The sequence below is a fragment of the Pristiophorus japonicus genome, chromosome 1, assembly GCF_044704955.1.
Source record: "Pristiophorus japonicus isolate sPriJap1 chromosome 1, sPriJap1.hap1, whole genome shotgun sequence".
Lineage (NCBI taxonomy): Eukaryota > Metazoa > Chordata > Chondrichthyes > Pristiophoridae > Pristiophorus > Pristiophorus japonicus.
This window is the reverse complement of record NC_091977.1, coordinates 2,190,283-2,334,461: the sequence shown is the minus strand read 5'-3', so window position 1 is coordinate 2,334,461 and position 144,179 is coordinate 2,190,283. Positions and strand designations below refer to the sequence as shown.

Genomic DNA, 144,179 nt, shown 5'->3' with positions numbered 1-144,179 from the left:
TAGTGACCCCTGTGCATATTATAGAGAAAAGTGCCCCCCTGTGTATATTATAAAGAATAGCATCTCCTGTGCATATAAAAGAGAATAGCAGCCTCTGAGTATATTATAGAGAATAGCAGCCCCCTGTGCAAATTTTCGAGAATAGTGCCCCTGTGTATATTGTCGAGAATAGAGCCCCCTGTGTATATTATAAGGAATAGTGCCCCTGTGTATATTATAGAGTATAGTGTCCAGTGTATATTATTGGGAATAGTGACCCATGTGTATATTATAGAGAATAATGACCCATGTGTATATTATAGAGAATAGCACCGCCTGTGTCTATTGAAGAGAATAGCAGCCCCTGAGTAAATTATAGAGAATAGTGCCCCCTGGGTATATTGTAGAGAATAGTGCCCCCTGTGTATATTGTAGAGAATAGTGCCCCCTGTGTATATTATCGAGAATAGCAGCTCATGTGTATATTATAGAGAATCGTGCCCCCTGCTTATATTATAGAGAATAGCAGCCCCTGTGTATATTATAGACAATAGCAACCCCTGTGTATATTATAGAGAATAGTGCCCCCTGTGTATATTGTACAGAATAGTGCTCCCTGTGTATATTATATAGAATAGCAGCCCATGTGTATATTATAGAGAATCGTGTCCCCTGTGTATATTATAGAGAATAGTGTCCCCTGCTTATATTATAGAGAATAGCAGCCCCTGTGTATATTATAGACAATAGCAGCCCCTGTGTATATTATAGAGAATAGTGCCCCCTGTGTATATTGTACAGAATAGTGCCCCCTGTGTATATTATATAGAATAGCAGCCCATGTGTATATTATAGAGAATAGTTCCCTCTGTGTATATTATAGCGAATAGTGCCCCCTGTGTATATTATAGAGAATAGCAGCCCGTGTGTATATTATAGAGAATAGTGCACCCTGTGTATATTATAGAGAATATTGCACACTGTATATTATAGAGAATAGCAGCCCCTGTGTATATTGTAAGGAATATTAGACCCTGTGTACATTATAGAGAATAGTGCACCTTGTGTATATTATAGAGAATAGTGCCCCCCCCCGTGTGTATTATAGAGAATAGCAGCCCCGGTTTATAATGTCGAGAATAGTACCCCCTGTGTATATTATAGAGAATAATGCCCCCCGTGTACATTATAGATAATAGTGCCCCCTGTGTAAATGATAGCGAATAGCAGCCCCTGTGTATATTATCGAGACTAGTGCCCACTGGGTATATTATAGAGAATAGTGCCCCCTGAGAATATTAAAGAGAATAGTGACCCCTGTGCATATTATAGAGAAAAGTGGCCTCCCTGTGTATATTATAAAGAATAGCAGCTCCTGTGCATATAAAAGAGAATAGCAGCCTCTGAGTATATTATAGAGAATAGCAGCCCCCTGTGCACATTTTCGAGAATAGTGCCCCTGTGTATATTATCGAGAATAGAGCCCCCTGTGTATATTATAAGGAATAGTGCCCCTGTGTATATTATAGAGTATAGTGTCCAGTGTATATTATTGGGAATAGTGACCCATGTGTATATTATAGAGAATAGTGACCCATGTGTATATTATAGAGAATAGCGCCGCCTGTGTCTATCGAAGAGAATAGCAGCCCCTGAGTAAATTATAGAGAATAGTGCCCCCTGGGTATATTGTAGAGAATAGTGCCCCCTGTGTATATTATCGAGAATAGTGCCCCCTGTGTATATTATAGAGAATAGTGCCCCCTGTGTATATTATAGAGACTAGCAGCCCCTGTGTATATTATAGACAATAGCAGCCCCTGTGTATATTATGGAGAATAGTGCCCCCTGTATATATTATAGAGAATAATGCCCCCTGTGTATATTACAGAGAATAGTGCCCCCTGTGTATATGATAGAGAATAGAGCCCTCTGTGCATATTATAGAGAATAGTGCCCCCTGTGTATATGATAGAGAATAGTGCCTCCTGTGTATGTTATAGACAATAGTGCCTCTGTGTATATTATAGAGAATAGTGCCCGGTGTGTTTATTATAGAGTATAGTGTCCAGTGTATTTTACAGAGAATAGTGCCTCCTGTGTATATTATAGAGAATAGTGCCCCCTGTGTATATTATGGAAAAAAGTGCCCCCTGTGTATATTATAGAGAATAGTGCACCCCATGTCTATTGAAGAGAATAGCAGCCCCTGTGTATAATATAGAGAATAGTGACCCCTGGATATATTATAGAGAATAGCAACCCCTGTGTATAATATAGAGAATAGTGCCACCTGGGTATATTATAGAGAATAGTGCCCCCTGTGTATAATATAGAGAATAGTGCCCCCTGGAGATATTATACAGAATAGTGCCCCCTGTGTATATTATAGGGAATAGTGCCCCCTGTGTATATTTTAGAGAATAGTGACCCCTGTGTATAATATAGAGAATAGTGTCCCCTGGATATATTATACAGAACAGTGCTCCCTGTGTATATTATGGAGAATAGTGCTCCCTGTGTACATTAAAGAGAATAGTGCCCACAGTGTATATTATAGAGAATAGCGCCCCCTGTGTATATTATAGAGAATAGTGCCCCTTTGTATGTTATAGTGAATAGAAGCCACTGTGTATATTTTAGAGAATAGTTCCCCCTGTGTATATTATAGAGAAAAGTGCCCCCTTTGTATACTGGAGAGACTGGTGCCCACTGGGTATATTATAGCGAATAGTGTCCCCTGTGTATATGATAGAGAATAGTTCCCCCTTGTATATCACAGAAAATAGTGCACCCTGTGTATACTATAGAGAATAGTGCGCCCTGTGTATATTATAGAGAATAGTGCCCCCTGTGAATATTATCGAGAATAGTGCCCCCTGTGTATATTATCGAGAATAGTGCCCCTGTGTATGTTATAGTGAATAGCAGCCACTGTGTATATTTTAGAGAATAGTTCCCCCTGTGTATATTATAGAGAATAGTGCACCCTGTGGAGATTATAGACAATAGTTCCCCCTGTGTATATTATAGAGAATAGTGCCCCTGTGTATATTATAGAGAATAGTGTCCCCTGCTTATATTATCGAGAATGACAGCCCATGTGTAGATTATAGAGAATAGTGCCCCCTGTATGTATTATAGAGAATATTGCCCCCTGTGTATATTATTGAGAATAGTGCCCCATGTATATATTATACAGAATAGTCCTCCCTGTATATATTATAGAGAATAGTGCCCGCTGTGTATATTATATAGAATAGTGCCCGCTGTGTATATTATAGAGAATAGTGCCCACTGTGTATATTATCGAGAATAGTGCCCCCTGTGTATATTATAGAGAATAGTGCCCCTGTGTATGTTATAGTGAATAGAAGCCACTGTGTATATTTTAGAGAATAGTTCCCCCTGTGTATATTATAGAGAATAGTGCACCCTGTGGAGATTATAGACAATAGTTCCCCCTGTGTATATTATAGAGAATAGTGCCCCTGTGTATATTATAGAGAATAACAGCCCATGTGTATATTATAGAGAATAGTGCCCCCTGTGTATATTATAGAGAATAGTGCCCCCTGTGTATATTATCGAGAATAGTGCCCTCTTTGTATGTTATAGAGAATAGTGCTCCTGTGTAAATTATAGAGTATAGCAGCCCATGTGTACATTCGAGAGAATAGTGTCTCCTGTGTATATGATAGTGAATAGCAGCCCCTGTGTATATTATAAAGAATAGCAGCACCTGTGTATATTATGGAGAACAGCAGCCACCTGTGTATATTATTGAGAACAGTGCCCCTGTGTATATTATCGAGAATAGTGCCCGGTGTGTTTATGATAGAGTATAGTGTCCAGTGTATTTTATAGATAATAGTGACTCATGTGTCTATTATAGAGAATAGTGCACCCCATGTCTATTAAAGAGAATAGCAACCCCTGTGTATAATATAGAGAATAGTGCCCCCTGGGTATATTATAGAGAATAGTGCCCCCTGTGTATATTATAGTGAATAGCAGCCCCTGTGAAAAATATAGAGAATAGTGCCCCCTGCAGATATATAGAGAATAGTGCCCCCTGTGTATATTATAAAGAATAGTGCCCCCTGTGTATATTATAGAGAATAGTGACCCCTGTGTATAATATAGAGAATAGTGCCACCTGGGTATATTATAGAGAATAGTGCCCCCTGTGTATAATATAGAGAATAGTGCCCCCTGGAGATATTATACAGAATAGTGCCCCCTGTGTATATTATAGAGAATAGTGCCCCCTGTGTATATTATAGAAAATAGTGACCCCTGTGTATAATATAGAGAATAGTGCCCCCTGGAGATATTATAGAGAACAGTGCTCCCTGTGTGCATTAAAGAGAATAGTGCCCCCAGTGTATATTATAGAGAATAGCGCCCCCTGTGTAGATGATAGTGAATAGTGACCCCTGTGTATATTGTAGAGAATAATGCCCCCTGTGTATATTATAGAGAATAGCAGCCCCTGTGTATTTAAAAGAGATTGGCAGTCCCCTGTGTAAATTATAGAGAATAGTGCCCCCTGTGCATATTATAGATAAAAGTACCCCCTTTGTATATTGGAGAGACTAGTGCCCACTGGGTATATTATAGCGAATAGTGCGCCCTGTGTATATAATAGAGAATCGTGCCCCCTGTGTATATTATAGTGAATAGTTACCCCTGTGTATATTGTAGAGAATAGTGCCCCCTGTGTATATTATCGATAATAGTGCCACCTGTGTATATAAAGGAGATTAGCAGCCCCCTGTGTATATTATAGAGAATAGTGCCCCCTGTGCATTTTACCGATAAAAGTGCCCCCTTTTTATACTGGAGAGACTCGTGCCCACTGTGTATATTATAGCGAATAGTGCCACCTGTGTATATTATAGAGAATAGTTCACCCTGAGTATATTATAGAAAATAGTGCACCCTGTGGAGATTATAGAGAATAGCAGCCCATGTGTATATTATAGAGAATCGTGCCCCCTGTGTATATTATAGAGAATAGTGTCCCCTGCTTATATTATAGAGAATAGCAGCCCCTGTGTATATTATAGACAATAGCAGCCCCTGTGTATATTATAGAGAATAGTGCCCCCTGTGTATATTGTACAGAATAGTGCCCCCTGTGTATATTATATAGAATAGCAGCCCATGTGTATATTATAGAGAATAGTTCCCTCTGTGTATATTATAGCGAATAATGCCCCCTGTGTATATTATAGAGAATAGCAGCCCGTGTGTATCTTATAGAGAATAGTGCACCCTGTGTATATTATAGAGAATATTGCACACTGTATATTATAGAGAATAGCAGCCCCTGTGTATATTGTAAGGAATATTAGACCCTGTGTACATTATAGAGAATAGTGCACCTTGTGTATATTATAGAGAATAGTGCCCCCCCGTGTGTATTATAGAGAATAGCAGCCCCGGTTTATATTGTCGAGAATAGTGCCCCCTGTGTATATTATAGAGAATAATGCCCCCCGTGTACATTATAGAGAATAGTGCCCCCTGTGTAAATGATAGCGAATAGCAGCCCCTGTGTATATTATCGAGACTAGTGCCCACTGGGTATATTATAGAGAATAGTGCCCCCTGAGAATATTAAAGAGAATAGTGACCCCTGTGCATATTATAGAGAAAAGTGCCCCCCTGTGTATATTATAAAGAATAGCATCTCCTGTGCATATAAAAGAGAATAGCAGCCTCTGAGTATATTATAGAGAATAGCAGCCCCCTGTGCACATTTTCGAGAATAGTGCCCCTGTGTATATTATCGAGAATAGAGCCCCCTGTGTATATTATAAGGAATAGTGCCCCTGTGTATATTATAGAGTATAGTGTCCACTGTATATTATTGGGAAGTGACCCATGTGTATATTATAGAGAATAATGACCCATGTGTATATTATAGAGAATAGCGCCGCCTGTGTCTATTGAAGAGAATAGCAGCCCCTGAGTAAATTATAGAGAATCGTGCCCCCTGGGTATATTGTAGAGAATAGTGCCCCCTGTGTATATTGTAGAGAATAGTGCCCCCTGTGTATATTATCGAGAATAGCAGCTCATGTGTATATTATAGAGAATTGTGCCTCCTGCTTATATTATAGAGAATAGCAGCCCCTGTGTATATTATAGACAATAGCAGCCCCTGTGTATATTATAGAGAATAGTGCCCCCTGTGTATATTGTACAGAATAGTGCCCCCTGTGTATATTATATAGAATAGCAGCCCATGTGTATATTATAGAGAATAGTTCCCTCTGTGTATATTATAGCGAATAGTGCCCCTGTGTATATTATAGAGAATAGCAGCCCGTGTGTATATTATAGAGAATAGTGCACCCTGTGAAAATTATAGAGAATATTGCACACTGTATATTATAGAGAATAGCAGCCCCTGTGTATATTGTAAGGAATATTAGACCCTGTGTACATTATAGAGAATAGTGCACCTTGTGTATATTATAGAGAATAGTGCCCCCCCCCCCCCCCCGTGTGTATTATAGAGAATAGCAGCCCCGGTTTATAATGTCGAGAATAGTACCCCCTGTGTATATTATAGAGAATAATGCCCCCCGTGTACATTATAGATAATAGTGCCCCCTGTGTAAATGATAGCGAATAGCAGCCCCTGTGTATATTATCGAGACTAGTGCCCACTGGGTATATTATAGAGAATAGTGCCCCCTGAGAATATTAAAGAGAATAGTGACCCCTGTGCATATTATAGAGAAAAGTGCCTCCCTGTGTATATTATAAAGAATAGCAGCTCCTGTGCATATAAAAGAGAATAGCAGCGTCTGAGTATATTATAGAGAATAGCAGCCCCCTGTGCACATTTTCGAGAATAGTGCCCCTGTGTATATTATCGAGAATAGAGCCCCCTGTGTATATTATAAGGAATAGTGCCCCTGTGTATATTATAGAGTATAGTGTCCAGTGTATATTATTGGGAATAGTGACCCATGTGTATATTGTAGAGAATAGTGACCCATGTGTATATTATAGAGAATAGCGCCGCCTGTGTCTATTGAAGAGAATAGCAGCCCCTGAGTAAATTATAGAGAATAGTGCCCCCTGGGTATATTGTAGAGAATAGTGCCCCCTGTGTATATTATCGAGAATAGTTCCCCCTTGTGTATATTATAGAGAATAGTGCCCCCTGTGTATATTATAGAGACTAGCAGCCCCTGTGTATATTATAGACAATAGCAGCCCCTGTGTATATTATGGAGAATAGATCCCCCTGTGTATATTGAAGAGAATAGTGCCCCTGTGTATATTATATATAATAGCAGCCCCTGTGTATATTACAGAGAATAGTGCCCCCTGTGTAAATTCTAGAGAATAGTGTCTCCTTTGTATATTATAGAGAATCGTGCCCTCCTGTATATATTATAGAGAATACTGCCCCTGTGTATATTTTAGAGACTAGTGCCCCCTGTATATATTATAGAGAATAATGCCCCCTGTGTATATTACAGAGAATAGTGCCCCCTGTGTATATGATAGAGAATAGAGCCCTCTGTGCATATTATAGAGAATAGTGCCCCCTGTGTATATGATAGAGAATAGTGCCTCCTGTGTATATTATAGACAATAGTGCCTCTGTGTATATTATAGAGAACAGTGCCCGGTGTGTTTAGTATAGAGTATAGTGTCCAGTGTATTTTATAGAGAATAGTGCCTCCTGTGTATATTATAGAGAATAGTGCCCCCTGTGTATATTATGGAGAAAAGTGCCCCCTGTGTATATTATAGAGAATAGTGCACCCCATGTCGATTGAAGAGAATAGCAGCCCCTGTGTATAATATAGAGAATAGTGACCCCTGGATATATTATAGAGAATAGTAACCCCTGTGTATAATATAGAGAATAGTGCCACCTGGGTATATTATAGAGAATAGTGACCCCTGTGTATAATATAGAGAATAGTGTCCCCTGGATATATTATAGAGAATAGTGCTCCCTGTGTACATTAAAGAGAATAGTGCCCCCAGTGTATATTATAGAGAATAGCGCTCCCTGTGTATATTATAGTGAATAGTGCCCCTGTGCAAATTATAGAGTATAGCAGCCCATGTGTACATTCGAGAGAATAGTGTCTCCTGTGTATATGATAGTGAATAGCAGCCCCTGTGTATATTTTAAAGAATAGCAGCACCTGTGTATATTATGGAGAACAGCAGCCACCTGGTGTATATTATAGAGAATAGTGCCCCCTGTGTATATTATCGAGAATAGTGCCCGGTGTGTTTATGATAGAGTATAGTGTCCAGTGAATTTTATAGAGAATAGTGACTCATGTGTTTATTATAGAAAATAGTGCACCCCATGTCTATTAAAGAGAATAGCAGCCCCTGTGTTTAATATAGAGAATAGTGACCCCTGGGTATATTGTAGAAAATAGTGCCCCCTGTGTATATTATAGAGAATAGTGCCCCCTGTGTATATTATAGAGAATAGTGCCCCCTGTGTATATTAGAGAGAATAGTGACCCCTGTGTATAATATCGAGAATAGTGCCTCCTGTGTATATTATGGAGAATAGTGCCCCCTGGGTATATTGTAGAAAATAGTGCCCCCTGTGTATATTATAGTGAATAGTGACCCCTGTGTATTGTAGAGAATAGTGCTCCCTGTGTATATTATAGATAATAGTGCCCCCTGTGTATATTATAGAGAATAGTGCCCCTGTGTATATTATCGTGAATAGTGACCCCTGTACATATTGTAGAGAACAGTGCCCACTGTGTATATTATAGAGAATAGCAGCCCCTGTGTATATAAAAGAGATGAGCAGCCCTCTGTGTATATTATAGAGAATAGTGCCCCCTGTGTATATTTTCGAGAAAAGTGCTCCCTTTGTATATTGGAGAGACTCGTGCCCACTGGGTATATTATAGCGAATAGTGCCCCCTATGTATATGATAGAGAATAGTTCCCCCTTGCATATCATAGAAAATAGTGCACCCTGTGTATACTATAGAGAATAGTGCGCCCTGTCCATATTATAGAGAATAGTGCCCCCTGTGCATATTATCGAGAATAGTGCCCCCTGTGTATATTATAGAGAATAGTGCCTCTGTGTATGTTATAGTGAATAGCAGCCGCTGTGTATATTTTAGAGAATAGTTCGCCCTGTGTATATTATAGAGAAAAGTGCACCCTGTGGAGATTATAGACAATAGTTCCCCTGTGTATATAATAGAGAATAGTGCCCCCTGTGTATATTATCGAGAATAGTGCCCGGTGTGTTTATGATAGAGTATAGTGTCCAGTGAATTTTATAGAGAATAGTGACTCATGTGTTTATTATAGAGAATAGTGCACCCCATGTCTATTAAAGAGAATAGCAGCCCCTGTGTTTAATATAGAGAATAGTGCCCCCTGGGTATATTGTAGAAAATAGTGCACCCTGTGTATATTATAGAGAATAGTGGCCCCTGTGTATATTATTGAGAATAGTGCCCCCTGTGTATATTATCGAGAATAGTGACCCCTGTGTATAATATCGAGAATAGTACCCCCTGGATATATTATAGAGAATAGTGCTCCCTGTGTATATTATAGAGAATAGTGCCCACTGTGTATATTATAGAGAATAGTGCCCCCTGTGTATATTATAGTGAATAGTGACCCCTGTGTATATTGTAGAGATTAGTGCCCCCTGTGTATATTATAGAGAATAGCAGCCCCTGTGTATCTAGAAGAGATGAGCAGCCCACTGTGTATATTATAGAGAATAGTGCCCCCTGTGTATATTATAGCGAATAGTGCCCCATGGATATATTATAGAGAATAGTCCTCCCTGTGTATATTATAGAGAATAGTGCCCGCTGTGTTTATTATAGCGAAGAGTGCCCCTGTGTATATTATAGAGAATAGTGCCCCCTGTGTATATTATAGAGAATAGTGCCCCCTGTGTATATTATTGAGAATAGTGCCCTCTGTGTATGTTATAGTGAATAGTGCCCCTGTGTAAATTATAGAGTATAGCAGCCCATGTGTACATTCGAGAGAATAGTGTCCCCTGTGTATATTATAGTGAATAGCAGCCCCTGTGTATATTATAAAGAATAGCAGCACCTGTGTATATTATGGAGAACAGCAGCCACCTGTGTATATTATAAAGAATAGTGCCCCCTGTGTATATTATCGAGAATAGTGCCCGGTGTGTTTATGATAGAGTATAGTGTCCAGTGAATTTTATAGAGAATAGTGACTCATGTGTCTATTATAGAGAATAGTGCACCCCATGTCTATGAAAGAGAATAGCAGCCCCTGTGTTTAATATAGAGCATAGTGCCCCCTGTGTATATCATAGAGAATAGTGCCCCCTGTGTATATTATAGAGAATAGTGCCCCCTGTGTATATTATCGAGAATAGTGACCCCTATGTATAATAACGAGAATAGTGCTCCCTGTGTATAGTATAGAGAATAGTGCCCCCTGTGTATATTATAGAGAATAGTGCCCCCTGTGTATATTATCGAGAATAGTGACCCCTATGTATAATATCGAGAATAGTGCCCCCTGTGTATATTATAGAGAATAGTGCCCCCTGTGTATATTATAGAGAATAGTGCCCCCTGTGTATATTATAGAGAATAGCAGTCCCTGTGTATATAAAAGAGATTAGCAGCCCCCTGTGCATATTATAGAGAATAGTGCCCCCTGTGTATATTTTAGAGAAAAGTGCCCCCTTTGTATATTGGAGAGACTAGTGCCCACTGGGTATATTATAGAGAATAGTGCCCCCTGTGTATATTATGGAGAAAAGTGCCCCCTGTGTATATTATAGAGAATAGTGCACCCCAAGTCTATTGAAGAGAATAGCAGCCCCTGTGTATAATATAGAGAATAGTGAACCCTGGATATATTATCGAGAATAGTAACCCCTGTGTATAATATAGAGAATAGTGCCACCTGGGTATATTATAGAGAATAGTGCCCCCTGTGTATAATATAGAGAATAGTGCCCCCTGGAGATATTATACAGAATAGTGCCGCCTGTGTATATTATAGGGAATAGTGCCCCCTGTGTATATTTTAGAGAATAGTGACCCCTGTGTATAATATAGAGAATAGTGTCCCCTGGATATATTATAGAGAATAGTGCTCCCTGTGTACATTAAAGAGAATAGTGCCCCCAGTGTATATTATAGAGAATAGCGCCCCCTGTGTATATTATAGTGAATAGTGCCCCTGTGCAAATTATAGAGTATAGCAGCCCATGTGTGCATTCGAGAGAATAGTGTCTCCTGTGTATATGATAGTGAATAGCAGCCCCTGTGTATATTTTAAAGAATAGCAGCACCTGTGTATATTATGGAGAACAGCAGCCACCTGTGTATATTATAGAGAATAGTGCCCCCTGTGTATATTATCGAGAATAGTGCCCGGTGTGTTTATGATAGAGTATAGTGTCCAGTGAATTTTATAGAGAATAGTGACTCATGTGTTTATTATAGAAAATAGTGCACCCCATGTCTATTAAAGAGAATAGCAGCCCCTGTGTTTAATATAGAGAATAGTGACCCCTGGGTATATTGTAGAAAATAGTGCCCCCTGTGTATATTATAGAGAATAGTGCCCCCTGTGTATATTATAGAGAATAGTGCCCCCTGTGTATATTAGAGAGAATAGTGACCCCTGTGTATAATATCGAGAATAGTGCCTCCTGTGTATATTATGGAGAATAGTGCCCCCTGGGTATATTGTAGAAAATAGTGCCCCCTGTGTATATTATAGTGAATAGTGACCCCTGTGTATTGTAGAGAATAGTGCTCCCTGTGTATATTATAGATAATAGTGCCCCCTGTGTATATTATAGTGAATAGTGACCCCTGTGTATTGTAGAGAATAGTGCTCCCTGTGTATATTATAGATAATAGTGCCCCCTGTGTATATTATAGAGAATAGTGCCCCTGTGTATATTATCGTGAATAGTGACCCCTGTACATATTGTAGAGAACAGTGCCCACTGTGTATATTATAGAGAATAGCAGCCCCTGTGTATATAAAAGAGATGAGCAGCCCTCTGTGTATATTATAGAGAATAGTGCCCCCTGTGTATATTTTCGAGAAAAGTGCTCCCTTTGTATATTGGAGAGACTCGTGCCCACTGGGTATATTATAGCGAATAGTGCCCCCTATGTATATGATAGAGAATAGTTCCCCCTTGCATATCATAGAAAATAGTGCACCCTGTGTATACTATAGAGAATAGTGCGCCCTGTCCATATTATAGAGAATAGTGCCCCCTGTGCATATTATCGAGAATAGTGCCCCCTGTGTATATTATAGAGAATAGTGCCTCTGTGTATGTTATAGTGAATAGCAGCCGCTGTGTATATTATAGAGAATAGTTCGCCCTGTGTATATTATAGAGAAAAGTGCACCCTGTGGAGATTATAGACAATAGTTCCCCTGTGTATATAATAGAGAATAGTGCCCCCTGTGTATATTATCGAGAATAGTGCCCGGTGTGTTTATGATAGAGTATAGTGTCCAGTGAATTTTATAGAGAATAGTGACTCATGTGTTTATTATAGAGAATAGTGCACCCCATGTCTATTAAAGAGAATAGCAGCCCCTGTGTTTAATATAGAGAATAGTGCCCCCTGGGTATATTGTAGAAAATAGTGCACCCTGTGTATATTATAGAGAATAGTGGCCCCTGTGTATATTATTGAGAATAGTGCCCCCTGTGTATATTATCGAGAATAGTGACCCCTGTGTATAATATCGAGAATAGTACCCCCTGGATATATTATAGAGAATAGTGCTCCCTGTGTATATTATAGAGAATAGTGCCCCCTGTGTATATTATAGAGAATAGTGCCCCCTGTGTATATTATAGTGAATAGTGACCCCTGTGTATATTGTAGAGATTAGTGCCCCCTGTGTATATTATAGAGAATAGCAGCCCCTGTGTATCTAGAAGAGATGAGCAGCCCACTGTGTATATTATAGAGAATAGTGCCCCCTGTGTATATTATAGCGAATAGTGCCCCATAGATATATTATAGAGAATAGTCCTCCCTGTGTATATTATAGAGAATAGTGCCCGCTGTGTTTATTATAGCGAAGAGTGCCCCTGTGTATATTATAGAGAATAGTGCCCCCTGTGTATATTATAGAGAATAGTGCCCCCTGTGTATATTATTGAGAATAGTGCCCTCTGTGTATGTTATAGTGAATAGTGCCCCTGTGTAAATTATAGAGTATAGCAGCCCATGTGTACATTCGAGAGAATAGTGTCCCCTGTGTATATTATAGTGAATAGCAGCCCCTGTGTATATTATAAAGAATAGCAGCACCTGTGTATATTATGGAGAACAGCAGCCACCTGTGTATATTATAAAGAATAGTGCCCCCTGTGTATATTATCGAGAATAGTGCCCGGTGTGTTTATGATAGAGTATAGTGTCCAGTGAATTTTATAGAGAATAGTGACTCATGTGTCTATTATAGAGAATAGTGCACCCCATGTCTATGAAAGAGAATAGCAGCCCCTGTGTTTAATATAGAGCATAGTGCCCCCTGTGTATATCATAGAGAATAGTGCCCCCTGTGTATATTATAGAGAATAGTGCCCCCTGTGTATATTATCGAGAATAGTGACCCCTATGTATAATAACGAGAATAGTGCTCCCTGTGTATAGTATAGAGAATAGTGCCCCCTGTGTATATTATAGAGAATAGTGCCCCCTGTGTATATTATCGAGAATAGTGACCCCTATGTATAATATCGAGAATAGTGCCCCCTGTGTATATTATAGAGAATAGTGCCCCCTGTGTATATTATAGAGAATAGTGCCCCCTGTGTATATTATAGAGAATAGCAGTCCCTGTGTATATAAAAGAGATTAGCAGCCCCCTGTGCATATTATAGAGAATAGTGCCCCCTGTGTATATTTTAGAGAAAAGTGCCCCCTTTGTATATTGGAGAGACTAGTGCCCACTGGGTATATTATAGAGAATAGTGCCCCCTGTGTATATGATAGAGAATAGTTCTACCTTGTATATCATAGAAAATAGTGCATCCTGTGTATACTCTCGAGAATAGTGCGCCCTGTGTATATTATCGAGAATAGTGCCCCCTGTGAATATTATACAGAATAGTGCCCCTGTGTATATTATAGAGAATAGTGCCCCCTGTGTCTATTATAGAGAATAGTGACCCCTGTGTATAATATCGAGAATAGTGCCCCCTGGATATATTATAGAGAATAGTGCTCCCTGTGTATATTATAGAGAATAGTGCCCCCTGTGTATATTATAGAGAATAGTGCCCCCTGTGTATATTATAGTGAATAGTGACCCCTGTGTATATTGTAGAGAATAGTGCCCCCTGTGTATATTATAGTGAATAGCAGCCCCTGTGTATGTTATAGAGAATAGTTCGCCCTGTGTATATTATAGAGAATAGCGCACCCTGTGGAGATTATAGACAATAGTTCCCCCTGTGTATATAATAGAGAATAGTGCTCCCTGTGTATATTATCGAGAATAGTGCCCGGTGTGTTTATGATAGAGTATCGTGTCCAGTGAATTTTATAGAGAATAGTGACTCATGTGTTTATTATAGAGAATAGTGCACCCCATGTCTATTGAAGAGAATAGCAGCCCCTGTGTTTAATATAGAAAATAGTGCCCCCTGGGTATATTGTAGAAAATAGTGCCCCCTGTGTATATTATAGAGAATAGTGCCCCCTGTGTATATTATAGAGAATAGTGCCCCCTGTGTCTATTATAGAGAATAGTGACCCCTGTGTATAATATCGAGAATAGTGCCCCCTGGATATATTATAGAGAATAGTGCTCCCTGTGTATATTATAGAGAATAGTGCCCCCTGTGTATATTATAGAGAATAGTGCCCCCTGTGTATATTATAGTGAATAGTGACCCCTGTGTATATTGTAGAGAATAGTGCCCCCTGTGTATATTATAGAGAATAGCAGCCCCTGTGTATCTAGAAGAGATGAGCAGCCCACTGTGTATATTATAGAGAATAGTGCCCCTTTGTATATTTTAGAGAAAAGTGCCCCCTTTGTATATTGGAGAGACTTGTGCCCACTGGGTATATTATCGCGAATAGTGCCCCCTGTGTATATGATAGAGAATAGTTCCCCCTTATATATCATAGAAAATAGTGCACCCTGTGTATACTATAGAGAATAGTGTGCCCTGTGTATATTATAGAGAATAGTGCGCCCTGTGTATATTATCGAGAATAGTGCCCCCTGTGTATATTATAGAGAATAGTGCCCCTGTGTATGTTATAGTGAATAGCAGCCCCTGTGTATATTATAGTGAATTGTTCGCCCTGTGTATATTATACAGAATAGTGCACCCTGTGGAGATTATAGACAATAGTTCCCCCTGTGTATATTATAGAGAATAGTGCCCCCTGTGTATATTATCGAGAATAGTTCCCCCTGTGTATATTATAGAGAATAGTGCCCCTGTGTATATTATAGAGAATAACAGCCCATGTGTATATTATGGAGAATCATGCCCCCTGTGTATATTATAGAGAATAGTGTCCCCTGCTTATATTATCGAGAATAGCAGCCCATGTGTATATTATAGAGAATTGTTCGCCCTGTGTATATTATACAGAATAGTGCACCCTGTGGAGATTATAGACAATAGTTCCCCCTGTGTATATAATAGAGAATAGTGTCCCCTGTGTATATTATAGAGACTAGTGACCCCTGTGTATAATATATAGAATAGTGCCCCATGGATATATTATAGAGAATAGTGCTCCCTGTGTATATTATAGAGAATATTGCCCCCTGTGTATATTTAAGATAATAGTGCCCGCTGTGTATATTGTAGAGAATAGTGACCCCTGTGTATAATATCGAGAATAGTGCCCCCTGGACATATTATAAAAAATAGTGTTCCCTGTGTATATTATAGAGAATAGTGCCCCCTGTGTATATTATAGAGAATAGTGCCCCCTGTGTATATTAAAGTGAATAGTGACCCCTGTATATATTGCAGAGAATAGTGCCCCCTGTGTATATTATAAAGAAAAGCAGCCCCTGTGTATATAAAAGAGATTAGCAGCCCCCTGTGAATATTATAGAGAATAGTGCCCCCTGTGTATATTATAGAGAATAGTGCCCCCTGTGTATATTATCGAGAATAGTGCCCGGTGTGTTTATGATAGAGTATAGTGTCCAGTGAATTTTATAGAGAATAGTGACTCATGTGTTTATTATAGAGAATAGTGCACCCCATGTCTATGAAAGAGAATAGCAGCCCCTGTGTTTAATATAGAGCATAGTGCCCCCTGGGTATATTATGGAAAATAGTGCCCCCTGTGTATATCAAAGAGAATAGTGCCCCCTGTGTATATTATAGAGAATAGTGCCCCCTGTGTATATTATAGAGAATAACAGCCCAAGTGTATATTATAGTGAATAGCAGCCACTGTGTATATTATAGAGAATAGTTCCCCCTGTGTATATTATAGAGAATAGTGCACCCTGTGGAGATTATAGACAATAGTTCCCCCTGTGTATATTATAGAGAATAGTGCCCCTGTGTATATTATAGAGAATAACAGCCCATGTGTATATTATAGAGAATAGTTCCCTCTGTGTATATTATAGAAAAAAGTGCTCCCTGCGTATATTAACGAGAATAGTGTCCCCTGTGTATATTATTGAGAATAGTGCGCCCTGTGTATATTATAGAGAATAGTGCCCCCTGTATCTATTATAGAGAATAGTGCCCCCTGTGTATATTATAGAGAATAGTGCCCCATGGATATATTATAGAGAATAGTCCTCCCTGTGTATATTATAGAGAATAGTGCCCGCTGTGTATATTATAGCGAATAGTGCCCGCTGTGTATATTATAGAGAATAGTGTCCCCTGCGTATATTATCGAGAATAGTGACCCCTATGTATATTATTGAGAATAGAGCCCCCTGTATCTATTATAGAGAATAGTGCCCCCTGTGTATATTATCGAGAATAGTGCCCCTGTGTATATTATAGCGAATAGAGCCCGGTGTGTTTATTATAGAGTATATTGTCCAGTGTATTTTACAGAGAATAGTGCCCCCTGTGTATATTGTAGAGAATAGTGCCCCCTGTGTATATTATGGAGAAAAGTGCCCCCTGTGTATATTATCGATAATAGTGCCACCTGTGTATATTATAGAGAGTAGTGCCGTCTGTGTATATTATAGAGAATAGTGCCCCCTGTGTATATTGTCGATAATAGTGCCCCTGTGTATATTATAGAGAATAGTGCCCCCTGTGTATATTATAGAGAATAGTGCCCCCTGTGTATATTATCGAGAATAGTGCCCTCTGTGTATGTTATAGTGAATAGTGCCCCTGTGTAAATTATAGAGTATAGCAGCCCATGTGTACATTCGAGAGAATAGTGTCCCCTGTGTATATTATAGTGAATAGCAGCCCCTGTGTATATTATAAAGAATAGCAGCACCTGTGTATATTATGGAGAACAGCAGCCACCTGTGTATATTATAGAGAATAGTGCCCCCTGTGTATATTATCGAGAATAGTGCCCGGTGTGTTTATGATAGAGTATAGTGTCCAGTGAATTTTTATAGAGAATAGTGACTCGTGTTTATTATAGAGAATAGTGCACCCCATGTCTATGAAAGAGAATAGCAGCCCCTGTGTTTAATATAGAGCATAGTGCCCCCTGGGTATATTATAGAAAATAGTGCCCCCTGTGTATATCATAGAGAATAGTGCCCCCTGTGTATATTATAGAGAATAGTGCCCCCTGTGTATATTATCGAGAATAGTGACCCCTATATATAATATCGAGAATAGTGTCCCCTGGATATATTATAGAGAATAGTGCTCCCTGTTTATATTATAGAGAATAGTGCCCCCTGTGTATATTATAGAGAATAGTGCCCCCTGTGTATATTATAGAGAATAGTGACCCCTGTGTATATTGTAGAGAATAGTGCCCCCTGTGTATATTATAGAGAATAGCAGTTCCTGTGTATATAAAAGAGATTAGCAGCCCCCTGTGTATATTATAGAGAATAGTGCCCCCTGTGTATATTTTAGAGAAAAGTGCCCCCTTTGTATATTGGAGAGACGAGTGCCCACTGGGTATATTATAGCGAATAGTGCCCCCTGTGTATATGATAGAGAATAGTTCCCCCTTGTATATCATAGAAAATAGTGCATCCTGTGTATAGTCTCGAGAATAGTGCGCCCTGTGTATATTATCGAGAATAGTGCCCCCTGTGAATATTATACAGAATAGTACCCCTGTGTATGTTATAGTGAATAGCAGCCCCTGTGTATGTTATAGAGAATTGTTCGCCCTGTGTATATTATAGAGAATAGTGCACCCTGTGGAGATTATAGACAATAGTTCCCCCTGTGTATATAATAGAGAATAGTGCCCCCTGTGTATATTATCGAGAATAGTACCCGGTGTGTTTATGATCGAGTATAGTGTCCAGTGAATTTTATAGAGAATAGTGACTTATGTGTTTATTATAGAGAATAGTGCACCCCATGTCGATTGAAGAGAATAGCAGCCCCTGTGTTTAATATAGAGAATAGTGCCTATGGGTATATTGTAGAAAATAGTGCCCCCTGTGTATATTATAGAGAACAGTGCCCCCTGTGTATATTATAGTGAATAGTGCCCCCTGTGTCTATTGTAGAGAATAGTGCCCCCTGTGTATATTATAGAGAATAGCAGCCCCTGTGTATATAAAAGAGATGAGCAGCCCCCTGTGTATATTATAGAGAATAGAGCCCCTTTGTATATTTTAGAGAAAAGTGCCCCCATTGTATATTGGAGAGACTTGTGCCCACTGGGTATATTATCGCGAATAGTGCCCCCTGTGTATATGATAGAGAATAGTTCCCCCTTGTATATCATAGAAAATAGTGCACCCTGTGCATACTGTAGAGAATAGTGCGCCCTGTGTATATTATGGAGAATAGTGCCCCCTGTGTATATTATCGAGAATAGTGCCCCCTGTGTATATTATAGAGAATAGTGCCCCTGTGTATGTTATAGTGAATAGCAGCCCCTGTGTATATTATAGAAAATAGTTCGCCCTGTGTATATTATACAGAATAGTGCACCCTGTGGAGATTATAGACAATAGTTCCCCCTGTGTATATAATAGAGAATAGTGCCCCCTGTGTATATTATAGAGAATAACAGCCCATGTGTATATTATAGAGAATCGGGCCCCCTGTGTATATTATAGAGAATAGTGTCCCCTGCTTATATTATCGAGAATAGCAGCCCATGTGTATATTATAGAGAATAGTTCCCTCTGTGTATATTATGGAGAAAAGTGCCCCCTGCTTATATTATAGAGAATAGTGTCCCCTGTGTATATTATTGCGAATAGAGCCCCCTGTATCTATTATAGAGAATAGTGCCCCCTGTGTATATTATAGAGAATAGTGCCCCTTTGTATATTATAGAGAATAGTGCCCGGTGTGTTTATTATAGACTATAGTGTCCAGTGTATTTTATAGAGAATAGTGCCCCCTGTGTATATTGTAGAGAATAGTGCCCCCTGTGTATATTATAGAGAATAGTGACCCCTGTGTATAATATAGAGAATAGTGCCCCCTGGAGATATTATAGAGAATAGTGACCCCTGTATATATTATAGAGAATAGTGCCCCCTGGAGATATTATAGTGCCCCCTGTGTCTATTATAGAGAATAGTGACCCCTGTGTATAATATCGAGAATAGTGCCCCCTGGATATATTATAGAGAATAGTGCTCCCTGTGTATATTATAGAGAATAGTGCCCCCTGTGTATATTATAGAGAATAGTGCCCCCTGTGTATATTATAGTGAATAGTGACCCCTGTGTATATTGTAGAGAATAGTGCCCCCTGTGTATATTATAGAGAATAGCAGCCCCTGTGTATCTAGAAGAGATGAGCAGCCCACTGTGTATATTATAGAGAATAGTGCCCCTTTGTATATTTTAGAGAAAAGTGCCCCCTTTGTATATTGGAGAGACTTGTGCCCACTGGGTATATTATCGCGAATAGTGCCCCCTGTGTATATGATAGAGAATAGTTCCCCCTTATATATCATAGAAAATAGTGCACCCTGTGTATACTATAGAGAATAGTGTGCCCTGTGTATATTATAGAGAATAGTGCGCCCTGTGTATATTATCGAGAATAGTGCCCCCTGTGTATATTATAGAGAATAGTGCCCCTGTGTATGTTATAGTGAATAGCAGCCCCTGTGTATATTATAGTGAATTGTTCGCCCTGTGTATATTATACAGAATAGTGCACCCTGTGGAGATTATAGACAATAGTTCCCCCTGTGTATATTATAGAGAATAGTGCCCCCTGTGTATATTATCGAGAATAGTTCCCCCTGTGTATATTATAGAGAATAGTGCCCCTGTGTATATTATAGAGAATAACAGCCCATGTGTATATTATGGAGAATCATGCCCCCTGTGTATATTATAGAGAATAGTGTCCCCTGCTTATATTATCGAGAATAGCAGCCCATGTGTATATTATAGAGAATTGTTCGCCCTGTGTATATTATACAGAATAGTGCACCCTGTGGAGATTATAGACAATAGTTCCCCCTGTGTATATAATAGAGAATAGTGTCCCCTGTGTATATTATAGAGACTAGTGACCCCTGTGTATAATATATAGAATAGTGCCCCATGGATATATTATAGAGAATAGTGCTCCCTGTGTATATTATAGAGAATATTGCCCCCTGTGTATATTTAAGATAATAGTGCCCGCTGTGTATATTGTAGAGAATAGTGACCCCTGTGTATAATATCGAGAATAGTGCCCCCTGGACATATTATAAAAAATAGTGTTCCCTGTGTATATTATAGAGAATAGTGCCCCCTGTGTATATTATAGAGAATAGTGCCCCCTGTGTATATTAAAATGAATAGTGACCCCTGTATATATTGCAGAGAATAGTGCCCCCTGTGTATATTATAAAGAAAAGCAGCCCCTGTGTATATAAAAGAGATTAGCAGCCCCCTGTGAATATTATAGAGAATAGTGCCCCCTGTGTATATTATAGAGAATAGTGCCCCCTGTGTATATTATCGAGAATAGTGCCCGGTGTGTTTATGATAGAGTATAGTGTCCAGTGAATTTTATAGAGAATAGTGACTCATGTGTTTATTATAGAGAATAGTGCACCCCATGTCTATGAAAGAGAATAGCAGCCCCTGTGTTTAATATAGAGCATAGTGCCCCCTGGGTATATTATGGAAAATAGTGCCCCCTGTGTATATCAAAGAGAATAGTGCCCCCTGTGTATATTATAGAGAATAGTGCCCCCTGTGTATATTATAGAGAATAACAGCCCAAGTGTATATTATAGTGAATAGCAGCCACTGTGTATATTATAGAGAATAGTTCCCCCTGTGTATATTATAGAGAATAGTGCACCCTGTGGAGATTATAGACAATAGTTCCCCCTGTGTATATTATAGAGAATAGTGCCCCTGTGTATATTATAGAGAATAACAGCCCATGTGTATATTATAGAGAATAGTTCCCTCTGTGTATATTATAGAAAAAAGTGCTCCCTGCGTATATTAACGAGAATAGTGTCCCCTGTGTATATTATTGAGAATAGTGCGCCCTGTGTATATTATAGAGAATAGTGCCCCCTGTATCTATTATAGAGAATAGTGCCCCCTGTGTATATTATAGAGAATAGTGCCCCATGGATATATTATAGAGAATAGTCCTCCCTGTGTATATTATAGAGAATAGTGCCCGCTGTGTATATTATAGCGAATAGTGCCCGCTGTGTATATTATAGAGAATAGTGTCCCCTGCGTATATTATCGAGAATAGTGACCCCTATGTATATTATTGAGAATAGAGCCCCCTGTATCTATTATAGAGAATAGTGCCCCCTGTGTATATTATCGAGAATAGTGCCCCTGTGTATATTATAGCGAATAGAGCCCGGTGTGTTTATTATAGAGTATATTGTCCAGTGTATTTTACAGAGAATAGTGCCCCCTGTGTATATTGTAGAGAATAGTGCCCCCTGTGTATATTATGGAGAAAAGTGCCCCCTGTGTATATTATCGATAATAGTGCCACCTGTGTATATTATAGAGAGTAGTGCCGTCTGTGTATATTATAGAGAATAGTGCCCCCTGTGTATATTGTCGATAATAGTGCCCCTGTGTATATTATAGAGAATAGTGCCCCCTGTGTATATTATAGAGAATAGTGCCCCCTGTGTATATTATCGAGAATAGTGCCCTCTGTGTATGTTATAGTGAATAGTGCCCCTGTGTAAATTATAGAGTATAGCAGCCCATGTGTACATTCGAGAGAATAGTGTCCCCTGTGTATATTATAGTGAATAGCAGCCCCTGTGTATATTATAAAGAATAGCAGCACCTGTGTATATTATGGAGAACAGCAGCCACCTGTGTATATTATAGAGAATAGTGCCCCCTGTGTATATTATCGAGAATAGTGCCCGGTGTGTTTATGATAGAGTATAGTGTCCAGTGAATTTTTATAGAGAATAGTGACTCGTGTTTATTATAGAGAATAGTGCACCCCATGTCTATGAAAGAGAATAGCAGCCCCTGTGTTTAATATAGAGCATAGTGCCCCCTGGGTATATTATAGAAAATAGTGCCCCCTGTGTATATCGTAGAGAATAGTGCCCCCTGTGTATATTATAGAGAATAGTGCCCCCTGTGTATATTATCGAGAATAGTGACCCCTATATATAATATCGAGAATAGTGTCCCCTGGATATATTATAGAGAATAGTGCTCCCTGTTTATATTATAGAGAATAGTGCCCCCTGTGTATATTATAGAGAATAGTGCCCCCTGTGTATATTATAGAGAATAGTGACCCCTGTGTATATTGTAGAGAATAGTGCCCCCTGTGTATATTATAGAGAATAGCAGTTCCTGTGTATATAAAAGAGATTAGCAGCCCCCTGTGTATATTATAGAGAATAGTGCCCCCTGTGTATATTTTAGAGAAAAGTGCCCCCTTTGTATATTGGAGAGACGAGTGCCCACTGGGTATATTATAGCGAATAGTGCCCCCTGTGTATATGATAGAGAATAGTTCCCCCTTGTATATCATAGAAAATAGTGCATCCTGTGTATAGTCTCGAGAATAGTGCGCCCTGTGTATATTATCGAGAATAGTGCCCCCTGTGAATATTATACAGAATAGTACCCCTGTGTATGTTATAGTGAATAGCAGCCCCTGTGTATGTTATAGAGAATTGTTCGCCCTGTGTATATTATAGAGAATAGTGCACCCTGTGGAGATTATAGACAATAGTTCCCCCTGTGTATATAATAGAGAATAGTGCCCCCTGTGTATATTATCGAGAATAGTACCCGGTGTGTTTATGATCGAGTATAGTGTCCAGTGAATTTTATAGAGAATAGTGACTTATGTGTTTATTATAGAGAATAGTGCACCCCATGTCGATTGAAGAGAATAGCAGCCCCTGTGTTTAATATAGAGAATAGTGCCTATGGGTATATTGTAGAAAATAGTGCCCCCTGTGTATATTATAGAGAACAGTGCCCCCTGTGTATATTATAGTGAATAGTGCCCCCTGTGTCTATTGTAGAGAATAGTGCCCCCTGTGTATATTATAGAGAATAGCAGCCCCTGTGTATATAAAAGAGATGAGCAGCCCCCTGTGTATATTATAGAGAATAGAGCCCCTTTGTATATTTTAGAGAAAAGTGCCCCCATTGTATATTGGAGAGACTTGTGCCCACTGGGTATATTATCGCGAATAGTGCCCCCTGTGTATATGATAGAGAATAGTTCCCCCTTGTATATCATAGAAAATAGTGCACCCTGTGCATACTGTAGAGAATAGTGCGCCCTGTGTATATTATGGAGAATAGTGCCCCCTGTGTATATTATCGAGAATAGTGCCCCCTGTGTATATTATAGAGAATAGTGCCCCTGTGTATGTTATAGTGAATAGCAGCCCCTGTGTATATTATAGAAAATAGTTCGCCCTGTGTATATTATACAGAATAGTGCACCCTGTGGAGATTATAGACAATAGTTCCCCCTGTGTATATAATAGAGAATAGTGCCCCCTGTGTATATTATAGAGAATAACAGCCCATGTGTATATTATAGAGAATCGGGCCCCCTGTGTATATTATAGAGAATAGTGTCCCCTGCTTATATTATCGAGAATAGCAGCCCATGTGTATATTATAGAGAATAGTTCCCTCTGTGTATATTATGGAGAAAAGTGCCCCCTGCTTATATTATAGAGAATAGTGTCCCCTGTGTATATTATTGCGAATAGAGCCCCCTGTATCTATTATAGAGAATAGTGCCCCCTGTGTATATTATAGAGAATAGTGCCCCTTTGTATATTATAGAGAATAGTGCCCGGTGTGTTTATTATAGACTATAGTGTCCAGTGTATTTTATAGAGAATAGTGCCCCCTGTGTATATTGTAGAGAATAGTGCCCCCTGTGTAAATTATAGAGAATAGTGACCCCTGTGTATAATATAGAGAATAGTGCCCCCTGGATATATTATAGAGAATAGTGACCCCTGTATATATTATAGAGAATAGTGCCCCCTGGAGATATTATAGTGCCCCCTGTGTATATTATAGAGAATAGTGCCCACTGTGTATATTATAGAGAATAGTGTCCCCTGTGTATATTATAGAGAATAGTGCCCGCTGTGTATATTATCGAGTATAGTGCCCCCTGTGTATATTATAGCGAATTGTGCCCCTGGGTATATTGTAGAGAATAGTGCCCCCTGTGTATATTATAAAGAAAAGTGCCGCCTTTGTATATTGGAGAGAATCGTGCCCGCTGGGTATATTATAGAGAATAGTGCCCCCTGTGTATATTATCGATAATAGTGCCACCTGTGTATATTATAGAGAATAGTGCCCCCTGTGAATATTATAGAGAATTGTGCCCCCTGTGTATATTATCGATAATAGTGCCCCCTGTGTATATTGTAGAGAATAGTGCCCCTGTGTATATTATAGAGAATAGTGCCCCCTGTGTATATTATCGAGAATAGTGCCCCCTGTGTATATTATCGAGAACAGTGTCCGGTGTGTTTATGATAGAGTATAGTGTCCAGTGTATTTTATAGAGAATGGTGACTCATGTGTTTATTATAGAGAATAGTGCACCCATGTCTATTAAAGAGAATAGCAGCCCCTGTGTATAATATAGAGAATAGTGCCCCCTGGAGATATTATAGAGAATAGTGCCCCCTGTGTATATTATAGAGAATAGTGCCCCCTGTGTATATTATAGAGAATAGTGTCCCCTGTGTATATTATAGAGAATAGTGACCCCTGTGTATAATATCGAGAATAGTGCCCACTGGATATATTATAGAGAATAGTGCTCCCTGTGTATATTATAGAGAATAGTGCCCCCTGTGTATATTATAGAGAATAGTGCCCCCTGTGTATATTATAGTGAATAGTGACCCCTGTGTATATTGTAGAGAAAAGTGCCCCCTGTGTATATTATAGAGAATAGTGCCCCCTGTGTATATTATCGAGAACAGTGTCCGGTGTGTTTATGATAGAGTATAGTGTCCAGTGTATTTTATAGAGAATAGTGACTCATGTGTTTATTATAGAGAATAGTGCACCCATGTCTATTAAAGAGAATAGCAGCCCCTGTGTATAATATAGAGAATAGTGCCCCCTGGGTATATTATAGAGAATAGTGCCCCCTGTGTATATTATAGAGAATAGTGCCCCCTGTGTATAATATCGAGAATAGTGCCCCCTGGAGATATTATAGAGAATAGTGCCCCCTGTGTATATTATAGAGAATTGTGCCCACTGTGTATATTATAGAGAATAGTGTCCCCTGTGTATATTATAGAGAATAGTGACCCCTGTGTATAATATCGAGAATAGTGCCCACTGGATATATTATAGAGAATAGTGCTCCCTGTGTATATTATAGAGAATAGTGCCCCCTGTGTATATTATAGAGAATAGTGCCCCCTGTGTATATTATAGTGAATAGTGACCCCTGTGTATAATATCGAGAATAGTGCCCACTGGATATATTATAGAGAATAGTGCTCCCTGTGTATATTATAGAGAATAGTGCCCCCTGTGTATATTATAGAGAATAGTGCCCCCTGTGTATATTATAGTGAATAGTGACCCCTGTGTATATTGTAGAGAAAAGTGCCCCCCGTGTATATTATAGAGAATAGTGCCCCCTGTGTATATTATCGAGAACAGTGTCCGGTGTGTTTATGATAGAGTATAGTGTCCAGTGTATTTTATAGAGAATAGTGACTCATGTGTTTATTATAGAGAATAGTGCACCCATGTCTATTAAAGAGAATAGCAGCCCCTGTGTATAATATAGAGAATAGTGCCCCCTGGGTATATTATAGAGAATAGTGCCCCCTGTGTATATTATAGAGAATAGTGCCCCCTGTGTATAATATCGAGAATAGTGCCCCCTGGAGATATTATAGAGAATAGTGCCCCCTGTGTATATTATAGAGAATTGTGCCCACTGTTTATATTATAGAGAATAGTGTCCCCTGTGTATATTATAGAGAATAGTGACCCCTGTGTATAATATCAAGAATAGTGCCCACTGGATATATTATAGAGAATAGTGCTCCCTGTGTATATTATAGAGAATAGTGCCCCCTGTGTATATTATAGAGAATAGTGCCCCCTGTGTATATTATAGTGAATAGTGACCCCTGTGTATATTGTAGAGAAAAGTGCCCCCTGTATATATTATAGAGAATAGCAGCCCCTGTGTATATAAAAGAGATTAGCAGTCCCCTGTGTATATTATGGAGAATAGTGCCCCCTGTGTATATTTTAGAGAAAAGTGCCCCCTTTGTATATTGGAGAGACTAGTGACCACTGGGTGTATTATAGCGAATAGTGCCCCCTGTGTATATGATAGAGAGTAGTTCCCCCTTGTATATCATAGAAAATAGTGCACCCTGTGTATACTCTCGAGAATAGTGCGCCCTGTGTATATTATCGAGAATAGTGCCCCCTGTGTATCTTATACAGAATAGTGCCCCTGTGTATGTTATAGTGAATAGCAGCCCCTGTGTATATTATAGAGAATTGTTCGCCCTGTGTATATTATACAGAATAGTGCACCCTGTGGAGATTATAGACAATAGTTCCCCCTGTGTATATAATAGAGAATAGTGCCCCCTGTGTATATTATCAAGAATAGTACCCGGTGTGTTTATGATAGAGTATAGTGTCCAGTGAATTTTATAGAGAATAGTGACTCATGTGTTTATTATAGAGAATAGTGCACCCCATGTCTATTGAAGAGAATAGCAGCCCCTGTGTTTAATATAGAGAATAGTGCCTATGGGTATATTGTAGAAAATAGTGCCCCCTGTGTATATTATAGAGAATAGTGCCCCCTGTGTATATTATAGAGAATAGTGCCCCCTGTGTCTATTATAGAGAATAGTGACCCCTGTGTATAATATCGAGAAAAGTGCCCCCTGGATATATTATAGAGAATAGTGCTCCCTGTGTATATTATAGAGAATAGTGCCCCCTGTGTATATTATAGAGAATAGTGCCCCCTGTGTATATTATAGTGAATAGTGACCCCTGTGTATATTGTAGAGAATAGTGCCCCCTGTGTATATTATAGAGAATAGCAGCCCCTGTGTATATAAAAGAGATGAGCAGCCCCCTGTGTATATTATAGAGAATAGTGCCCCTTTGTATATTTTAGAGAAAAGTGCCCCCTTTCTATATTGGAGAGACTTGTGCCCACTGGGTATATTATCGCGAATAGTGCCCCCAGTGTATATGATAGAGAATAGATCCCCCTTGTATATCATAGAAAATAGTGCACCCTGTGCATACTATAGAGAATAGTGCGCCCTGTGTATATTATAGAGAATAGTGCCCCCTGTGTATATTATCGAGAATAGTGCCCCCTGTGTATATTATAGAGAATAGTGCCCCTGTGTATGTTATAGTGAATAGCAGCCCCTGTGTATATTATAGAAAATAGTTCGCCCTGTGTATATTATACAGAATAGTGCACCCTGTGGAGATTATAGACAATAGTTCCCCCTGTGTATATAATAGAGAATAGTGCCCCCTGTGTATATTATAGAGAATAACAGCACCTGTGTATATTATAGAGAATAACAGCCCCTGTGTATATTATAGAGAATAGTGTCCCCTGCTTATATTATCGAGAATAGCAGCCCATGTGTATATTATAGAGAATAGTTCCCTCTGTGTATATTATGGAGAAAAGTGCCCCCTGCTTATATTATAGAGAATAGTGTCCCCTGTGTATATTATTGCGAATAGAGCCCCCTGTATCTATTATAGAGAATAGTGCCCCCTGTGTATATTATAGAGAATAGTGCCCCTTTGTATATTATAGAGAATAGTGCCCGGTGTGTTTATTATAGACTATAGTGTCCAGTGTATTTTATAGAGAATAGTGCCCCCTGTGTATATTGTAGAGAATAGTGCCCCCTGTGTATATTATAGAGAATAGTGACCCCTGTGTATAATATAGAGAATAGTGCCCCCTGGATATATTATAGAGAATAGTGACCCCTGTATATATTATAGAGAATAGTGCCCCCTGGAGATATTATAGTGCCCCCTGTGTATATTATAGAGAATAGTGCCCACTGTGTATATTATAGAGAATAGTGTCCCCTGTGTATATTATAGAGAATAGTGCCCGCTGTGTATATTATCGAGTATAGTGCCCCCTGTGTATATTATAGCGAATAGTGCCCCCTGTGTATATTGTAGAGAATAGTGCCCCCTGTGTGTATTATAAAGAAAAGTGCCGCCTTTGTATATTGGAGAGACTCGTGCCTGCTGGGTATATTATAGAGAATAGTGTCCCCTGTGTATATTATCGATAATAGTGCCACCTGTGTATATTGTAGAGAATAGTGCCCCTGTGTATATTATAGAGAATAGTGCCCCCTGTGTATATTATCGAGAACAGTGTCCGGTGTGTTTATGATAGAGTATAGTGTCCAGTGTATTTTATAGAGAATAGTGACTCATGTGTTTATTATAGAGAATAGTGCACCCATGTCTATTAAAGAGAATAGCAGCCCCTGTGTATAATATAGAGAATAGTGCCCCCTGGGTATATTATAGAGAATAGTGCCCCCTGTGTATATTATCGAGAATAGTGCCCCCTGTGTATATTGTAGAGAATAGTGCCCCCTGTGTATAATATCGAGAATAGTGCCCCCTGGAGATATTATAGAGAATAGTGCCCCCTGTGTATATTATAGAGAATTGTGCCCACTGTGTATATTATAGAGAATAGTGTCCCCTGTGTATATTATAGAGAATAGTGACCCCTGTGTATAATATCGAGAATAGTGCCCACTGGATATATTATAGAGAATAGTGCTCCCTGTGTATATTATAGAGAATAGTGCCCCCTGTGTATATTATAGAGAATAGTGCCCCCTGTGTATATTATAGTGAATAGTGACCCCTGTGTATATTGTAGAGAAAAGTGCCCCCTGTATATATTATAGAGAATAGCAGCCCCTGTGTATATAAAAGAGATTAGCAGCCCCCTGTGTATATTATAGAGAATAGTGCCCCCTGTGTATATTATGGAGAAAAGTGCCCTTTTTGTATATTGAAGACTAGTGCGCCCTGTGTATATTATAGAGAATAGTGCCCCCTGTGTATATTATCGAGAATAGTGCCCCATGTATATATTATCGAGAATAGTTCCCCCTGTGTATATTATAGAGAATAGTGCACCCTGTGGAGATTATAGAGAATAGTGTCACTTTGTATATTATAGAGAATAGTGCCCGGTGTGTTTATTATAGACGATAGTGTCCAGTGTATTTTATCGAGAATGGTGCCGCCTGTGTATATTGTAGAGAATAGTGTCCCCTGTGTATATTATAGAGACTAGTGACCCCTGTGTATATTATAGAGAATAGTGCCCCCTGTGTATATTATAGAGAATAGTGCCACCTGTGTATGTTATGGAGACTCCTGTGTCTATTATAGAGAATTGTGCCACCTGTGTATGTTATAGAGAAGAGCAGCCCGTGTGTATATTTCAGAGAACAGTGCCTCCTGTCTATAGTATAGAGAATAATGCCCCCTGTGTACATTATAGAGAAAAGTGCCCCCCTGTGTACATTATAGAGAATAGCAGCCCCCTGTGCATATTTTCGAGAATAGTGCCTCTATGTATATTATTGAGAGTAGTGCCCCCTGTGTATATTATAAGGAATAGTGCCCCTGTGTATATTATAGAGAATAGTGCACCCTGTGTTTATTATACTGTATAGTGTCCAGTGTATATTATAGAGAATAGTGACCCATGTGTATATTATAGAGAATAGTGCCGCCCGTGTCTATTAAAGAGAATACCAGCCTCTGTGTATATTATAGACAATAGCAGCCCCTGTGTCTATTATAGAGAATGGCGCCCCATGTGTATATTATAGAGAATAGTGCCCCCTGTGTATATTACAGAGAATAGTGCCCACTGTGTATATTACAGAGAATAGTGCCCCCTGTGTATATGATAGAGAATAGTGCCCCTGTGTATGTTATAGTGAATAGCAACCCCTGTGTATATTATAGAGATTAGTTCCCCCTGTGTATATTATAGAGAATAGTGTACCCTGTGGAGATTATAGAGAATAGTTCCCCCTGTGTATATTATAGAGAATAGTGCCCCCTGTGTATATTATCGAGAATAGCAGCCCATGTGTATATTATAGAGAATCATACCCCCTGTGTATATTATAGAGAATAGCAGCCCATGTGTATATTATAGAGAATAGTGCCCCCTGTGTATATTATAGAGATAGTGCCGCCTGTGTATGTTATGGAGCCTCCTGTGTCTATTATAGAGAATTGTGCCACCTGTGTACGTTATAGAGAAGAGCAGCCTGTGTGTATATTTCAGAGAACAGTGCCTCCTGTCTATAGTATAGAGAATAATGCCCCCTGTGTACATTATAGAGAAAAGTGCCCCCCTGTGTATATTATAAAGAATAGCAGCTCCTGCGTATATAAAAGAGAATAGCAGCCTCTGTGTATATTATAGAGAATAGCAGCCCCCTGTGCATATTTTCGAGAATAGTGCCTCTATGTATATTATTGAGAGTAGTGCCCCCTGTGTATATTATAAGGAATAGTGCCCCTGTGTATATTATAGAGAATAGTGCACCCTGTGTTTATTATAGTGTATAGTGCCCCCTGTGTATATTATAGAGAATCGTGCCCCCTGTGTTTATTATCGAGAATACTGCCCCCTGTGTATACAAGAAAGAAATAACTTGCATTTATGTAGCACCTTTCACGACCACCGAATGTCCCAACGTACTTTGGAAGTTTAGTTGCTGTTGTAATGTAGGAATGTTAGAGGGAATAGTGCACCTTATGTCATCATAAGCGGTCCCTCGAAATGAGGATAACTTGCTTCCATACCAAAAAAAGGACGGCTTCACAGGTTTTTCAATGACGGACCTAAGCTATATCCTGATGGGTGGAAGATGCCTGTGCGTGGATTTTTTTATCGTGGGGTGGCCGTTGCACACCAGCCACCACACGGGCTTGACAGAGCTCGGTCTTGGTCCAGTGGCAAGGATTAACCAGGACGACTGGAGACCAACTCTGCTGCACAGACCGAGTGTGCACACATATGCAGTGTGGGCTGGCCCTTGCTGCCCCTGGGCCCTCGGCCCCAAACACGCGGCTCCCCTGGGCCCCGATCAAGTCCCTCCACAGTCTCTCGTCGCTTCTTCACCCCAACCTCGCTGCTCCTGCTGTATCTGCCCACGCTCCAATCACTGACCTGGACACGGTGAGGCCTCGACCAGCGGCAGGTCGGGGCCATGAAGGGAGAAGTGAGCGGCTCCCCTCGGCCTCCTCTGTTCCAAAGAAAACAAACCCAGCCCATCCAATCTTTCCTCATAGCTAAAATTCTGTAGTGCAGCAATATCCTCGTAAATCTCCTCTGTACCCTCTCTAGTGCAGTCGCATCTTTCCTGTAATGTGGTGACCAGAACTGCATGCAGTACTCTAGCTGTGGCCTATCTAGTGTTTTATACAGCAAGCATAACTTCACTGCTCTTGTGTTCTATGCCTTGGCTACTAAATGCAAGTATTCCATATGCCTTCTTAACCACCTTATCTACCTGGCCTGCTACCTTTGGGGATCTGTGGACATGCACTCCAAGGTCCCTTTGTTCCTCTCCACGCCTCAGTGTCCTACCATTTAATGTGCATTCCCTTGCCTTGTTAGCCCTCCCCAAATGTATTACCTCACACTTCTCCGGATTTAATTCCATTTGCCACTGTTCTGGCCACCTGACCAGTTAATTGATATCTTCCTGCAGTCTAAAGCTTTCTTCTTCATTATCAACCCCACAGCCAACTTTAGTATAATCTGCAAACTTCTTACTCATACCCACTACATTCAAGTCGAGATCATAAGAATTAGGACCAGGAGTAGGCCATCTAGCCCCTCAAGCCTGCTCCACTATTCAATAAGATCATGGCTGATCTGGCCGTGGACTCAGCTCCACTTACCCACCTGCTCCCCATAACCCTTAATTCCCTTATTAGTTAAAAATCTATCTATCTGTGATTTGAATACATTCAATGAGCTAGCCTCAACTGCTTCCCTGGGCAGAGAATTCCACAGATTCACAACCCTCTGGGAGAAGAAATTCTTCTCAACTCGGTTTTAAATTGACTCCCCCGTATTTTGAGGCTGTGCCCCCTAGTTCTAGTCTCCCCTACCAGCGAAACAACCTCTCTGCCTCTATCTTGTCTATCCCTTTCATTATTTTAAATGTTTCTATAAGATCACCCCTCATCCTTCTGAAATCCAACGAGTAAAGACCCAGTCTGCTCAATCTATCATCATAAGGTAACCCTCTCATCTCCGGAATCAGCCTAGTGAATCGTCTCTGTACCCCCTGCAAAGCTAATATAACCTTCCTTAAGTAAGGTGACCAAAACTGCACGCAGTACTCCAGGTGCGGCCTCACTAATACCCAATACAGTTGCAGCAGGACCTCCCTGCTTTTGTATTCCATCCCTCTCGCAATGAAGGCCAACATTCCATTCGCCTTCCTGATTACCTGCTGCACCTGCAAAATAACTTTTTGGGATTCATGCACAAGGAACCCCAGGTCCCTCTGCACACTGCATGTTGTAATTTCTCCCCATTCAAATAAAATTCCCTTTCACTGTTTTTTTTCACAAGGTGGATGACCTCACATTTTCTGACATTGTATTCCATCTGCCAAACCTTAGCCCATTCGCTTAACCTATCTAAATCTCTTTGCAGCCTCTCTGTGTCCTCTACACAACCCGCTTTCCCACTAATCTTTGTGTCATCTGCAAATTTTGTTGCACTACACTATGTCCCCTCTTCCAGGTCATCTATGTATATTGTAAACAGTTGTGGTCCCAGCACCGATCCCTGTGGTACACCACTAACCACCGATTTCCAACCCAAAAAAGACCCATTTATCCCGACTCTCTGCTTTCTGTTAGCCAGCCAATTCTCGATCCATGCTAATACATTTCCTCTGACTCCGCGTATCTTTATCTTCTGCAGTAACCTTTTGTTTGGCACCTTATCGAATGCCTTTTGGAAATCTAAATACACCACATCCATCGATACACCTCTATCCACCATGCTCGTTATATCCTCAAAGAATTCCAGTAAATTAGTTAAACATGATTTCCCCTTCATGAATCCATGTTGCGTCTGCTTGATTGCACTATTCCTATCTAGATGTCCCGCTATTTCTTCCTTAATGATAGCTTCAAGCATTTTCCCCACTACAGATGTTAAACTAACCGGCCTTTTGTCTGCCCCCTTTTTTAAACAGAGGCGTTACATTAGCTGCTTTCCAATCCGCTGGTACATTCCCAGTGTCCAGAGAATTTTTGTAGATTATGTCGAATGCATCTGCTATAACTTCCGCCATCTCTTTTAATATCCTGGGATGCATTTCATCCGGACCAGGGGGCTTGTCTACCTTGAGTCCCATTAGCCTATCCAGCATGACCCCCCTAGTGATAGTGATTATCTCAAGGTCCTCCCTTCCTACATTCCTGTGACCAGCAATTTTTGTCATGGTTTTTGTGTGTTCCACTGTGAAGACCGAATAAAATAATTGTTTAAGGTCTCAGCCATTTCCACATTTCCCATTATTAAATCCCCCTTCTCATCTTCTAAGGGACCAACATTTACTTTAGTCACTCTTTTCCGTTTTATATATCGGTAAAAGTTTTTACTATCTGTTTTTATGTTTTGCGCAAGTTTACTTTTGTAATCTATCTTTTCTTTCTTTATTGCTTTCTTAGTCATTCATTGCTGTCGTTTAAAATTTTCCCAATCTTCTAGTTTCCCACTAACCTTGGCCACCTTATACGCATTGGTTTTTAATTTGATACTCTCCTTTATTTCCTTGGTTATCCACGGCTGGTTATCCCTTCTCTTACCGCCCTTCTTTTTCACTGGAATATATTTTTGTTGAGCACTATGAAAGAGCTCCTTAAAAATCCTCCACTGTTCCTCAATTGTGCCACCGTTTAGTCTGTGTTTCCAGTCTACTTTAGCCAACACTGCCCTCATCCCACTGTAGTCCCCTTTGTTTAAGCATAGTACGCTCGTTTGAGACACTACTTCCTCACCCTCAATCTGTATTACCAATTCAACCATACTGTGATCACTCATTCCGAGAGGATCTTTTACTAGGAGATCGTTTATTATTCCTGTCTCATTACACAGGACCAGATCTAAGATAGCTTGCTCCCTTGTAGGTTCTGTAACATACTTTTCTAAGAAACAATCCCGTATGCATTCTATGAATTCCTCATCAAGGCTACCCCGTGCGATTTGATTTGACCAATCGATATGTAGGTTAAAATCCCCCATGATTACTGCCATTCCTTTTTCACATGCCTCCATTATTCCCTTGATTATTGTCCGCCCCACCGTGAAGTTATTATTTGGGGGCTATAAACTACGCCCACCAGTGACTTTTTCCCCTTACTATCTCTAATCTCCACCCACAATGATTCAACATTTTGTTCATTAGAGCCAATATCGTCTCACACAACTGCCCTGATATCATCCTTTATTAATAGAGCTACCCCATCTCCTTTCCCTTCTTGTCTATCTTTCTGAATTGTCAGATACCCCTGTATGTTTAATTCCCAGTCTTGGCCCCCCTGCAACCACGTTTCTGTAATGACCACCAAATCATACCCATTTGCAATGATTTGTGCCCTCAACTCATTTACTTTATTTCGAATGCTGTGTGCGTTTAGGTAGAGTGTTTTAATACTAGTTTTTAAACCATGATTTTTAGTTTTGACCGCTCCTGCAGCCCCTTTATATTCATACATATTGTCCCTTCCTGTCACCTTGTGGTTTGCACTTACCCCAGTGCTACTCTGCTCTGTTGCCTCCTGCCTTTTGCATTCTTTCTTGGGGTCCTGTTCATCTGAGTTCTCACCCACACTAACTAGCTCAGAGCCCTCTCCTGGGTTCCGAATACTCCTTGCATTGAGGCACCGAGCTTTCAGGCTTGCCTTTTTATTACACTTTGACCCTTTAGAATTTTGCTGTACAGTAGCCCTTTTGGTTTTTGCCTTGGGTTTCTCTGCCCTCCACTTTTACTCATCTCCTTTCTGTCTTTTGCTTTTGACTCCATTTTGTTTTCCTCTGTCTCCCTGCATTGGTTCCCATCCCCCTACCATATTAGTTTAACTCCTCCTTGCTAAAATCTGTATACACTATATCAAATGCACTACCCTTATTGACCCTCCTTATTACCTCCTCAAAAAATTAAATCAAGTTAAATTAGACACGGATTTCCCTTAACAAATCCGTGCTGACTGTTATTGATTAATCTGTGTCTCTAAATGAAGATTTTTCCTGTCCTTCAGAATTTTTTCCAATAATTTTCCCACCACCGAGATTAGGATGACTGGCCTGTAATTACTCGGTCTGTCCTTTCTCCCTTTTTAAACAAAAGTACCACATTAGCAGTACTAATGTCCTCTGGCACCACACCTATAGCCAGAGAGGACTAGAAAATGATGGTCAGAGCCTAGGCTAGTTCCTCTTTTTCTTCTCTTAACAGCCTGGGTTACATTTCATCCTGGCCTGGGCATTTATCCCTTTCAAAGTTGCTACACCCCTTAATACTTCCTCTCTCACTATATTTATTTCATCTAATATTTCACACACCTCCTCCCTGATGACAATGTCTGCATCGCCTCTCTCATTTGCAAAACAGACACAAAGTATTCATTAAGAACCATACCCACGTGTTCGCCTCCACACACAGATTACCTTTATATAAGAACATAAGAATTAGGAACAGGAGTAGGCCATCTAGCCCCTCGAGCCTGCTCCGCCATTCAAAAAGATCATGGCTGATCTGGCCGTGGACTCAGCTCCACTTACCCGCCCACTCCCCGTAACCCTTAATTCCCTTATTGGTTAAAAATTTATCTATCTGTGATTTGAATACATTCAATGAGCTAGCCTCAACTGCTTCCTTGGGCAGACAATTCCACAGATTCACAACCCTTTGGGAGAAGAAATTCCTTCTCAACTTGGTTTTAAATTGGTTCCCCCGTATTTTGAGGCTGTGCCCCCTAGTTCTAGTCTCCCTGACCAGTGGAAACAACCTCTTTGCCTCTATCTTGTCGATCCCTTTCATTATTTTAAAGGTTTCTATAAGATCACCCCTCATCCTTCTGAACTCCAACGAGTAAAGACCCAGTCTACTCAATCTATCATCATAAGGTAATCCCCTCATTTCTGGAATCAGCCTAGTGAATCGTCTCTGTACGCCCTCCAAGGCGAATATATCCTTCCTTAAATAAGGTGACCAAAACTGCATGCAGTACTCCAGGTGCGGCCTCACCAACACCCTGTACAGTTGCAGCAGGACCTTTCTGCTTTCATACTCCATCCCTCTCGCAATGAAGGCTAACATTCCATTCGCCTTCCTGATTACCTGCTGCGCCTGCAAACTAACTTTTTGGGATTCATGCACAAGGACCCCCAGGTCCCTCTGCACCTCAGCATGTTGTAATTTCTCCCCATTCAAATAATATTCCCTTTTACTGTTTTTTTTCCCAAGGTGGATGACCTCACACTTTCCGACATTGTATTCCATCTGCCAAACCTTAGCCCATTCGCTTAACCTATCCAAATCTCTTTGCAGCCTCTCTGTGTCCTCTACACAACCCGCTTTCCCACTAATCTTTGTGTCATCTGCAAATTTTGTTACACTACACTCTGTCCCCTCTTCCAGGTCATCTATGTATATTGTAAACAGTTGTGGTCCGAGCACCGATCCCTGTGGTACACCACTAGCCACCGATTTCCAACCCGAAAAGGACCCATTTATCCCGACTCTCTGCTTTCTGTTAGCCAGCCAATTCTCGATCCATGCTAATACATTTCCTCTGACTCCGCGTACCTTTATCTTCTGCAGTAACCTTTTGTGTGGCACCTTATCGAATGCCTTTTGGAAATCTAATTACGCCACATCCATCGGTACACCTCTATCCACCATGCTCATTATATCCTCAAAGAATTCCAGTAAATTAGTTAAACATGATTTCCCCTTCATGAATCCATGTTGCGTCTGCTTGATTGCACTATTCCTATCTAGAAGTCCCGCTATTTCTTCCTTAATGATAGCTTCAAGCATTTTCCCTACTACAGATGTTAAACTAACTGGCCTATAGTTACCTGCCTTTTGTCTGCCCCCTTTTCAAAAAAGAAGCGTTATATTAGCTGCTTTCCAATCCACTGGTACCTCCCCAGAGTCCAGAGAATTTTGGTAGATTATAACGAATGCATCTGCTAAAACTTCCACCATCTCTTTTAATACCCTGGGATGCATTTCATCAGGACCAGGGGACTTGTCTACCTTGAGCCCCATTAGCCTGTCCAGCACTACCTCCCTCGTGATTGTGATTGTCTCACGGTCCTCCCTTCCCACATTCCCGTGACCAGCAATTTTTGGCATGGTTTTTGTGTCTTCCACTGTGAAGACCGAAGCAAAATAATTGTTAAGGTCTCAGCCATTTCCACATTTCCCATTACTAAATCCCCCTTCTCATCTTCTAAAGGACCAACATTTACTTTAGTCACTCTCTTCCATTTTATATATCGGTAAAAGCTTTTACTATCTGCTTTTATGTTTTGCGCACCATGATCTGCAAACACCTATGTAGTGCCACGTATAATGCAAGCTCTGTTGTGTAATGCATGTTGGAAACAAACTGTACCCTCTCTGTGTACCATATGGTGACACGTGTAATGTAACTTCATGAACGTACCACAATGTATCCTGGATTGTATGAATCGTACCTTGAAATGTAAAGTCAAGAAATGTATTGGACGGAACTGTGGTCAGCATCCAAATGTATTTGTTGACCGCATCCAAATGTACTGAACTGCTTTCGAATGTATTGTGCAAATTTTTATATGAATAAAGTATATTTTGAAATTTTAAAAAAAGGTGCTCCCTGGCTGAGGCTATCTCTCCCATTGCACTTGGGGTGTGGTGACTCCTGCGATGTCCCCAAATGTGGGATACTCGACTGCAAAATTTGTTGTAGTGGGGGACTGCGTTCGTGCTCTCTCCTGGCTTTACAATCAAAATCAGAATTTCAAATTCACCATTTCCAAATTCAACATTTTGTTGATCAATCTCACGGTCTATTTCAATTCAAGCTCTATTTTATTTCCAATAGAGGGAACTACGAAATCGGCCTTCCTCAGAAACACACAACACCATCCTGCACCTTTTCCATCCACAGTCCCCCTGGTTCACCATCACTTCTTTCCTCACTAACATCACTTCCAACCTCACTCAGCACACCAATGTCGATCACCTGCACCACCTTTAAAACAACTCACCAGTCAGTCTATTCAAATGGCCCCATAAGTCATACCAACACTCACATTCAGTTCATCTCCACGCTCACATTTAGATTCATCTCTACAACTATCAAATGCCACATTTTACACAAAAAATCAACAATTATTCACACTTGCAACTCAGTCAGTCATAGGCAGTCCCTCGGAATCGAGGAAGACTTGCTTCCACTCCTGAAGAGAGCTCTTTAATGGCTGAACAGTTCAATATGAGAGCCACAGACTCTGTCACAGGTGGGACAGATAGTCATTGAGGGAAGGGGTGGGGTGGGGTTGGGACAGGTTTGCCACACGCTCTTTCCGCTGCCTGCGCTTGATTTCTGCATGCTCTCGGCGTTGAGACTCGAGGTGCTCAGCGCCCGCCCCGATGCACTTCCTCCACTTAGGGCGATCTTTGGCCAGGGACTCCCAGGTGTCAGTGGGGATGTCGCACTTTATCAGGGAGGCTTTGAGGGTGTCCTTGTAGCGTTTCCGCTGCCCACCTTTGGCTCGTTTGCCATTAAGGAGCTCTGAGTAGAGCGCTTGCTTTGGGAGTCTTGTGTCTGGCATGCGGACTATGTGGCCTGCCCAGCGGAGCTGGTAGAGTGTGGTCAGTGCTTCAATGCTGGGGATGTTAGCCAGGACAAGGACGCTGATGTTGGTGCGTCTGTCCTCCCTGGGGATTTGTAGGATCTTGCGGAGACATCGTTGGTGTTATTTCTCCAGCAACTTGAGGTGTCTACTGTACATGGTCCATGACTCTGAGCCATACAGGAGGTCGGGTATTACTACAGCCCTGTAGACCATGAGTTTGGTGCAGGATGGTGTGTGTTTCTGAGGAAGGCCGGTTTTGTAGTTCCCTCTATTGGAGGGCCTGGTCTTCAAACACTCTTTTCCTCAGACAACTCACACCACATCCAACAACATTTTCAGAGCAACATGCCAACTCTGCACTTTACCTCATAAGTATTAGTATCAGGCAGTCCCTCATATGGAGGATGACCTGGTTCCACACCAAAAATAGATGAGTTCACAGGTGTTTCAATGAGGGACCTGACAATCTAGGTCTCGAACTACAACCTGAAGGGTGGAAGATGCCTGTGTGTGGATTCTTTTAACGTGGGGTGACCGTTGCACACCAGCCACCACACGGGCTTGACAGAGCGAGGTCTTGGTCCAGTGGCAAGGGTTAACCAAGGCGACTGGAGACCTGCTCTGCTGCACAGACCTAGAGCGCGCGCATGCTCCTAGTATCCATAGATCGCAGTGTGGGCTGGCCTGTGCTGCCCCTGGGCCCTCCCTCTCCTGGGCCCCGAACCCTCACCTCTCCTGGGCCTCGAACCCTCGCCTCTCCTGGGCCCTGAACCCTCGCCTCTCCTGGGCCCCGAACCCTCGCCTCTCCTGGGCCCTGAACCCTCGCCTCTCCTGGGCCTCGAACCCTCACCTCTCCTGGGCCCTGAACCCTCGTCTCTCCTGGGCCCTGAACCCTCACCTCTCCTGGGCCCTGAACCCTCGTCTCTCCTGGGCCCTGAACCCTCGTCTCTCCTGGGCCCTGAACCCTCGCCTCTCCTGGGCCCTGAACCCTCGCCTCTCCTGGGCCCCGAACCCTCGCCTCTCCTGGGCCTCGAACCCTCGCCTCTCCTGGGCCCCGAACCCTCGCCTCTCCTGGGCCTCGAACGCTCGCCTCTCCTGGGCCCCGAACCCTCGCCTCTCCTGGGCCCCGAACCCTCGCCTCTCCTGGGCCCTGAACCCTCGCCTCTCCCGGGCTCTGAACCCTCGCCTCTCCTGGGCCCCGAAACCTCGCCTCTCCTGGGCCCCGATCACGACGCTCCTGGGTCCTGAACCCTCGCCTCTCCTGGGCCCCGAACCCTCCCTCTCCTGGGCCCAGAACCCTCGCCTCTCCTGGGCCCCGAACCCTCGCCTCTCCTGGGCCTCGAACCCTCGCCTCTCCTGGGCCCCGAACCCTCGCCTCTCCTGGGCCCCGAACCCTCGCCTCTCCTGGGCCTCGAACCCTTGCCTCTCCAAGGCCCCGAACCCTCCCTCTCCTGGGCCCCGATCTCTCACTGCTCCTCCACCCCAATCACAAATGGAACAGTCAGAAACAGGACATCAATTAGTCTCCTCTTATAGTGGAGACATCAAATATGAACACACTGTTATTTGAAATATCAAAATATTAAACTCCAGCCTAGTTGAAGGGTTATTGACATCAGCAGAAACAAACAGTAACTAACAGAATGAAGACAATTCAGTAGGATGTGAATAACAGCAGAATCCAAACCCTGCAGTCACTTGTGAACTCGTTGGTGTCTCAGCAGGTTGGATGACTGAGTGAATCCCTTCCCACACTCAGAGCAGGTGAACGGTCTCTCCCCAGTGTGAACTCGCTGGTGTGTAAGTACTTTGATGGCTGTAAACTGCTTTGCGGTTGTCAAAGGCGCTATATAAATGCACCTCTTTCTTATTCCACAACATTTTCAATCTTATACGACACAGCACAAGACGAGGCCATTCGTCCCATCCTATCTCTGACGGCCCTTTCAAAGGGCTATCCAATTCATCCCACTCCTCTCTTCTTTCCCCAAAGCCCTGACATTATTTATCCTTCAAGTATTATCCAAATTAACTTTTCAACATTACTATTCAATGTGCTTCCACCATGTTTTCAGACAGCTCACAACAATTTGCTGCCTAATGTTGTTTTACCTGAAGTCGCTTCAGGCCGGCGGGGGAACATCCTTCTGTTGCCTCTGGTTCTTTGGCAAATTTTCTCCAATCTCTGTCCCCTGGTTAATGACCCTTGTGACACTGGAAAAAGTTAATCCTTATTTACTTATCAATTTATAATTTATATAGCGCCTTTAACGTAGTAAAACATTCCAAGGCACTTCACAGGAATGTTATCAAACAAAATTTGACACGAGCCACATAAGGAGATATTAGGACATGTGACCTAAAGTTTGGTCAAAGAGCGAGGTTTCGAGGAGCGTGTTAAAGGAGGCGAGGTTTGGGGAGGGAATTCCAGTGTTTAGGGCCGAGGCAGCTGAAAGCAGGCCCACCAATAGGGGCTGTGCAAAAACGTGAAACTCCACTTAAAGCAAAGAAGGTGGAGTGAGATGAGCTACGGGAAACTGGTGAAATGGTTCCAGCACAGGGGGTGAATGTCACAGTCCTGGGAAATCCCTTGGGAAGTCTCACTGTGTGAGTTGATTTGTGGCAAAACTTTGCAGGATGTATTGAGAGAGTGTTTGAGCAAATATTGCAGTGAGGCAAAAGTTGCAGCCTTGGGTTGCATATTGACCTTGAAAGTAAGGAAGTGTGTCGATGAGTAATTACTCTGGAGCCATTTAGGGCGGGAAAAATGTCTTGCAAATGCACGACAACTCTTGGTGCAGATAAAGTAACTGTTGGTGACGTGCGTGTGAAGAAAGCAGTTTCTATTGTCACAGACAAAGACAAACTAGGGAGCGAGAGCAGAGGATAAAGAAAGTGTAGAAGAGAGGCACTTTGCTGAAATCTAACTTTGAATTGTAAAGCCAGGGGAGAGTGCAGACGCAGTCCCACACTACCACAAATGTTACAGTCGAGTATCCCACATTTGGGGACATCGCAGGCTCCAGCACACCCCAAGTGCAATAGGCTAGCCTCATCCTGGGAGCTTGTTTTTTGTTTCACAAATATACTTTATTCATATAAAAATATTCACAATACATTGTAAAATACCTTGCGGTCAGCAATTCCATACAATTCGATGGACGCTGACAGCAATTCCATACAATGCACTAGCGTACATTTCATTTCAAGGTACAGTTTAGTACAATCCGTAAATCATGTTACATGTAGTACTGAGCAAATAAGGGTATTACATGGAGCAGGTAAGGACAGGTTTACATTACATTTCGGGATACATTTCAATACCGATGACCAATCATGGTACAGGTAGCACTATGCAGATGAAAGCAGTACACAGAACGGATGAGAATACATTTACATTTCTTTCTAAGTTACTAAACAGTGCAGAACTTGCATTATACATGGCACTACACAGGTGTTTTCAGATCATGGTGCTCTATGTATACAACAAGTTTACAAGTACAGCCCGAGGGGAGTTTTATACTGATTCCAGCCCCTGGGTTTACCGTGGTGGAAGGACTTTAAACTGTGGCCCTTCCCCACCGTGCCTTTGCGGTGACTGCACCAATTGTTAGTGTGTCCCTCAGCACGTACTCCTGGATCTTGGATTGTGCCAGTCTGCAACAACACAGACGTGGACATCTCCTTGCTCTGGAAGACCAGCAAGTTTCGGGAAGACCAAAGTGTGTCTTTCACCAAGTTGATGGCCCTCCAGCAGCAGATGATGTCTGTCTCGGTGTGTGACCCTGGGAACAGCCCGTAGAGCACAGAGTCCTGTGTTACGGAGCTGCTTAGATGAACCTCGACAGCAACCACTGCATCTGCATCCAGACCTGCCTTGCAAAGGGGCAATCCCGAAGGAGATGGATGACTGTCTCGTCCGCACCACAGCCAACTCTGGGGCAGAGGGCCGTGTCTCTGAAACCCCGGCTGTGTATGAAGGATCTGACGGGTAGGGCCCTCCTCACCACCAACCAAGCCACATCTTGGTGCTTGTATGAAAGCTCTGGCGATGAGACATTCTTCCAAACGAGTTCGACAGTCTGCTCGGGGAACCACCCGACAGGGTCCATCATCTCCTTCTTCTGTAGGGTGTCCAGGACCTTGCGTGCCCACCACTGCTTTATGGCCTTGTGGTCAAAGGGGTTTTTCTTGAAAAACTTTCCCACGAAGGACAGGTGGACAGGCATGGTGCAACTTATGGGGGCGTTTCGCGGCAGCGTGACCAGACCCATCCTTCGCAACGCCGGGGACAGGTAGAACCTCAGCACGTAGTGACACTTGGTGTTTGTGTACCGGGAGTCTGTGCACAGCTTGATGCAGCCGCACACAAAGGTGGCCATCAGGATGAGGGCCACGTTCCGAACATCCTTTCCTCCACTGTCCAGAGATTTGTACATCGTGTCTCTGTGGACATGGTCTATTTTCAATCTCCAGACAAAGTGGAAGACGGCCCGGGTGACTGCCACAGCACAGGAGCGTGAGATAGGCCAGACCTGCACCACGTACAACACCGAGAGCACCTCACTCCTGATGACCAGGTTCTTTCCTGCGATGGAGAGGGAGTGCAGCTTCCACCATCCCAGTTATTGTTTCACTTTGGTGATACGCTCTTCCCAGTTTTTGGCGCACGCCCCGTCCGCTCCGAACCATATTCCCAACACCTTCAGGTAATCTGGCTTAACGGTGAATGGAATAAAGGATCGGTCGGCCCAGCTCCCAAAGAACATGGCCTCGCTTTTGCTGTGATTAACCTTTGCCCCCGAGGCCAGTTCAAACTGGTCGCAGATTGTGAGCAATCCGCAGACTGACTGTGGATCAGAGCAAAAGATGGTGACGTCGTCCATGTACAGGGAGATCTTGACCTGAGCACCTCCGCTGCCTGGGATCATCACCCCTCTAATGCCCGCATCCTTCCTGATGGACCCGGTAAAGGGTTCGATACAGCACACAAACAAGACAGAGGAGAGGGGACAGCCTTGCCTGACTCCTGACCTGATCGGAAAGCTTTCAGTTTCCCATCCATTGATTAGAACTATGCTACTGATGTCTGTGTAGGGCAGTTGGATCCAATTGCAGATACCCTCCCAAACCCCATCTTGGAGAGCACGTCCATCAGGTACGTGTGCGATATCCTGTCAAAGGCCTTCTCCTGGTCCAAGCTGATTAAACAGGTGTCCACCTTCCTGTCCCACACGTAGGTGATCGTATCCGTGAGTAGCGAGAGACTATCAGAGATCTTCCTGCCGGGGACAGCGCAGGTCTGGTCCGGGTGGATCACCAGCTCCAGAGCAGACTTGACCCTGTTGGCGATGACCTTTGACAGGATCTTGTCGTTAACATTGAGCAGCGAGATGGGCCGCCAGTTTTTGATTTCCTCCCTCTCCCCCTTCAGAATGGCAGGCAGTGACTCGTGGGGTACCGCAAGGTTCAGTGCTGGGACCCCAGCTATTTACAATGTATATTGCTGATTTAGACGAAGGAATTGAATGTAATATCTCCAAGTTTGCAGATGACACTAAGCTGGGTGGTGGTGTGAGCTGTGAGGAGGATGCTAAGAGGCTGCAGGATGCATGGCAGATGCAGTATAATGTGAATAATTGTGAGGTTATCCACTTTGGTGGCAAAAACACGAAGGCAGAATATTATCTGAATGGCGGCAGATTAGTAAAAGGGGAGGTGCAACGAGACCTGGGTGTCATGGGACATCAGTCATTGAAAATTGGCTTGCAGGTACAGCAGGCAGTGAAGAAAATAAATGGCATGTTGGCCTTCATAGATAGGGGATTTGAGTATAGGAGCAGGGAGGTCTTACTGCAGTTGTACAGGGCCTTGGTGAGGCCTCACCTGGAATACTGTGTTCAGTTTTGGTCTCCTAATCTGAGGAAGGACATTCTTGAGGGAGTGCAGCGAAGGTTCACCAGACTGATTCCCGGGATGGCGGGACTGACATATGAGGAGAGACTGGATCGACTGGGCCTGTATTCACTGGAGTTTAGAAGAATGAGAGGGGATCTCATAGAAACATATAAAATTCTGACGGGACTGGATAGGTTAGATGCAGGAAGAATGTTCCCAATGTTGGGGAAGTCCAGAACCAGGGGTCACAGTCTAAGGATAAGGGGTAAGCCATTTAGGAACGAGATGAGGAGAAACTTCTTCACTCAGAGAGTAGTTAACCTGTGGAATTCCCTGCCGCAGAGAGTTGTTGATGCCAGTTCATTGGATATATTCAAGAGGGAGTTAGATATGGCCCTTACGGCTAAAGGGATCAAGGAGTATGGAGAGAAAGCAGGAAGGGGTACTGAGGGAATGATCAGCCATGATTTTATTGAATGGTGGTGCAGGCTCGAAGGGCTGAATGGCCTACTCCTGCACCTATTTTCTATGTTTTGTTTAGCATGTGTTTATGGGGTAAAAATAATGCACCAGTACCTGTTTGGGTTTCGCTTCGAGCTGGAAACCGATCGCAAGCCGCTTATATCGTTGTTCTCTGAACACAAAGGTATCAATACCAACGCATTGTCCTCCATCCAGAGGTGGGTGCTGACATTATCTGCCTATGATTATGCCATTCGCCATAGACCAGGCACCAACAACTGCACTGATGCATTGAGCCGGTTACCGTTGCCCACACCAGAGGTGGAAATGCCAATGCCCGCAGAGCGACTCATGGTCATGGATGCCTTTGAGAGAGAAGGGTCGCCTGTCACTGCTCAACAAGTTAAGACCTGGACCAAGCAGGATCTGACCCTATCGGTTGTAAAACGTTGTGTTCTTAATGGGGACTGGTCGACCATCCCCAAGGAAATGGGTGATGAAACCAAACCGTACAGCCGTCGCAAAGATGAGCTTTCCATCCAGCCCGACTGTTTACTGTGGGGTAATCGTGTTGTAATGCCCAAGAAAGACAGGGCGAGATTTGTACGGGAGTTACATAGTACGCATCCCGGTATTGTCATGATGAAGACCATCGCCAGGTCCCATGTTTGGCATTGACTCGGACTTAGAGTCACGTGTGCATCAGTGCAGCACCTGCATGCAGTTAAGCAATGCCCCAAAGGAAGCTCCGCTCAGTCTGTGGTCATGGCCATCCAAACCGTGGTCTAGAATCCACATCGACTTTGTGGGCCCCTTCCTCAGTAAAATGTTTTTTGTGGTGGTGGATGCATACTCCAAATGGATGGAATGTGTGATCATATCATCCAGCACTTCCACTGCCACCATTGAGAACCTGAGTGCCATGTTTTCCACACATGGTCTGCCAGACATCATTGTCAGCGACAACGGCCCGTGTTTCACGAGCCTGGAGTTTCAAGAGTTCATGAAACGCAATGGCATAAAACTCGTGAGGTCAGCCCCGTTCAAACCCGCGTCCAATGGTCAAGCGGAGCGGGTAGTTCAAACCATCAAGCAGAGCCTGAAACACGTAACTCACGGTTCCTTGCAGACACGCCTGTCACGCATATTGCTCAGTTACAGGACAAGGCCACACACACTCATCAGGTTCCTGCCTGCAGAACTATTGATGAAGAGAGGTCTCAAAACCAGGCTCTCTCTCGTCCATCCTAATCTTAACGATCATGTTGAAACCCGACGTCAACGCCAGCAGTGGTATCACGACCACGCTGCAGTGTCACGTGACATATCTGTAAATGACCCAGAGTATGTACTTAACCATGGTCAAGGGCCCAAGTGGCTCCTGGTCAACGTCACGGATAAGGAGGGTAACCGGGTGTATATGGTTAAGCTCAAGAATGGGCAGATGTGCAGGAAACACATTGATCAAGTCAAGCTAAGACATAATGACGAACCGGAACAGTTGGAAGAAGACACTGCGAGCTTAGACAACCAACTCACGTCCAGCCATCAGAAGAACCCACTGTGGTCAACGCCCAGCCCCAAGTCTTGAGAGACTCGGAAAGCACTGGGATTGTACTGAGACGGTCAACGAGGGAGCGAAGGGCTCCGGACCATCTCCACTTGTAATATGGACTTGTGCCAAGAACTGGGGGTGTGAATGATGTACTGTATGTACATAAGGTCTGCCCACCACCAGAGGGCGCTACCATCGGAGGTCCGAGTGTCATAGGTACACCCGTGCTGGACCCGGTATATAAGCTGAACTTCTCCTTTGTATCTTCACTTCTGGAAGCTATTAAAGACTGACCAGGTTACACCTGATCGTTCGGGCTCAGAGAGGGGAAAGTGAGAGGGGATGGTGAAAACACGGCAAGGGCTGAGATTGGAAGAAGGGGTGGGATCAGAGGGAAGAAGGTTCCGGAAGGGCGTAGGTGTCCAAGAGTTGTTGAAGTTTACCATCCTTGACACCTGAAAGGAAGGAGAAAAGTTATTTGTTAAAGTGCCGGATGAGGCGAAGGATGAAATGGAACTGTGGACCAGGACAGCTGGGAGATCGAGTGAGTCGGTGCTGCTGTCCACAGCGGGTGTCCAGGGAGGCCTACAAGAGGCCCATCAGTCGGTGGGAGATCGTCGTCGGAGAGGAGGGGGAGCGGGTGTCGGGGAGGCCTACAAGAGGCCCATCAGTCGGTGGGAGTTCACCGTCGGAGAGGAGGGGGAGCGGGTGTCGGGGAGACCTACAAGAGGCCCATCAGTCGGTGGGAGATCGTCGTCGGAGAGGAGGGGGAGCGGGTGTCCAGGGAGGCCTACAAGAGGCCCATCAGTCGGTGGGAGTTCACCGTCGGAGAGGAGGGGGAGCGGGTGTCGGGGAGACCTACAAGAGGCCCATCAGTCGGTGGGAGTTCACCGTCGGAGAGGAGGGGGAGCGGGTGTCGGGGAGACCTACAAGAGGCCCATCAGTCGGTGGGAGTTCACCGTCGGAGAGGAGGGGGAGCGGGTGTCGGGGAGGCCTGCAAGAGGCCCATCAGTCGGTGGGAGTTTACCATCGGAGAGGAGGGGGAGCGGGTGTCGGGGAGACCTACAAGAGGCCCATCAGTCGGTGGGAGCTCACCGTCGGAGAGGAGGGGGAGCGGGTGTCGGGGAGACCTACAAGAGGCCCATCAGTCGGTGGGAGCTCACCGTCGGAGAGGAGGGGGAGCGGGTGTCAGGGAGACCTACAAGAGGCCCATCAGTCGGTGGGAGTTCACCGTCGGAGAGGAGGGGGAGCGGGTGTCGGGGAGACCTACAAGAGGCCGACTGGTGCAGCTGCAGCAGGGAGAGAAGGCAAAAAAGAAGTCGAATGAAATAGAAGGGTGACCTCAGAGCCAAGGGAGTACGTGATTGGCTGGTGATTGGTGAGTAGTTTTTATTTTTCTTTTCTTTATCAGTAAGTAATCTTTTAGCATTGTTGTTGCCAAACTAAGTTAATCTAAGGGTTAAGTCACGGCAGGAGAGCTCGGGCACGTGTTATGCTCCTCCTGCACTATGTGGGAAGTCAGGGGCACTTCCCGTGTCCCTGACGACTACATCCACCTGCAGCACCTGACAGACCGCATTGCGGCACCGGAGCTGTGGGTGGATTTACTCTGGAGCATCCGCGATGCTGAGGATGTCGTGAATAGCATGATTAGTGAGTTGGTCACACCGCAGGTAAAGGGTACACAGCCAGATAGTAAATGGGTGCCCAGCAGGAAGAGCAGTGCAAGGAAGGTAGTGCAGGGGTCTCCTGCGGTCATCCTCCTGCAAAATAGATATGGGGAGGGCAGCAGCAGCCAAGTTCATGGCACTGTGGGTGGCTCTGCTGCATAGGAGGGCAGGAAAAAGGGTGGGGGAGCTATAGTGGTAGGGGATCCTATTGTAAGTGGGATAGATAGACGTTTCTGTGGCCGCAACCGAGATTCCAGGATGGTATGTTGCCTCCCTGGTGCAAGGGTCAAGGATGTCTCGGAGTGGGTGCAGGACATTTTGAAGAAGGAGGGTGAACAGCCAGTTGTCGTGGTGCATATCGGTAGCAAAGATATAGGTTAAAAAACGGGATGAGGTCCTACAAGACGAATTTAAGGAGCTATGAGCTAAATTAAAAAGTAGGACCTCAAAAGTAGTAATCTCAGGATTGCTACCAGTGCCACATGCTAGTCAGAGTAGGAATCGCAGGATAGCTCAGATGAATACGTGGCTTGAGGAGTGGTGCACAAGGGAGGGATTCAAATTCCTGGGACATTGGAACCGGTTCTGGGGGAGGTGGGACCAGTACAAACCGGACGGTCTGCACCTGGGCAGGACCAGAAGAAATGTCCGAGGGGGAATGTTTGCTCGTGCTGTTGGGGAGGGGTTAAACTAATATGGCAGGGGGATGGGAACCTATGCAGGGAGACAGAGGGAAGTAGAATGGGGGCAGAAGCAAGAGATAGAAAGAAGAAAAGTAAAAGTGGAGGGCAGAGAAACCGAAGGCAAAAAGCAAAAAGGGCCACATTACAGCAAAATTCTAAAGGGGCAAAGTGTGTTCGAAAGACAAGCCTGAAGGCTCTGTGCCTCAATGCGAGGAGTATTCGGAATAAGGTGGACGAATTAACTGCGCAGATAGCAGTTAACGGATATGATGTAATTGGCATCACGGAGACATGGCTCCAGGGTGACCAAGGCTGGGAACTCAACATCCAAAGCTATTCAACATTTAGGAAGGTTAGACAGAAAGGAAAAGGAGGTGGGGTGGCATTGTTGGTTAAAGAGGAAATTAATGCAATAGTAAGGAAGGACATTAGCCTGGATGATGTGGAATCGGTATGGGTGGAGCTGCGGAATACCAAAGGGCAGAAAACGCTAGTGGGAGTTGTGTACAGACCACCAAACAGTAGTAGTAAGGTTGGGGACAGCATCAAACAAGAAATAAGGGATGTGTGCAATAAAGGTACAGCAGTTATAATGGGGAACTTTAATCTATATATTGATTGGGCTAACCAAACTGGTAGCAATACAGTGGAGGAGGATTTGCTGGAGTGTATTAGGGATGGTTTTCGAGACCAATATGTCGAGGAACCAACCAGAGAGCTGGCCATCCTAGACTGGGTGATGTGTAATGAGAAAGGACTAATTAGCAATCTTGTTGTGCGAGGCCCCTTGGGGAAGAGTGACCATAATATGGTAGAATTCTTTATTAAGATGGAGAGTGACACAGTTAATTCAGAGACTAGGGTCCTGAACTTAAGGAAAGGTAACTTTGATGGTATGAGGCGTGAATTGGCGAGAATATACTGGCGAGTGATACTTAAAAGGTTGACAGTGGATAGGCAATGGCAAACATTTAAAGATCACATGGATGAACTTCAACAATTGTACATCCCTGTCTGGAGTAAAAATAAAACGGGGAAGGTGGCTCAACCGTGGATAACAAGGGAAATTAAAGAAGTGTTAAATCCAAGGAAGAGGCATATAAATTGGCCAGAAAAAGCAGCAAACCTGAGGACTGCGAGAATTTTATAATTCAGCAGAGGAGGACAAAGGGTTTAATTAGGAGGGGGAAAATAGAGTATGAGAGGAAGCTTGCTGGGAACCTAAAAATTGACTGCAAAAGCTTCTATAGATATGTGAAGAGAATAAGATTAGTGAAGACAAATGTAGGTCCCTTGCAGTCAGATTCAGGTGAATTTATAATAGGGAACAAAGAAATGGCGGACCAGTTAAACAAATACTTTGGTTCTGTCATCACGAAGGAAGCCATAAATAACCCTCTGGAAATACTAGGGGACCGAGGATCTAGTGAGAAGGAGGAACTGAAGGAAATCCTTATTAGGTGGGAAATTGTGTTAGGGAAATTAATGGGATTGAAGGCCGATAAATCCCTGGGGCCTGATGGTTTGCATCCCAGAGGACTTAAGGAAGTGGCCCGAGAAATCATGTATGCATTGGTGATCATTTTCCAACAGTCGATCGACTCTGGATCGGTTCATATGGACTGGAAGCTAGCTAATGTAACACCATTTTTCAAGAAAGGAGGGAGAGAGAAAACGGGTAATTATAGACCGGTTAGCCTGACATCAGTAGTGGGGGAAATGTTGGAATCAATTATGAAAGATGAAATAGCAGCGCATTTGGAAAGCAGTGACAGGATCAGTCCCAGTCAGCATGGATATATGAAAGGGAAATCATGTTTGACAAATCTTCGAGAATTTTTTGAGGATGTAACTGGTAGAGTGGACAAGGGAGAACCAGTGGATGTGGTGTATTTGGACTTTCAAAAGGCTTTTGACAAGGTCCCACACAAGAAACTGGTGTGCAAAATTAAAGCACATGGTATTGGGGGTAATGTACTGACGTGGATAGAGAACTGGTTGGCAGACAGGAAGCAGAGAGTCGGGATAAACGGGTCCTTTTCAGAATGGGAGGCAGTGACTAGTGGGGTGCCACAGGGCTCAGTGCTGGGACTCCAGCTATTTACAATATATAATAATGATTTGGATGAGGGAATTGAGTGTAATATCTCTAAGTTTGCAGATGACACTAAACTGGGTGTCAGTGTGAGCTGTGAGGAGGATGCTTAAAGGCTGCAGGGTGACTTGGACAGGTTAGGTGAGTGGGCAAATGCATGGCAGATGCAGTATAATGTGGATAAATGTGAGGTTATCCACTTTGGTGGCAAAAACACGAAGGCTGAATATTATCTGAATGGCGGCAGATTAGGAAAAGGGGAGGTGCAACGAGACCTGGGTGTCATGGTACATCAGTCATTGAAAGTTGGCATGCAGGTACAGCAGGCAGTGAAGAAGGCAAATGGTATGTTGGCCGTCATAGCGAGAGGATTTGAGTATAGGAGCAGGGAGGTCTTACTGCAGTTGTATAGGGCCTTGGTGAGGCCTCACCTGGAATATTGTGTTCAGTTTTGGTCTCCTAATCTGAGGAAGGACGTTCTTACTATTGAGGGAGTGCAGCGAAGGTTCACCAGACTGATTCCTGGGATGGCAGGACTGACATATGAGGAGGGACTGGATCGACTGGGCCTGTATTCACTCGAGATTAGAAGGATGAGAGGGGATCTCATAGAAACATATAAAATTCTGACGGGACTGGACAGGTTAGATGCAGGAAGAATGTTCCCGATGTTGGGGAAGTCCAGAACCAGGGGACATAGTCTAAGGATAAGGGTTAAGCCATTTAGGACTGAGATGAGGAGAAATCTCTTCACTCAGAGAGTTGTTAACCTGTGGAATTCCCTGCCGCAGAGAGTCGTTGATGTCAGTTCATTGGATATATTCAAGAGGGAGTTAGATATGGCCCTTGTGGCTAAAGAGATCAAGGGGTATGGAGAGAAAGCAGGAAAGGGGTACTGAGGGAATGATCAGCCATGATCTTATTGAATGGTGGTGCAGGCTCGATGTTTCTATATTTCTATGTTTATATCTCTCCCAGTCCCCTGGATCTATACTTCTGTCTGCTCTTTTCTTTGCTTTGATGTTATGTCTCAGCTCTTTTATCGGTCAGGGCTGTTTTATTTGGTGAGAACATAAGAACATAAGAATTAGGAACAGGAGTAGGCCATCTAGCCCCTCGAGCCTGCTCCGCCATTCAATAAGATCATGGCTGATCTGGCCGTGGACTCAGCTCCACTTACCCGCCTGCTCCCCGTAACCCTTAATTCCCCTATTGGTTAAAAATCTATCTATCTGTGACTTGAATACATTCAATGAGCTAGCCTCAACTGCTTCCTTGGGCAGAGAATTCCACAGATTCACAACCATCTGGGAGAAGAAATTCCTTCTCAACTCGGTTTTAAATTGGCTCCCCCGTATTTTGAGGCTGTGCCCCCTAGTTCTAGTCTCCTCGACCAATGGAAACAACCTCTCTGCCTCTATCTTGTCTATCCCTTTCATTATTTTAAATGTTTCTGTAAGATCACCCCTCATCCTTCTGAACTCCAACGAGTAAAGACCTAGTCTACTCAATCTATCATCATAAGGTAACCCCCTCATCTCTGGAATCAGCCTAGTGAATTGTCTCTGTACCCCCTCCAAAGCCAGTATATCCTTCCTTAAGTAAGGTGACCAAAACTGCACGCAGTACTCCAGGTGCGGCCTTACCAATACCCCATACAGTTGCAGCAGGACCTCCCTGCTTTTGTACTCCATCCCTCTCGCAATGAAGGCCAACATTCCATTCGTCTTCCTGATTACCTGCTGCACCTGCAAACTAACTTTTTGGGATTCATGCACAAGGACCCCCAGGTCCCTCTGCACCGCAGCATGTTGTAATTTCTCCCCATTCAAATAATATTCCCTTTTACTGTTTTGTTTCCCAAGGTGGATGACCTCACACTTTCCGACATTGTATTCCATCTGCCAAACCTTAGCCCATTCGCTTAACCTATCCAAATCTCTTTGCAGCCTCTCTGTGTCCTCTACACAACCCGCTTTCCCACTAATCTTTGTGTCATCTGCAAATTTTGTTTCACTACACTCTGTCCCCTCTTCCAGGTCATTTATGTATTTTGTAAACAGTTGTGGTCCCAGCACCGATCCCTGTGGCACACCACTAACCACTGATTTCCAACCCGAAAAGGACCCATTTATCCCGACTCTCTGCTTTCTGTTCGCCAGCCAATTCTCTATCCATGCTAATACATTTCCTCTGACTCCGCGGACCTTTATCTTCTGCAGTAAACTTTTGTGTGGCACCTTATCGAATGCCTTTTGGAAATCTAAATACACCACATCCATCGGGACACCTCTATCCACCATGCTCGTTATATCCTCAAAGAATTCCAGTAAATTAGTTAAACATGATTTCCCCTTCATGAATCCATGCTGCGTCTGCTTGATTGCACGATTTCTATCTAACTGTCCCGCTATTTCTTCCTGAATAATAGTTTCAAACATTTTCCCCACTACAGATGTTAAACTAACCGGCCTATAGTTACCTGCCTTTTGTCTGCATCCTTTTTTAAACAGAGGCATTACATTAGCTGCTTTCCAATCCGCTGGTACCTCCCCAGAGTCCAGAGAATTTTGGTAGATTATAACGAATGCATCTGCTATAACTTCCGCCATCTCTTTTAATACCCTGGGATGCATTTCATCAGGACCAGGGGACTTGTCTACCTTGAGTCCCATTAGCCTGTCCAGCACTACCCCAATAGTGATAGTGATTGTCTCAAGGTCCTCCCTTCTCACATTCCTGTGACCAGCAATTTTTGGCATGGTTTTTGTGTCTTCTACTGTGAAGACCGAAGCAAAATAATTGTTTAAGGTCTCAGCCATTTCCACATTTCCCATTATTTAATTCCCCTTCTCATCTCCTAAGGGAGCAACATTTACTTTAGTCACTCTTTTCCGTTTTATATATCTGTAAAAGCTTTTACTATCTGTTTTGGTAAGTAGTGCTCTTACCCCTAACGGTTATATATCGTTTCTGCATTTAGCTAAATGATTTTTGAACATCTCCCACTGATCCTCCGTATTATTACCCTGTTATGTATGCAACCCGATGTAACAGCATTCTATCGCCACCAGAGGGTGTATCTGTTGGAGCACTGTATATAAGCAGGTCTCCCATGCTGTATCAACACTCTGGAGTTAGAATAAAGAGACTAAGGTCACACTTACTCACGTCCACTGTACTCAATCACGTTACTTTATTCTGGACATAACAACTGGCGACGAGATAACGAACCATCACGCGAAAATGCAGAGAACTGTTGGTATTCTAGAGAAATTCTCAGAAGGGGATGATTAGAAGGCCTTCGTGGAGTGACTCGACCAATACTTCGTGGCCAATGAGCTGGAAGGGAATGTGAATGCTGCCAAACGAAGGGCGATTCTCCTCACCGTCTGTGGGGCAACAGCCTATGGCCTCATGAAGAATCTTCTAGCTCTGGTGAAAGCAACAACCAAATCGTATGAAGAACTGTGTACGCTGGTCCGGGAGCACCGAAATCCGAAGGAGAGCGTTCTGATGGCAAGGTATCTATTTTACACATGTCAACGGTTTGAAGGCCAGGAAGTGGCGAGCTACATCACCTTGCAGGACATTGTGAATTTGATGGATTCCTGGAGCAAATGCTAAGAGACCTTTTTGTGCTTGGCTTTGGCCATGAGGTTATCGTTCGCAAAGTATTGACTGTTGAAACACCGAACCTGAGTAAAGCCATAACGATAGTCCAGGCATTTATGTCCACCAGCGATAACACCAAACAAATTTCACAGCATAAAGATGTTTCGGCAAGTACTGTACACAAAGTAACATCGTTTTCAGGCAGGAATGCATATGGCAGAACGTACACGCCTGCAGCTGCATGACCTCAGATGACTGAGTCCGCCATCAATTGTTAATGCGAGGCGCTGCGGAGGTGATCATTGAGCCCATTAATGCCGCTTCAAACACTATGTGCGCAAAGCCTGTGGAACAATGGGACATCTCCAGCGAATGTGCAGACGAGATGCAAACCCTGCAGACCACCACGTTGCAGAGGAGGACTGATCCATGGTGGATCAAACTGAACTAGAGACTCAAACTGAGGAGGCAGAAGTGTACGGGGTACACACCTTCACCACGATAGGTCCACCGATCATGTTAAAAGTTGAACTGGACGGAATTGCAGTATCCATGGAATTGGACACGTGTGAGAGTCAGTCCATCATGAGCAAAATGGCCTTCGACAGGCTGTGGTGCAACAAGGCACACAGGCCCAAGCTGAGCTCCATTCACTCCAAGCTGAGAACTTACACTAAAGAGCTGATCCCTGTTATTGGCAGTGCAGCAGTAAAAGTCTCCTATGATGGAGGGGTGCATGAACTCCCACTATGGATAGTACCAGGTGATGACCCCACACTGTTCGGCAGAAGCTGGCTGGGAAAAATCTGCTGGAACTGGGACGACATCCGAGCGCTCTCGTCCATCGACGATGCCTCATGTGCCCAGGTTCTGAGCATGTTTCTGTCGTTGTTTGAGCCAGGCATCGGAAGCTTCTCGGGGGCTAAGGTGCAGATCCACTTGATTCCCGGTACACGACCCATCCACCACAAGGCACGGGCGGTGCCATATATGATGTGAGTGAAAGTGTAGACAGGCTGCAACGAGAAGGCATCATCGCTCTGGTGGTGTTCAACGAGTGGGCCAGTCCGATTGTTCCGGTTCTCAAGGGCGATGGCATGGTCAGAATTTGCGGGGACTGTAAAGTAACGATTAACCGTTTTTCACTGCAGGACCAGTACCCACTACCCAAGGCAGACGACCTATTTGCGACACTGGCAGGAGGGAAGACATTCACCAAGTTGGGCCTGACCTCAGCCGACATGACGCAGGAGCTGGCGGAATCTTCGAAAGACCTCACCTGCATCAACACGCACAAAGGTCTGTTCATCTACAATAGATGCCCGTTTGGGATTCGATCGGATGCAGCTATTTTTCAAAGGACCATGGAGAGTCTGCTAAAGTCGCTTCCGCGCACCATGGTTTTCCAGGACGACAAACTGGTCACAGGTCGGGACACCATCGAACAGTTGCAGAACCTGGAAGAGGTTCTAAGTCGGCTAGATCGTGTGGGACTCAGGTTGAAACACTCGAAGTGTGTTTTCCTGGTGCCAGAGGTCGAGTTCTTAGGGAGAAGAATCGCGGCAGATGGCATCAGACCCACCGACACCAAGACATAGGCCACCAAGAACGCTCCGAGACCACGGAACATGACAGAGCTGCGGTCGTTTCTGGGACTCAATTATTTGGGTAATTTGCTACCCGGGTTAAGCACCTGACTAGATCCTCGACATGTGTTGCTACGCAAGGCAGATGACTGGGTATGGGGGAAATCACAAGAGACAGCTTTTGAGAGCCCAAAATCAGTTCTGTTCCAACAAACTGTTTATCCTGTATGATCCTTGTAAATGTTTAGTGTCAGCTTGTGATGCGTCATCGTACGGGGTCGGGTGTGTGTTACAACAAGCAAATGAATCGGGAACATTGCAACCAGACGATTTTGCGTCCAGGAGCTTGTCCAAGGCCGAAATTGCCTACAGCATGATTGAAAAAGCTCTGGCATGCGTTTATGGGGTAAAAAAAATGTATCAGTATCTGTTTAGGCTTAAGTTCGAGTTAGAAACTCACCATAAGCCGCTCATATCGCTATTCTCAGAGAGCAAAGGTATCAATATCAATGCCTCTGCTCGAATCCAAAGATGGGCGCTCATGCTGTCCGTATATAACTATGTAATTCGCCACAGGCCAGGCACAGAGAACTGCGCTGATGCTCTCAGTCGGCTATCATTGCCCACCACCGGGGTGGAAATGGCACAGCCTGCAGACTTGCTCTTGGTGATGGATGCATTTGAAAATGAAAAGTCACTCGTTGTGGCCCGCCAGATCAGGACCTGGACCAGTCAGGATCCTTTACTGTCCCTTGTAAAAAACTGTATCCTCCATGAGAGCTGGTCCAGCGTCCCAGCGAAGCTGCATGAAGAGATCAAGCCGTTCCAGCAACGTAAAGATGAAATGTCCATATAGGGGGACTGTCTTTTGTGGGGTAATCGTGTGGTTTTGCTCAAGAAAGGCAGGGAAACGTTCATATGCGACCTACACAGTACCCACCCAGGCATAGTAATGATGAAAGCTATAGCCAGGTCCCATGTGTGGTGGCCTGGTATCGACTCAAATTTGGAGTCTTGCGTGCGCCAATGCAACACTTGCTCTGAACTGAGCAATGCACCCAGGGAGGCAGCGCTAAGTTTGTGGTCATGGCCCTCCAAACCGTGGTCGAGGATCCACATTGACTTCGCTGGCCCATTTCTAGGCAAAATGATCTTGGTTGTTGTGGATGCTTATTCAAAGTGGATTGAGTGTGTAATAATGTCTGTAAGCACGTCCACTGCCACCATCGAAAGCCTACGAGCCATGTTTGCCACGCATGGCCTGCCTGATGTCCTTGTCAGCGACAATGGTCCATGCTTCACCAGCGCTGAATTCAAGGAATTCATGACCCGCAATGGGATCAAGCACGTCACATCTGCCCCATTCAAGCCTGCATCCAACAGCCAGGCAGAACGGGCAGTCCAAACTATCAAGCAAAGCTTGAAATGCGTGTGGGAATGCTCCCTACAGACTCGCCTATCCCAAGTCCTACTCAGCTACCGCACCAGACCCCACTCGCTGGGGATCCCCCAGCCGAGCTGCTCATGAAAAGGGCGCTCAAAACAAGGCTCTCTCTCTTCCACCCTGATCTCCAGGATCACGTCGAGGGCAGGCGGCATCAACAAAGCATGTACCATGATCGCGCAAATTTGTCACGTGATATTGAAGTCAATGACCCTGTATTTGTACTCAACTATGGACATGGTCACAAATGGCTTGCTGGCACTGTTATAGCCAAAGAAGGGAGTAGGGTGTTTCAGATCAAACTTGCGAATGGACTAAGTTGCAGAAAGCATTTGAACCAAACCAAACTGCGATTCACAGACAGCCACGAGCAACCTGAAGAGGACACCACCAACTTCGGCCCTCCGACACACACACACACACACACAGTGGCAACCCACATCACAGTTGACCACAAAGCTGAACTCATCATCCCCAGCATCCAGCAAGGCCAGCTGTGCAGCAGCCCAGCGAAGGCCCAACCAACTCACCTGTGTTTGTACCGAGACGATCAACTAGGAAGCGGAAAGCCCCAGATCGTCTCACCCTGTAAATAAGTGTACTATTGACTTTGGGAGGGAGTAATATTATGTATGTAACCCGATGTAATCAACATTCTACCGCTCTCAGAGCGTGTATCTGTTGGAGTGCCAAGGGATCCCAGCATCCCTTGGGAGCACTGTATATAAGCAGGCCTCCCATGCTGTGCCAACACTCTGGAGTTAGAATAAGGAGACAAAGTTCACACTTACTCACGTCCACAGTACTCAATCACATTACTTTATTCTGAACGTAACATACCCAATGACAATTTTGACCAGTTTGCTGTTTTTAGTCACTGCCTTATCCCGGTAAAGAACATAAGAACATAAGGATTGGATCAGGAGTAGGCCAGACAGCCCCTTGAGCCTGATCCGCCATTCAATACGATCATGGCTGATCCGATCATGGACTCAGCTCCACTTCCCTGCCCACTCCCCATAACCCCATATTTCCTTATCAGTTAAGAAACTGTCTATCACTGTTTTAAATTTATTCAATGTCCCGGCTTCCACAGCTCTCTGAGGCAGCGAATTCCACAGATTTACAACCCTCTGCGAGAAGAAATTCCTCCTTATCTCAGTTTTAAATGGGCGGCCCCTTATTCTAAGATCATGCCCCCTAGTTCTAGTCTCCCCCATCAGTGGAAACATCCTCTCTGCATCCACCTTGTCAAGCCCCCTCATAATCTTATACGTTTCGATAAGATCATCTCTCATTCTTCTGAATTCCAATGAGTAGAGGCCCAACCTCCTCAACCTTTCCACATAAGTCAAACCCCTCATCTCCGGAATCAACCTAGTGAACCTTCTCTGAGCTGCCTCTAAAGCAAGTATATCCTTTCGTAAATATGGAAACCAAAACAGCACGCAGTATTCCGGGTGTGGCCTCACTAATACCTTGTATAACTGTAGCAAGACTTCCCTGCTTTTATACTCCAACCCCTTTGCAATAAAGGCCAAAATTCCATTGACCTTCCTGATCACTTGCTGTACCTGCATATTAATCTTTTGTGTTTCATGCACAAGTGCCCCCAGGTCCTGCTGTACTGCAGCACTTTGCAATCTTTCTCCATTTAAATAATAACTTGTTCTTTGATTTTTTTTCTGCCAAAGTGCATGACCTCACACTTTCCAACATTATACTCCATCTGCCAAATTTTTGCCCACTCACTTAGCCTGTCGATGTCCTTTTGCAGATTTTTTGTTTCCTCCTCACACATTGCTTTTCCTCCCATCTTTGTATCATCAGCAAACTTGGCTACGTTACACTCGGTCCCTTCATCCAAGTCGTTAATATAGATTGTAAATAGTTGGGGTCCCAGCACTGATCCCTGCGGCACCCCACTAGTTACTGATTGCCAACCTGAGAATGAACCATTTATCCCGACTATCTGTTTTCTGTTAGTTAGCCAATCCTCTCACCATGCTAATATATTACCCCCAACCCCGGGAACTTTTATCTTGTGCATTAACCTTTTATGTGGCATCTTAAAGCAACTCTGCTTTTGCTACAAGCCTCTCCAATCTCTGAATTAATACCTTCTGCCACTTCATTGCTGCTATCAGTATATATCAATGAGTCGGACTTGAATGTTGGGGGTATGATTAAGAAGTTTACAGATGACACTAATATAGACTGTGTGGTTGATAATGAAGAAGAAAGCTGCGGATTGCAGGAAGATATCAATGTACTGGTCAGGTGGGCAGAACAGTGGCAAATGGAATTTAATCTGGCTAAGTTTGAGGTAATACATTTGGGGATGTCTAACAAGACAAGGTAATACACATTAAATGGAATGGCACTGAAAAGTGTAGAGGAACAAAGGGAGTGCAGGTCCACAGATCCCTGAAGGTAGCAGGCCAGGTAGATAAGGTGGTTAAGAAGGCATACGGACTACTTGCCTTTATTAGTCGAGGTATAGAATATAAGAGCAGGGGGGGTTATGCTTGAATAAAACACTAGTTAGGCCGCAGCTGGAGTACTGTGTGGAGTTCTGGTCACCACATGACAGGAAAGATGTAATTGCAGAGGAGATTTACAAGAATGTTGCCTGGACTGGAGAATTTTGGCTATGAGGAAAGATTGGAGATGCTGGGTCTGTTTTCTTTGGAACAGAGGAGGCTGAAGGGAGAACTGATTGAGGTGTATAAAATTATGAGGAGCCTGGATAGAGTGGATAGGAAGGACCTGTTTCCCTTTGAAGAGGGGTCAACAACCAGGGGGCATAGGTTTAAAGTAATTGGAGGGAGGTTTAGAGGGGATATGAGGGGAAATTTGTTCACCCTGAGGGTGGTGGGGGTCTGGAACTCACTGCCTAAAAGGATGGTAGAGGCAGAAACCCTCACCACATTTAGAAAATTCTTGGAAATGCATTGAAGTTGCATGTTCAGCCATGAACTCATTGAATGGCAGTGCAGGCTCGAAGGGCCGAATGGCCTATTCCTGCACCTATTTTTTATGTTTCTATGTTTCTAAAGTGCCGTAACCTACAGGGCTATAGACCGAGAACTGGAAAGTGGGATTAGGCTGGATAACTCTTGTTCGGGCGGCGTGGACACGATGGGCCGAAATGCTCTCCTTCCGTGCTATAAATTTCTATGATTCTATGATCAGGAGGCCTGTAGACAACTCCCATTGCAGGTTGATCAATTCTAACCACAGAATAACCGTTGATTGATTTCCTTTATCTATTTCTGCTTTTGCTAATGTTTTAATAGTATCTTTAATCGATAAGGCTTCACTTCGCCTCTTCCTGTGTCCCAATCCTTCCTAAAGATGGGAATTACACGCATAGAATTCTAATGAATGATTTTCAATGTAGTCAGATTTTTGTAGGTTTTATTTTAAAATAGTACATGTAAAAATGAAACAGTGGTAAAAAATGGTAAGACCTATATAGAAAGAGGCAGGATCCGTAACTCAGTGAATGTTCCCTTCTGGTTATGTCAAAGTCCTGTGAGTGACACATGGAGGTCTTTTCACTGAAGTGATATATTTTGGTCGGAAGAACGAGGAGAGACAATATAAACTAAAGGGTAATGTTGTGTATCTGTAAAACATGCACTCCCATGTCCTGCCACCAGGGAGCGCATTCCCTGAAGTCCCAAGGGATCCCAGCATCCCTTGGGAGCACTGTATATAAGCCGGCCCCTAAGGCCTGTTCCTCACTCTGGAGTGTCTTAATAAAGACTGAGGTCACTGTTACTTTAACCTCCCTGTGTGCAGTCTCACCTGTGTTAGGAACACAACAACTGGCGACGAGTATACGAATTCAATGCAAAGATGCAGCAAACTGTGGGCATCCTGGAGAAGTTCTCGGAGGGTGAGGACTGGGAAGCCTACATCGAATGGTTAGACCAGTACGTTGTAGCCAACGAGCTGGACTGAGCAGGATGCGCTGCAAAAAGGAGAGTGGTCCTCCTCACAGTCTGCGGGGCACCAACCTACAGCCTCATAAAGAATCTTCTGGCTCCAGTGAAACCCACAGATAAGTCATATGAGGAGCTGTGTACACTGGTTCGGGAGCATCTTAACCCGAGGGAGAGCGTGCTGATGGTGAAGTATCGGTTCTACACGTGCCAGCGATCTGAAGGTCAGGAAGTGGCGAGCTACGTCGCCGAGCTAAGGTGACTTGCAGGACAATGTGAGTTTGATGGCTACATGGAGCAGGTGCTCAGAAACTTTTTTTGTACTGGACATTGGCCACGGGACCATCCTACGAAAACGTTTGACTGTAGAGACACTGACCCTTAGTAAGGCCATTGCGATAGCACAGGCGTTTATGTCCACCAGTGATAACACCAAACAAATCTCTCAGCACACAAGTGCGAGCAATGGTCATAAATTAACTAGAACTGTGTTTGCGAGCAGAAATGTACAGGGTAGAACCCACGAGTCTGCAACTGCCAGCAGGCCTCAGGTGACCCGGATGACTCAGAGTCCACAACAAAGGATGAATGCACGGCGATTCACACCTTGTTGGCATTGTGGAGGCTTCCATTCAGCCTATTCATGCCGCTTCAAAGGGTATGTTTGCAAGAGCTGTGGAACAGACGAGCTACAAGCTCTGCAAAACCTGCGAACCACCACGTGGCAGAGGAAGGTCGGTCCATGGTGGATCAAAGCAATTTCGAGCCTCAGAGAGAGGAGGCAGATGCTGAAGTACACGGGGTGCACACATTTTCGATGAAATGTCCACCGATAATGCTAAATGTAAAATTGAATGCTTACCTGCAGCCATGGAACTGGACACTGGCGCTAGCCAATCCATCATGAGTAAAAAGATGTTTGAGAGACTGTGGTGCAACAAGGCACTCAGACCAGCCATGGGCCCCATCCACACGAAACTGAGAACGTACACCAAAGAGCTTATCACTGTCCTGGGCAGTGCCATGGTCAAGGTCACCCACGAGGGCACGGTGCACGAACTGCCACTCTGGATTATCCCGAGCGATGGCCCCGCACTGCTTGGAAGGAGCTGGCTGGGCAAAATCCGCTGGAACTGGGAAAACATCCGAGCGCTATCACATGTCGATGATGCCTCATGTACCCAGCTTCTTAACAAATTTTTTTAAATTTCAAAATATACTTTATTGATATAAAAAGTGGCACAATACATTGGAGGCAGTTCAGTACATTTGGATGCAGTCAGCAATTCCATACAATACATTTGGATGCTAACGGCAGTTCCGTTCAATACATTTGCTTGCTTTACATTTCGAGGTACATTTCAGTACAATCCAGGATACATTGTAATACAGTCATCAAATTACTTTACGAGTGACACTATACGGTACACGGAATGGGTGAGGGTACAGTTACATTTCCTTGCAGCATACAATTCTAAACATTGCATTATACATGGCACTACACAGGTGTTTTCAGATCATGGTGCTCTATGTATACAACAAGTTTACAAGTACAGCCCGAGGGGAGTTTTATACTGATTCCAGCCCCTGGGTTTACCGTGGTGGAAGGACTTTAAACTGTGGCCCTTCCCCACCGTGCCTTTGCGGCGACTGCACCAATTGTTAGTGTGACCCTCAGCACGTACTCCTGGATCTTGGATTGTGCCAGTCTGCAACACGCAGACGTGGACATCTCCTTGCTCTGGAAGACCAGCAAGTTTCGGGAAGACCAAAGTGCGTCTTTCACTGAGTTGATGGCCCTCCAGCAGCTGATGATGTCTGTCTCAGTGTGTGTCCCTGGGAACAGCCCGTAGAGCACAGAGTCCTGTGTTACGGAGCTGCTTGGGATGAACCTCGACAGCAACCACTGCATCTCCATCCAGACCTGCCTTGCAAAGGGGCAATCCCAAAGGAGATGGATGACAGTCTCGTCCGCACCACAGCCAACTCTGGGGCAGAGGGCCGTGTCTCTGAAACCCCGGCTGTGTATGAAGGATCTGACGGGTAGGGCCCTTCTCACCCCCAACCAAGCTACACCTTGGTGCTTCTGTGAAAGCTCTGGTGATGAGATGTTCTGCCAGACGAGTTCGACAGTCTGCTCGGGGAACCACCCGACAGGATCCATCATCTCCTTCTTTCATAGGGCGTCCAGGACCTTGCGTGCCGACCACTGCTTTATGGCCTTGTGGTCAAAGGGGTTTTTTCTGAAAAACTTTCCCACGAAGGACAGGTGGACAGACATGGTGCAACTGGTGGGGGCGTTTCACAGCAGCGTGGCCAGACCCATCCTTCGCAACGCCGGGGACAGGTAGACCCTCAGCACGTAGTGACACTTGGTGTTTGTGTACCGGGAGTCTGTGCACAGCTTGATGCAGCCGCACAGAATGGTGGCCATCAGGATGAGGGCCACGTTCCGAACATCCTTTCCTCCACTGTCCAGAGATTTGTACATCGTGTCTCTGTGGACATGGTCTATTTTGGATCTCCAGACAAAGTGGAAGACGGCCCGGGTGACTGCCACAGCACAGGAGCGTGAGATAGGCCAGACCTGTGCCACGTACAACACCGAGAGCACCTCACTCCTGATGACCAGGTTCTTTCCTGCGATGGAGAGGGAGTGCAGCTTCCACCATCCCAGTTATTGTTTCACTTTGGTGATACGCTCTTCCCAGTTTTTGGCGCACGCCCCGTCCGCTCCGACCCATATTCCCAACACCTTCAGGTAATCTGGCTTAATGGTGAAGGGAATAAAGGATCGGTCGGCCCAGCTGTCAAAGAACATGGCTTGGCTCTTGTTGTGATTGACCTTCGCTCCCGAGGCCAGTTCAAACTGGTCACAGATTGTGAGCAATCTGCGGACCGACTGCAGATCCGAGCAAAAGACGGTGACATCGTCCATGTACAGGGAGATCTTGACCTGAGCACCTCCGCTGCCTGGGATCGTCACCCCTCTAATGCCCGCATCCTTCCTGATGGACTCGGCAAAGGGCTCGATACAGCACACAAACAAGACAGAGGAGAGGGGACAGCCTTGCCTGACTCCAGACCTGATCGGAAAGCTTTCAGTTTCCCACCCGTTGATTAGAACTGTGCTACTGATGTCTGTGTAGAGCAGTTGGATCCAATTGTGGATACCCTCCCCAAAGCCCAATTTGGAGAGCACGTCCATCAGGTACGTGTGCGATATCCTGTCAAAGGCCTTCTCCTGGTCTAAGCTGATTAAACAGGTGTCCACCCTCCTGTCCCGCACGTAGGCGATCGTATCCCTGAGTAGCGCGAGGCTATCAGAGATCTTCCTGCCGGGGACAGCACAGGTCTGGTCTGGGTGGATCACCAGCTCCAGAGCAGACTTGACCCTGTTGGCGATGACCTTTGACAGGATCTTGTCGTTAACATTGAGCAGCGAGATGGGCCGCCAGTCTTTGATTCCCTCCCTCTCCCCCTTCTGCTTGTAGGTGAAGGTGATGATGCCTTTCCTCATTGATTCTTAACAAATTTCCTTCCCTTTTTGAGCCAGACATTGGAAACTCTTCCAGGGCGAAGGTGCGGATGCACTTGGTCCCAGAGGCACGACCCATTCACCACAAGGCGCGAGGGAGAGAGTGGAAATCGAGCTGGACAGGCTGCAATGCGAGGGCATCAGCTCCCCAGTGGAATTCAGTGAGTGGGCCAGCCCGATTGTTCCAGTACTCAAAATGATGGCACGGTCAGGATTTGCGATGATAAAGTTACTCTTAATTGTTTCTTGCTACAGGACCAATACCCGCTACCTAAGGCAGACGACCTATTTGCGATGCTGGCAGGAGGCAAGACGTTCACCAAGCTCGACCTGACTTCGGCCTACATGACGCAGGAGCTGGATAAGTCTTTGAAGGGCCTCACCTGCATCAACACACACAAGGGACTGTTCATTTACAACAGATGCCCGTTTGGAATTCGGTCGGCTGCAGCGATCTTCCAGAAAGACATGGAGAGCCGATTCAAGTCGGTACCACGCACGGTGGTTTTTCAGGGCGATATATTGGTCACGGGTCGGGACACCGTCGAGCACCTACAGAATCTGGAGGAGGTCCTCGCGCAGGGCTGCGGCTGAAGCGGTCAAAATGTGTCTTCATGGCAACAGAAGTGGAGTTTTTGGGGAGAAAGATCGTGGCGGATGGCATTCGGCCCACAGACGCCAAGATAGAGGCTATCAGGAACGTGCCCAGGCCACAGAACGTCATGGCTACGGTCGTTCCTGGGACTCCTCAACTATTTTGGCAACTTCCTACCGGGATTAAGCACCCTCTTAGAGCCCCTACATGTGTTATTGCGTAAAGGTGAGAAGTGGATATGGGGAAAAAACCAAGTAGTTGCTTTTGAGAAAGCCAGAAACAGTTTATGCTCCAACAAGCTGCTTGTATTGTATAACCCGTGTAAAAGACTTGTGCTAGCATGTGATGCATCGTCGTACGGAGTCGGGTGTGTATTACAACAAGCTAACGTTGTGGGGAAGTTGCAACCTGTCGCCTATGCTTCCAGGAGTTTGTCTAAGGCCGAGAGGGCCGACAGCATGATTGAGAATGAGGCATTAGCGTGTGTGTTCGGGGTAAAGAAAATGCATCAGTAACTGTTTGGCCTCAAATTTGAGCTGGAAACCGATCACAAGCCCCTCATATCCCTGTTCGCTGAAAACAAGGGGATAAATATAAATGCCTCAGCCCGCATACAAAGGTGGGCACTCGCGCTATCAGCGTATAACTATACCATCCACCACAGGCCAGGCACCGAGAACTGTGCGGATGCTCTCAGTCGGCTACCATTGCCCACCACGGGGGTGGAAATGGCGCAGCCTGCAAACTTGTTGATGTTGGCACAGCCCGCAGACTTGTTGATGGTCATGGAAGTGTTTGAAAATGATAAATCACCTGTCACGGCCCGCCAGATTATGACTTGGACCATCCAAGATCCTCTGCTGTCCCTAGTAAAAAGCTGTGTACTGCATGGGAGCTGGGCCAGCATCCCCGTTGAAATGCAAAAGCTAATCAAGCCATTCCAGCAGCGAAAGGACAATCTGTCCATTCAGGCAGACTGCCTGTTGTGGGGTAACCGCGTAGTGTTACCCAAAAATGGCAGGGAGACGTTCTTCTCGGATCTCCACAGCACACACCGGGTATAGTAATGATGAAAGCGATAGCCAGATCCCACGTGTGGTGGCCTGGTATCGACTCTGACTTAGAGTCTAGTGTACGGCAATGCAATGTGTGTGCTCAGTTGAGCAACGTGCCCAGAGAGGCACCACTAAGTTTGTGGTCCTGGCCCTCCAGACCATGGTCGAGGATCCATGTCGACTATGCGGGCCCGTTTCTCAGTAAAATGTTCCTGGTGATGGTGGATGCTTTTTCAAAATGGATTGAATGTGAAATAATGTCGGGAAGCACTGCCACCACCACCATTGAAAGCCTGAGGGCCATGTTTGCCACCCGCGGCCTGCCTGACATACTGGTCAGTGACAACGGGCTATGTTTCACCAGTGCCGAATTTAAAGAATTCATGACCCGCAATGGGATCAAACATGTCACCTCGGCCCCGTTTAAACCAGCCTCCAATGGACAGGCAGAGCGGGCAGTACAAACAATCAAACAGAGCCTTAAACGAGTCACAGAAGGCTCACTCCAAACCCGCCTATCCCGCGTACTGCTCAGCTACCGCACGAGACCCCACTCACTCACAGGGGTGCCCCCGGCTGAGCTACTCATGAAAAGGACACTTAAAACCAGACTCTCGCTGGTTCACCCCAACCTGCATGATCAGGTAGAGAGCAGGCGGCAGCAACAAAATGTAAACGATGGTCGCGGCACTGTGTCACGGGAAATTGATCTGAATGATCCTGTGTATGTGCTAAACTATGGACATGGTCCCAAGTGGATCGTGGGCACGGTGATAGCTAAAGAAGGGAGTAGGGTGTTTGTAGTCAAACTAGACAATGGACAAATTTGCAGAAAGCACCTGGACCAAACGAGGCTGCGATTCACAGACTGCCCTGAACAACCCACAGCAGACACCACCTTTTTCGAGCCCACAACACACACCCAAAGGATCAACGACACCACCCCAGACCAGGAAATGGAACCCAGCAAGGCCAGGCTCACCCAGCAGCCCTGCAGGGCCAATAACACGCCAGCCCAGCAAGGGCACAGCTAACACACCAGAACAGACATTTGTACCGAGGCGGTCCACCAGGGAAAGGCTCCCGACCGCCTCACCTTGTAAATAGTTTTCACTTTGACTTTGGGCGGGGAGTGATGTTGTGTATCTGTAAAGCATGCACTCCCATGTTCCACCACCAGGGAGCGCATCCCCTGAAGTCCCAAGGGATCCCAGCATAAGCCGGATAAGCCGGCCCCTAAGGCCTGTTCCTTACTCTGGAGTGTCTTAATAAAGACTGAGGTCACTATTACTTTAACCTCTCTGTGTGCAGTCTCATCTGTGTTAGGAACACAATAGGTGCAACTCTAAAGGGAGTGAATGAACAGAGAGACCGGGGGGTATATGGAGGTGGCAGGATGGTTGAGAAAATGGTTAAGAAAGCTTATGAGATCCTGGGCTTTATAATTAGAGAGATAGTGCAAAAGCAAGGAGACTATGATGAACCTGTATAAAACACCGGTTCGGCCTGTGCTGCAGTATTGTGACCAATTCTGGGCACCACACTTTAGGAGGGATGTGAAGGCCTTAGAGAGGGTGCAGAGGAGATTTACCAGAATGGTTCCAGGGATGTGGGGCTTCAGTTACGTGGATAGACTGGAGAAGCTGGGGTTGTTCTCCTTGGAGCAGAGAAGGTTGAGAGGAGATTTGATCATGAGGGGTCTGGACAGAGTAGATCGAGAGAAACTGTTCCCATTGGTGGAAGGGTCGGGAACCAGAGGACACAGATTTAAGGTGATTGGCAGAAGAACCAAAGGCCAGATGAGGAAAAACGTTTTTATGCAGCGAGTGGTTCAGATCTGGAATGCACGGCCTGAGAGGGTGGTGGAGGCAGATTCAATCGTGGCTTTCAAAAGGGAATTGGATAAGTAGCTGATGTTAAACAATTTGCAGGGCTCCGGGGAAAGGGCGGGGGAGGGGGACAAGCTGAAGTGATAGTTTTTTATTTACACAGATCCATTACCTTGGATACATTCCCGTAAATGGTCAAAAGAATGAAGTCCGAAAGAAAGGGAAATGTATTCTCATTATTGCAACATGGGTAAAGAGGAATAAGAACAGAACACGCAGGAAATACTCAGCGGGTCAGGCAGCATCTGTGGAGAGAGAAACAGAGTTAATGTTTCAGCTCGATGACCTTTCAACAGAACTGGAAGATGTTGGAGATTTGACAGTTTTCAAGCAAGTCGAGATCCAGAGAAAAGTGTGTGTGGAAAGAACAAAGGGGAAGGTGTGTGATCGGGAGAGGGTCGGAGTGATTCAATGACAATACTTTCCCATTCCATTCCCAACCAATCTCTTCATCACAATCTATCAGTGCAATCAGCAAACAATTGATTAGCAGGGCTTTTAAATGATTGTTGAGGATAAATTAATAGAACATTCCCAGAGCTGGAATAATTCCCACTTTAATTTGCATATTTACTTTCCCACTTTTATTCATGCTGGTTCTTTTCTGTTAATCTTTCAGTCGCACTCTGCTGCAAACAATTCCCTGGGTGAGAGCATGGAGACATCCTTCCCCTGAGATTGTCCGAGGGACTGTCTAAGGGAGAGAAAACTGTAGCCCCAGTGTGGGGCCTCACCGGCCGCGAGTGGAGATCAGCAAATCTGCCCAATGTCCGATGAATTTCCACCCTTTGTAATTTCATACAGTGACCGGGAAAGTTAGCACTTGTAAAGTAAAATAACAGATACTGAGACTGACTGGGAACTATTGAACTGTAAACTTTGGGATATAAACTAATCCAGTTACACAAAAGATTACCACAAAATAAATCCAGAATAAAAACACAAATCTATTTCTAAAGTTTCCACGATGTATCGATGTAGGTTCCTGAGGCTGCAGAACTCGATGGGCAGAGACACCATGGGCTGAATGCAGGGCTGGATTAAGGCTGTGTGGGGCCGAAGGTTAATAGGAGGGAAGGGCCTATATATGTACTATATATTGGTATCTATGGGGGATATCTAGGGGTATCTATGGGGGATATCGAGGGGTATCTATGGGGGATATCAAGGGGTATCTATGGGGGATATCTAGGGGTATCTATGGGGGATATCTAGGGGTATCTATGGGGGATATCTAGGGGTATCTATGGGGATATCTAGGGGTATCTATGGGGATATCTAGGGGTATCTATGGGGGATATCTAGGGGTATCTATGGGGGATATCTAGGGGTATCTATGGGGGATATCGAGGGGTATCTATGAGGGATATCGAGGGGTATCTATGGGGGATATCTAGGGGTATCTATGGGGGATATCTAGGGGTATCTCTGAGGGATATCTAGGGGTATCTATGAGGGATATCTAGGGGTATCTATGGGGGATATCTAGGGGTATCTATGGGGGATATCTAGGGGTATCTATGGGGGATATCTAGGGGTATCTATGAGGGATATCGAGGGGTATCTATGAGGACATACTTACTCGACTAAATACTTTTCACATTTGACTTTGTCGTCGACATTTCCACTTTCAAAAGATAAATGAAAATACTTCATCCTTTTGTAAGGATTCACAATGATCAGACCTGATATTATAGCACTGGTCCTGTGAACAGTGCACATAACTCTCTGGGTGAATCATTTTTGGATATTTAAACATGTTTCCAGATTGTCACAGAATTTTAAACACACTTTGAGCCATAAGGACACAATATTTTGCACCTCTGAAGATATAATTATGCAGTTATATATGATATTGCTTCGCCAACCTTGTGATAAAGATTTAGGGTTAATGGTATAAAAATGAGGGCCTAAAGTCGAGGGCCTAAAAAATGAGGGCCTAAGGCTATAGCCTTCTTAGCCAATGGGTTAATCCGGCCCTGGCTGAATGGCCTCCTTCTATGCTGTACCAGTCATTCTATGGTCTCCAGATCAGGGTCAGAGTTCAGGGTCTGTAATGCGATAGCTTCTGGTGCATCATCTGTTTCATTTCCTGTCGCCTTTTGTGGGCTCCCGCTGTGCAATATCTGACAAAAGACAAGAAATGTGCTTTAAATAAAGAGTTTATGCTTCAAGAATAAACAGTGGACTGGAAGTGATGGATAAAGAGGAAGTTGAATAGAGGAGTAATTTTACAGAATGGGGAACAGAACAGAACATGGCCCACACATCACTGGCTCAGTGTTACTGAGATAATTTCAACAATTAAAGGTTCAGTCATTGGAAGAAGTAGACCTGATTAAAATGATAAACTAACGCCAGTTACTGAGAGAAGATATTGTGGAAGATTTTTCCCACTATGAATATATGAATGTAAAATAAGTTTATACTTTTGAGGTTAAAGGTCATGGCCATAGTGTGACCACATTTCTAAGAGGTTCTCCCTGTGGTTGACTGACCTCACCAGTAAAGTTACCTCGTTGAACTTATAACTCTGCTTCTGACACAACAATGGTCTCCTCCTGAAGCTACTGATCCTGTCTCTTTTGTTACCTCCCTGAGCTGTGATCTGCTGTGACGTTTATCAGAATCATTCATTTTCACAAAGTCAGTCATACTGTTCAATTTATTGTCATTTTTAATCTTACTTTTCAAATAATATTGGTTTCTGACAACATGGAAGTCATTAACTTCCAATATCAAAGAGGAATATGTTTGATAGTAAATTAAATGAACATAGAAACATGAACATAGAAAATAGGTGCAGGAGTAGGCCATTCGGCCCTTCGAGCCTGCACCACCATTCAATAAGATCATGGCTGATCATTCCCTCAGTACCCCTTTCCTGTTTTCTCTCCATACCCCTTGATCCCTTTAGGCGTAAGGGCCACATCTAACTCCCTCTTGAATATATCCAATGAACTGGTCTCAATGAGTCTCTGCAGTAGGGAATCCCACAGGTTAACAACTCTCTGAGTGAAGAAGTTTATCCTCATCTCAGTCCTAAATGGCCTGCCCCTTATCCTAAGACGGTGTCCCCTGGTTCTGGACTTCCCCAACATCGGGAACATTCTTCCTGCATCGAACCTGTCCAGTCCTGTCAGAATTTTATATGTTTCTATGAGATCCCCACTCATCCTTCTAAACTCCAATGTATAAAGGCCCAGTTGATCCAGTCTCTCCTCATTTGTCAGTCCAGCCATCCCAGGAATCTGTCTGGTGAACTTTCGCTGCACTGCCTCAATCTCAAGAACGTCCTTCCTCAGATTAGGAGACCAAAACTGAACACAATATTCCAGGTGAGGCCTCACTAAGGCCCTGTACAACTGCAGTAAGACATCCATGCTCCTATACTCAAATCCCCTAGCTATGAAGGCCAACATACCATTTGCCTTCTTCACCGCCTGCTGTACCTACATGCCAATTTTCAATGACTGATGTACCATGACACCCAGGTCTCATTGCACCTCCCCTTTTCCTAATCTGTCACCATTCAGATAATATTCTGTCTTCGCGTTTTTGCCCCCCAAGTGGATAACCTCACATTTATCCACATTATACTGCATCTGCCATGCATTTGCCCACTCACCTCACCTGTCCAAGTCACCCTGCAGCCTCTTAGCATCCTCCTCACAGCTCACCCAGTTTAGTGTCATCTGCAAACTTGGAGATATTACACTCATTTCCTTCATCCAAATCATTAATGTATATTGTAAAGAGCTGGGGTCCCAGCACTGAGCCCTGCGGCACTCCACTAGTCACTGTCTGCCATTCTGAAAAAGACCCGTTTATCCCGACTCTCTGCTTCCTATCTGCCAATCAGTTCTCTATCCATGTCAGTACATTACCCCCAATACCATGTGCTTTAATTTTGCACACCAATCTCTTGTGTGGGACCTTGTCAAAAGCCTTTTGAAAGTCCAAATACACCACATCCACTGGTTCTCCCTTGTCCACTCTACTAGTTATATCCTCTAAAAATTCCAGAAGATTTGTCAAGCATGATTTCCCTTTCATAAATCCATGCTGACTTGGGCGGATCCGGTCACTGCTTTCCAAATGCGCTGCTATTTCATCCTTAATAACTGATTCCAACATTTTCCCCACTACTGATGTCAGACTAACCGGTCTATAATTACCCGCTTTCTCTCTCCCTCCCTTTTTAAAAAGTGGTGTTACATTAGTTACCCTCCAGTCCATAGGAACTGATTCAGAGTCGATAGACTGTTGGAAAATGATCTCCAATGTATCCACTATTTCTAGGGCCACTTCCTTAAGTACTCTGGGATGCAGACTATCAGGGCCTGGGGATTTATCGGCCTTCAATCCCATCAATTTCCCTAACACAATTTCCCGCCTAATAAGGATTTCCTTCAGTTCCTCCTTCTCACTAGACCCTCGGTCCCCTAGTATTTCCGGAAGGTTATTTGTGTCTTCCTTAGTGAAGACAGAACCAATTTGTTGACTTGGTCTGCCATTTCTTTGTTCCCCATTATAAATTCACCTGATTATGACTGCAAGGGACCTACATTTGTCTTCACTAATCTTTTTCTCTTCACATATCTATAGAAGCTTTTGCAGTCAGTTTTTATGTTCTCGGCAAGCTTCTTCTCACATTCTATTTTCCCCCTCCTAATTAAATCCTTTGTCCTCCTCTGCTGAATTCTAAATTTCTCCCAGTCCTCAGGTTTGTTGCTTTTCCTGGCCAATTTATATACCTCTTCCTTGGATTGAACATTATCATTAATATCTCTTGTTAGCCACGGTTGAGCAACCGTCCTCTTTTTATTTTTACTCCAGACAGGGATGTACAATTGCTGGAGTTCATCCATGTGATCTTTAAATGTTTGCCACTGACTATCCACCGTATCATTTGCCAGTCTATTCTAGCCAATTCACGCCTCAAACCATCGAAGTTACCTTTCCTTAAGTTCAGGACCTTAGTTTCTGAATTAAATGTGTCACTCTCCATCTTAATAAAGAATTCTACCATATTATGGTCACTCTTCCCCAAGGGGCCTCGCACAACAAGATTGCTAATTAGTCCTTTCTCATTACACATCACCCAGTCTGGGAGGGCCATCTCCCTCGTTGGTTCCTCGAGATATTGGTCTAGAGAACCATCCCTAATACACTCCAGGAAATCCTTCTCCACCGCATTGCTACCAGTTTGGTTAGCCCAATCAATATGTAGATTAAAGTCGCCCATGATAACTGCTGTACCTTTATTGCATACATCCCTAATTTCTTGTTTGATGCTGTCCCCAACCTCACTACTACTGTTTGGTGGTCTGCACACAACTCCCACTAGCATTTTCTGCCCTTTGGTATTCCGTAGCTCCACCCATACCGATTCCACATCATCCAAGCTAATGTCCTTCCTTACAATTGCATTAATTTCCTCTTTAACCAGCATTGCCACCCCGCCTCCTTTTCCTTTCTGTCTATCCTTCTTAAATGTTGACTACCCCTGGATGTTGAGTTCCCAGCCTTGGTCACCCTGGAGCCATGTCTCCGTGATGCCAATGACATCATTACCGTTAACTACTATCTGCGCAGTTAATTCGTCCACCTTATTCCGAATACTCCTCGCATTGAGGCACAGAGCCTTCAGGCTTGTCTTTTTAACACACTTTGCCCCTTTAGAATTTTGGTGTAATGTGGCCCTTTTTGCTTTTTGCCTTAGGTTTCCCTGCCCTCCACTTTTACAATTCTCCTTTCTATCTTTTGCTTCTGCCCCCATTCTACTTCCCTCTGTCTCCCTACATAGGTTCCCATCCCCCTGCCATATTAGTTTAACTCCTCCCCAACAGCACTAGCAAACACTCCCCCTGGGACATTGGTTCCGGTCTTGCCCAGGTGCAGACCGTCCGGTTTGTACTGGTCCCACCTCCCCCAGAACTGGTTCCAATGTCCCAGGAATTTGAATCCCTCCCTTGTGCACCACTCCTCAAGCCACGTATTCATCTGAGCTATCCTGCGATTCCTACTCTGACAAGCACGTGATTAGTTATCCTGAGATTACTACTTTTGAGGTCCTACTTTCTAATTTAGCTCCGAGCTCCCTAAATTCGTCTCGTAGGATCTCATCCCGTTTTTTACCTATATTCTTGGTACCTATATGCACCATGACAATAATTTGAATTCTAGAATATTGGACTCAATGTGAGCAATCTCCTTTGATTTTCCGTTTTAATTTTATTCACTGATAATCAGGTACGGCTCTCAGAGATCTCACTGACATTCCAGGCTGGAGCTCACACACACACACAGAGGTTGGGGTGAATAGTATAGATTAAATTTAGGGGAGGCTAGATAAGTACACGAGGGAGAAAGGAATAGAAGGAGGTGTCGATTGGGTGGGAGGTGGCTCGTGTGGAGCATAAACCCCGACATGGACCAGCTGGGCCGAATGGCCTGTTTCTCTCTGTGAATTCTATGTAAACATCCTGAACAATACAGGTTACCTCACATCCTTCATGTAAGTTCAAACCTTCCACTAGTTACCACATTGCTGTGCCTCTCACCCCAACAGTTCCCATTCTACAATTCCTCGCACACAGCCCTGAAACACTCCTTCCTCGAACACTACCCCAACTGAGCTCTCCCAAACAGAAACTTTCCTTTTGAATGGACTGAGATTTGACCGTGAGTAAATCAGGTGAACCAAACCTACCACAGAGGAAGTGTTTACAGAGCGACAAATTCATTTCTATGCCCCAACACTCCTGCAGCTCTCTGGCGCCACCAGGCCACAGCAACAGGAATAACAGCAACGTTAAAATGATCAAACTCATTGCCAAACAAGCATTTGTATTTTGAGTTCATCTTAATTTTTACAGGTCGTGCTTTAACTGTTCAACTATTGGTTCCTGATAACTTTCAAGTTACTAATTTCCAAGAGGAATACTTGTGACAGTAAATGAAAAATAGTCAAAGATTGGGCCCCTAGTTTGAGCATTGTCCAATCATTGTCCAGCTATGGCCCTCCGAGATCTCCCTGATTCCTTCCTCAGAGCCTGGTGGAAAGTGGCAGCAGGGAAGTTAGTGCTGTTTGAATCAGGAAAAACATTCAAAGCTGTAAGAATTTAGCGAATTTGGAACAATTGCTTTCTTTAAATGTGCCAATCAATGATTCTTTAAATTCAGTACAATGTACAATATTTAAATAACATTTAAAAATACAGTTTGTGACATAATATCTGTTCAAAGAACATCAGTTTATCCGTGTCAAGTGACAGCTCGGCACTAATTCCTGATTTACTGGAAAGCTTAAAGAAATTCTTACTCTGTTCATCCTCTTCAAGCAGGAAATGAGTCCGACAGCAATGCCCAGTTTAACCAACAAGTAGCCCGAAACTGTGACCATCCAAATGGTCGGAAGTGGTCTCACTCTCACTGTGAAGGACAAAGTTAGAGTTTCAGTTTCACTCTCCATCTCGTTGAATATTTAAATACTCCTGTCAGTCATTCTATAAAAGATGTGGAAAGTGAAAACATTCAGCTTTAAACACTGGGAGCTAGAGGGCCAAATATTTCCACCAAGACCAAGTCCACGTCTTCTTTTTGTCCCATTTTATGTGTCTGAATTTGACTATTTTCATCAGATTATAGTGGGTGCAATAGCTTTAAATTAAAGTGAGCAGCTCTGAGGGAAAAGGGAGCGAATTAACGGGCATCAACTGGATGTAGACGTTAACCATCAAGGTGTCAGACAGACCCAGATCTGGAACTGGCATCACTAAAAAACACCCACGGTAACAAGGTGCAATTTTGTTGGAACTGTTCATATCTACCAGTCCGATCATGCGTGTTTTTAAAGTTCCGTGTGTTCTTGCAATGTTTATCTACCGAAGTAAAGTTCCCTCGACACTGTCCCATCAAACACTCCCAGGGCAGCTACAGCACGGGGTTAGATACAGAGTAAAGCTCCCTCCACACTGTCCCATCAAACACTCCCCGGGCAGCTACAGCACGGGGTTAGATACAGAGTAAAGCTCCCTCTACACTGTCCCATCAAACACTCCCAGGGCAGGTACAGCACGGGGTTAGATACAGAGTAAAGCTCCCTCTACACTGTCCCATCAAACACTCCCAGGGCAGGTACAGGGGGTTAGATACAGAGTAAAGCTCCCTCTACACTGTCCCATCAAACACTCCCAGGGCAGGTACAGCACGGGATTAGATACAGAGTAAAGCTCCCTCTACACTGTCCCATCAAACACTCCCAGGGCAGGTACAACACGGGGTTAGATACAGAGTAAAGCTCCCTCTACACTGTCTCATCAAACACTCCCAGGGCAGCTACAACACGGGGTTAGATACAGAGTAAAGCTCCCTCGACACTGTCCCATCAAACACTCCCAGGGCAGCTACAGCACGGGGTTAGATGCAGAGTAAAGCTCCCTCTACACTGTCCCATCAAACACTCCAAGGGCAAGTACAACACGGGTTAGATACAGAGTAAAGCTCCCTCTACACTGTCCCATCAAACACTCCAAGGGCAAGTACAACACGGGTTAGATACAGAGTAAAGCTCCCTCTACACTGTCCCATCAAACACTCCCAGGGCAGGTACAGCACGGGGTTAGATACAGAGTAAAGCTCCCTCTACACTGTCCCATCAAACACTCCCAGGGCAGGTACAGCACGGGGTTAGATACAGAGTAAAGCTCCCTCTACACTGTCCCATCAAACACTCCCAGGGCAGCTACAGCACGGGGTTAGATACAGAGTAAAGCTCCCTCTACACTGTCCCATCAAACACTCCAAGGGCAAGTACAACACGGGTTAGATACAGAGTAAAGCTCCCTCTACACTGTCCCAGCAAACACTCCCAGGGCAGGTACAGCACGGGTTAGATACAGAGTAAAGCTCCCTCTACACTGTCCCATCAAACACTCCAAGGGCAAGTACAACACGGGTTAGATACAGAGTAAAGCTCCTTCTACACTGTCATAAGAACATATGAACATAAGAATTAGGAACAGGAGTAGGCCATCTAGCCCCTCGAGCCTGCTCCACCATTCAACAAGATCATGGCTGATCTGGCCGTGGACTCAGCTCCACTTACCCGCCCGCTCCCCGTAACCCTTAATTCCCTTATTGGTTAAAAATCTATCTATCTGTGACTTGAATACATTCAATGAGCTAGGCTCAACTGCTCCTTGGGCAGAGAATTCCACAGATTCACAACCCTCTGGGAGAAGAAATTCCTTCTCAACTCGGTTTTAAATTGGCTCCCCCGTATTTTGAGGCTGTGCCCCCTAGTTCTAGTCTCCCCGACCAGTGGAAACAACCTCTCTGCCTCTATCTTGTCTATCCCTTTCATTATTTTAAATGTTTCTGAAAGATCACCCCTCATCCTTCTGAACTCCAACGAGTAAAGACCCAGTCTACTCAATCTATCATCGTAAGGTAACTCCCTCATCTCCGGAATCAGCTTCGTGAATCGTCTCTGTACCCCCTCCAAAGCCAGTATATCCTTCCTTAAGTAAGGTGACCAAAACTGCACGCAGTACTCCAGGTGCGGCCTCACCAATACCCTGTACAGTTGCAGCAGGACCTCCCTGCTTTTGTACTCCATCCCTCTCGCAATGAAGGCCAACATTCCATTCGCCTTCCTGATTACCTGCTGCACCTGCAAACTAACTTTTTGGGATTCATGCACAAGGATCCCCAGGTCCCTCTGCATCGCAGCATGTTGTAATTTCTCCCCATTCAAATAATATTCCCTTTTCCTGTTTTTTTTGCCAAGGTGGATGACCTCACATTTTCCGACATTGTATTCCATCTGCCAAACCTTAGCCCATTCGCTTAACCTATCCAAATCTCTTTGCAGCCTCTCTGTGTCCTCTACACAACCCGCTTTCCCACTAATCTTTGTGTCATCTGCAAATTTTGTCACACTACACTCTGTCCCCTCTTCCAGGTCATCTATGTATATTGTAAACAGTTGTGGTCCCAGCACCGATCCCTGTGGCACACCACTAACCACCGATTTCCAACCCGAAAAGGACCCATTTATCCCGACTCTCTGCTTTCTGTCAGCCAGCCAATTCTCTATCCATGCTAATACATTTCCTCTGACTCTGCGTACTTTTATCTTCTGCAGTAACCTTTTGTGTGGCACCTTATCGAATGCCTTTTGGAAATCTAAATACACCACATCCATCGGTACACCTCTATCCACCATGCTCGTTATATCCTCAAAGAATTCCAGTAAATTAGTTGAACATGATTTCCCCTTTGCATGTTGTATCTGCTTGATTGCACTATTCCTATCTAGATGTCCCGCTATTTCTTCCTTCATGATAGCTTCAAGCATTTTCCCACTACAGGTGCTAAACTAACCGGCCTATAGTTACCTGCCTTTTGTCTGCCCCCTTTTTTAAACAGAGGCGTTACATTCGCTGCTTTCCATTTTCCAAGAGTAAAGCGATAAATACCAATGCATCGGCCTGCATCCAGAGATGGGCGCTCGCGTTGTCCGCATACAACTACGCCATCCGCCACAGGCCAGGCACAGAAAACTGCGCCGAGCAGCAGTCGGTGAGAGGCGGGAGCAGCGTGGTGAGGCCTATAAAGGCCCAGCGGGTGTTCCACAGGCAGTCGGTGAGAGGCGGGAGTCGAGGTGAGGCCTATAAAGGCCCAGCGGGAGTTCCACAGGCAGTCGGTGAGAGGCGAAAGGCGGGAGCAGCGTGGTGAGGCCTATAAAGGCCCAGCGGGTGTTCCACAGGCAGTCGGTAAGAGGCGGGAGCAGCGTGGTGAGGCCTATAAAGGCCCAGCGGGTGTTCCACAGGCAGCGGCAGTCGGTGAGAGGCGGGAGCAGCGTGGTGAGGCCTATAAAGGCCCAGCGGGTGTTCCACAGGCAGTCGGTGAGAGGCGGGAGTCGAGGTGAGGCCTATAAAGGCCCAGCGGGTGTTCCACAGGCAGTCGGTGAGAGGCGGGAGTCGAGGTGAGGCCTATAAAGGCCCAGCGGGTGTTCCACAGGCAGTCGGTGAGAGGCGGGAGTCGAGGTGAGGCCTATAAAGGCCCAGCGGGTGTTCCACAGGCAGCAGCAGTCGGTGAGAGGCGGGAGTCGAGGTGCGAGGTGAGGCCTATAAAGGCGGGGCTTGTGCACCTCCAGCCGGGAGAAAAAGCAGAAAAGAAGTAGAAAGGAATCAAAAGGTGACGTCACAGCCAAAGGGGTAAGTGATTGGCTGGTGATTGGTGAGTAGTTTTTCTTTTTCTTTTTTATTTCAGGAAGTAACCTGTAACAGTGTTGTCACCAATTTAAGGGTATCTAAGGGTTAATTCATGGCAGGAGAGCTCTGTCACGTGATATGCTCTCCTGTACCATGTGGGAACTCAGGGATATTTCCAGTGTCCCTGACGACTACATCTGCGGGAAGTGTATCCGCCTCCAGCTCCTGACAGACCACGTTGCGGAATTGGAGCTGAGGGTGGATTCACTCTGGAGCATCCACGATGCTGAGAATGACGTGAGTAGCACGTGCAGCGAGTTGGTCTTACCGCAGGAGAAGGGTCCACAGCCAGCTAGGGAATGGAAGACCAGCAGGAAGAGTAGTGCAAGGAAGGTAGTGCAGGGGTCCCCTGCGGTCATCCCCCTGCAAAACAGATACACTGCTTTGAGTACTGTTGAGGGGGATGACTCATCAGGGGAGGGCAGCAGCAGCCAAGTTCATGGCACCGTGGCTGGCTCTGCTGCACAGGAGGGCAGGAAAAAGAGTGGGAGAGCAATAGTGATAGGAGATTCAATTGTAAGGGGAATAGATAGGTGTTTCTGCGGCCGCAACCGAGACTCCAGGATGGTATGTTGCCTTCCTGGTGCAAGGGTCAAGGATGTCTCGGAGCGGGTGCAGGACATTCTAAAAAGGGAGGGTGAACAGCCAGTTGTCGTGGTGCACATTGGTACCAACGACATAGGAAAAAAAAGGGATGAGGTCCTACGAAACGAATTTAAGGAGCTAGGAGCTAAATTAAAAAGTAGAACCTCAAAAGTAGTAATCTCGGGATTGCTACCAGTGCCACGTGCTAGTCAGAGTAGGAATCGCAGGATAGCGCAGATGAATACGTGGCTTGAGCAGTGGTACAGCAGGGAGGGATTCAAATTCCTGGGGCATTGGAACCGGTTCTGGGGGAGGTGGGACCAGTACAAACCGGACGGTCTGCACCTGGGCAGGACCGGAACCAATGTCCTAGGGGGAGTGTTTGCTAGTGCTGTTGGGGAGGAGTTAAACTAATATGGCAGGGGGATGGGAACCAATGCAGGGAGACAGAGGGAAACAAAAAGGAGACAAAAGCAAAAGACAGAAAGGAGATGAGGAAAAGTGGAGGGCAGAGAAACCCAAGGCAAAAAGGGCCACTGTACAGCAAAATTCTAAAAGGACAAAGGGTGTTAAAAAAACAAGCCTGAAGGCTTTGTGTCTTAATGCAAGGAGTATCCGTAATAAGGTGGATGAATAAACTGTGCAAATAGATGTTAACAAATATGATGTGATTGGGATTACAGAGACGTGGCTCCAGGATGTTCAGGGCTGGGAACTCAACATCCAGGGGTATTCAACATTCAGGAAGATGGAATAAAAGGAAAAGGAGGTGGGGTAGCATTGCTGGTTAAAGAGGAGATGAATGCAATAGTTAGGAATGACATTAGCTTGGATGATGTGGAATCTATATGGGTAGAGCTGCAGAACACCAAAGGGCAAAAAACATTAGTGGGAGTTGTGTACAGACCTCCAAACAGCAGTAGTGATGTTGGGGAGGGCATCAAACAGGAAATTAGGGGTGCATACAATAAAGGTGCAGCAATTATAATGGGTGACTTTAATATGCACATAGATTGGGCTAACCAAACTGGAAGCAATACGGTGGAGGAGGATTTCCTGGAGTGCATAAGGGATGGTTTTCGAGACCAATATGTCGAGGAACCAACTAGGGGGGAGGCCATCTTAGACTGGGTGTTGTGTAATGAGAGAGGATTAATTAGCAATCGCGTTGTGCGAGGCCCCTTGGTGACCATAATATGGTGGAATTCTGCATTAGGATGGAGAATGAAACAGTTAATTCAGAGACTATGGTCCAGAACTTAAAGAAGGGTAACTTTGAAGGTATGAGGCATGAATTGGCTAGGATAGATTGGCGAATGATACTTAAGGGGTTGACTGTGGATGGGCAATGGCAGACATTTAGAGACCGCATGGATGAACTACAACAATTTTACATTCCTGTCTGGCGTAAAAATAAAAAAGGGAAGGTGGCTCAACCGTGGCTATCAAGGGAAATCAGGGATAGTATTAAAGCCAAGGAAGTGGCATACAAATTGGCCAGAAATAGCAGCGAACCCGGGGACTGGGAGAAATTTAGAACTCAGCAGAGGAGGACAAAGGGTTTGATTAGGGCAGGGAAAATGGAGTACGAGAAGAAGCTTGCAAGAAACATTAAAACGATTGCAAAAGTTTCTATAGATATGTAAAGAGAAAAAGGTTAGTAAAGACAAACGTAGGTCCCCTGCAGTCAGAATCAGGGGAAGTCATAACGGGGAACAAAGAAATGGCAGACCAATTGAACAAGTACTTTGGTTCGGTATTCACTAAGGAGGACACAAACAACCTTCCGGATATAAAAGGGGTCAGAGGGTCGAGTAAGGAGGAGGAACTGAGGGAAATCCTTATTAGTCGGGAAATTGTGTTGGGGAAATTCATGGGATTGAAGGCCGATAAATCCCCAGGGTCTGATGGACTGCATCCCAGAGTACTTAAGGAGGTGGCCTTGGAAATAGCAGATGCAATGACAGTCATTTTCCAACATTCCATTGACTCTGGATCAGTTCCTGTAGAGTGGAGGGTAGCCAATGTAAACCCACTTTTTAAAAAAGGAGGGAGAGAGAAAGCAGGGAATTATAGACTGGTCAGCCTGACCTCAGTCGTGGGTAAAATGACGGAATCAATTATTAAGGATGTCATAGCAGCACATTTGGAAAGAGGTGACATGATAGGTCCAAGTCAGCATGGATTTGTGAAAGGGAAATCATGCTTGACAAATCTTCTGGAATTTTTTGAGGATGTTTCCAGTAGAGTGGACAAGGGAGAACCAGTTGATGTGGTATATTTGGACTTTCAGAAGGCTTTCGACAAGGTCCCACACAAGAGATTAATGTGCAAAGTTAAAGCACATGGGATTGGGGGTCGTGTGCTGACATGGATTGAGAACTGGTTGGCAGACAGGAAGCAAAGAGTAGGAGTAAATGGGGACTTTTCAGAATGGCTGGCAGTGACTAGTGGGGTATCGCAAGGTTCTGTGCTGGGGCCCCAGCTGTTTACACTGTACATTAATGATTTAGACGAGGGGATTAAATGTAGTATCTCCAAATTTGCAGATGACACAAAGTTGGGTGGCAGTGTGAGCTGCGAGGAGGATGCTATGAGTCTGCAGAGTGACTTGGATAGGTTAGGTGAGTGGGCAAATGCATGGCAGATGAAGTATAATGTGGATAAATGTGAGGTTATCCACTTTGGTGGTAAAAACAGAGAGACAGACTATTATCTGAATGGTGACAGATTAGGAAAAGGGGAGGTGCAACGAGACCTGGGTGTCATGGTACATCAGTCATTGAAGGTTGGCATGCAGGTACAGCAGGCGGTTAAGAAAGCAAATGGCATGTTGGCCTTCATAGCGAGGGGCTTTGAGTACAGGGGCAGGGAGGTGTTGCTATAGTTGTACAGGGCCTTGGTGAGGCCACACCTGGAGTATTGTGTGCAGTTTTGGTCTCCTAACTTGAGGAAGGACATTCTTGCTGTTGAGGGAGTGCAGCGAAGGTTCACCAGACTGATTCCCGGGATGGCGGGACTGACCTATCAAGAAAGACTGGATCAACTGGGCTTATATTCACTGGAGTTCAGAAGAATGAGAGGGGACCTCATGGAAACGTTTAAAATTCTGATGGGTTTAGACAGGTTAGATGCAGGAAGAATGTTCCCAATATTGGGGAAGTCCAGAACCAGGGGACACAGTCTAAGGATAAGGGGTAAGCCATTTAGGACTGAGATGAGGAGAAACTTCTTCACGCAGAGAGTGGAGAACCTGTGGAATTCTCTACCACAGAAAGTTGTTGAGGCCAATTCACTAAATATATTCAAAAAGGAGTTAGATGAAATCCTTACTACTCGGGGGATCAAGGGGTATGGCGAGAAAGCAGGAATGGGGTACTGAAGTTGCATGTTCAGCCATGAACTCATTGAATAGCGGTGCAGGCTAGAAGGGCCGAATGGCCTACTCCTGCACCTATTTTCTATGTTTCTATGTTTCTCAGTCGGCTGCCATTGCCCACCACGGGGGTGGAAATGTTGCAGTCCACAGATCTAGCCATGGTTATGGAAACATTTGAGAGTGAGCAATCACCTGTCACTGCCCGACAGATCAAAACCTGTTCAAACCAGGACACGTTATTATCTCTAGTCAAAAGCTGTGCGCTTTACGGGAGCTGGTCCAGTGTCCCAGTGCAAATGCAGGAAGAGATAAAGCCATTCCAGCAGAGCAAAGATGAAATGTCTATACAGGCAGACTGCCTTCTGTGGGGCAATCGAGTAGTGGTCCCCAAGAAGGGCAGAGACACTTTCATCAATGACCTCCACTGTACCCACCCAGGCATCAGAATGATGAAAGCGATAGCCAGATCCCATGTGTGGTGGCCCGGTATCAATATGGACTTAGAGTCCTGCGTTCACAGATGTAATACATGCTCGCAGTTAAGCAATGTACCCAGAGAGGCGCAGCTCAGTTTATACTCTTGGCCCTCCAAACCGTGGTCTAGGGTACACGTCGACTGTGCAGGCCCGTTCTTGGGTAAAATGTTCCTTGTGGTTGTTGATGCATACTCCAAGTGGATTGAATGTGAGATAATGTTGACTAGCACGTCCGCTGCCACTACTGAAACCCTGTGGGCCATGTTTGCCACTCACGGCTTACCTGATGTCCTGGTGAGCGACAACGGGCCATGTTTTACCAGTGCTGAGTTCAAAGTAACGGGATCAAACATGTCACATCTGTCCCGTTTAAACCAGCGTCCAATGGTCAGGCAGAGAGAGCAGTGCAAACCATCAAGCAAGGCTTGAAGAGGGTAACTGAAGGCTCACTGCAGACTCGCCTATCCCGAGTTCTGCTTAGCTACCGCACGAGATCCCACTCGCTCACTGGGATCCCACCTGCTGAAATGCTCATGAAAAGAGCACTTAAGACAAGGCTCTCGTTAGTTCACCCTGATCTACATGAACAGGTAGAGAGCAGGCGGCTTCAACAAAGTGCATACCATGATAGCGCAAATGTGTCAGGCGAGATTGAAATCAACGATGCTGTATTTGTATTAAATTATGGACAAGGTCCCAAGTGGCTTCCTGGCACTGTCGTGGCCAAAGAGGGGATCAGGGTGTTTCGGGTCAAACTTTCAAATGGACTCATTCACCGGAAACACTTGGACCAAATCAAACTCAGATTCACGGGCTACCCTGAGCAACCCACCTTGGACCCTACCTTTTTTGATCCTCCAACATACACACCAGTGGCAACCAGCACCACGGCTGACCACGAAGCAGAACCCATCATCCACAGCAGCCCAGCAAGGCCAGCTGCACAGCAGCCCAGCGAGGGCCCAACAAATGATTCAGCAACACCAGCTTTCACACCGAGATGATCAACCAGGGCAAGAAAGGCCCCAGATCGACTCACATTGTAAATAGTTACACTATTGACTTTGCGGGGGGGAGTGTTGTTCTATATGTGGACTTGTATTTACTCTGTACAGCCACCAGAGGGCTCATCCTCTGGAGTCCTAAGTGATCCCACAATCCCTTGGGAGCACAGGTATTTAAGGAGGCTTCACAGGTTGGAGAGGCACTCTGGAGACCTGCAATGAAAGACTAAGGTCAAACTTTACTTTGAGCTCACAGTGTTCAGTCTGACTCTTTCTCCATACACAATATCCTCAATACACGGGCAGTGACCCCGTGCATGATGTCACTGAGGCGCAGCATGTAGATTAGGAAAAGGAAGGAACATTATATTCGGAAACAACCAGCTGCCTTTTTCAACCTCATCTACGTTTTTGCTTTTCCACAGGTATCTAGTCTGTCTATGTACCAGGGCAGAGAAAAACTCCAGAACTTTAGGTGGGCTTTCTTACCCTCCAGATGGTGGGCAGCACATTCTGGACCTTTTCATGGCATCGCCCTGTGACCAAATATCCCCAACACTCCAGGTTCATGCTGGACCCCTGCAAACTCTCCTCCTCCACCACATACTGTACCACCTCTTCAGACCTCCCTTCCCACAGCCTCCACTGTTGGCCATGATAACCACTGCTGAAACCCTCATCATTGCCTTTGTTACCTCGACACTTCACTATTCCAAAGCACTCTTGGCTGGCCTCTCACATTCTACCCTACGTAAACTAGAGATGATCCTAAACTCGACTGTCCCTGTCCTAACTCGCACCAAGTCCCACTCACCCATCACCCTCTGTGCTCGCTGACCTACATTGGCTCCCAGTTAAGCAACACCTCGATTTCAAAATTGTCATCCTTGTTTTCAAATCCCTCCATGGCCTCGCCCCTCCCTATCTCTGTAATCTCCTCCAGCCCCTCACCCCCCGCCCCCCCATCCCCCGAGATGTCTGCGCTCCTCTATTTCTGCCCTCTTGAACAGCCCTGATTAGAATCGCTCCACCATTGGTGGCCATGCCTTCTGTTGTCTAGACCCCAAGCTCTGGAACTCCCTGCCTAAACCTCCCCGCCTCTCGAGCTCTCTTTCCTCCTTCAAAACACTTTTTAAAACATACCTCTGACCAAGCTTCTGGTCACCTGCCGTGATTTCTACTTATGCAGCTCGGTGTCAAATATTTGTCTCATAATATTCCTATGAAGCACCTTGGGATGTTTCACTACGTTAAAGGCGCTCTATAAATACAAGTTGTTGTGTTATTGTTGTAGTGCAATGAGTTAATGGAACGTTTTGACCAAAATCTAGGCAGCCTGTGGCTCCTCTGCTCCCTCCTCTCCCCCATCTTACACACTGCTTCGTGATCCGAGGAGGAAGACATTCACTAATCGCCCAAGGGTTGCTATGGTAACTGTGCTTACACTTTGCCTCCTTTTACAATCTGACCTTCCAACACAGGCTGTCAGCACTTCACTGCAAGTTTAATGGGGCATCAAGGTGGGAAAATGTACAGCTCTCTGACAACTGTTCACCCACTTTCCAAATACACAGAAACACTGGACACCCGAGCACACTGCCAACACAAGATATCTGCACACTGCGTGTTCACAGACTCACAAACGGTGGAAGTTAGGCTCGGTCTAGGGTGGCACTGTCTCTGCTCACAATACCAGAAAATGTCTCTTCTATATCTGCTAACAGAAGGCTGCACAGGTGAAGAGATTTGTACCTGAGGGGGACCTCCCAACCAGTGCTCACTGACTGAGAGTAAACTCAGCAATTCCACACTCCCAGTGTAAATGTTTCTGACAGTGAAATGGGGAAGAAGTTGTTTACTTTTCATACCAACGTTAATCCCCGGGAATGTCCCTTCCCACAATCTGCCTGTGGAGTTCCCAAATTAGCTCATTTACATACATTATAAGGAGGGCCAGTGGATTTGCAGCCTTGAGTTTCTTGCTTTTGATCTCACAATGCACAAGCCCGAGCAGACTGTCGAACTCGTCTGGCAGAACGTCTCATCGCCAGAGCTTTCACACAAGCACCAAGACTAGACACCAAGCACCAGGGTGAGGAGGGCCCTACCCATCAGACCCTTCAGGCACAGCCGGGGTTTCAGAGACACGGCCCTCTGCCCCAGAGTTGGCTGTGGTGCGGATGAGACAATCCTCCATCTCCTTTGGGATTGCCCCTTTGCAAGGCAGGTCTGGATGGAGATGCAGTGGTTGCTGTCGAGGTTCATCTAAGCAGCTCCGTAACACAGGACTCTGTGCTCTACGGGCTGTTCCCAGGGACACACACCGAGACAGACATCATCAGCTGCTGGAGGGCCATCAACTCAGTGAAAGACGCACTTTGGTCTTCCCGAAACTTGCTGGTCTTCCAGAGCAAGGAGATGTCCACGTCTGTGTGTTGCAGACTGGCACAATCCAAGATCCAGGAGTACGTGCTGAGGGTCACACTAACAATTGGTGCAGTCGCCGCAAAGGCACGGTGGGGAAGGGCCACAGTTTAAAGTCCTTCCATCACGGTAAACCCAGGGGCTGGAATCAGTATAAAACTCCCCTCGGCCTGTACTTGTAAACTTGTTGTATACATAGAGCACCATGATCTGAAAACACCTGTGTTGTGCCATGTATAATGCAAGTTCTGTTTAGTAATGTATGTTGCAAGGAAATGTAACTGTACCCTCACCCATTCCGTGTACCGTATAGTGTCACTAGTAAAGTAATTTGATGACTGTATTACAATGTATCCTGGATTGTACTGAAATGTACCTCGAAATGTAAAGCAAGCAAATGTATTGAACGGAACTGCCGTCAGCATCCAAATGTATTGTATGGAATTACTGACTGCATCCAAATGTACTGAACTGCCTCCAATGTATTGTGCCACTTTTTATATCAATAAAGTATATTTTGAAATTTAAAAAAAAGGAGGGATCATCATCATAGGCAGTCCCTTTTGGGAGCTGAGTGCTTTGAAGTGTTGCTGCTCAGTGGCACTCTCTGTGGATTGGCCATTCATGTGCTAATTGACTAATTACAGAAACTCATCTTTCCAGTTTGGCTGGGTCTGGTCTTTTTGCTCGGGACAAGCACCAATTGTAGAAATCTGCACGTCGAACGACCAACGGTCAGCCAAGGTGCCGGACTGGCACCACGAAAGATTGGAGGCTTCGGCCAAAACACAAGCTGAAAGGAGGAATCTGCAAATGGATGGTGGCCAACCGAGCGGTGAACCAGGGCGTCCGAAACACCATCCGAGTGAGGGTGAAGAAAGTGGAAGGACAGACAACGATGCACCGGGACCTCTTCGTGAAGAAAGTCCTGCTTGGAACCTGTGGCATGAAAGTCGCTGATGTCTTCACCTTGCAGGACATCCCGAAGAGAGGTTACTTTGATGTGTCCTTCAGAAACATCACCCTATGCCTGAAGTTCCTGAGGGGATTGAAGGAGGTGAGTGAACCACTGCGGTCAATGCTGACTTGGGAACCACTGTTCATCCTCCCGTCGCAGAGAAGACGCACTATCACAGTGCAGATGTACAACCCCCACATCCCGGTCATTGATGTGCTGACATTCCTCGCCAGGTGTGTCGATGGGGCAGGAAACAGCATCGACCTGAAAGACCTCCACGGGATTTGGACCAGCAAGCACCAGATCCAGGTCACCATGAAAGTGGACGCCAGCGGAACCATCCTGCACCCTCCCTCCAGCTTCACCATCGGAGGAAGTCGGGGCTACATGGTGTACGCCGGACAACCCAACGTGTGCCGGACCTGCGGGAAGGCAGGCCACGTGGTGGCAAGCTGCACAACTGTCATCTGCTGCAACTGCAAGAAGGAAGGCCACCAGACAAAGGACTGTAAGGAGACCAAGTGCTGCAACCTTTGTGGTCAGGCTGGAGATCTGTGCAAGGCCTGCCCCAAGCACAATGTCAGCTCTGCGCAGGCGGCAAAGAACATGGTGACCCGTGAGGAGAAAGCTGAGGAACACAACGCCCCAGAGGAGACCGACACCGCCCTCCCTCCCAACACACCGTGCGAACAAACCACTGCCCTAGTCGACACTGACCGAGAGGAGGAAGGGCAGTCTGCCACAGCAAGCCGCCAGACACTAACACCCAGCAGTGAAACTCCCCCCGAGACACCGAGTCCATGGAAGAGGAGGGAGCAGGAGCAGAAGGAAAACAGGAATGGCAGCTCATCAAGATGAAGAAGAAGGCAGCCCACAAGTCAAGGGAAAAGAGGCCTCCTGCAGAAACGAGAGGCAAAAGACAGCTACTGTCCACGACGGACAGCAGTGACTGCAGCTCACCCGATGACGAAGGGCGAGGCAAAAGCCCCCACTACCACCAGCAGAAGGGGCAAAACACCAATGTGACCAGCGCAGTCCAGCTCCGGGACCCTGGGAGCAGTGATGTCACCAATACCCCCCGCTCCGGATCTCTGGGAGCGATGAAGAGACAGATACACCCCCGCTCCGGATCTCTGGGAGCGATGAAGTGACAGATGCCCCCCCGCTCCGGATCTCTGGGAGCGACGAAGTGACAGATGCCCCCCCGCTCCGGATCTCTGGGAGCGACGAAGTGACAGATGCCCCCCGCTCCGGATCTCTGGGAGCGACGAAGTGACAGATACACCCCCGCTCCGGATCTCTGGGAGCGATGAAGAGACAGATACACCCCCGCTCCGGATCTCTGGGAGCGACGACACCACAGGGGATGCACACAAGGAACAACCAACACCAGGCAAGGGCAGCCCAGTTAACATGGAGGTCCCCCGTCCATACTGCTGGTGTCCCCTGGTCAACCCATCCCCAAGGCAGAGGACAACCCATATCTCAGCCAAGGTGCAGTAGAAAAGTTTAAAGTTAACCTATGTATACGGGAACAGGCCACAGGGCCAAAGGACTGCGTGTTTGAAATGTAATGTTTGGATTGTAATCACCAATTTAAAAATGGGTTTAAAGATAGCATCCATTAACGTGCGTAGCATTAAGTCATCTACGCGATGTGTTTCCACCTTGGGGTACCTCGCCAAGGTCAAGGCAGACCTGCTGTTCTTGCCGGAGTGTGGCCTGCCGCACTTCAGCAGTTACCGGCAGTGGTCGCAATGGACCATCCGTCTGGTCAGGAGGCAACGATTGCCGGGCCTCCGGCCTGGGCATTCTGCTGCGGGGAGGTCACTTCACCATCACCGAAGTTAAGGAGGTGGTGGGCGGCCGCCTGCTCGTAGCAGATGTATTGTATAAAAATGTTCCTCTAAGGCTAATTAACGTGTATGCCTCACCTCTCAGAAGCCAGCGACTGGCCCTCCTCCAGCAGCTCCCACTGCTGCTGGCGACATCCAGACCAGTCGTTCTGGGCAGTGACTCCAACTGTACCATCGATGTGGCTGGACGATCCAGCAGAGCCGACAGCAAACTGGACGCCACGTCCAGACTCCTGATGGACGCGGTAAAAGATGCCAAGCTGTGCGACATCTTCAGCAACCCTGCAGACGGAGCACCGCGCAGATACACCTGGTCGAGACCAGACGGGTCCGTCCATTCCAGAATAGACTTCCTGTTTGTGTCCCACACGCTCAAGGTCGATCCACATACGTCACGCCGGTGTTCTTCTCTGACCACTGCCTCCTACTGGCTGACTGCCTCCCACAGGAAGACCAGAAAGTTGACAGGGGGATATGGAAGCTCAACATGAAACTGTTGACCCCGGAAAACATTGAGGAACTCAAGAGGGATTACAAAAGTTGGAGAACTGTAAAACCCCTCTGCGATTCCCCGATGCACTGGTGGGAAACAATCAAGACAAACATCAAGAGGTTCTTCATCCTCAAAGGTGTTCAGGAGGCGAGAGGGAGACAGAGGGAATTGTCCCAACTCCAGAAGAGTATACAAAACCTGCTCCTATTGCAGACGATGGGGGTCGATGTCGCGGAGGAACTCCAAGAGGTGAAGGGCCAGCAAGCCTCGCTCTTTGCCTCAGAGTCCTCCAAAATCATCTTCCGCTCCAGAGTCCGCTCCGTCGAGCAGGATGAGACGTGTTCGCGTTTCTTCTTCCAAAAGGTACACAGGGGGAGCTCTGTGATCACCAGCCTAAAGGAAGAAGACGGCTCTGTGACGTCTTCGCAGCCCGACATGCTGAGAATCAGCAAATCCTTCTATGCCGGGCTGTACGACGTCAAGCCCACAGACCGCGCGGCCTCTCAGTCTTTCCTGTCGTCTATCTCAGAGATCTTAGACGACAGCGAGCGGGAGAGTCTGGACCACCCGCTAACTCTGGACAAGCTGACAAAGGCCGTCCGGTCCCTCGCGACGAGTAAAACTCCCGGAAGCGACGGCTTACCGGGCGAGTTGTATTGGGCTCTGTGGGACTGGATGGGCCCAGACCTGCTGGAAGTGTACGGGGGTATGCTTCTGGCCGGCAGTATGTCAGAATCAATGAGGAAAGGCATCATCACCCTCATCTACAAGCAGAAGGAGGAGAGGGAGGAAATCAAAAACTGGCGGCCCATCTCGCTGCTCAATGTGGACTACAAGATCCTGTCAAAGGTCATCGCAAACAGGGTCAAGTCTGCTCTGGAGCTGGTGATCCACCCGGACCAGACCTGCACTGTCCCCGGCAGGAAGATCTCTGATAGCCTCGCGCTACTCAGGGATACGATCGCCTACGTGCGGGACAGGAGGGTGGACACCTGTTTAATCAGCTTGGACCAGGAGAAGACCTTTGACAGGATATCGCACACGTACCTGATGGACATGCTCTCCAAGATGGGCTTTGGGGAGACTTCCAATTGCAATATTTGCAGCTGGGAATTATTTGCTCTGATTTTTCGGAGCATTCTGATTGATTCTGTGTCAGAAAACCAACAGAAATGACTTCTGTACTACTGGATTGTCAAACTTAAATGCTTGTCCTGTCTCAGTGAGTTTACCAAGAGCGTAGTTGAGGCACACAGACCAGGAAAGTTCCTCGCTCGATCCCAGGCTGTGCTGAGTTATCTCAGGGTAGATTTCCTGAGGCTCTGAATCACTGTACAGCTTCACACACAGGATATAAAGGAGGGGTTACTCCAGGCAACAAGAACAATAAGTGCTAAGAATTTCCTGTGGAGATTATAAGATTAAAGAGCAAACCCTGAGTCACTTACCACTGGGCTCCAGATAGTACGGGACTAAAACCTGGGGCCGGTTTTGATAAAACACAGCACATATCCAGTTCCCTCTGCCTCTGTCAGCTTTCTGAATAATCAGTCGCAATGATTTCTCTTCCCCATTCCGTCCATTCAATGTTTTCTCTCCAACAGTTCTGCCGTCACTATTGATCCAAACCAGTCTCATTGGTTCAGTGACATCAGACACAGAGCAGGTCGGGGTAACGGTGTCTCCCTCAGTCTCTGCATCAGATGGTTCAGCTGTGACTGTGGAAACAGGAAAATCATTCAGCTTTTACACAATGACTTTATCATTGAAAACACCAGCAACATTCTGTGTCCTACCTTTAACTGTGATTAGTTTAATGGTCACAAATTTACGTGATCCCAGAGAACATGTGTAAACTCCTGCATCGTCAAACAGTACAGGGACAATCCTCACACTGAAGGTCCTGCCATTAAAATGTCCCACTGTGGGCACCAGTCGACTCCCAAAGTCGGTCCTGTTCACATCGATAGGCTGAGATTTCGAAGCAGTTGCTATTTTTTTCTCCTGATTTGGAAGATGATGTGAGCTCCAGGTCCATGCAGCAGCATTGTAAGTAGAGGCAACAGAACGGCAAATCAGGTCGAGTTCACTGCGATCTGTGCCTGACCGATAAAGTGTGTAACTCTCTTGATATAAATCTGTGATAGAGAGACAGAGAACAACGTGTTAGAATTTTACAGTTTCTAAGGTAGAGAGAAAAGCCAGAATAATTATTGGCAAAAATTATATAAAACTATTTTGTGTTTTGATTATCATAACTAGCCACGCCTCTCGCCAAGCTGTCCCAGTACAGCTACAACACTGGGATCTACCCGACAATGTGGAAAACTGCCCAGGTATGTCCTACAATCAAAAAGCAGGACAAATCCAATCCAGCCAATTACCGCCCCTTCAGTCTACTCTCAATCTTCAGCAAAGTGATGGAAGGTGTCGTCAACAGAGCTATCAAGCAGCCCTTACTCACCAATAACCTGCTCACGATACTCAGTTTGTATTCAGTGGAGTGGTTCATTCACAGTGAGCATCTGTCTCCTTCTGTATTGAACATTCTGCACAGACTTTATACCTGTGCCTTTTCTATTCTTTCTTTGTTACTTTCTTTCTTTCTCCTGATATTTCTTTCACTATTTCCACTAAAGCCTTCACATTTTCTCAGCAAGACTAACCCAGAGTCATTTTAATTGCTTTTGCAATACAACTTGGCAGTTGACAAGATTGAAAAATTGGAAAACCTTTCCTTATTGTCCAAGGGGCAATCACGATACTTTCTTTCAAAAACATGGGGGTAATTTGGCCTTGTGCGATAGTGTAAAAGAGGTGATAGTGAATGTGATATCTGCCTTACCACATCACAGACACACACATGCACAAGATGGCTCGACAGGAACTTGTTATGTGACCTTGTCACATGATGCTTGTATTGAATTTGCATGAGAAGTTGCATTACCACAGTAGTCCACTAAGTGGAGCTCTATTACACTTCTCCCTTCTTAATGAAGAAGTAATCATAACAATGCAGCTCCAACAACACTCAAGAAGCTCGACACCATCCAGGACAAAGCACCCACTTGATTGGCACCCCATACACCACGTTAAACATTCACTCCCTCCACCACCGGCGCACCGTGGCTGCAGTGTGTACCATCTACAAGATGCACTGCAGAAACTCGCCAAGGCTTCTCCAAAATCACCTCCCAAACCCGCGACCTCTACTTCCCAGAAGGATAAGGGCAGCAGGCGCATGGGAACACCACCACTTCCACGTTCCCCTCCCAGTCACACACCATCCCGACATGGGAATATATTGGCCGTTCCTTCATCATCGCTGGGTCAAAATCCTGGAACTCCCTCCCCAACAGCACTGTGGGAGCACCTTCACCACACGGACTGCAGCGGTTCAAGAAGGCAGCTCACCACCACCTTTGAGGGCAATTAGGAATGGGCAATAAATGCCGGCCTTGCCAGCGACGCCCACATCATTGGGAACAAATAAAAATAAACTGCCTTTAACCCCTACTTTTTTATTCACCTTCCTTTTAATCCAGTTTTCTATCCTCCTCCAAATTCCACGCCCCTTAATCTTCTCGAGTAATCTCTTGTGCAGTAATCTTATCGGATCAACTAGGCTTATATTCACTGGAATTTAAAAGAATGAGGGGGATCTCATAGAAACATATAAAATTTTGACAGGACTGGACAGGTTAGATGCAGGAAGAATGTTCCCAATGTTGGGGAAGTCCAGAACCAGGGGACACAGTCTAAGGATAAGGGGTAACCATTTAGGACCGAGATGAGGAGAAACTTCTTCACCCAGAGAGTGGTGAACCTGTGGAATTCTCTACCGCAGAGAGTTGTTGAGGCCAGTTCGTTAGATATATTCAAAAGGGAGTTAGGTGTGGCCCTTACGACTAAAGGGATCAAGGGGTATGGAGAGAAAGCAGGATGGGGTACTGAAGTTGTATGATCAGCCATGATCATATTGAATGGTGGTGCAGGCTCGAAGGGCCGAATGGCCTACTCCTGCACCTATTTTCTATGTTTCTAAACAATCACCATACATAATTTGCATGGTTCAACATAACAAATATTTTTCCATTTTTACAAATCAAACTTTACCTCTTGTTTTCTGTTTCGAAGAGGATACCTTCACTCTCGAACAGATCTTTCCAAACTTGGTGTCGAACTTAAACTCATTCTAGGCTGAGCCTGAGGAGAGTTTTTCTTCAAGGGCAACCCTTGATCTACATTTTGACTCTCTACAACTTCAGACTGTCTGTCTGCCTGACTCAGACTCAGACTTAAATTCTGACTTTCTCTTGTACTTGTTTCTAGTACATCTGATGTAGGATTTGCTACTGGTACTCTACTTGTAATAAGGCTATCTGTCTCATCAGAAATAATCGAATCATTCCAACTTTCAACTCCTTCCACATCTGTAGGTAAAATATGATCAATGTGAACAAACCTAACCTTTCCATGATCAAACATCTTGTCCAAATATGTTCGAGAGTCGCATATCCTCACTAGGCTTCCTGGTAACCATTTTAACCAATTATGGTGATGGTTCTTCACTCTCACCTTCTGATTTAATTTCACACTTCTCTCTCTTATTTTACCTCTATCATGATTCTCTTTCTGTCTTAGTTGTTTCCCTTCTACTAACTGTGCCAAGTTTGGCTTCAACAACGAGAACCTGATTCGTGGTTGTCGTTTGAGAAACAATTCTGCTGGTGTTCCACTAGTAGTTGTATGAGGAGTATTACGATACATAATCAGAACATTTGCTAGTTTGTGATCCAATGACAACTGCCATTTCTTTGGATTTGGATCCAATATTTGCTTGTTGAGGGCAGGTTTTACAATTTGTACTGTGCACTCGGTGCACCATTTGAAGCAGGGTGGTAAGGTGGAACCTTGGTATGTTTCACACTGTTCCTGCTCATGAACTGTGAAAATTCTTCTCAACAAAATTGCGGCCCATTATCAGAAACAATTTCTTCTGGGAGACCATATGAAGAAAACAATATTTGCAAATTGTCTATTGTTTTATTTGTTGTTATTTTCTGCATCGGAAATACTTCTACCCATTTCGAATGATTATCAATCACAATGAACAATTGTTGTCCTTCTAGCTCAGCAAAATCTACATGTAACTTTTGCCACACCCTGGGAGGCCATTTCCATGGCTGTAATGGTACTGATGGTGATATCGTGCTTACCGATTGACATATTGTACACTGACTGATGATGCACTCTGTATCTTTACCTAGACCTGGCCACCATAAGTAACTGCGTGCAAAACTCTTGGTCAGGCACATTCCTAGGTGCTGGTCATGAAGATCTCCTAACACCTTGGACCTGAACTTATTTGGGATAACTACTCTTGCACCCACATGATAAATCTTTATCGACTGATAATTCATTCCTCTGGACAAAGTATGGATGAATATCTTCCTCTGATATCTGGTTTGGCCAGCTATTTGCTTTACAATCATACACCTTTGACATAACTGAGACATGCTTAGTTGCTCTACCAAGTTCTTCAGCTGTGACAGGCAAGTGATCAATGTATGAAAAATAGAACACTTCTTCCTCATTGGGTGTAACTTGTGATGGGGATGGCAACCTGGACATAGCATCAGCATTACCATCTGACTTAGGTACAACAACAATGGGTATAGCCCAATACTTAGGTCTACTTTAGAGATAATGTTCTCAGTTTCTAGTCTTTTGAGCACTTGATCAACTTTCTCTTTGAGTTCATATGGCATGGGATATGGCTTGCAGTAAACTGGTCTAGCATTCTCCTGTACCCTGACACTCACCTTGAAACCTAGGATTGCACTGCCTGTTTCACGGACACCTTTGGATACTGTTTGATGACATCATCCTTCGATGCAAATCTCGTTTCAACTCAAAAAATCTCACTCCAATCCAACTTCAATGATCCCCACCTATTTCTACCTATTAAGGCTTGTCTCCTGCCATGAATAAGAGAGGTAAGCTCTGAAACTGATCCTTGTATTTTACCGGTACGGTGATACATCCTACCACAGGAATTTGCTCTCCTGAGTAGCCTCGCAGTTCTATGTTTGACTTTTTCAGTGAAAAATCACTCAACTTGTCGAGATATAATAATTCCAGTACTACGCTCACGGATGCACCAGTGTTGATTTCCAAGGGTATCCTGGTCCCTGCAACGTCTACTTGGATGACGATACTTCATGAATCGTTGTTAGGTACCGTTGTGCTCCTGATGACGTGTGTCTTCAGAACCTCCTCATCCTGTTGCTTCTGTTCAATGCTACATAGTCTCTGGTGATTTCTACTGATAGTTTACCCTTCAGTCGGCATGCCTTCGCAAGATATCCAGTTTTCTTGCAGAAGAAACACTCTGCCTTCACATACATACAATTTTGAGCGATGTGTTGTCCCAATCACCGATAGCATGGCTTCAATGCACTGTTACCTTGGTCAGTTGGGGAGGCCTTGGGGCCCAACTGCTTTTTACTTCTAGCCTGAAGCCGATTCACCTCGGTTGTCTGAAGACTGGAAATGGCGTGAAATTCTCAGGAATATTGGTCTGCCATACCCATCGACATAGCTGTCTTGCAAGCTAAATAAAAATTCAAGTTAGGGGTTGTCAACAACTTTCTTCTGATTGCTTTATTTTTCATCCCACAGACAATGTGGTCACGCAATGCTTGGTCCTGAAAGTTTACGAAATGACAGTGAATGGAAAGCTTTTTTAAAGCTACAATGTACTCACTGATACTCTCGTCAATGAATTGATTTCATATTCCAAAACATTAACTTTCAGCAACTTCCAGGGGCTCAGGACTGTAGTGCTAACAATCTCCGTCAGTGGCGGGCCCTTTGTCTTGTCAGGAACAAGCACATTTTTCAGGGTTTCATCCACCTCCAGGCCTGATTAAGTCAGGCAAATAGCCCGTTTTCTTTCTAACACCACCCAGTTACGGTTTTCATCATCAGGGACTTTGATGATACTATTTGCGGTGAAAAACATTTCTAGCCACTCCATGTATGCTCTGAAAGTCTCTCAGTCAGGCTGGAACTCACCCAAGCACCCTATTATTCCCATAGGTGTGGCCATCTGGACTCTGGCAATGTCAACAGTGTGCTTGAAATTTACCTTGGATTTTTAGTTGTGTTGCAAATCAAAGAACCTCTCAAAGTCTCTCTGCTGGTTGGCTGGAACAGCCACCAAAAAAAAATCAGTTAGGGAATCCAGAAATCCCATCCTACATCGCCAATGTGATATCTTCCTTACAACATCACAAACACACACATACACAAGATGGCTGTACTGGAACTTGTCAGGTGACCTTGTCACATGATGCTTTTATTGTATATACGTGAGTAGTTACATTACCACAGTAGTCCACTAGGTGGATCAGTAGTCCACCAGGTTGAGCTCTATTATGTGATAGTGTAAAACAGCTGGTAGTGAATTGGAAACACATTTTACATCTCACAAAGATAACTTACTATTGCACAAAGTCAAAATGACCCATCCACATTCTCTCCCACACTAAAACCTCCTACTTTGTCTACACACACACTGAAAACCTATCTCTGACCAAGCTTTCAGTCACCTCTCTTTCTCACTAATACCGATGTCCACTTCATTCTTCCTCAGTGAAGCATTGTTTTATTTCTTTCTTCAAGGTGCTGTTACTGAAAGCATTTTCTGTTTTTGTTTTATCTCCGGTACCATTTATTAAAAAAACGCTGCAATTCAGATTTTCTACCTTCCGGTGTTGAACTGCTTCATTTACTTTAACAATTCTAGACAAGATAAACCAACATTGACTGCAGCCTTGTCACTCTCCTCCACTTGCCTCTCAACAGCTGGTGAAGTGGTTCCCCATTCAGTTACCTGTACAGAACCGGCCACATTATAACCACCCACCCTCCCTCCACTCCCAATCTATTGATATCAGATGCTAACGATCACACAGCACCATAACTGTTTGTACACTTCTGGTACGACCAATGATGTTCAACCAAAGTCACTCAGTATTGTCCCCTATGTGTGTGTATTGGGAGAGCACTGAGTAGTCAGTCAGGGCTGGACTGTAATTCTGTGCCTGTGCAGTGAGTAAAGTGAACCATATTTAGAAAATAATTGTCTCGGTGTTATGGTCACTGATGAGCTGTGTGAGAATGTTTCTGTTCACCTTTAACCCTTTAGCTATTTATTATCCAATCCATCAAGATCTGGTTGTTGATATTTGCCCAGAGTATTGCAATGTTATATTTACACCAATGTTCCAAAGAGAAAATACAGCCCAGTCTGCAGTAAAAGCATCTGATGTCTCTGTGCTCCCTGGACATTGTGTGGAACAGTGTTATTTCAGTAACTCTTTAATATCTACTGTAAGGTAGTTCTGGGCTTACCCAGATCCACATCAATAGTTTTGATGCTATTTTAATAAGAGTATTTTTTCTACACTTCACACAAATACACATTCTTATCTTCTGTTCCAAAGCCCCACTCCCAGCTTTTCCTCTCTCCCTCCCCCAAAGCCCCACTCCCAGCCTTTGTCGTTTCCCCCTGCCCACCATCTCTCCTCTACATTCCCAACATTTCCATCCTTCCCTCTCCCGTTCATGGCCACTGATTCCCTGCCCTTCCCTCTTCCCTTAGTCCTGCTCCCGGCTCAGTGCTTATTTGAAGCTGAGAGTATGCAGCGCCTGGAATCACTTCCAATAGCAGCAGAACTGGGTGAGAAGTGACATTGAGGGGAGAGAGGCCAGTTTGTGTTCAATGCTGATATGTGCACCAGGCCCCCACATGCTGACTGTGGGCATGGTGCTGATGGTTGTAATGTATGGTTCCACTTTATATGTAACAGTTTTATATTAGTAACTCTTTAATATCCACTGTGAGGTAACTGCACTTACCGGGGTACACAGAGAAATGTGCTTTTCCTGTGAGAATACTGGATCCATTTTCCTGCACTTCACACGTGTACAACTCCTGATCCTCTACTGCAACGTGTCTGACTATCAGATAGACTGTGTTATTTAGTCGGATCTGATCAGTGTTCCTCCTGTCCTGCTGAGATGAATCTCTGGGTTTCCATTGAAGACTGACTGTATCTGAGAGTTTGGAGATGGTACAGCTGAGTGTAACGTCACTGCCCACCACAGCTCTCTGTGGACTTCTCTCAACTGTGAAAAACAGATCAATAAGATTTAGTGTACGTCGTGACATGTACAATCCAATGGTTAGGTTCTAACTGACAGTAGAATGTGCCCATTATCAATACTTGTAACTTGCTGCATTAAAGAGTCAGGCCAGGTTACACACAGTACATTTTAATCAGTAAAATATTGGGCCCGAAATCACTCGGTCCTGCTCCACCAATGTAAGTGAGGCAGAGTGGGGTCGGTGAACTTTACCCCTGACCCTGCTGGAGTATCCGGGGTCAGGTCAAGGTTACACAGTATGGATGGTATTTGGGGATGGTCAGGTGAAGAAACTCACCAGAGGAGGGTGTGCTGGAAATGTAGCACCATATTATCAGACATGGAGAGGGCTCCAGTCCTACTCAGTTCTCTATGGGCCGAGCACACTGCAGTAAGACCAGCCAACACATGCACTAGGAGCCTGTTCACAAAACCCACCTCAAAGGTCATTACAGTCCCAGACATTATTTAAATGAGTGTGCTCCCAGAATGCTCCTGAGCAGAGCTCCAATCATTGAGCCTCCACGAGGAATGGAACTTCAGGAGACCCTTGTTCTAAAAATGTTCACCCTGACGTTCAGTCCCACCTACAACATAACAAGTAAAAATCAAATCTTCAACAGGGACTTTATTTCCAATGCCAGGCCAATACAATGGTGGCATCCATTAGGTGCTGGCACCCAACACACTGGTGCCCGACCCATGTGGCATTCCCCATGTACCACGCACTATGTACCATGAGTGCCACTAACACGTGTAAATGGGTGGACTTTCTATCATGGTCAACTCGTGCTGGTGCAGTTTGGGCCAACACCTCAGGAACAATTTTCTTTTCTCTTGTCTATTGAATAGAGTAGGCTGAGGAGTGACCTGATAATGGTCTTTAAAATGATGAAGGGTGTTGATCGAGTAGATACAGAGAGAGAGTTTCCACTTGTGGGGAAGAGCAGAACTAGAGGCCACCAATATAAGATAGTCACCCAAAAAATCCAATAGGGAATTCAGAAGAAACTTCTTTACCCAGAGAGTGGTGAGAATGTGGAACTCACTACCACAGGGAGGGGTTGAAGTGAATAGTATCGATGTGTTTAAGGGGAGGCTGGATAAGCTTATGAGGGAGAAGGGAATGGAGGGTTATGCTGATAGATTTCGATGAGGTAAGACGGGAGGAGGATCCAGTGGAGCATAAACTGGACTGGTTGGGCCGAATGGCCTGTTTATGTTCTGTATATCTGATAGCTGAAGGCGTGGTCACCGATGGTGAGATGAAGGAGGGGATTTACAAGAGGCGAGAGTTAGAGGAATGCAGTTATGGGGCATGGAAGGGATGGGTTGCATGGTTAGTGGAGGTTACAGTGACCTAAGGGTGAAGCCATGAAAGGATTTAAACACAGGGATGATAATCTTCAATTAGATTAATTGTGGGATCCAGAACCAATGTAGGTCCTCAAGAACAAGGGTGATGGATGAGTGGAACTTGGTGTTGGATAGAATTTGGACATCAGAGTTTTGAACAAGCTGAAGTTTACAGAGGGTAGAGGGTGTGATGCCGGCCAGGAAAACATTGCAATAGTCAAGTCTGGAGGTGACAAATACATGAATGAGAGTTTTAGCGGCAGTTAGGCTGGAGTAGGGGAAGAGTCGGGCGGTGTTGCAGAAGTGGAAGGGATACTCTATCTGTAACTGATATATAGCCACCATACAAACACAGGGGGCAGATGGATGTTTGATATTAACAATCAATTTAGTGGTTGGAGATCAATGGCTCATTCTATGTTTCCGAAACCCCTTAGTGACCCCTCGGGGCCATAAAAGGAGCAGTGAGCGATGGCCATGGGCAGTGTGGAGACCCCGACCTGCGAGGGAACATCAGCGGCAGGTCGGGCCATAAAAGGAGCAGTGAGCGATGGCCATGGGCAGCGTGGCTGCATACCACGGCAAGGTACTGCGTGAGCTGGTGCAGGAGGGCGACGGCAACCAAGAGTGAAGTCATCAAGGTCCAGGTCAGTGATTGGAGCGTGGGCAGATACAGCAGGAGCAGCGAGGTCGGGGCGAAGGAGCTGTGAGAGACTGTGGAGGGAGGTGATCGGGGCCCAGGGGAGGCATGAGTTCAGGGCCAGGGGCCCAGGGGCAGCACGGTCCAGCCCACACTGCGATATGTGTGTGCACTAGGCCCGTGCAGCAGAGCAGGTCTCCAGTTGTCTTGGGTAATCCTTGCCACTGGACCAAGACCTAGCTCTGTCAAGTCCGTGTGGTGGCTGGTGTGCAACGGTCACCCCACGTTAAAAAATCCACGCAGAGACATCTTCCACCCTTCAACATGGAGTTCGGGATCGGGAATATTAGGTCCTTCATTGAAACACCTGTGAACTCGTCCTTTTTTTGGCGTTTCGAGGACCGCCTATGATGATGATATCCGATGTATTCCTATGTAATGGTCCAGGGACAGTACCGTCACGATCATATTTTGTCCATGATGATATTTCAGTATAGGATGATATTTTGTGTCAAGTTCATTTGACGGTGACCTTCGCCTCATTTAGATGTTCCACCCATCAATCAACCAGGATGTGAAGCTGTTCAGCAACATCTTTTGTTGGCACCATTTAAAGATTTTGATTTATTTACACTAAAGATTTTAAATATTATTGAATTGACACAATATACCTATTTTTCTCTGTCATGTTCCTTCCCGCTTTCCTGAAGGCGTTAACTCTTTGGCAGAGCACAAGTTCCACAGACACCCCACATCCTCTGTGACCTGAACTAAGTGCCACATCTAACGGGTTCAGTGGGCACCAATCAGGAGCAGTGATACTGGCCCATCGTATACCTGTCCCACAGTGCTGAGGCCTATTACTACAGTGACCTATTGTTGTGGTAACAGTGTTCACTACATCTTACAGGGAGTACGTCAGTGTACAGACCATAATACTCTCTGTGGGCTAGATTCCTCCGTTTGCTATTTCTGGTGAAATTATCAACACATTTTTACTCATGTTGACTATTTCAGGAGAAACAACGAACAAAATCTTTCCCCTGTTTAATGAGAGCTGCTCTCTGCACTGGGTGATATCAATCTCACGTGGTCCTGGCAATCTCTCATCATTACATGTGAAATTATTTACCGAGAATCGTTTTGTTGACCTTTTTCTGCTCTTTGTCCCACTCACCTTTGATCCCAAATAGTTCGTACAGTTTCAGGGTTTTATTACTCGGCTGTGTTTGAGTTAAGATGAACGATCCCGCAAGTTTAAATGTGAGATTGTAAATTCTCAGATTGATGGTACCAGGATCCTGCCGTGCTTTACTGTACAAGTCCTGATCTCCAGTCTCATCATTCCATTGTGCGTCCCACCGGCCCGAACTCCTCTTGTGAAAAGTAACCAGCCGCTGCATTACTTGCCCTGAGTGTGCTTTCCATTCCCAGACAACAGGGCCATCCCCAGGATTGTCTGGTCCTTTTAATGGAATTTCAGCTCTCTCATCTAAAAAATAAATATGATTGGTGTTTCCTGTTGGAAAGAGAAACAATGTCAGCACTTTGATATCAAATCACAATTCCTTAATCCATGTTAGTAATTATTTATATCGTTCATTTATTTACAGTCATATTTGTATATTGAACTGATCATGTTACCTTCACTGCAATCACTATTACAGAGAAAAACAGAACAATTCCATTATACATTCAGTGTATCCATTACTAGATTTATAAAAACATACAGCATTACTACAATTATCAACATAAAAAGAGAGGAAATAGTTCATTCCAGGTTAAAGGATATAAAGGCTCCAAATATCTTTAAAAAAATGTATTCATGGGATGTGATCGTCACTGCCAAGCCCGACATTTATTGTCCATCGCTAACTGCCCCTTGAGAAGGTGGTGGTGAGCTGCCTTCTTGAACCGCTGCAGTCCGTGTGGTGAAGGTGCTCCCACAGTGCTGTTCGGGAGGGAGTTCCAGGATTGTGATCCAGCGACGATGAATGAACGGCCGATATATTTCAAGTCAGGATGGTGTGTGACTCGGAGGGGAACGTGGAGGTGGTGGTGTTCCCATGTGCCTCCTGCACTTGTCTATCGAGGTGGTAGAGATCGCTGGTTTGCGAGTTGCTGCCGAAGAAGCCTTGAGAGTCGTCTGATCGGGCTGTAATTGGCCAGATTGGATTTGTCCTCCATTTGTGGACAGGACTTACCTGGGCAGTTTCCCACATTGTCGGGTAGATGCCAGTGTGGTAGCTGTACTGGAACAGCTTGACGAGAGACGCGGCTAGTTCTGGAGCACAAGTCTTCAGCACAACAGTCAGGATGCTGTCGGGACCTATAGCCTTTGCTGTATCCAGTGCGCTCAGCCGTTTCTTGGTATCACGTGGAGTGAATCGACTTGGCTGAAGTCTGGCTTCTGTGATGGTGGGGACCTCAGGTGGAGGCCAATATGGATCACCCACTCGGCACTTCTGGCTGAAGATGGTTGTAAACGCTTCAGCCTTGTCTTTTGCACTCACGTGCTGGGTTCCGCCATCGTTGAGGATGGGGATATTCATGGAGACTCCTCCTCCAGTTGTTACATTCATGACTGGATGTGGCAGAACTGCAGAGCTTTGATCTGATCCGTTGATTGTGGGATCGCTTAGCTCTGTCTATAGCATGCTGCTTCCGCTGTGCAGCATGTATGTAGTCTTGTGTTGCAGATTCTCCAGGTTGGCACCTCATTTTCAAGTATTCCTGGTGCTGCTCCTGGCATGCTGTTTCTACACTCCTCATTGAACCAGGGTTGGTCTCCTGGCTTGATGGTAATGGTAGAGTGAGGGATATGTCGGGCCATGAGGTTACAGATTGTGGTGGAATACAATTCTGCTGCTGCTGATGGCCCACAGCCCCTCAGGGATGACCAGATTTGATCTTCTAGATCTGTTCTGAATCTATCCCATTGAGTACGGTGGTAGTTCCACACAACACGATGGAGGGTGTCCTCAGTGTGAAGACGGGACTTTGTCTCCACAATGACTGTGTGGTGGTTACTGCTACCAATGCTGTCATGGACAGATGTATCTGTGACAGGTAGATTGGTGAGGACAAGGTCAAGTAGGTTGCTCTCTCGTATTGGTTCTCTCACCACCTGCCGCAGGCCCAGTCTGGGAGCTATGTCCTTCAGGACTCGGCCAGTTCGGTCAGTAGTGGTGCTACCGAGCCACTCCTGGTGATGGACATTGAAGTCCCCCACCCAGAGTACATTCTGTGCCCTTGCTACCCTCAGTGCTTCTACCAAGTGGTGTTGAACATGGAGGAGAACTGATTCATCAGCTGAGGGAGGGCGGTAGGTGGGAATCAGCAGGAGGTTTCTGTGTCCATGTTTGACCTGAAGCCATGAGACCTCATGGGGTCCGGAGTCAATGTTGAGGACTCCCAGGGCCACTCCCTCCGCACTGTATAACACTGAGCCACCACCTCGGGTGGGTCTGTCCTGCCGATGGGATGGTGATGGAGGAGTCTGGGACATTGGTTGAAAGGTATGATTGTGTCAGGCTGTTGCTTGACTGGTCAGTGGGACAGCTCTCGCAATTTTACCACAAGTCCCCAGACATTGGTGAGGAGGACTTTGCCGGGTGGGCTGGGCTGGGTGGGCCGTTATCGTGTCCGAAGCCAGTGTCAAGGTCGATGTCGGATGGTCCGTCCGGTTTTATTCTTATTATTGTTTTTCGTAGCGGTTTGTTACAACTGAGTGGCTTGCTATGTGATTGCAGAGGGCAGTTAAGGGTCAACCACATCTGAGGCCTTGCAGAGAGCAAGGGGAGAGGCGTTGAAGTGTGTCAGCACTGTGTGGAGCATCCACATAGAGCTTCCTTCAGTTCCCCAATAGTGCTCCGGGTCCCACCCCCAAAGGAAGTGCAGTGCGTGAGATTGTGTTCCACTTCCTGTGTGGGGCAATTCCGGGCGCTCAAAGTCCCGGCCCCAGAAACTTACTGCCCCAATCAGGGCACAGGGCAAGCTTTCCTCCAAAGTATTGTTAGATCATTGTGGCCAGTGATTATTCCTTTTCTCTGTACTTCAGCAATTGTAAAAATGTTTTTTTGAATTAATTCTTGTGATATGAGCATCACTGCCAAGGTCACCCTTTATGGGCCCTCCCTAATTGCCCGTGAGAAGCTGATGGTAAGTCGCCTTCCTGAACCGCAGAGGGCAGTTCAAAGTCAATCACATTGCTGTGGGTCTGGAGTCACATGTAGGCCAGACCGGGTAGGGCATTAGTGAACCAGATGGGGATTATAACAATCAGATAGTTTCATGGTCACCATTACTGATAATAGCTTTTCATTCCAGATTTTAACTCACTGAATATTTTATTCCCCAGTTGTCGTGGTGGGATTTGAACTCTGGCCTCTGGATCATTTGTCCAGGCCTCTGGATTACTGGCCCAGTAACATAACCACTATGAACATAAGAACATAAGAAATAGGAGCAGGAGTAGGCCATACGGCCCCTCGAGCCTGCTCCCCATAATCTCTTATTCCCTTATCAGTTAAGAAACTGTCTATCTCTGTCTAAAATTTATTCAATGTCCCAGCTTCCACAGCTCTCTGAGGCAGCGAATTCCACAGATTTACAACCCTCTGAGAGAAGAAATTTCTCCTCATCTCAGTTTTAAATGGGCTGCCCCTTATTCTAAGATTATGCCCCCTAGTTCTAGTTTCCCCTATCAGTGGAAACATCCTCTCTGCATCCACCTTGTCAAGCCCCATCATAATCTTATACATGTTTCGATAAGATCACCTGTCATTCTTCTGAATTCCAATGAGTAGAGGCCCAACCTACTCAACCTTTCCTCATAAGTCAACCCCCTCATCAACCCAGTGAACCTTCTCTGAACTGCCTCCAAAGCAAGTATATCCTTTCGTAAAAATATGGAAACCAAAACAGCACGCAGTATTCCAGGTGTGACCTCACCAATACTCTGTATAACTGTAGCAAGACTTCCCTGCTTTTACACTCCATCCCCTTTGTAATAAAGGCCAAGATACCATTGGCCTTCCTGATCACTTGCTGTACCTACCTACTATCCTTTTGTGTTTCATGCACCAGTACCCCCATGTTACTGTTACAACTCCTGGTCAACTGTGGCTGTGACAGTGACAAATGTACTTTCGGTTAATGTATTCCGATACTTCCAGGTGGCCTCTGGTGACAGTGGTCACATCATTCAGTCAATAGTCCATCACTACCAATCACAGAACTGCACTTTCTCCTTTGATTCATGAGGTGCCTTCACTCTAAGCACAGCAGTAAACAAATATTATTGGACACTCAAGGGTAACAGTACAATCCCCATTGTAACAATTTTTAAATTTACTTGTTCATAAATGAACTTAGCTGAAGTGATAAATTCCAAGTATCTGTGACTCTAGATTAAATAGCAATTCACATGAGAGTTACCAAAAATAAAAATGTTCGATGCTCAATGTATACACAGTGAAGTTTAAACACAGAGGTCGAGGAATTGGCCTCCTGAGCACCTCCCGTTGTTACCTCTGGGGGGCGATACTGGTCCCTAAACATTTACTGACCATCTGCAGCGAGAAGATCAACTCAACAGTTGTTTATCGCACTGGAGGGAGGTACACAGTGGTGTTCCCCAGGATCGGTATACAGTGGTGTTCCCCAGGGTCGGTACAAAGTGGTGTACCCCAGAATCGGTACACAGTGTCGTTCCCCAGGATCGGTACACAGTGGTGTTCCCCAGGGTCGGTACAAAGTGGTGTACCCCAGAATCGGTACACAGTGGTGTTCCCCAGGATCGGTACACAGTGGTGTTCCCCAGGGTCGGTACAAAGTGGTGTACCCCAGGGTCGGTACAAAGTGGTGTACCCCAGGATCGGTACACAGTGGTGTTCCCCAGGATCGGTACACAGTGGTGTTCCCCAGGGTCGGTACACAGTGGTGTTCCCCAGGGTTGGTACAAAGTGGTGTACCCCAGGGTCGGTACACAGTGGTGTTCCCCAGGGTCGGTACACAGTGTCGTTCCCCAGGGTCGGTACACAGTGGTGTTCCCCAGGGTCGGTACACAGTGGTGTTCCCCAGGGTCGGTACACAGTGGTGTTCCCTAGGGTCGGTACACAGTGGTGTTCCCCAGGTCGGTACACAGTGGTGTACCCCAGGGTCGGTACACAGTGGTGTTCCCCAGGATCGGTACACAGTGGTGTACCCCAGGGTCGGTACACAGTGGTGTTCCCCAGGGTCGGTACACAGTGGTGTACCCCAGGGTCGGTACACAGTGGTGTTCCCCAGGGTCGGTACACAGTGGTGTTCCCCAGGGTCGGTACACAGTGTTGTTCCCCAGGGTCGGTACACAGTGGTGTTCCCCAGGATCGGTACTCAGTGTTGTTCCCCAGGGTCGGTACACAGTGGTGTACCCCAGGGTCGTACACAGTGGTGTTCCCCAGGGTCGGTACACAGTGGTGTTCCCCATGGTCTGTACATAGTGTCGTTCCCCAGGGTCAGTACACAGTGGTGTTCCCCAGGGTCGGTACACAGTGTCGTTTCCCAGGGTCGGTACACAGTGGTGTTCCCCAGGGTCAGTACACAGTGGTGTTCCCCAGGGTCGGTACACAGTGATGCTACCCAGGGTCGGTACACAGTGGTGTACCCCAGGGTCGGTACACAGTGGTGTTCCCCAGAGTCGGTACACAGTGGTGTACCCCAGGGTCGGTACACAGTGGTGTACCCCAGGGTTGGTACACAGTGGTGTACCCCAAGGACGGTACACAGTGGTGTTCCCCAGGGTCGGTACACAGTGGTGTACCCCAGGATCGGTACACAGTGGTGTTCCCCAGGAACGGTACACAGTGTTGTTCCCCAGGATCGGTACACAGTGGTGTTCCCCAGGGTCGGTACACAGTGGTGTTCCCCAGGATCGATACACAGTGGTGTTCCCCAGGATCGGTACACAGTGGTGTTCCCCAGGGTCAGTACGCAGTGGTGTTCCCCAGAGTCTTTACACAGCGGTGTTCCCCAGGGTCGATACACAGTGGTGTTCCCCAGAGTCGGTACACAGTGGTGTTCCCCAGCGTCGGTACACAGTGGTGTTCCCCAGGGTCGGTACACAGTGGTGTTCCCCAGGGTCGGTACACAGTGGTGTACCCCAGGGTCGATACACAGTGGTGTTCCCCAGAGTCGTTACAGTGGTGTTCCCCAGGGTCGGTACACAGTGGTGTTCCCCAGGGTCGGTACACAGTGGTGTACCCCAGGGTCGATACACAGTGGTGTTCCCCAGGGTCGGAACACAGTGGTGTTCCCCAGAGTCGGTACACAGTGGTGTTCCCCAGGGTCGGTACACAGTGGTGTTCCCCAGGGTCGGTACACAGTGGTGTACCCCAGGGTCGATACACAGTGGTGTTCCCCAGGGTCGGTACACAGTGGTGTTCCCCAGAGTCGGTACACAGTGGTGTTCCCCAGAGTCGGTACACAGTGGTGTTCCCCAGGGTCGGTACACAGTGTCGTTCCCCAGGGTCAGTACACAGTGGTGTTCCCCAGGGTCGGTACACAGTGTCGTTCCTCAGGGTCGGTACACAGTGGTGTTCCCCAGGGTCGGTACTGGGACCGCTGCTTTCTGCAAAGTCTCTGCTCCACGGATCTACTCAGTGACCCCCCCCCTACCCCCCGGCCCAGTGTGCACCCCCCACCAAATCAGTCCCCCCCCCCGTGCCCCCCCCCGGCCCAGTGTGGCCCCCAGCTCAGTGCCCAGTGTGCCCCCCAGCCCAGTGCCCAGTGTTCCCCCCAGCCCAGTGCCCAGTGTGCCCCCCAGCACATTGCCCAGTGTGCCCCCCAGCCCAGTGCCCAGTGTGCCCCCCAGCCCATTGCCCAGTGTGCCCCCCAGCCCAGTGCGCAGTGTGCCCCCCAGCCCATTGCCCAGTGTGCCCCCCAGCCCAGTGCCCAGTGTGCCCCCCAGTGCCCAGTGCCCCCAGCCCAGTGCCCAGTGTGACCCCCAGCCCAGTGCCCAGTGTGCCCCCCAGCCCAGTGCCCAGTGTGCCCCCCAGCCCAGTGTCCAGTGTGCCCCCCAGTGCCCAGTGTGCCCCCCAGTGCCCCCTCCCCCTGCCCGCTGCCCATCGCGCTCCAGGAAGGAAGTGGAACCTTACTGCCCACTGGGCAAACGGAAAATGTTGTAAAAGTTTGAAATCATTCGCGTTTGGAACTAATTTTTTAAACTTTTAAAAGTTAACAGCCCACACGTGGTGCTCCCCAATTTCAGCCCCGATGATTCTCTGATTCTAAAGGAGCAGGGACATGAAAATTATGGGTCTCAATTTTCCCCAGTGATTTGTGCCGTTTTTTTGGCCTAAATTTTAAAGTCCAAGTTTCCCCAAAGATTGTGTGCCAGCGTAACTCAGGTAGTTACGGTTTGTTTGAGACATAGTAACCTGATGTCTGCGTCATTTTTACACAATTATGCAAGTTTGGCCAACTTCCATTTCTCCGAGGACAGCGAATGTGACCACTCCTAAAAAACCTTCTGGTCACTTACAAAAAACCAGCGCACGTCAAAAAATCAACGCAGAAAAACACCGTTGTGTTTCGGTGAAGTTTTGGAGGGAGTCACGAACACATAAATACACATCATCGGGCTTCATTTGTCCAACTAAAGATACAGAGAATGGAGCTTTCGTGCAATTCTTTAAGTTTGGATAATTTTTAAAGTGCCACGCCCCCACCGGACATCTCCAAACCGGGCTCGAGGGTCGGAGCGTCAACCGGCAGAATCAGTCCCTCGCCCGCACACAGGGGCTGTGTACCCAGGGTCGGTACACAGTGGTGTTCCCCAGAGTCGGTACACAGTGGTGTACCCCAGGGTCGGTACACAGTGTTGTTCCCCAGGATCGGTACACAGTGGTGTTCCCCAGGATCGGTACACAGTGGTGTTCCCCAGGGTCGGTACACAGTGGTGTTCCGCAGGGTCGGTACACAGTAGTGTACCCCAGGATCAGTACACAGTGGTGGTCCCCAGCATCGGTACACAGTGGTGTTCCCCAGGGTCGGTACACAGTGGTGTTCCCCAGGGTCGGTACACAGTGGTGTACCCCAGGGTCGATACACAGTGGTGTTCCCCAGGGTCGGTACACAGTGGTGTACCCCAGGGTCGATACACAGTGGTGTTCCCCAGGGTCGGTGCACAGTGGTGTTCCCCAGGGTCGGTACACAGTGGTGTACCCCAGGGTCGATACACAGTGGTGTTCCCCAGGGTCGGTACACAGTGGTGTTCCCCAGGGTCGGTACACAGTGGTGTTCCCCAGAGTCGGTACACAGTGTCGTTCTCCAGGGTTGGTACACAGTGGTGTTCCCCAGAGTTGGTACACAGTGTCGTTCCCCAGGGTCGGTACACAGTGGTGTTCCCCAGGGTCGGTACTGGGACCGCTGCTTTCTGCAAAGTCTCTGCTCCACGGATCTACTCAGTGACCCCCCCCTACCCCCCCGGCCCAGTGTGCCCCCCAGCCCAGTGCCCAGTGTGCCCCCAGCCCAGTGCCCAGTGTTCCCCCCAGCCCAGTGCCCAGTGTGCCCCCCAGCCCAGTGCCCAGTGTGCACAGTGTGCCCCCCAGCCCAGTGCCCAGTGTGCCCAGTGTGCCCCCCAGCCCAGTGCCCAGTGTGCCCCCCAGCACATTGCCCAGTGTGCCCCCCAGCCCAGTGCCCAGTGTGCCCCCCAGCCCAGTGCGCAGTGTGCCCCCCAGCCCATTGCCCAGTCTGCCCCCCAGCCCAGTGCCCAGTGTGCCCCCAGCCCAGTGCCCAGTTTGCCCCCCCAGCCCAGTGCCCAGTGCGCCCCCAGTGCCCCCAGCCCAGTGCCCAGTGTGCCCCCAGTGCCCAGTGTTCCCCCAGTGCCCAGTGTGCCCCCAGTGCCCAGTATGCCCCCCAGTGCCCAGTGTGCCTTCCAGCACAGTGCCCAGTGTGCCCCCAGTGCCCAGTGCCCCCCAGCCCAGCGCCCAGTGTGCCCCCAGTGCCCAGTGTCCCCAGCCCAGTGCCCAGTGTGCCCCCAGCCCAGTGCCCAGTGTGCCCCCCCAGCCCAGTGCCCAGTGTGCCCCCCCAGTGCCCAGTGTGCCCCCCAGTGCCCCCTCCCCCTGCCCGCTGCCCATCTCGCTCCAGGAAGGAAGTGGAACCTTACTGCCCACTGGGCAAACGGAAAATGTTGTTAAAGTTTGAAATCATTCGCGTTTGGAACTAATTTTTTAAACTTTTAAAAGTTAACAGCCCACACGTGGTGCTCCCCAATTTCAGCCCCGATGATTCTCTGATTCTAAAGGAGCAGGGATATGAAAATTATGGGCCTCAATTTTCCCCAGTGATTTGTGCCGTTTTTTTGGCCTAAATTTTAAAGTCCAAGTTTCCCCAAAGATTGTGTGCCAGCGTAACTCAGTTAGTTACGGTTTGTTTGAGACATAGTAACCTGATGTCTGCGTCATTTTTACACAATTATGCAAGTTTGGCCAACTTCCATTTCTCCGAGGACAGCGAATGTGACCACTCCTAAAAAACCTTCTGGTCACTTACAAAAAACCAGCGCACGTCAAAAAATCAACGCAGAAAAACACCGTTGTGTTTCGGTGAAGTTTTGGAGGGAGTCACGAACACATAAATACACATCATCGGGCTTCATTTGTCCAACTGAAGATGAAGAGAATGGAGCTTTCGTGCAATTCTTTAAGTTTGGATAATTTTTAAAGTGCCACGCCCCCACCGGACATCTCCAAACCGGGCTCGAGGGTCGGAGCGTCAACCGGCAGAATCAGTCCCTCGCCCGCACACAGGGGCTGTGTACCCAGGGTCGGTACACAGTGGTGTTCCCCAGAGTCGGTACACAGTGGTGTATCCCAGGGTCGGTACACAGTGTTGTTCCCCAGGATCGGGACACAGTGGTGTTCCCCAGGATCGGTACACAGTGGTGTTCCCCAGGGTCAGTACACAGTGGTGTTCCGCAGGGTCGGTACACAGTGGTGTACCCCAGGATCGGTACACAGTGGTGGTCCCCAGGGTCGGTACACAGTGGTGTTCCCCAGGGTCGGTACACAGTGGTGTTCCCTAGGGTCGGTACACAGTGGTGTTCCCCAGGTCGGTACACAGTGGTGTACCCCAGGGTCGGTACACAGTGGTGTTCCCCAGGATCGGTACACAGTGGTGTACCCCAGGGTCGGTACACAGTGGTGTTCCCCAGGGTCGGTACACAGTGGTGTTCCCCAGGATCGGTACACAGTGGTGTACCCCAGGGTCGGTACACAGTGGTGTTCCCCAGGATCGGTACACAGTGGTGTTCCCCATGGTCTGTACATAGTGTCGTTCCCCAGGGTCAGTACACAGTGGTGTTCCCCAGGGTCGGTACACAGTGTCGTTTCCCAGGGTCGGTACACAGTGTCGTTTCCCAGGGTCGGTACACAGTGGTGTTCCCCAGGGTCGGTACACAGTGGTGTACCCCAGGATCGGTACACAGTGGTGTTCCCCAGGAACGGTACACAGTGTTGTTCCCCAGGATCGGTACACAGTGGTGTTCCCCAGGATCGGTACACAGTGGTGTTCCCCAAGGTCGGTACACAGTGGTGTTCCCCAGGGTCGGTACACCGTGGTGTACCCCAGGATCGGTACACAGTGGTGTTCCCCAGGAACGGTACACAGTGTTGTTCCCCAGGATCAGTACACAGTGGTGTTCCGCAGGGTCGGTACACAGTGGTGTACCCCAGGATCGGTACACAGTGGTGGTCCCCAGGGTCGGTACACAGTGGTGTTCCCCAGGGTCGGTACACAGTGGTGTACCCCAGGGTCGGTACACAGTGGTGTTCCCCAGGGTCGATACACAGTGGTGTTCCCCAGGATCGGTACACAGTGGTGTTCCCCAGGGTCAGTACACAGTGGTGTTCCCCAGAGTCTTTACACAGTGGTGTTCCCCAGGGTCGATACACAGTGGTGTTCCCCAGAGTCGGTACACAATGGTGTTCCCCAGCGTCGGTACACAGTGGTGTTCCCCAGCGTCGGTACACAGTGGTGTACCCCAGGGTCGATACACAGTGGTGTTCCCCAGAGTCGGTACACAGTGGTGTTCCCCAGGGTCGGTACACAGTGGTGTTCCCCAGAGTCGGTACACAGTGGTGTACCCCAGGGTCGATACACAGTGGTGTTCCCCAGGGTCGGTACACAGTGGTGTTCCCCAGAGTCGGTACACAGTGTCGTTCCCCAGGGTTGGCACACAGTGGTGTTCCCCAGAGTTGGTACACAGTGTCGTTCCCCAGGGTCGGTACACAGTGGTGTTCCCCAGGGTCGGTACACAGTGGTGTACCCCAGGGTCGGTACTGGGACCGCTGCTTTCTGCAAAGTCTCTGCTCCACGGCTCTACTCAGTGACCCCCCCCTACCCCTCCGGCCCAGTGTGCACCCCCCACCAGATCAGTCCCCCCTCCGTGCCCCACCCCGGCCCAGTGTGCCCCCCAGCCCAGTGCCCAGTGTGCCCCCCAGCCCAGTGCCCAGTGTGCCCCCCGGCCCAGTGCCCAGTGTGCCCAGTGTGCCCCCCAGCCCAGTGCCCAGTGTTCCCCCCAGCCCAGTGCCCAGTGTGCCCCCCAGCCCAGTGCCCAGTGTGCCCCCCAGCCCAGTGCCCAGTGTCCCCCCCAGCCCAGTGCCCAGTGTGCCCCCCAGCCCAGTGTCCAGTGTGCCCAGTGTGCCCCCCAGCCCAGTGCCCAGTGTGCCCAGTGTGCCCCAGCCCATTGCCCAGTGTGCCCCCCCAGCCCAGTGCCCAGTGTGCCCCCAGCACATTGCCCAGTGTGCCCCCCAGCCCAGTGCGCAGTGTGCCCCCCAGCCCGTTGCCCAGTCTGCCCCCCAGCCCAGTGCCCAGTGTGCCCCCCAGCCCAGTGCCCAGTTTGCCCCCCCAGCCCAGTGCCCAGTGTGCCCCCCAGCCCAGTGCCCAGTGTACCCCCCAGCCCAGTGCCCAGTGTGCCCGCTCAACCCAGTGCCCAGTGCGCCCCCCAGTGCCCCCAGCCCAGTGCCCAGTGCCCCTAGCCCAGTGCCCAGTGTGCCCCCCAGTGCCCAGTGTGCCCCCAGTGCCCAGTATGCCCCCCAGTGCCCAGTGTGCCTTCCAGCCCAGTGCCCAGTGTGCCCCCCAGTGCCCACCAGCCCATCGCCCAGTGTGCCCCCCAGTGCCCAGTGCCTCCAGCCCAGTGCCCAGTGTGCCCCCCAGACCAGTGCCCAGTGTGCCCCCCCAGCCCAGTGCCCAGTGTGCCCCCCAGCCCAGTGCCCAGTGTGCCCCCCAGTGCCCCCTCCCCCTGCCCGCTGCCCATCGCGCTCCAGGAAGGAAGTGGAACCTTACTGCCCACTGGGCAAACGGAAAATGTTGTTAAAGTTTGAAATCATTCGCGTTTGGAACTAATTTTTTAAACTTTTAAAAGTTAACAGCCCACACGGGGTGCTCCCCAATTTCAGCCCCGATGAGTCTCTGATTCTAAAGGAGCAGGGACATGAAAATTATGGGCCTCAATTTTCCCCAGTGATTTGTGCCGTTTTTTTGGCCTAAATTTTAAAGTCCAAGTTTCCCCAAAGATTGTGTGCCAGCGTAACTCAGTTAGTTACGGTTTGTTTGAGACATAGTAACCTGATATCTGCGTCATTTTTACACAATTATGCAAGTTTGGCCAACTTCCATTTCTCCGAGGACAGCGAATGTGACCACTCCTAAAAAACCTTCTGGTCACTTACAAAAAACCAGCGCACGTCAAAAAATCAACGCAGAAAGACACCGTTGTGTTTCGGTGAAGTTTTGGAGGGAGTCACGAACACATAAATACACATCATCGGGCTTCATTTGTCCAACTAAAGATACAGAGAATGGAGCTTTCGTGCAATTCTTTAAGTTTGGATAATTTTTAAAGTGCCACGCCCCCACCGGACATCTCCAAACCGGGCTCGAGGGTCGGAGCGTCAACCGGCAGAATCAGTCCCTCGCCCGCACACAAGGGCTCGGGGCTCGGCTCAAAAAGCCCACCGGGGTGGGCTGGGGGGTGGCGGGGTGTGTGGAATCTGAACTGAAGGGATGAGAACCCTTACACTATGTCACTCTGCATCAAATAAATCCAGCGGGGGAAAGGTTCCCGATCTATGCAAACCCATTGCACATGCTCAGACCTGGGTGTGGTCCATACTGGGACATTGACCTTGGGGAGCGAGACAACAAAGAAACTTGTCTTGCCTGTCGTTTTGAGCTTCTTGCAAAGATACAATTTAATCATGGGGGCAATAGTGACAATGTCATACTACGTGCAAGCCTTCTGCATGATGGTGCTGCGGAGGAGACAATTGATTAGACACCATCGTGTGACGAACCTCAGAACATGTAGGATGATGGGCAGGAAGCCTTACCCACCTCGGGTATATTGAGACAGGTGTTAGTACCTGCACCTGAGTGATGCAGACTGTGTCAGAAGGCTGCGTTTCCACAAAAAAGTTGTAACTGAGATCTGTGAGTTAGTGAAAGCAGACCTGCAACCTGGAAGCGTCAGGAGGATTGCTTTGTCAGTTGAAGTGAAGCTTCCAGCTGCACTTTCATTCTATGTATCTGGATCGTTTCCAGCTACAACTGGGGATGTGTGCGCCATTTCTCAACATGCAACACATGTCTGCATTCGACAGGTGACTGCTGCAGTATATGCCCGGAGGAATGACTACATGTCCACCCAGGCAATGCGTGAAAGGGCTGTGGGCTTCTCCAGGATTGCTGGCTTCCCAAAAGTACAGGGCAGTATTGATTGTACCCACATCGCCTTGCGTGCATCTTGGGAGGAATGCGAGTTGTACAGGAACAGAAAAGGCTTCCGCTCCATTAATGTGCAACTCGTGTGTGACGACATGCATCGCATCATGTCAGTTGATGCAAGTTACCCTGGGAGCACCCATGATGCATTCATCCTATGCAAGAGCGCTATATCTACCATGTTTCAGCAGCAGCCAGAAGGGCAGAACTGACTACTGGGAGACAAAGGGTACGGCCTGCCACCTGGCTCATGATGCCCTTGCGTATAACCCGGACGGAAGCTGACCGGGAATACAACATGTCGCACATTGCGACGCACAGCATAATAGAGAGGACCATTGGCATCTTGAAACAGTGTTTCCGATGCCTGGACCATTCTGGAGGCTACTTGCTATACTCCCCTGAGATTGTCGGTCAGTTCACTGTTGTGTGCTGCATGCTGCATAACTTAGTCATGAGGCAGCAGCAGCTGGTAGTGAAGACCCACCTGAGGTGAGAGTGGCTGATGATGATGAGGAAGCTGCAGATGAGGAGGAGGAGGAGGAGGAGGAGGAGGAGGAGGAGGAGGAGGAGGAGGAGGAGGAGGAGGAGGAGGAGGACGAGGAGGAGGAGGAGGAGGAGGAAGCCATGCAACTACCTGAACCCAGAGTACGATGGCGGAGGAGAGCGGGCCTTCGTGCCCCTTTAACGATTGCTCGAGCCTTGCACCAGCAGCTCATCCATGAACACTTTGCTGCCCGAGGGCTCAGCGGCAACTATTCCGTAATGTGAATTGTGTTAATGGAACAAATCATGGAAATGATTCTTGTTTACTTCAAAATCTTGTGTTAGTAATGGAACAAATAATGGCAATGATTCAGTTATAATTTAAAATATATTTTTTTCAAAAGTTTAAGAAACATTTGTTTGTACTTACCTTTAATAAAAATATTCTTGTATCAAACTTTAAAGTTTTCAGTTAAGATCACTTACAAACTTTAACATTGCTGACAAATCTAAGATCACTTCAAACTCTAAGATCATTAAAAACTTTAAGATCACTTTGAAACTTTGAAACTTGTAAATTTATATAACTTACAAAAATGTTTAATTTGAGAACAGTGACAACAGTAACAGCAATAATAAAAAGAACAGCAGCAGCAAAGAAAGGCAGCACCCATCTCTCCTCCACCTTATTCTCAGACCGCCCGCTGCACTTGGTGTTGGTGACACGCATCGTTTCTTGGGTTGGTACCAAGCTTATTCTTTCGAACATCTCGGATATTGCGCACTTCTTGATTGGGTGGGGGCGGGGGGGGGGGAGGGGCGGTAATGTAGAAGGCCCGACTTGGGCCCCTTCAGAATCTGGTCTGGGGATTGGAGTGGGAGTGGCAACTGATTCTGTCAATGGGCGCAGGGTCTGAGCGCGTTCCCCTATTGCAGCAGCTAACTCCGACATTCCCTCCCTCATGTGCCCCGACTGCGTCTCACCTACCTGCAACATTCCCTCCCTCATGTTCACTAACAGTGTGTCACCTACCTGTGACATTCCCTCCCACATGTTCATTAACAGTGTGTCACCTACCTGTGACATTCCCTCCCTCATGTTCACTAACAGTGTGTCAACTACCTGTGACATTCCCTCCCACATGTTCATTAACAGTGTGTCACCTACCTGTGACATTCCCCCCCTCATGTTCACTAACAGTGTGTCAACTACCTGTGACATTCCCTCCCACATGTTCACTAACAGTGTGTCACCTACCTGTGACATTCCTCCCTCATGTTCACTAACAGTGTGTCAACTACCTGTGACATTCCCTCCCTCATGTTCACTAACAGTGTGTCAACTACCTGTGACATTCCTCCCTCATGTTCACCGACAGTGTGTCACCTACCTGTGACATTCCCTCCCTCATGTTCACTAACAGTGTGTCAACTACCTGTGACATTCCCTCCCTCATGTTCACTAACAGTGTGTCACCTACCTGTGACATTCCCTCCCTCATGTTCACTGACAGCGTCTCACCTACCTGTGACATTCCTCCCTCATGTTCACTAACAGTGTGTCACCTACCTGTGACATTCCCTCCCTCATGTTCACTAACAGTGTGTCACCTACCTGTGACATTCCTCCCTCATGTTCACTAACAGTGTGTCACCTACCTGCAACATTCCCTCCCTCATGTTCACTAACAGTGTGTCACCTACCTGTGACATTCCTCCCTCATGTTCACTAACAGTGTGTCAACTACCTGTGACATTCCCTCCCTCATGTTCACTAACAGTGTGTCAACTACCTGTGACATTCCCTCCCTCATGTTCACTAACAGTGTGTCACCTACCTGTGACATTCCCTCCCACATGTTCACTAACAGTGTGTCACCTACCTGTGACATTCCCTCCCTCATGTTCACTAACAGTGAGTCAACTACCTGTGACATTCCCTCCCTCATGTTCACTAACAGTGTGTCACCTACCTGTGACATTCCCTCCCTCATGTTCACTAACAGTGTGTCAACTACCTGTGACATTCCTCCCTCATGTTCACTGACAGCGTCTCACCTACCTGTGACATTCCCTCCCTCATGTTCACTAACAGTGTGTCACCTACCTGTGACATTCCCTCCCTCATGTTCACTGACAGCGTGTCAACTACCTGCAACATTCCCTCCCTCATGTTCACTAACAGTGTCTCACCTACCTGTGACATTCCCTCCCTCATGTTCACTAACAGTGTGTCACCTACCTGTGACATTCCTCCCTCATGTTCACTAACAGTGTGTCACCTACCTGTGACATTCCCTCCTTCATGTTCACTAACAGTGTGTCACCTACCTGTGACATTCCCTCCTTCATGTTCACTAACAGTGTGTCAACTACCTGTGACATTCCCTCCCTCATGTTCACTAACAGTGTGTCACCTACCTGTGACATTCCTCCCTCATGTTCACTAACAGTGTGTCACCTACCTGTGACATTCCCTCCTTCATGTTCACTAACAGTGTGTCACCTACCTGTGACATTCCCTCCCTCATGTTCACTAACAGCGTCTCACCTACCTGTGACATTCCTCCCTCATGTTCACTAACAGTGTGTCACCTACCTGTGACATTCCTCCCTCATGTTCACTAACAGTGTGTCACCTACCTGTGACATTCCTCCCTCATGTTCACTGACAGTGTGTCAACTACCTGTGACATTCCCTCCCTCATGTTCACTAACACTGTCTCACCTACCTGTGACATTCCTCCCTCATGTTCACTAACAGTGTGTCACCTACCTGTGACATTCCTCCCTCATGTTCACTAACAGTGTGTCACCTACCTGTGACATTCCTCCCTCATGTTCACTGACAGTGTGTCAACTACCTGTGACATTCCCTCCCTCATGTTCACTAACACTGTCTCACCTACCTGTGACATTCCTCCCTCATGTTCACTAACAGTGTGTCACCTACCTGTGACATTCCTCCCTCATGTTCACTGACAGTGTGTCAACTACCTGTGACATTCCCTCCCTCATGTTCACTAACAGTGTGTCACCTACCTGTGACATTCCTCCCTCATGTTCACTAACAGTGTGTCACCTACCTGTGACATTCCCTCCCACATGTTCACTGACAGCGTCTCACCTACCTGTGACATTCCCTCCCTCATGTTCACTAACAGTGTGTCAACTACCTGTGACATTCCTCCCTCATGTTCACTGACAGCGTCTCACCTACCTGTGACATTCCCTCCCTCATGTTCACTAACAGTGTGTCACCTACCTGTGACATTCCTCCCTCATGTTCACTAACAGTGTCTCACCTACCTGTGACATTCCCTCCCTCATGTTCACTAACAGTGTGTCACCTACCTGTGACATTCCTCCCTCATGTTCACTAACAGTGTCTCACCTACCTGTGACATTCCCTCCCTCATGTTCACTAACAGTGTGTCACCTACCTGTGACATTCCCTCCCTCAGGTTCACTAACAGTGTGTCACCTACATGTGACATTCCCTCCCTCATGTTCACTAACAGTGTGTCAACAACCTGTGACATTCCCTCCCTCATGTTCACTAACAGTGTGTCAACTACCTGTGACATGCCCTCCCTCATGTTCACTAACAGTGTGTCACCTACCTGTGACATTCCCTCCCTCATGTTCACTAACAGTGTGTCAACTACCTGTGACATTCCCTCCCTCATGTTCACTAACAGTGTGTCACCTACCTGTGACATTCCCTCCCTCATGTTCACTAACAGTGTGTCACCTACCTGTGACATTCCCTCCCTCATGTTCACCGACAATGTATCAGCCACCTGCAAAACTCCCTCCCTCATGTTCCCGCAGTGTTTCCATTTCTACTGAGAGTGTTGTTACTTCTCCCAACAGTCCTGATACCTCATCACCCACCCCACTATTGGTGTCCAGGAGTGATCGTGTAAGATCAATGTTCTCCGCACTCATTGCCATCATCTGAACCACATCTGTTAGATCCTGCACCTGAGGAGAGCGCTGTCGAGCTCTCCTTCCCCTCCTCACCCTGGGTGTGGCTCACTGCATCCCACTGGGACCCACAGCCTCGGACAGTGGGGCCCTGGGTGTGGCTCACTACATCCCACTGGGACCCGCAGCCTCGGACAGTGGGACCCTGGGTGTGGCTCACTACATCCCACTGGGACCCTCAGCCTCGGACAGTGGGGCCCTGGGTGTGGCTCACTACATCCCACTGGGACCCACAGCCTCGGACAGTGGGGCCCTGGGTGTGGCTCACTACATCCCACTGGGACCCACAGCCTCGGACTGTGGGAACCCATGGAATGTCCCAGCAACACTCGTATCACTCAGGAAAAGGGTTGGCACCTCAATGGGGGACACCTGCACCTCCTCCAGAGTGAGTACAACCCCTCCCCCTCACCCTCATGCTCTTGGTCTGGAAGGTGGGATTGGCCCGTCTGCGTCTCAATCTTCTGCATCGTCAAGGTTGGCCTCAAGTTCTGCAAAATATAACAGAACAGACAAATGGTTAGCAGCAGAGGAGGGGCCAGGGTGGGTGGTAGGAGTAGGCTCACACAGTGCAGGCAGCAGGCTGATTTGAAGGACCACGATGAATGATAGCACATTGCATCAACTGAAGTGTAGCTGATGGAGACATCCCCATGAACCGAAGCGTGGCTAGCCCGCGCGGTACTTAACATTTAGCAAAGGCAGACTGTGGAATTTGCAGGACTTACCCTCTCCCTCGAGTGTGGGCCCAGCTTGTGTCGTGGTGATTGCTTTTCTCCAGGCAGGACCCATCAAAGCAGTGAGCCTCTCTTCCAAGGGTGTCAGTGGGTGCAGGTTTACCAGGCTCCTCCTGTTCGAGTTCTTTCCCTTTTGTTGTGTGCCAGCTTCCTCTGCAAAGATGAAAACATAACTTTTGAGGGAGGGTGTCTTTCTGCTGGGTGGGACATGCAGCTGGTCACATTTACAATTGCAATTCCATTGAATAAATGAAAATATTACTTACACTGACTACTTGACCAAGGTCCTGCCACTTCTCTCTGCACCGACCTCCAGACCTCGGGGTGGTCAGCATTGCACCGTAATCTTCTGCAAGTTGGTTCCAGCGTTTCTTCATTTCTTTTGGTGAAACTTTTATGTGACCTCTGCTGGTGTCCAGCTCGTGCCATCTGGCCTCAATCACAGTAACTAGTGCGTCCACTTCACCCTGTAAGGAATTCTAGGTCCTTGTGCCGCGTTGCATCTTGTATTGCAGCTCGGATTTTTCCAATGAGAATTAAAGTTCTCACACCCAACTGGTCCTTTACAAATGGCCGAAAGCAGACCGAGAGCTGTCCTGTGCATGCGCGCCCATAGCAATCACGTCAAAAACGTCCATTTTTTTCACGCATGCGCAGAAGGGGGGCATTGTTTTTTCGGTGCAGACATTAGGCTCCACCCCCTGAAGATACAGGGCAGGATGCGTGGCCCCAATTTCAAACAATAGAACGGGGAAACTTGCTACTTATTTTTTTGGAGTTGAGGCGTAACTCTGGCAATACGCTAAAAAAACGGCATTGTGGAAATTTGAGGCCATAGACCTTACGTACTTCCTGAATACCCGCTGAATGAATTCATTAAACAGTGATACAGTAAAACTGTGATTGGTGGAAATAAGACACTTACTGTGTGTGAGAACAGGCGGAAGGAGAAACACATAGAAACTGAACATCAAACCAGCTGACATTTTGCTGCAGACAAATCGTCGACTCATTTCACAGATTCACTCTCTTTCCCTGTAAGAAATACACACATAGATACAGATATATATTGTACCAGAAAACCACCAGACGTAAAACTGAGGCACATTTCTTCAATATGTTTAACACTTCGGACTGTGAAGAAAAATAAAACAGATAAAACAGCTTACCAAATGATTTCCTCACGCATGGGAACACCATCGCCTCCAAGTTCCCCTCCAAGTCACATGTCACCCTGTCGATATTCTTGAACTCCCTCCCTAAGGGCATTGTAGGAATATCTTTGCCACACGGACTGCAGCGGTTCAAGAAGGCGGCCCATCACCAGCTTCTCAAGGGCAACTAGAGATGGGCAAAAATGCCAGCCTTACCAGCGACGCCCATATCCCGAGAAGAATTATTAATAAAATACATTTGAAAGACTTTTAACAGGCCATTATGCACGCCGGCAAAAAGGTATTACAGGATACCATCTCACAAACTGATGTAAAACATAAACTACTGGTCGGGATTGGGGTTAAAAGAACTAGTTAGCAAAAGGAAAGTCTTGGTGTGACTATCACTAACACTGAGCCAAATCAGAGTTAACTTAGTTCCATCACACCTGACCACCGCTACATTTTGCACCTCAGTTGTGTGATCTATTTGGCAGCCTTCCCTCAGGTTGGTGCTCTCTGTAGTGACCAATGAAACTCTTTGTAAATGAGGTTGTATCAAATCAGCAGCCTGGAGTTGGAAGCTATCTTGAGGCTGAGACTCATAGGCCTAGAAACTCGATGGGGCAGCGCCCATTTTTTGGGCACAAGCTGGATCCCTAATCTTCCAATATGGTGGGCAGCGATGTCATAGGGTTGAGATGATTGGCTTGAAATTGTCACAACCATCGTCGTCGCTCATTCCCACTGATACCAGTTTTACAGGGGCTCCTTACTGCCTCACTTGGTTAAATGCTGTCTTGATTTCAAGCACAGTATATAAGTACCAGTTCTTTCTCTCTAATGCGTGTGTGCATGCACATACACGTGTGTGCGTGTGTGGAACTGGGTTGGAGTGAAGCTGAAGAGACACCATTCCTTGTACAAGATCTCCCACTTTGTGCTTATTCTCTCAGCAGCATTTCTTGTTCTCTACATCTCAGGCAGAATCTATACAAGTAACTGATTCGCTCCAGGATTCGGTTCTCTCTGATGGATACAAAGATAATTGCTCACTATATTCTTCAATGGCGTCACTCCTTTCTATAGAGACATTGAAGATTACATCAGAGGAAGTTGTCCCGTTGTGTCTGTGCCAACACTTTGCTCGAACAATCCAAAAACTAATCCCACTGCCCCACTCACTCTCACAGCCCTAAATCTTACCCCGCTTCAAATATTTATCCAATTTTCCCTTAAAGATACACAAACGTATCTGTGAGAGTGTTCCACTGAGCCACGGCTGACACCTTATATACAGAGTCTTGTGTCAGAAAGTTAGGTGAAACTAATCATTTTTATATTTAGTGTTACAAATAAAACGTAGAATACCAACTCCGAAACACGAGCTAAAATGTTTTCTTATGAATCTTTGAAATGTCGGACAATAGTGAAATGGTGGTGGGCTTGTTTAATTGGTCCTGACTTTGGTCATGTGAGAGACCCAAAGCAGTAGATAGTTATCTTAGTGTCACTGTTTCGCATTAACCACATTTACATCCTTCACTGAACTGTCAAGGCCCAGATAACTGTAAATGGGAAGTAATCCTTCCGTTTAAATATTTCCAAACAGAATTCTTGAAAGGCAGTAGCGGTTAAATTGAATAACCCCTGAGAACGTGATAGAGCGTTCTAATCTCTATCAATCAGGACTCAACCCAAACATTCATGTGTTTCACCTCACCCTCACACACTTAGCACTTTTGCAAGCCTCCAACCTACATCTCACAGCTTGCACACACAGGCAGCTATTCAACCATGTCAGTCACATCACCCGGACAGATTGCACAATACTCACTGACACACTTCCATCTTTCTCGGTGGAGAAGGTAATGCAGAACCGGATGAAGCAGGGACTAACAGGAGGGGGTGAGGCGTGTCTGCATGTTGGAACCTCTATGGAGATACGATGCTGGCCATTTTGGGAAGGGCCATTGTTGAGGCCGTGGCCACCAGCGGGGCTGAGACCATTGAAGATAAGGGTATCCACATTCCTAATCCTCCTTCTCTCATCCCACCTCTGTCCCATCCCACAATCTCTTCTGACTGAGAAGCTGCAGATGGTGTAAACAAGCACTTCTTACTTTCTCCTCGCCCCTCACCACAACCCTTCACGTGTCACTTTTCATTTGAAATAGCCAGGAACTACGAGCTGCCCAGACAGTGGAGGCAGAGCAGGAAGACACACCGTCACTGGGTTTCACAGTCGCAGCCACCAGCTCACATACTGACATTGTGTGTAATTGCGAGAGGAAAGAGGTGGGATCTGCACACGGTGAGACACTGGGCACAAGTGCGCTGCAGCCAGGGCAGGGGGAAATGACAGCTCAGGTAGCAGCTCGCCGCAGGTTGAGGTCACGCACTAGTTCTGATACAGAGGACTCAGCTAATGACTTCGATGGGCCAGGCTACACCAGAGGCTGCTGGGTGGACACACCGGAAAGCCTGCCAGAAGCCTACCTTCAATGTTAAGGAGCATGGACAACTCAGGCACTAACTTGGCACAGGGCTTTGTGCAGAGCTTGGAGCCCATCATTTCCAACATGGAACGGGTGGCTACCTCCAGCAGCACACCTGTGGAACCAACCAGGACACAGCGTCTGATGGCCAATGTCCCAGCTTCCATTGCAACACAAGCAGCACCCACCCAAAGTCTGAGTGTTGCAGAGGAAGCTCAGACTGTTGTCAGGTAATCTCAGCTTGTGGTCATTGGATCCTCAGACTGTTGTCAGGCAATCTCAGCGTGTGGTCATTGGATCCTCAGACTGTTGTCAGGTAATCTCAGCGTGTGGTCATTGGATCCTCAGACTGTTGTCAGGTAATCTCAGCTTGTGGTCATTGGATCCTCAGACTGTTGTCAGGCAATCTCAGCTTGTGGTCATTGGATCCTCAGACTGTTGTCAGGTAATCTCAGCTTGTGGTCATTGGATCCTCAGACTGTTGTCAGGCAATCTCAGCTTGTGGTCATTGGATCCTCAGGCTGTTGTCAGGCAATCTCAGCGTGTGGTCATTGGATCCTCAGACTGTTGTCAGGTAATCTCAGCGTGTGGTCATTGGATCCTCAGACTGTTGTCAGGTAATCTCAGCTTGTGGTCATTGGATCCTCAGACTGTTGTCAGGCAATCTCAGCTTGTGGTCATTGGATCCTCAGACTGTTGTCAGGTAATCTCAGCTTGTGGTCATTGGATCCTCAGACTGTTGTCAGGCAATCTCAGCTTGTGGTCATTGGATCCTCAGGCTGTTGTCAGGCAATCTCAGCTTGTGGTCATTGGATCCTCAGACTGTTGTCAGGTAATCTCAGCTTGTGGTCATTGGATCCTCAGACTGTTGTCAGGCAATCTCAGCTTGTGGTCATTGGATCCTCAGACTGTTGTCAGGCAATCTCAGCTTGTGGTCATTGGATCCTCAGACTGTTGTCAGGCAATCTCAGCTTGTGGTCATTGGATCCTCAGACTGTTGTCAGGTAATCTCAGCTTGTGGTCATTGGAGGCTCAGACTGTTGTCAGGTAATCTCAGCTTGTGGTCATTGGATCCTCAGACTGTTGTCAGGTAATCTCAGCTTGTGGTCATTGGCAGCTCAGACTGTTGTCAGGCAATCTCAGCTTGTGGTGATTGGATCCTCAGACTGTTGTCAGGTAATCTCAGCTTGTGGTCATTGGATCCTCAGACTGTTGTCAGGCAATCTCCACTTGTGGTCATTGGCAGCTCAGACTGTTGTCAGTCAATCTCAGCTTGTGGTCATTGGATCCTCAGACTGTTGTCAGGTAATCTCAGCGTGTGGTCATTGGCAGCACAGACTGTTGTCAGGCAATCTCAGCTTGTGGTCATTGGATCCTCAGACTGTTGTCATGTAATCTCAGCTTGTGTTCATTGGATCCTCAGACTGTTGTCAGGCAATCTCAGCTTGTGGCCATTGGATCCTCAGACTGTTGTCAGGTAATCTCAGCGTGTGGTCATTGGATCCTCAGACTGTTGTCAGGCAATCTCAGCGTGTGGTCATTGGATCCTCAGACTGTTGTCAGGTAATCTCAGCTTGTGGTCATTGGATCCTCAGACTGTTGTCAGGTAATCTCAGCGTGTGGTCATTGGATCCTCAGACTGTTGTCAGGCAATCTCAGCTTGTGGTCATTGGATCCTCAGACTGTTGTCAGGCAATCTCAGCTTGTGGTCATTGGATCCTCAGACTGTTGTCAGGCAATCTCAGCTTGTGGTCATTGGATCCTCAGACTGTTGTCAGGCAATCTCAGCTTGTGGTCATTGGCAGCTCAGACTGTTGTCAGGCAATCTCAGCTTGTGGTCATTGGATCCTCAGACTGTTGTCAGGTAATCTCAGCGTGTGGTCATTGGATCCTCAGACTGTTGTCAGGTAAAGTCAGCGTGTGGTCATTGGATCCTCAGACTGTGGTCAGGTAATCTCAGCTTGTGGTCATTGGATCCTCAGACTGTTGTCAGGCAATCTCAGCTTGTGGTCATTGGATCCTCAGACTGTTGTCAGACAATCTCAGCTTGTGGTCATTGGATCCTCAGACTGTTGTCAGGCAATCTCATGTTGTGGTCATTGGAACCTCAGACTGTTGTCAGGTAATCTCAGCTTGTGGTCATTGGATCCTCAGACTGTTGTCAGGCAATCTCAGCTTGTGGTCATTGGATCCTCAGACTGTTGTCAGGCAATCTCAGCTTGTGGTGATTGGATCCTCAGACTGTTGTCAGGTAATCTCAGCTTGTGGTCATTGGATCCTCAGACTGTTGTCAGGCAATCTCATCTTGTTGTCATTGGATCCTCAGGCTGTTGTCAGGCAATCTCAGCTTGTGGTCATTGGATCCTCAGACTGTTGTCAGGTAATCTCAGCTTGTGGTCATTGGATCCTCAGACTGTTGTCAGGCAATCTCAGCTTGTGGTCATTGGATCCTCAGACTGTTGTCAGGCAATCTCAGCTTGTGGTCATTGGATCCTCAGACTGTTGTCAGGCAATCTCAGCTTGTGGTGATTGGATCCTCAGACTGTTGTCAGGTAATCTCAGCTTGTGGTCATTGGAGGCTCAGACTGTTGTCAGGTAATCTCAGCTTGTGGTCATTGGATCCTCAGACTGTTGTCAGGTAATCTCAGCTTGTGGTCATTGGCAGCTCAGACTGTTGTCAGGCAATCTCAGCTTGTGGTCATTGGATCCTCAGACTGTTGTCAGGTAATCTCAGCATGTGGTCATTGGCAGCTCAGACTGTTGTCAGGCAATCTCAGCTTGTGGTCATTGGATCCTCAGACTGTTGTCAGGTAATCTCAGTTTGTGGTCATTCGATCCTCAGACTGTTGTCAGGCAATCTCAGCTTGTGGTCATTGGATCGTCAGACTGTTGTCAGGTAGTCTCAGCGTGTGGTCATTGGATCCTCAGACTGTTGTCAGGCAATCTCAGCGTGTGGTCATTGGATCCTCAGACTGTTGTCAGGTAATCTCAGCTTGTGGTCATTGGATCCTCAGACTGTTGTCAGGTAATCTCAGCGTGTGGTCATTGGATCCTCAGACTGTTGTCAGGCAATCTCAGCTTGTGGTCATTGGCAGCTCAGACTGTTGTCAGGCAATCTCAGCTTGTGGTCATTGGATCCTCAGACTGTTGTCAGGCAATCTCAGCTTGTGGTCATTGGATCCTCAGACTGTTGTCAGGCAATCTCAGCTTGTGGTCATTGGCAGCTCAGACTGTTGTCAGGCAATCTCAGCTTGTGGTCATTGGATCCTCAGACTGTTGTCAGGTAATCTCAGCGTGTGGTCATTGGATCCTCAGACTGTTGTCAGGTAATCTCAGCGTGTGGTCATTGGATCCTCAGACTGTTGTCAGGCAATCTCAGCGTGTGGTCATTGGATCCTCAGACTGTTGTCAGGTAATCTCAGCTTGTGGTCATTGGATCCTCAGACTGTTGTCAGGCAATCTCCACTTGTGGTCATTGGCAGCTCAGACTGTTGTCAGTCAATCTCAGCTTGTGGTCATTGGATCCTCAGACTGTTGTCAGGTAATCTCAGCGTGTGGTCATTGGCAGCTCAGACTGTTGTCAGGCAATCTCAGCTTGTGGTCATTGGATCCTCAGACTGTTGTCAGGTAATCTCAGCTTGTGGTCATTGGATCCTCAGACTGTTGTCAGGCAATCTCAGCTTGTGGTCATTGGATCCTCAGACTGTTGTCAGGTAATCTCAGCGTGTGGTCATTGGATCCTCAGAATGTTGTCAGGCAATCTCAGCGTGTGGTCATTGGATCCTCAGACTGTTGTCAGGTAATCTCAGCTTGTGGTCATTGGATCCTCAGACTGTTGTCAGGTTATCTCAGCGTGTGGTCATTGGATCCTCAGACTGTTGTCAGGCAATCTCAGCTTGTGGTCATTGGATCCTCAGACTGTTGTCAGGCAATCTCAGCTTGTGGTCATTGGATCCTCAGACTGTTGTCAGGCAATCTAAGCTTGTGGTCATTGGATCCTCAGACTGTTGTCAGGCAATCTCAGCGTGTGGTCATTGGCAGCTCAGAATGTTGTCATGCAATCTCAGCTTGTGGTCATTGGATCCTCAGACTGTTGTCAGGTAATCTCAGCATGTGGTCATTGGATCCTCAGACTGTTGTCAGGTAAAATCAGCATGTGGTCATTGGATCCTCAGACTGTTGTCAGGTAATCTCAGCTTGTGGTCATTGGATCCTCAGACTGTTGTCAGGCAATCTCAGCTTGTGGTCATTGGATCCTCAGACTGTTGTCAGACAATCTCAGCTTGTGGTCATTGGATCCTCAGACTGTTGTCAGGCAATCTCAGCTTGTGGTCATTGGATCCTCAGACTGTTGTCAGGTAATCTCAGCTTGTGGTCATTGCATCCTCAGACTGTTGTCAGGCAATCTCAGCTTGTGGTCATTGGATCCTCAGACTGTTGTCAGGCAATCTCAGCTTGTGGTCATTGGAACCTCAGACTGTTGTCAGGTATCTCAGCTTGTGGTCATTGGATCCTCAGACTGTTGTCAGGCAATCTCAGCTTGTGGTCATTGGATCCTCAGACTGTTGTCAGACAATCTCAGCTTGTGGTCATTGGATCCTCAGACTGTTGTCAGGCAATCTCAGCTTGTGGTCATTGGATCCTCAGACTGTTGTCAGGCAATCTCAGCTTGTGGTCATTGGATCCTCAGACTGTTGTCAGGCAATCTCAGCTTGTGGTCATTGGATCCTCAGACTGTTGTCAGGCAATCTCAGCTTGTGGTCATTGGATCCTCAGACTGTTGTCAGGCAATCTCAGCTTGTGGTCATTGGATCCTCAGACTGTTGTCAGGCAATCTCAGCTTGTGGTCATTGGATCCTCAGACTGTTGTCAGGCAATCTCAGCTTGTGGTCATTGGATCCTCAGACTGTTGTCAGTCAATCTCAGCTTGTGGTCATTGGATCCTCAGACTGTTGTCAGACAATCTCAGCTTGTGGTCATTGGATCCTCAGACTGTTGTCAGGCAATCTCAGCTTGTGGTCATTGGATCCTCAGACTGTTGTCAGGTAATCTCAGCTTGTGGTCATTGGATCCTCAGACTGTTGTCAGGTAATCTCCGCTTGTGGTCATTGGATCCTCAGACTGTTGTCAGGCAATCTCAGCGTGTGATCATTGGATCCTCAGACTGTTGTCAGGTAATCTCAGCTTGTGGTCATTGGATCCTCAGACTGTTGTCAGGTAATCTCAGCTTGTGGTCATTGGCAGCTCAGACTGTTGTCAGGCAATCTCAGCTTGTGGTCATTGGATCCTCAGACTGTTGTCAGGCAATCTCAGCTTGTGGTCATTGGATCCTCAGACTGTTGTCAGGTAATCTCAGCCTGTGGTCATTGGATCCTCAGACTGTTGTCAGGTAATCTCAGCGTAAGGTCATTGGAGGCTCAGACTGTTCTCAGGCAATCTCAGCTTGTGGTCATTGGATCCTCAGACTTTCTCAGGCAATCTCAGCTTGTGGTCATTGGATCCTCAGACTGTTGTCAGGTAATCTCAGCCTGTGATCATTGGATCCTCAGACTGTTGTCAGCTAATCTCAGCTTGTGGTCATTGGATCCTCAGACTGTTGTCAGGCAATCTCAGCTTGTGGTCATTGGATCCTCAGGCTGTTGTCAGGCAATCTCAGCTTGTGGTCATTGGATCCTCAGACTGTTGTCAGGTAATCTCAGCTTGTGGTCATTGGATCCTCAGACTGTTGTCAGGCAATCTCAGCTTGTGGTCATTGGATCCTCAGACTGTTGTCAGGCAATCTCAGCTTGTGGTCATTGGATCCTCAGACTGTTGTCAGGCAATCTCAGCTTGTGGTGATTGGATCCTCAGACTGTTGTCAGGTAATCTCAGCTTGTGGTCATTGGAGGCTCAGACTGTTGTCAGGTAATCTCAGCTTGTGGTCATTGGATCCTCAGACTGTTGTCAGGTAATCTCAGCTTGTGGTCATTGGCAGCTCAGACTGTTGTCAGGCAATCTCAGCTTGTGGTCATTGGATCCTCAGACTGTTGTCAGGCAATCTCAGCTTGTGGTGATTGGATCCTCAGACTGTTGTTAGGTAATCTCAGCTTGTGGTCATTGGATCCTCAGACTGTTGTCAGGCAATCTCAGCTTGTGGTCATTGGCAGCTCAGACTGTTGTCAGTCAATCTCAGCCTGTGGTCATTGGATCCTCAGACTGTTGTCAGGTAATCTCAGCATGTGGTCATTGGCAGCTCAGACTGTTGTCAGGCAATCTCAGCTTGTGGTCATTGGATCCTCAGACTGTTGTCAGGTAATCTCAGTTTGTGGTCATTGGATCCTCAGACTGTTGTCAGGCAATCTCAGCTTGTGGTCATTGGATCGTCAGACTGTTGTCAGGTAATCTCAGCGTGTGGTCATTGGATCCTCAGACTGTTGTCAGGCAATCTCAGCGTGTGGTCATTGGATCCTCAGACTGTTGTCAGGTAATCTCAGTTTGTGGTCATTGGATCCTCAGACTGTTGTCAGGTAATCTCAGCGTGTGGTCATTGGATCCTCAGACTGTTGTCAGCCAATCTCAGCTTGTGGTCATTGGATCCTCAGACTGTTGTCAGGCAATCTCAGCTTGTGGTCATTGGATCCTCAGACTGTTGTCAGGCAATCTCAGCTTGTGGTCATTGGATCCTCAGACTGTTGTCAGGCAATCTCAGCTTGTGGTCATTGGATCCTCAGACTGTTGTCAGGTAATCTCAGCGTGTGGTCATTGGATCCTCAGACAGTTGTCAGGTAATCTCAGCGTGTGGTCATTGGATCCTCAGACTGTTGTCAGGCAATCTCAGCTTGTGGTGATTGGATCCTCAGACTGTTGTCAGGTAATCTCAGCTTGTGGTCATTGGAGGCTCAGACTGTTGTCAGGTAATCTCAGCTTGTGGTCATTGGATCCTCAGACTGTTGTCAGGTAATCTCAGCTTGTGGTCATTGGCAGCTCAGACTGTTGTCAGGCAATCTCAGCTTGTGGTCATTGGATCCTCAGACTGTTGTCAGGTAATCTCAGCATGTGGTCATTGGCAGCTCAGACTGTTGTCAGGCAATCTCAGCTTGTGGTCATTGGATCCTCAGACTGTTGTCAGGTAATCTCAGTTTGTGGTCATTGGATCCTCAGACTGTTGTCAGGCAATCTCAGCTTGTGGTCATTGGATCGTCAGACTGTTGTCAGGTAGTCTCAGCGTGTGGTCATTGGATCCTCAGAATGTTGTCAGGCAATCTCAGCGTGTGGTCATTGGATCCTCAGACTGTTGTCAGGTAATCTCAGCTTGTGGTCATTGGATCCTCAGACTGTTGTCAGGTAATCTCAGCGTGTGGTCATTGGATCCTCAGACTGTTGTCAGGCAATCTCAGCTTGTGGTCATTGGCAGCTCAGACTGTTGTCAGGCAATCTCAGCTTGTGGTCATTGGATCCTCAGACTGTTGTCAGGCAATCTCAGCTTGTGGTCATTGGATCCTCAGACTGTTGTCAGGCAATCTCAGCTTGTGGTCATTGGCAGCTCAGACTGTTGTCAGGCAATCTCAGCTTGTGGTCATTGGATCCTCAGACTGTTGTCAGGTAATCTCAGCGTGTGGTCATTGGATCCTCAGACTGTTGTCAGGTAATCTCAGCGTGTGGTCATTGGATCCTCAGACTGTTGTCAGGCAATCTCAGCGTGTGGTCATTGGATCCTCAGACTGTTGTCAGGTAATCTCAGCTTGTGGTCATTGGATCCTCAGACTGTTGTCAGGCAATCTCCACTTGTGGTCATTGGCAGCTCAGACTGTTGTCAGTCAATCTCAGCTTGTGGTCATTGGATCCTCAGACTGTTGTCAGGTAATCTCAGCGTGTGGTCATTGGCAGCTCAGACTGTTGTCAGGCAATCTCAGCTTGTGGTCATTGGATCCTCAGACTGTTGTCAGGTAATCTCAGCTTGTGGTCATTGGATCCTCAGACTGTTGTCAGGCAATCTCAGCTTGTGGTCATTGGATCCTCAGACTGTTGTCAGGTAATCTCCGCGTGTGGTCATTGGATCCTCAGAATGTTGTCAGGCAATCTCAGCGTGTGGTCATTGGATCCTCAGACTGTTGTCAGGTAATCTCAGCTTGTGGTCATTGGATCCTCAGACTGTTGTCAGGTTATCTCAGCGTGTGGTCATTGGATCCTCAGACTGTTGTCAGGCAATCTCAGCTTGTGGTCATTGGATCCTCAGACTGTTGTCAGGCAATCTCAGCTTGTGGTCATTGGATCCTCAGACTGTTGTCAGGCAATCTAAGCTTGTGGTCATTGGATCCTCAGACTGTTGTCAGGCAATCTCAGCGTGTGGTCATTGGCAGCTCAGAATGTTGTCATGCAATCTCAGCTTGTGGTCATTGGATCCTCAGACTGTTGTCAGGTAATCTCAGCATGTGGTCATTGGATCCTCAGACTGTTGTCAGGTAAAATCAGCATGTGGTCATTGGATCCTCAGACTGTTGTCAGGTAATCTCAGCTTGTGGTCATTGGATCCTCAGACTGTTGTCAGGCAATCTCAGCTTGTGGTCATTGGATCCTCAGACTGTTGTCAGACAATCTCAGCTTGTGGTCATTGGATCCTCAGACTGTTGTCAGGCAATCTCAGCTTGTGGTCATTGGATCCTCAGACTGTTGTCAGGTAATCTCAGCTTGTGGTCATTGCATCCTCAGACTGTTGTCAGGCAATCTCAGCTTGTGGTCATTGGATCCTCAGACTGTTGTCAGGCAATCTCAGCTTGTGGTCATTGGAACCTCAGACTGTTGTCAGGTAATCTCAGCTTGTGGTCATTGGATCCTCAGACTGTTGTCAGGCAATCTCAGCTTGTGGTCATTGGATCCTCAGACTGTTGTCAGACAATCTCAGCTTGTGGTCATTGGATCCTCAGACTGTTGTCAGGCAATCTCAGCTTGTGGTCATTGGATCCTCAGACTGTTGTCAGGCAATCTCAGCTTGTGGTCATTGGATCCTCAGACTGTTGTCAGGCAATCTCAGCTTGTGGTCATTGGATCCTCAGACTGTTGTCAGGCAATCTCAGCTTGTGGTCATTGGATCCTCAGACTGTTGTCAGGCAATCTCAGCTTGTGGTCATTGGATCCTCAGACTGTTGTCAGGCAATCTCAGCTTGTGGTCATTGGATCCTCAGACTGTTGTCAGGCAATCTCAGCTTGTGGTCATTGGATCCTCAGACTGTTGTCAGTCAATCTCAGCTTGTGGTCATTGGATCCTCAGACTGTTGTCAGACAATCTCAGCTTGTGGTCATTGGATCCTCAGACTGTTGTCAGGCAATCTCAGCTTGTGGTCATTGGATCCTCAGACTGTTGTCAGGTAATCTCAGCTTGTGGTCATTGGATCCTCAGACTGTTGTCAGGTAATCTCCGCTTGTGGTCATTGGATCCTCAGACTGTTGTCAGGCAATCTCAGCGTGTGATCATTGGATCCTCAGACTGTTGTCAGGTAATCTCAGCTTGTGGTCATTGGATCCTCAGACTGTTGTCAGGTAATCTCAGCTTGTGGTCATTGGCAGCTCAGACTGTTGTCAGGCAATCTCTGCTTGTGGTCATTGGATCCTCAGACTGTTGTCAGGCAATCTCAGCTTGTGGTCATTGGATCCTCAGACTGTTGTCAGGTAATCTCAGCCTGTGGTCATTGGATCCTCAGACTGTTGTCAGGTAATCTCAGCGTAAGGTCATTGGAGGCTCAGACTGTTCTCAGGCAATCTCAGCTTGTGGTCATTGGATCCTCAGACTTTCTCAGGCAATCTCAGCTTGTGGTCATTGGATCCTCAGACTGTTGTCAGGTAATCTCAGCCTGTGATCATTGGATCCTCAGACTGTTGTCAGCTAATCTCAGCTTGTGGTCATTGGATCCTCAGACTGTTGTCAGGCAATCTCAGCTTGTGGTCATTGGATCCTCAGGCTGTTGTCAGGCAATCTCAGCTTGTGGTCATTGGATCCTCAGACTGTTGTCAGGTAATCTCAGCTTGTGGTCATTGGATCCTCAGACTGTTGTCAGGCAATCTCAGCTTGTGGTCATTGGATCCTCAGACTGTTGTCAGGCAATCTCAGCTTGTGGTCATTGGATCCTCAGACTGTTGTCAGGCAATCTCAGCTTGTGGTGATTGGATCCTCAGACTGTTGTCAGGTAATCTCAGCTTGTGGTCATTGGAGGCTCAGACTGTTGTCAGGTAATCTCAGCTTGTGGTCATTGGATCCTCAGACTGTTGTCAGGTAATCTCAGCTTGTGGTCATTGGCAGCTCAGACTGTTGTCAGGCAATCTCAGCTTGTGGTCATTGGATCCTCAGACTGTTGTCAGGCAATCTCAGCTTGTGGTGATTGGATCCTCAGACTGTTGTCAGGTAATCTCAGCTTGTGGTCATTGGATCCTCAGACTGTTGTCAGGCAATCTCAGCTTGTGGTCATTGGCAGCTCAGACTGTTGTCAGTCAATCTCAGCCTGTGGTCATTGGATCCTCAGACTGTTGTCAGGTAATCTCAGCATGTGGTCATTGGCAGCTCAGACTGTTGTCAGGCAATCTCAGCTTGTGGTCATTGGATCCTCAGACTGTTGTCAGGTAATCTCAGTTTGTGGTCATTGGATCCTCAGACTGTTGTCAGGCAATCTCAGCTTGTGGTCATTGGATCGTCAGACTGTTGTCAGGTAATCTCAGCGTGTGGTCATTGGATCCTCAGACTGTTGTCAGGCAATCTCAGCGTGTGGTCATTGGATCCTCAGACTGTTGTCAGGTAATCTCAGTTTGTGGTCATTGGATCCTCAGACTGTTGTCAGGTAATCTCAGCGTGTGGTCATTGGATCCTCAGACTGTTGTCAGCCAATCTCAGCTTGTGGTCATTGGATCCTCAGACTGTTGTCAGGCAATCTCAGCTTGTGGTCATTGGATCCTCAGACTGTTGTCAGGCAATCTCAGCTTGTGGTCATTGGATCCTCAGACTGTTGTCAGGCAATCTCAGCTTGTGGTCATTGGATCCTCAGACTGTTGTCAGGTAATCTCAGCGTGTGGTCATTGGATCCTCAGACAGTTGTCAGGTAATCTCAGCGTGTGGTCATTGGATCCTCAGACTGTTGTCAGGCAATCTCAGCATGTGGTCATTGGATCCTCAGACTGTTGTCAGGTAATCTCAGCTTGTGGTCATTGGATCCTCAGACTGTTGTCAGGCAATCTCCACTTGTGGTCATTGGCAGCTCAGACTGTTGTCAGTCAATCTCAGCTTGTGGTCATTGGATCCTCAGACTGTTGTCAGGTAATCTCAGCGTGTGGTCATTGGCAGCTCAGACTGTTGTCAGGCAATCTCAGCTTGTGGTCATTGGATCCTCAGACTGTTGTCAGGTAATCTCAGCGTGTGGTCATTGGATCCTCAGACTGTTGTCAGGCAATCTCAGCGTGTGGTCATTGGATCCTCAGACTGTTGTCAGGTAATCTCAGCTTGTGGTCATTGGATCCTCAGACTGTTGTCAGGTAATCTCAGCGTGTGGTCATTGGATCCTCAGACTGTTGTCAGGCAATCTCAGCTTGTGGTCATTGGATCCTCAGACTGTTGTCAGGCAATCTCAGCTTGTGGTCATTGGATCCTCAGACTGTTGTCAGGCAATCTCAGCTTGTGGTCATTGGATCCTCAGACTGTTGTCAGGCAATCTCAGCTTGTGGTCATTGGCAGCTCAGACTGTTGTCAGGCAATCTCAGCTTGTGGTCATTGGATCCTCAGACTGTTGTCAGGTAATCTCAGCGTGTGGTCATTGGATCCTCAGACTGTTGTCAGGTAAAGTCAGCATGTGGTCATTGGATCCTCAGACTGTTGTCAGGTAAACTCAGCTTGTGGTCATTGGATCCTCAGACTGTTGTCAGGCAATCTCAGCTTGTGGTCATTGGATCCTCAGACTGTTGTCAGACAATCTCAGCTTGTGGTCATTGGATCCTCAGACTGTTGTCAGGCAATCTCAGCTTGTGGTCATTGGATCCTCAGACTGTTGTCAGGTAATCCCTGCTTGTGGTCATTGGATCCTCAGACTGTTGTCAGGCAATCTCAGCTTGTGGTCATTGGATCCTCAGACTGTTGTCAGGCAATCTCAGCTTGTGGTCATTGGATCCTCAGACTGTTGTCAGGTAATCTCAGCTTGTGGTCATTGGATCCTCAGACTGTTGTCAGGCAATCTCAGCTTGTGGTCATTGGATCCTCAGGCTGTTGTCAGGCAATCTCAGCTTGTGGTCATTGGATCCTCAGACTGTTGTCAGGTAATCTCAGCTTGTGGTCATTGGATCCTCAGACTGTTGTCAGGCAATCTCAGCTTGTGGTCATTGGATCCTCAGACTGTTGTCAGGCAATTTCAGCTTGTGGTCATTGGATCCTCAGACTGTTGTCAGGCAATCTCAGCTTGTGGTCATTGGATCGTCAGACTGTTGTCAGGTAATCTCAGCGTGTGATCATTGGATCCTCAGACTGTTGTCAGGCAATCTCAGCGTGTGTTCATTGGATCCTCAGACTGTTGTCAGCCAATCTCAGCTTGTGGTCATTGGATCCTCAGACTGTTGTCAGGCAATCTCAGCTTGTGGTCATTGGATCCTCAGATTGTTGTCAGGCAATCTCAGCTTGTGGTCATTGGATCCTCAGACTGTTGTCAGGCAATCTCAGCTTGTGGTCATTGGCAGCTCAGACTGTTGTCAGGCAATCTCAGCTTGTGGTCATTGGATCTTCAGACTGTTGTCAGGTAATCTCAGCGTGTGGTCATTGGATCCTCAGACTGTTGTCAGGTAATCTCAGCGTTTGGTCATTGGATCCTCAGACTGTTGTCAGGTAATCTCAGCTTGTGGTCATTGGATCCTCAGACTGTTGTCAGGCAATCTCAGCTTGTGGTCATTGGATCCTCAGACTGTTGTCAGACAATCTCAGCTTGTGGTCATTGGATCCTCAGACTGTTGTCAGGCAATCTCAGCTTGTGGTCATTGGATCCTCAGACTGTTGTCAGGTAATCTCAGCTTGTGGTCATTGGATCCTCAGACTGTTGTCAGGTAATCGCAGCTTGTGGTCATTGGATCCTCAGACTGTTGTCAGGCAATCTCAGCGTGTGGTCATTGGATCCTCAGACTGTTGTCAGGTAATCTCAGCTTGTGGTCATTGGATCCTCAGACTGTTGTCAGGTAATCTCAGCTTGTGGTCATTGGCAGCTCAGACTGTTGTCAGGCAATCTTAGCTTGTGGTCATTGGATCCTCAGACTGTTGTCAGGCAATCTCAGCTTGTGGTCATTGGAGGCTCAGACTGTTGTCAGGTAATCTCAGCGTGTGGTCATTGGATCCTCAGACTGTTGTCAGGTAATCTCAGCTTGTGGTCATTGGATCCTCAGACTGTTGTCAGGTAATCTCAGCGTGTGGTCATTGGATCCTCAGAAAGTTGTCAGGCAATCTCAGCGTGTGGTCATTGGATCCTCAGACTGTTGTCAGACAATCTCCGCTTGTGGTCATTGGCAGCTCAGACTGTTGTCAGGCAATCTCAGCTTGTGGTCATTGGATCCTCAGACTGTTGTCAGGCAATCTCAGCGTGTGGTCATTGGATCCTCAGACTGTTGTCAGGCAATCTCAGCTTGTGGTCATTGGATCCTCAGACTGTTGTCAGGCAATCTCAGCTTGTGGTCATTGGATCCTCAGACTGTTGTCAGGCAATCTCAGCTTGTGGTCATTGGATCCTCAGACTGTTGTCAGGTAATCTCAGCCTGTGGTCATTGGATCCTCAGACTGTTGTCAGGTAATCTCAGCGTGTGGTCATTGGAGGCTCAGACTGTTCTCAGGCAATCTCAGCTTGTGGTCATTGGATCCTCAGACTTTTCTCAGGCAATCTCAGCTTGTGGTCATTGGATCCTCAGACTGCTGCCATTGTGGCCGTAGTTACCAATGTTCAAAGGACTTTCCAGGGCATCACAACACTCCAGGAGTTTGTTCATCAACAGACCTCCTCCCTGAAGGCTCTCTGTGGATATGGCCTCCTGCTGAGCACACTTACCCCCCTCCTCCTCCCTCCTCCTCCCTCTTCCAGCAGATGTACTGCTCTGCTTGGCCTCTGCTCACTCTCCCAGTCACGCTCAAAGCCAAGAGGAAACCCTACTAGGCCACTTATGCCTGGAAGCAACTGGTTTGTGCACAAGCCTTTACGTTACCAAAATGTAATTCAGCACCAGACAGACCGCTCCATGTGGAATATTGAAACTTTTAACCAGTATGGAAAACATCCAAACCATAGAATTTCAGCAACTTACAGAAGAAATAATCCACCAAGTAACCCGCAAGTATTTTATGATACATTTAAATAGCGCTGGTGGTGGTGTCCCTCATACAGTTGAACGTGCTATCACTGAGTCCATCTATTTCCACCTCCGTAACATCGCCCAACTCCACCCCTACCTCAGCTCATCTACTGCTGAAGCCCTCATCCATGCCTTTGTTAACTCTAGACTTGACTATTTCAACACACTCCTGGCTGGCCTCCCATGTCATGTGCTCCATAAATTCATCCAAAAGTCTGCTGCCGTGTCCTAACTCGCAACAAGTCTCGCTCACCTATCAGCCACAGTGCTGACCCGTGTCCTAACTCGCATCGAATCCGCTCACCTTTCACCCCCTGTGCTCGCTGACCCCTGTCCTAACTCGCACCAAGTCCCAATCACCCATCACACCCTGTGCTCGCTGACCCATGTCCTACCTCGCACCAAGACCCATTCACCCATCACCCCCTGTGCTCACTGACCTGTGTCCTAACTCGCACTAAGTCCCACTCACCCATCACCCCGTGCTGTCCCGTGTCCTAACTCACACCAAGACCCATTCACCCATCACCCCCTGTGCTCACTGACCTGTGTCCTAACTCACACCAAGTCCCACTCACCCATCACCCCGTGCTGACCCGTGTCCTAACTCACACCAAGACCCACTCACCCATCACCCCCTGTGCTCACTGACCCGTGCCCTAACTCACACCAAGACCCATTCACCCATCACCCCCTGTGCTCACTGACCTGTGTCCTAACTCGCACCAAGTCCCGCTCACCCATCACACACTGTGCTGACCCGTGTCCTAACTCGCACCGAATCCGCTCAACTTTCACTCCCTGTGCTCGCTGACCCGTGTCCTAACTCACACCAAGTCCCGTTCACCCATCACCCGCTGTGCTCACTGACCTGTGTCCTAACTCACACTAAGTCCCGCTCACCCATCACCCGCTGTGCTCACTGACCTGTGTCCTAACTCGCACCAAGTCCCGCTCACCCATCACACACTGTGCTGACGCGTGTCAGCATTGTAACCAATGTAACCCCACTTTTTCAAAAAAGGAGGGAGAGAGAAAACAGGGAATTATAGACCGGTCAGCCTGACCTCAGTAGTGGGTAAAATGATGGAATCAATTATTAAGGATGTCACAGCAGCGCATTTGGAAAGAGGTGACATGATAGGTCCAAGTCAGCATGGATTTGTGAAAGGGAAATCATGCTTGACAAATCTTCTGGAATTTTTTGGGGATGTTTCCAGTAGAGTGGACAAGGGAGAACGAGTTGATGTGGTATATTTGGACTTTCAGAAGGCTTTCGACAAGGTCCCACACAAGAAATTAATGTGCAAAGTTAGAGCACATGGGATTGGGGGTAGTGTGCTGACGTGGATTGCGAACTGGTTGTCAGACAGGAAGCAAAGAGTAGGAGTAAATGGGTACTTTTCAGAATGGCAGGCAGTGACTAGTGGGGTACCGCAAGGTTCTGTGCTGGGGCCCCAGCTGTTTACATTGTACATTAATGATTTAGATGAGGGGATTAAATGTAGTATCTCCAAATTAGGATGACACTAAGTTGGGTGGCAGTGTGAGCTGCGAGGAGGATGCTATGAAGCTGCAGAGTGACTTGGATAGGTTAGGTGAGTGGGAAAATGCATGGCAGATGAAGTATAATGTGGATAAATGTGAGGTTATCCACTTTGGTGGTAAAAACAGAGAGACAGACTATTATCTGAATAGTGACAGATTAGGAAAAGGGGAGGTGCAACGAGACCTGGGTGTCATGGTACATCAGTCATTGAAGGTTGGCATGCAGGTACAGCAGGCGGTTAAGAAAGCAAATGGCATGTTGGCCTTCATAGCGAGGGGATTTGAATACAGGGGCAGGGAGGTGTTACTACAGTTGTACAGGGCCTTGGTGAGGCCACACCTGAAGTATTGTGTACAGTTTTGGTCTCCTAACTTGAGGAAGGACATTCTTGCTATTGAGGGAGTGCAGCGAAGGTTCACCAGACTGATTCCCGGGATGGCGGGACTGACATATCAAGAAAGACTGGATCAACTGGGATTGTATTCACTGGAGTTCAGAAGAATGAGAGGGAATCTCATCGATACGTTTAAAATTCTGACAGGTTTAGACAGGTTAGATGCAGGAAGAATGTTCCCAATGTTGGGGAAGTCCAGAACCAGGGGTCACAGTCTAAGGATAAGGACCGAGATGAGGAGAAACATCTTCACCCAGAGAGTGGTGAACCTGTGGAATTCTCTACCACAGAAAGTTGTTCAGGCCAATTCACTAAATATATTCAAAAAGGAGTTAGATGTAGTCCTTACTACTAGGGGGATCAAGAGGCATGGTGAGAAAGCAGGAACGGGGTACTGAAGTTGCATGTTCATCCATGAACTCATTGAATGGCGGTGCAGGCTAGAAGGGTCTAATGGCCTACTCCTGCACCTATTTTCTATGTTTCTATGTTTAAGTCCCGTTCACCCATCACCCCCTGTGCTCACTGACCATGTCCTTACTCGCACCAAGTCCTGTTCACCCATCACCCCCTGTGCTCACTGACCGTGTCCTAACTCGCACCAAGTCCTGTTCACCCATCACTCGCTGTGCTCGCTGACCTACATTGGCTCTCGGTTGAGTAATGCCTAAAATTGTTATTTTTTTTCCTTGGTCCTCTTTTACTGAATTCTAAAATCCTCCCAACCCTCAGGCTTACTTCTCCCTTCGGCAACATTATAAGCCTCTTCCTTTAATCTAATACTATCTTTAACTTCCCTTGTTAGCCACGGTTGGACTACGTTTCCCGTAGGGATTTTATTCCTTAAGCGAATTTATATTTGTTGTGAATTATTTCTTTAAATGTTTGCCATTGCTTAACTACCGTCAAATCTTTTAAAGTCGTTTCCCAATCTACCTCAGCCCACTCGCCCCTCA

General features: G+C 46.5%; 1 protein-coding gene, 1 non-coding gene and 1 pseudogene across 3 annotated transcripts; 1 reads left to right on the top strand and 2 right to left on the bottom strand.

The window, feature by feature from the left end:
* The first annotated feature begins 38,622 nt into the window (after positions 1–38,622).
* On the top strand, positions 38,623–38,750 carry LOC139278578 (U1 spliceosomal RNA; annotated as a pseudogene).
* A 3,807-nt stretch (positions 38,751–42,557) lies between these two features.
* LOC139278599 (U1 spliceosomal RNA) lies at positions 42,558–42,720 on the bottom strand. The gene has a single exon (XR_011596316.1). It is a non-coding gene; the product is annotated as a U1 spliceosomal RNA (small nuclear RNA).
* Positions 42,721–70,190: 27,470 nt separating this feature from the next.
* Positions 70,191–124,335, bottom strand: LOC139274013 (uncharacterized). Of its 2 annotated transcripts, none has more exons than XM_070891102.1 (7): positions 124,226–124,335; positions 104,499–104,840; positions 101,038–101,307; positions 93,906–94,247; positions 93,558–93,827; positions 76,977–77,086; positions 70,191–71,775 (listed from the first exon to the last, which is right to left on the bottom strand). In XM_070891102.1, the coding sequence occupies exons 1-7, from the start codon at positions 124,311–124,313 to the stop codon at positions 71,662–71,664; spliced, it is 1,536 nt and encodes a 511-aa protein (XP_070747203.1). In that variant the 5' UTR covers positions 124,314–124,335; the 3' UTR covers positions 70,191–71,661. The 2 variants fall into 2 exon arrangements, with proteins under 2 accessions (XP_070747203.1, XP_070747260.1); XM_070891159.1 differs by having other exon boundaries at positions 93,558–93,821.
* Positions 124,336–144,179: the final 19,844 nt, after the last annotated feature.

Coding starts and splice junctions, on each gene's coding strand:
- LOC139274013 (XM_070891102.1), bottom strand. CDS start 124,313: ATGAGTCGACGATTTGTCTGCAGCAAAATGTCAGCTGGTTTGATGTTC. Junction 101,308..104,498: donor CGAACTATTTGGGATCAAAG/GTGAGTGGGACA, acceptor TGTTTTTCACAG/TTGAGAGAAGTCCACAGAGA. Junction 94,248..101,037: donor ACATTTCTCTGTGTACCCCG/GTAAGTGCAGTT, acceptor TCTCTATCACAG/ATTTATATCAAGAGAGTTAC.